This window comes from Phalacrocorax aristotelis, chromosome 1, assembly GCF_949628215.1.
Source record: "Phalacrocorax aristotelis chromosome 1, bGulAri2.1, whole genome shotgun sequence".
NCBI classification, from domain to species: domain Eukaryota; kingdom Metazoa; phylum Chordata; class Aves; order Suliformes; family Phalacrocoracidae; genus Phalacrocorax; species Phalacrocorax aristotelis.
Genome location: NC_134276.1, coordinates 29,617,197 through 29,745,216, shown reverse-complemented (window position 1 = coordinate 29,745,216; position 128,020 = coordinate 29,617,197). Strand labels below are relative to the sequence as shown.

The 128,020-nt window shown below is 43.5% G+C and overlaps 2 protein-coding genes across 2 annotated transcripts; both read left to right on the top strand.

Annotated features, from left to right (window-relative positions):
• Positions 1-4,476: 4,476 nt before the first annotated feature.
• MRPS31 (mitochondrial ribosomal protein S31) lies at positions 4,477-27,465 on the top strand. Its single transcript, XM_075085917.1, has 7 exons — positions 4,477-4,660; positions 6,892-7,182; positions 7,845-8,003; positions 13,733-13,879; positions 16,940-17,013; positions 21,298-21,441; positions 27,110-27,465. The coding sequence occupies exons 1-7, from the start codon at positions 4,536-4,538 to the stop codon at positions 27,319-27,321; spliced, it is 1,152 nt and encodes a 383-aa protein (XP_074942018.1). The 5' UTR covers positions 4,477-4,535; the 3' UTR covers positions 27,322-27,465.
• Positions 27,466-55,377: 27,912 nt separating this feature from the next.
• On the top strand, positions 55,378-121,874 carry FOXO1 (forkhead box O1). Its single transcript, XM_075086020.1, has 3 exons — positions 55,378-56,149; positions 117,253-118,600; positions 118,986-121,874. Exons 1-2 carry the CDS (start codon positions 55,532-55,534, stop codon positions 118,585-118,587), a joined length of 1,953 nt encoding a protein of 650 aa, XP_074942121.1. The 5' UTR covers positions 55,378-55,531; the 3' UTR covers positions 118,588-118,600; positions 118,986-121,874.
• The last annotated feature ends 6,146 nt before the right edge of the window (positions 121,875-128,020 follow it).

Here is a 128,020-nt window from a genome sequence, read left to right as displayed (position 1 = left end):
TGGTGGCTTAAACTACCATGCTGAGGGTTAATAGCACTTTCCTCAGCTGAAACTGTGCAAAACTCCTTTTTTCTTCTTCTTCTTTGTATTAGGAATTAATGGAAGTGCTTGCAATAAGGCTCTTCAGAAGCAATCTCCAGGTGAAAGCAGTAGAACACTGTACAGCCTGTGGAAAGGTTAATAGCATTGCCCATAATGTATACCAGTGATCAATAATACTCGAGATATTCTGACAGACCAGGCAGTGTTTCTGGGGAGAGCTGTACGCAGATTGAGACACGCAGACCTACATATATGAGCTTGGATCCATGGTGTCTTCCCCAAAATAAAACTGACTGTTCCTATTTTCAAAGCCCAAACCAAGGAGAAAGCATTATAAATACCAGGAAGATAAATGTACTTTTTTTCCTATCACTTTTAATTCATTGTAGTCTTCAGATACAGCTGATTATTCTATGTGGTTATTTTATTGAAACATTCCTTTTAAATGGTTTGGGGCTATTCTTCAAAATATGGTAATTGTTAAAGAAGAGCAGGCTAGGTTATATATGGTTTTAGAAACAATATGTCAAATTGCAAATTATTGCTGCAATGTAGCAATAATTGCTGAGTCTGTTGTAACCAGTTAGTGAGGGTGAATTAGTTGTGCATCTCCAATGATCTGAAATACTTAGAGATTACTGCTAGGTCACAAAGAATTTTGACCTGTGTGCCGACTTCTTTTTTAGCAGGACTGTGGCGCTGTTGGAAGATTCAGCTGGTGAAAAGTATCTAAGCCCTTAATGTAATGAAGTTTGCAACTAATATGCCATTAAGTCACGTGCTGCCTGCTGTTGTAGTTTGCCCGCTGAAACAACAGGCCTTGAGTATTTCAGGGCACTTGTTCAGAACCACGTTCCTCTGGCAGACCACCAGGCCTGGTCTGCTCTGGTTTGGGCCCTATACAAAAGATCAAGCTGGTGAGAATATTTGAAATGTTGCCTGGCAGATTTTTATAGCTCTGAAATGCAGCACTACAATGAGCATATTGCCACCGTATGGCTATTTCTGCTACCTGCACCCATGTCTACTAAGCCAAACCGTATTTTTTGCCCCTGCGCTGTGCTGGCTTGGGAGGTCCTAATAGACAATTTGTTTGGGGCTTCACTTCAAGCTTCTTCTCAGAAGTTTTAGGCAGGACAGAAATGGGACACGTGTGCAGAGAACTTGGCCTGCAAGTGCTTTGCAGGAACATGGAAGTGTTTTCTGGGACTGAAGGGGTCTGGCTTGGGCTATGGGGGATTGGCTTTGGATGTGATGGCCACTGTGTGACAGGAGGGGCACAACTGCTCTTCAGCAGAGTGTTTTGGCACTGGAGGGATGCGTGACTTCTGGGAGCTGAAAAGCTTGAGCAGGATGCCGTGGAAACTTGTCTAATGCAGGAGAGGAAAGGGTTTCCTTGCAACATGCGTTCCTTTCCATCTTGCAGGATCCCAGCACCAAGAGTGTCTCCTGGGCCCACCATCTCCAGCCAACCACAGCAAACCATTTTCTCCCTGAAAGCCATTTTGTCTTTCCTAATTCTTAGGAAATCTTCATTGTACAGGAGGATGAACGTTAGTTCTTCGCAAGTATCATCCCAGAATAGCAGCCAGAGCTGCAGAAGTGACACCACCAAACCTTGCAGTGGATGTTGTCCAGACTTTTTGGAGAGGTGGCTCAACTAGTACAGTGCCACATGGAGATTGTACATGGAGAAAAAGTAAGATGGCTTCAGCATGTAAGGCCTTACACAGGTAGTAGTGATTTGGGTACTGATGTACTACTGTCACCTGCAAGTGAGAGGACAGTGTTGTCCTTCCCAGACTAGGTTGCAGTCAATTAAGTGAGGGTTTGAGGGACAGCTTTGAACTACATGTTTCACAAGGATGTTTTGCCCTAACCTAATGCAAGATAGAGTCCCCAAGCCAGAGGTGAGGAGCCTCAGCACGAGGCATTTCAGTCCGCTAGTCCATTTCTGTTGCACCAAATTAATTACTATCATAGACGGTCCCACCACCTTGGGAATTCCAGAACTTCCTGACTGTGGCATCTTCCTAGTAAGCATGGAGATTGAAGACCTTACTACAAATCTATCTGGAAGCACAGGGATGAGAGATAGTGCAAATCTGAGGGGGAAAATAAAGTTCATGTTCCTGCTAAAGGTGTCATTCTGAGAGAGAAGGGACTAGCTGCATCTACCATTTTATCACCTGGTATTTGCTCGTTGTGACTCTAAAACAATGGAGAACATGCAGGTAAACAGTCCAGCTGGGCAGTGCAGAATGCATAGCTGTGTGAAAAGGCATCTGAAGACTGCCAAAATAATTTGAAGCAGATTTGATGACACTGACTGTGACATTACTGTGACTGTGACTGCTGATTCCAACAGGAGTGAAAATGTCAGAGGTGTTCAGCTGTGTTCAAGGATTGTGTTGATATGGTCTGATTTACAGCGAAGTAAACCACCCACAGAGATAGGTCTTCGGAGGAATGTTACTTTGCAGTGTAAGAACTGTACTTCCAGGTTCTGTTTTCTACACTTTGATTGCACAATAAATATTTTTTTCTTAGTTTGCTTAATATTCTTAATAACTACCAGTTGCTATGGAGTTATGGTGCACCATGAGTCTTTTCTGCCTGTTTATTAGCCAACTGCAAATACTTACCCTTAACAGCTTGTGCAAAACCAGCAACCCAAAAGACCAACAGACAGAGCTGAAAATGATATGTTTCTTGGACATTTTTGTAAGACTGCTATCCATTGTTTTAATGATTAATGGTTCAAGCATGCAATGGGGTTATGGAAAGTTAGTTACTAAATATCAACCAAACTCTGGGAATTGTCTTGGTACGTTGCCTCAGCCAGGGCGATGTGACATTACCAGGCAGGAGCTCACAGGGATGGAGGGTTGTGATGCAAAAGAGTGGATTTTTAGGAGTAAAAGTTAGTGAAGTTACCTAGATGAAAGATCTGTGTGGAGGAAGTATGGGGCATTTGTATATCAAAGGTAAAAAAGTCACTTGGAAATTGCTATTGCATGCAATAAGAAAAAGAAAAACCTCAGAGGACAAAAAGCACATGGACAAGTGAGTATTGCCAAAAGTCAGACAAAGTTTGAGGAAACTGGCCAACACCAGCAGTTCCCAGTTAATTGGATTTTTGTTTTCAGTTTGGTTTCAGACTGATTTGAGCCAGACACAATATTTTCCTTCCATTTCTGGTACATCTGAAGTTCCTCTGACCCTTTTCAGCTAGATGAGGGTTCTTATTACTATTTGCGCTCACAGCAGGAAGCCATTTTCCTCAGCAACAGCTAAGGAAAGATACTGTATGCGAGCTGGACACCCCAAAGCCATTACGGGCGTATCCTGGAGCAGAGACTGGGAAAACACCAGTTTTCACTGCTTTGGTATTTGTAAGCCCAGTTATTCTTTAGTTGTGGACAGATTTTGTCCAGAAAAAGAAGGTTGCCCCCTTTTTCCCTTCCCTTGCCCCCTTGTGCTTCCTGCCCCATGGTTTACGTTCACCACCCAGCTGGAAGGAAAGCACAAGAGAAAAAGTGCAGCAGCTTTGCCAGATGCAGAGAGGGACTCCACACTCCTTGGGCACCTGTGATCCCTGTGGAAATGGCGAGAAGTGAGGCAGCGAACAGGAGCCGGGTGCCGAAACACCGTTGTGGAACCAGCCACGCACCAAAAGTGCTGTGCGGGCTGAAACCGGCCGTGCCCTGTGTTTTATATTTAATGTTTTCTGTTCCACAAGCTTTAGAGAAAGGTGATAGGTGCTTGAATTAGCTGGCTGTGAAGGAAGTTACTTTTAAATTTCTTAAAACAATTTATGCTCTGAAATACAAGATCATCTGTCCTTTGGAGGGGTAACTGTATTCAGCTACCACGGCAGCACAGGTCTGGATGCTGCTACCTGTTTCATTTGTCCTCATCTGTACTGCTGACAAGTCAAAAAGGAGACTCATTTTGGAATTTATATCTATGGATTCTATTACATCTCGTGATTAAATATCAAGAAATATGTACTTAACGCTTAGGAAACTGGAATGGGTGAGCTGTCCTTCCACTGGGACAGGACTGGTGCCCCTAATGTGGAGCCAGTTTAGTGAGTGGGAGAATGATGGAAATAATGAGAACCATCTGACTAGACATGGGAACTTAATAAACACAGATATTTTTGTTTCCTCCACAAAATCATAGAAGTGCGTGCTTTGTGGCCCTAACTGAAACCCTTGTGGGTGTCTGGAACCGTTAAGTGCTTCACAAGGGCCATCCCAAGACCTGGGCTTGCAACTCCTGGCACTAAGTGAAAACCCGTAAGAAACTGCCTGTGACTGGGGTGGTTTTGGCGGAGGATGATTTGGGGAGGTTGTGGCACCCCGCTGCCAGCCGGAACGCCGGTGCGCGGAACGCTCGGCGCAGCTCCTGTTCCCAGTCGGCAGCTGCGGTCGGGGACGGCCCGCGCAGAGGGACGGACCGGGGCGGGCGGTCGCGCCGCGGGCACCATGTGGAGCTGCCTCCGCGGCGGCGCGGCCGGGGGCTCTTGGCGCCTCGCCGTGCGGCGCCTCGCCGGGCCGGCCAGTGGCCGGGAGGCGGCAGGGGCAGAGCGGCCGGAGGGGAGGCCTCGCAGGTACCGGCGCCTCCCGTAAATCCTTCATCTGGGGGTGGGGGCGCCCGGCGGCGGGGTGGGTGCCATGGAGGGGTTGAGGCCTTTTGAGGGACGGGGGCCGCCTCGCTCCCCGGGGAGCGCCGCCAGCCTCCGCCGCGGGCGGGGGTTGCCTTGCCGCGGCCTGTGCCCCGGGAGCAGGTTGTCGCTCTTCGCCTTTGCGTTAAATGGGTGGGGGGGGCCGAAGGGGGTCTCGTGTTTTAGCCATTTTCTCCCGTGACCATGGCGGGTGGGTGGTGCGGCCGGCCTGGCTTCAACTGCCTTGTTCCCCGGTGACTCGGGGTTTAACCCCCGCAACCAGGGCCGGGGCCGGGGCCGTGGCCGAGTCCGTCTGTCCCGCCGGTGCTCTCTGTGCTGCTGGCACCAGTGGGCAGAAGCCACTGGGGAAGCGGAGGCAGGTAGAGGCGGGTGGTTTGGGTGGTGTTTCTCGTGTCGCTTTCCTGGTGTCCTTCTCATCTTTGTGTGGGCGGTACGTGTAGGTGACCTGAGCGTAATTATATAGCGATCTGTCTGTGATCTATCTGTGATCTATCATGTGATATGAGCACAATAACATGCGATATGCTCGTCATATCAGCAAGGCAGTGCTGGCTGTTGGCAGAGGTACATGCCCAAAGCGCTGGCTGAAAGTAGTATTTGCAAGTTCATTGTTATTTTTATTAAAAGATTTTATCTCCTATTAATGAAAAGTCAGTGGAGCGTTTTTTTTTTTTTCATTCCAAAGCTCCTCAATGGTTTTGAACAAGTTCTGATATTGTGATGGTCTCATTTATAAAGCAGCTTAGTTTCTTTTGTAGCTGTGTTTGCTTTCTAAGGGTAGACTTCCGAGCAGAAGATAAACCTGGGGTGGGTGAGATACAGGAATACAAACGGCAATGTACTACTGCCTTTAAGGCTTGCAGTCTTGCTGTGTTTTTCTGACGCTGTGTGCAAAGATCTCTGAATGGATAAGTAGCTTTAAGGAGCATGCAGTCTGAATTAATGAAGAACGTGTTTGAAAAAGATCTGTGGAGAACAGCTCTGTGTGAAACAGCAGGACTCCTACTGTCTTCTCAGTAATGTGGTTCTGAAGCTTTCCTTAAATTTTCCTGTTGCTTTTCAACATTGAAATTTAGGGTTTAATGCTGACAATTTATTAAGTGCAGGGTGACTGAAGTAATAATGCGGTGCCTGCTGATACCAGCAGATTTTTCTTTTTTTGCCAGAGAGAGGTGTGTGTGAAGGGGGAAAGTATTTCAAAATTCTTTCAGATCTATTGGAGTGTTATATTTTGAACTAAAATAAACATCTGATTGTAAGCTTTTTTCTTTATTTTCGTAATTTGAAGGTGGTTTTCAAACAAAAAAGTAGTTGTGAATTTAGAGATTCAAGCATTTCATTTTAGAACATTAAAGAGGCAGTTCTTTGAATTTTATTATAGTTTTTTCCAGAGAATGCTGTTGTGGCTGTGTTGCAGCAATATCCTGAGCAGCTCCATGCTGTCCCCGGCCTCACATCCTCGTCTGCACCATGCTGGTTTTAGCTTCTTTGCAGTGATGTGGTACACTAGGTAGAGGAGCTGTTCCAGATGGAAAAATAACCAAAGTAACTTTTTTTTTTTGTTACTGGGTTATCTTGCAGCAGGATCCGTTTCCTCATAAGGCTGCACAAATGCTTGGCTGCTGTATTGCAGGACACAGGTTAGGGGAAAGTGATCCATAGTAGTGCTACAAGCGTAAAACAATGTGAAGCTAAATGCTTGTGTACAATCTTTTTCCAGGCAGCCAGGAGGGATCTCTTTGTTGCCTCATTTTAGAGTTACAGTGAGTTTTATATAGTACTAATAAATTTAAGTATCTGTGCACCAGTAGATTCAAACTCTCAGCCTGCTACCTAGTGCAGGGATACCTTAGAAGTTTTAAGCTCCTAGATTAAAAACAATTTAGTTGTGGAGGAAATAAAGTTCTTTACGTGATTTTTGTGATGAAGAAACCATAAATAATCAAAAGTTTTTAATAGTGCCCTAGCCCTTCTCAAAAGTCAAAAGGTACGTTTGACAGGTACATAACATACTCCGTTTGCATGCAGTTAGGCCTAGACAGTTATAACTGATGGGGTTTTTTTTTTTTTGGTAGGCTTACAAAATTCAGCCTATTTATAACTTCTGTTTGTTTATGCACTTATTATTTTTTTTTTAAACTTTGTCTATCATCTAGCAAAATACAGAAACCCTTCAGCACAAGCAGCGTGTTTTCTGCTGAGAAAGATGAATCCACTGCTTCCAAAGGCAGTGCCACTGACGTGGAGTCGAAGAGTCAGGAGGGTACAGCAGAAACACCAAAGCAGAAGTTGTTAGAACTTATTGGTAATATGAAAGTAGAAGTCAGCTACAGGAAGAAACTCCAACAATTAAAAACCCGTGAGATCAAAATGCAAGCCACAAACAAGCTGGAAGGCCCAGACAGTGAAGGCAGCATGCTTCAGCAGACTACAGAAGGCACCCAGCGGTAAAGTATAACAAACTTTTCTTAGCCTGTTTTCTTCTTTTTTTCAAATTTTTTATTTTTATGTTACTGAGGACAAAATAAAGCATCAAATTCCATTGCCTAGTAATGAAAGGAGTCTCTAAGGGAATGTAGTGTAGACGCAGATTGCAGTAAGTCACGGGAGAATCTGGATAAAAGATGTGGTGTGCTTTCTACAATGTGTTACCTTTTTCTGCACTGAGACTCTTGAAAGGTAGCACTAGCAGCTGCCTGTGGGAAGTTATTTTAATGGGAGGGGGGAAATAGTGTTCAGATAAAATACAGTAAATCTGAGGAAAAAGGTAAAGAAAAAAGCAAAACCCAAAATTAAGAATGGCATCATGATTGTTGAGACTCACGGGTGGCTCACCACCACGTCGCGTTTATAATCTTGCAGGTCTGTGCTGCCTGTGGTCTTTCGCCACTTGAGTATAACACCTTGTCAGTGTAGTTTAACAGCTGATGATTAGTGCAACATAGGGCAAACCTAGCCTTCCCTCTGGCCACCTGCACCCCAACTTGGGATAACGTGTAACTGTAACTTCTGAGTAATTAAGACTTAAAATGATAGTGCAGGAATGATAACTTAAATATATTCAGGCTTTTATTTTTTCATATTTCCATATCTGTTGTGTCTCTTACAGCGGCAGGCCTTTAAATCCAGAACTGGTGGCAGCTGCTTCTGCAGTCGCATCTTCCCTACCACACAACAAGAAACAGACGCAATCAGAGCTACTTGCACAACTAAGACAACATGAAGAAACCACAGATAAACAGAAAAAAGGGGGAACTATTAATCTACGGTCTGTATATCGAATGTTATTCTCGGTAACGTTTGAAGTTCTGATTTTGCAATGTCATCTTGAAGGTGACTGGGTTCTGTGTTGGAAAGGTAGCCCTAAGAGATACACTTGGATAGGTTATACTTGGAATTAAAGAATAATGGGAACGTCAGTGGTCTGGTTATACCACACTCCCTCCTTGTTCTAAAATGGTTTTGCAGAAATGGAATTGTTTTCCTGCCCAGGATCGTTATTTTCTTGGACAGGCTAGCAAAATAACAGGTTTGGGTTGTTTTTTTCTTTTTTTTTTTTTTTTTTCCATGCTTCTGAAATTCTCACACAATGGATGGATTTGTAAATGTTTCAGACGTTCTGTCTGGACTGGTGGATTTTCATGACAGCTCTGCAGAACTGAACTACAGCAGCTCTATTTATAGCCCCACCCTTCTTTTCAAAACTTTCCAGTCAACCCAAGAAGCTCATCTCTTGGCTTAACTCCATTTCCAGTGTGTCTTACAAATAGATGAGAAACATTTGTTTGGAAACTGAAACAGTTGTGCATACTGCTCTTTTGGATGATGGCTAAAACCAGATTTTTTCATTCTTTTTTTTTTAAGCTAGCATTCAGATAACTACTCAGAAAATAAGGCATTAAATCCAGCTGAGGTGCTGAACTAAACAGAAAACTGAATCTTCAGCAAAATGGGAATGTGAAACCTTTAGTTATGGCTGCTTGCGGTGTGAACTGCAAGCTGCTTCTCATCTTAGTTTCAATTTATTCTGTGAAAAGGAATTTGCCCCAAACTAGGATTGAAGTTTGACCCATGAATTTGTAGGTTGCTCTGGATCTGCTATGTATGTTTATCAATGAACTGCGAACAGAGCAGCCAACAAACTAATGATGTTTGTGGCTGATGTCTGCCCTTTGTGAGTGAAAACCAAGGAAGACTGACAGATGCTTACAAATAGACTGACTTAGATGGTGGCAAATAGATGCTCAGTGAATAACTATGTAAACAAAATGCATGTTCTTTGGAGATTGTGAGGGGAAAAGGGAGAAACTGCAAGTTTCCCTTTTAGGCTGTATTCATGATTCTCTCTACCAAGAGTGCTAATGATCATTGTGGAGGGCAGAATGAAATTCTCTCCAAACCTGTGAGGATTTAGGTATACATGCAAGCATCTCCAAAGGCTGTGTGTGCGCTCTGTTTTCATAATGTCATCTCAGCCTGAATATACGAGATCTTGAGAACTTGACAGAAGCTTATCTCTCCATAGGCCTTTGGAGCTAAAACAAATAGCTTTAAAGGTTAGAGGTCTGGCTGTTTTATGTAAAATCAATGTGTTTCTGCATTTTCTTGTTTTTGTGTGCAGTATTACCAAAAACCTAAGAGACGCTTATTAATGTAAGGAGAATAAATAAGGAATATTTTATATAAAGAATAAGTTTAATAAACTATTAAATATCAGTGAGGTTGTTCCATCTGTCAGTGAGGTTTTCGGAAGAGTGGAGCACACAAATGTCTTAATAATGGCATTAGCTGTGGGTGGCCAACTTGAATGTAATTGGAACCTACTTCAGTTCCTGGTAAGATGTTGGAGGACCATACTGATACTGAACAAGCTAATACATGCAGTGGCTAACCTCATATGGGCCTGCATCTGTTCCTTAAGGTATATGTATTCTTCTCTAAATGTAGTTGGTCTGCCTACAGGCAACAAAGCCTCGCTTTACTCACTTTCCGTGAAGCACTTCCACAGCTGTGGCTGCTGTGGAAGAAGAAAGCATCTAAGGAAGTTGTAGTATAAGCAAAAAGGTTTTTTTTTAATGCAGAAAGAAAGTTTAAATTCTTCAGAAATTTAAAAGCTGAAGTCCCTGCTACTATATAGTGCCTCTGTGTAATTGGTCGATAGGTTAAGATGTGCTATTAAAATATTTTATAACAGGCTTGTAGATGAATCACTATGGTTAGAAAAATGCATTTTCCTCAACCAAAACCAGCCTTTTTGGTTCGCTAGGAATGGCACAGCTGGCTTGCTGTGATTTGAATTGGCACATTCTATTCCCTGAGGCAGCTTTGTGAACTAGCTTGCTTTTACCTGGGAATGTAAAATATTTTTTATTTTATGCTGAAAAGAATAATAGAATGGTTTGGGTTGGAAGGAGCTTTACAGGTCATCTAGTCCAAACCCCCTGCAATGAGCAGGGACATCTTCAGCTAGGTCAGGTTGCTCAGAGCCCCGTCCAGCCTGACCTTGAATGTTTCCAGGGATGGGGCATCTACCACCTCTCTGGACAACCTGTGCCAGTGTTTCACCACCCTCCCTGTAAAACATTTCTTCTTCAGATTTAGTCTGAATCTATCTTCTTTTAGTTTAAAACAATTACCCCTTGTCCTATTGCAGCAGGCCTACTAAAAAGTCTGTCCTCATCTTTTTTACAAGCGCCTTTTAAGTATTGAAAGGCTGCAGTAAGGTCTGCCCGGAGCCTTCTCTTCTTGAGGCTGAACAACCCCAACTCTCTCAGCCTGTCCTCTTCATAGGAGAGGTGCTCCAGCCCTCTGTTCACTTTTGTGGCCCTCCTCGGGACCTGCTTGAACAGGTCCATGTGTGTCTTGGGCCAAGGGCTCCAGAGCCGGACACGGTGCTCCAGGTGGGGCTTCAGGAGAGCAGAGGGGCAGAATGACCTCCCTTGACCTGCTGCCCACGGTGCTTTGGATACAGAACCAGGACACGGTTGGCCTTCTGGGCTGTGGGTGCACGTTGTCAGCTCACATCCAGCTGTTCATCCACCGGTGCCCCCAAGTCCTTGTTGGCAGGGCTGCTCTCAATCGCTTCATCCCTCAGCCTGTGTTGATATTGGGGATTTCCCTGACCCAGGCGCAGGACCTTGCACTTGGCCATGTTGAACCTCCTGAACTTCAGATGGGCCCACTTCTTGACCTTGTCCAGGTCCCTCTGAATGACATCCTGTCCCTCAGGCGTGTCACCCCAATCCTTCAGCTTGGTGTCATCTGCAGATTTTCTCAGGGTGCACTTGATCCCACTGTCCCTGTCATTGATGAATATATTAAACAGTAGAAGTTCTATTTTCTTCCTTAATAGTTAGGTAACAACTTGAAATTCTGTCAATGGATGAGTTTTCTAGAAAGACCAACTCCTGCTGATTTTCATGACTGGAAACGTGGTTAGTAGTAACCTTTCACAGTTAGGCTCTGAGATGAATTTGGTACTGTGGGCTTTCTGAACAGTCTTAAAACTTGATTTTAAAAAGTACAACAGAAGGCAATAAAATGGTTTTAATATATTAGAAAGCAATTACTTTTATCCATACATCTTTATTTTGTGTTGATTTTTATTTGATAACAAGAGAATATGTGTAGTTTAACTTTTCATTTTTTTCAGTAAAGGTTTTGCATTCGATATACCGGTACATTTAAAAAGCCAATATATATTCCTCTGTGATTTATAACTATTTAAAGAAGACATACCTTCACAAGCTGTAGAGCCATATAATGCTCATCTGCAAAAAACTGTGATACTACTACCAAGATTTATGACAGTGTGAAGTAAATTGTACGATGTCTGGATCTTTTGGTTCATAAGAAATTTTTTTTTTCAGGATTGTGTCATGGCCTCCAGAGGTCACTGTTGTACGCAGTTGTCTCATCCCCTTGTTTCCTTGTTTTGTAGACAGCGTGAGGACAGCGTGTTCGCTAGGAAGGGAAAATATTAACAATACAGGAATTTATTTTTCTCAATGTGGGATGAAGTTTCACTCAATGGAAATTACAACAGTGCTGTACCAAAATAGAATCAGTGGCACTGCAAGTTGAAATTTCAGCTCCTGTTTTGGGTAAAGAAGTAAAGTAATTCAGAGCTTAGGCTAAAGTATATCCAAACCTCCTTGGGTCTCCATTTTTGGTGTTATAACTATTGATTGTTGATCAGGAAGGAGAGAGAATCTGGACTTGTTACAAAAGCTCTACCTCTTCCCATCTCTGGAAGGCAGAAGTATCTAGGAGGTTATTTTTAACCTCATGTTGTGACATGAGGTAATATCATATAATATCTAACCACTGTAGGTACACTGGGGTTGGAGTATGAATTTGCAATCTGATGGTTTTCATTACAAAGGACATTAAAAACATCTTTTTAGTTTTATTATTAGTTAATAAAGGGGCACTTTTAATGATGGAGTGATGAATGCTGCTGCCAGAAATGTTCCTATACCAATGATGGGGTGATATTAGGACTTTGCAGTGAGAATACGATACCATTGACTGCATGTTCTGATAGCTTGGTAGCAGTCTGTCCAGACCTACTGTGCAAAACTACAAATAAATCAAGGTCAGCTGTGAGAAGAGCTTCGCTGTGGAAGCCTGATCCCCCTGTAGCATGGGAACACTGCAGCCTTGTAGGTCACAGCCAAGCCAAGCAGTTGGGCTGGGCTGTGTGTGACTGGCCTTAGGAATTACGTCCCCTTGACCCTCAGAAGTGTGTCAAGCCTCCGGCCCAACACCAGCTCACTAATGCCAGTAGGCACTTCATAGAGTAACTTCTAGTGTGAGATACACAACTAACCTGAGATTGTTTTTTTGTTAAGATTAAAATGAAATAATTTAAAACTTGTTTTCAGATGCTTTTCTTTCAGAGTAGGTACTTGAAGCACTATGCTGTTCTTGTTCTGCCATTCGAAACCACATCTAAGACTGAAGAGAAAATCCTACTGTTGCTGTGGCAATTAGCTTTTAAAATTTTCCACAAGTATTTCTTTCTTCTTAATAAAATCTCTTTTGACTTAACCTACCGAAAACATAGTCTGAACTTCAGTCAGATTTTCATAAAATGGATATGTAGTATTTTTGACTTGGCCTGTTTTTGGTTTTTTTGAGACCATATTTTTCTCTTAAAACTTGAGCACTGCAATTTTGGATGACTGCATGTTACTGGAAGTGGTTGGGAGGAGAGGATAGCTGTGAAGAAGAGTTATCGGCTTGGTCTTTACCAACCAACAGACTTACCAGTTAAGGGGACTAATCGGTGGAGGCAGAAAGGTGGTATGTTTTGTGTACAGAATGAGCTGCAGATTGCACCAGAAAAGATGAGAGCGTTTGTTTTTCACATATGATTTTGACTACAGAATTATGAAGGAAGATGTGGTCTGTTAATGCTGTAATATGATTATGCAATGCAACAGATTGCAGTGGATCAGGAAGGGTGACCTACTTATTATGGTGGCATGATTGACCCATGTCAGCTGATGTGTGAAGGCAAGCTTCCTTTTGGTCTGCAGCAGCACAGCTCTGTCCCTGGGCAGTGTTGTTTCCTGTCCAAAAAAAATGGTGATTTTTGCCTCCCTATTTCAGCGTATTCCTTGTATCCAGAGAAATTCCTCATTTACCTAAGCAAAGCATACCTAGCATACTCTGTGAATATTGGTATGCAGATACGTGAAGTTTTTCTTTTAGTTGGAAACTAAATAATTTCAAAGAAAGCATTCACTGTAGGTTTAGTAGGCTGAAGTAGCACTTTTCATTTAATCTATACAGAATGTAATAACTGAGGGTTTAAAAAGTAAGACTTGACTGTTTGATGACTTAAAAATGGGTGTATTTTGTGAGGAATGGATAATTCCGTCTTAGAGGCTTATGAAAACAATTGAGAGTAGAGTTTCTGGTTAATGCACGTGACAGACTTCCTTGCTTTGTTGATTTGTTGAGTTTTTACATTCATGTTTTTAATTTCAGCAACGTTATCTCAGAAATGGCAGTTAAAAGGCAGTCCCCAGCTCAGAATGGTGTGAGGATATCCAGTCGCATTTTCTTGGATTGGGATGAGGATGGTCAAAGAATCAAGTCTGAAAGATTGTCATCTCAGTCTTTTCACTCCAGAAGGTATTTTTGTTGTGTTCCTTTCCAATAGAAGGAGTGTGCAAAACATTACTAATGGATTATATTTTAGATCTAGTTGTACATATTCAGGTTACTATGATACTTCAGAGCTTAAAAAAATTACTTGTTTTTCAAAAGAGGGCTGTTAGCATTGAAATAAACTTCTTTGAGAACACATTAGTTAATGTTAACCAGCTAATCAAATAATGTGTACTTCTTAATAGTAAATTTTAGATAATTAAAAATACTTGGTGCTGAAATGTAATTGCGTTTGTTTTAACCAGTTTAAATTATTCTCACACATAATACAATTTATATAACTTTCTTAACTTTTTGGGAAATGGAAGCTTTGAGGGCTTACTTTCATCTACAGAAAAACTTTGATAAATGTTCTATGTTTAGAAAAGCTTCATCAATTCTGTTAGGGTTTTAAAGAGGTTTTAAAGTTTTACTTTTTTTACCACTTTGTTGCAACTGATAAGTCATTCTGTAATTGATTTCTCTATTGTCTGTGATATTAAGTTCATTTCATAGACAATTATAATAATTCACATGATGATTTCAGGGTACTCCTTAAATTTATCTTGCCGCTGGTTATGTGGCCAGTCTATTTCTTAATGAACTAAGGAGTACTCTTAATTTTTTTTTCTTAACTTCTGTAAGCTATGCTTTCCTGCCTGTGGTCTTTTGATTTTCCCTTGGCAGCTCATGATCTCATTCCTTCCCAGTACATTCTTTTCTCTAGCAGTTCAGTTTTTTGTAAGATTAACTGCTCTAATCATTAATTCAATGTGGAAATGAATCCCCTTTTCCTGGGGTTAGCAGCTGGAAGTTGAGGGATTCATTTGTGTTTAGATAGATAATGCTGAAGGCAGAATTTGGATAACTAAGGAAAAAAAAGATTAAATTTACGGGTACAATATTCTGCCCTTTTTATCCAAGACATCTATTTCAGTATATCATAAACAGAGAGTTGTGGCTTCCCATAAGGAATGGATTGTAACATATGCATTGAGCCGTGTAGATCATGCAGAAACCTCGAAGAAGTGGCTATTGCCAGTCATGAGAAGCACGTAGCCTGCTGCCTGAAATGTTTCTGAGTAACTTCCTTGTTCTGGAACTACCAAACTGTTAAGGTGTGTTATGGAAGTATCTCTTGGGCCTCTTCAATATTACAAGGCCAGCCAGCAGTGTTCTCTTTTCCTGGCGTGAAGCTTGTAGAAAGTGCAAGAAGGACTTCTTGTAATGGAGGTTAAAAGGAAGAAGTGGAACAAGGTTGTAGACCAGGCCCTCCTGACTTAGATATTTCTGTCCTGGGTTTTTCATACAGCTATAAACTGTTGCTTTGAGGAGCAAGGGAACTGACTTCATTATCAGTTGCTCAGTAGCTCTATAGATATTTTTAATCTGGAGATGATTATCAGAGAGAGTTGGTAATCGCATGAAAGTAACTCGGTATTAGGCTATGATCCTTGACTGACTATGAGAAATACTGTATTTAAGGTGCTGGATTAAAAGGTTTTCGAAGTTTGAAAGAAAAGAAGTAATACGATAGAAGTATAAACTCAAAACCTGATGTGTTATGTGCTTGTACAGTGTATATTATTTTACATCTTTGCTAAACTTTTATTAACATACTGCAAAGTAAAGTGAATTTCAGTTACGTTTGAGGACATTTAATAAGTTGTTGTATCTGAGAAGCTGTCTCGCCTTCTTTTGTGTGATGAAAGTGTACTTGGTATATAACTTCAGGAACAGTACCTTTAAAATAGTTTTTAAAATCCCTTTAATGAACAAACTGTCTCCAGTTTCAGTCTAAGTTTCCTCCTGCATCCCTGACGGGTATGCTTATCTATTGATAACATGAAAAGAATGGGTTAGGAAGAATATCTAGGTTTAAATTGAGTTAGTAGATTTCAGTGAAATGAATGATGTTGCTTTATAGTAATCTGAAGTAGGCATTTTAAAATAAATGTTCTTCCAAGTCTTGCTTGTATCTTTGGCCAGTGTTACTGGGAGTTACACACAGATAGGAAAATATAATCCTAAATCAACATTCTTTTAAGGCTCTGTAATTAGAATGCTCTGTGCTGAAATAGATCCAGGGTAGTTACATCAGTAAAATGTAATATGACAAGAGCAGGTTTGCAGAAGTAGTTGTGGCCATCAGAAACCTGCAGTAAATCCAGAGAGGTGAAATTTTAAGGTTAGGAAGGGCAAGTATTGCCAGAGTAACAGAGAATACTATTAACATAAAGTAGAAAATATTAGAATTTCAGTGGAAACCTAGAAGATTGTATGATTAAAAGAATTATTTGTTCTAAAGTTGAGTCTGTTCTACAGTAAAGGCATAGGTTTTTCTTTGTTTTCATTTATAAGAATATTTATTTTCATTACTTGTTGAACTCTTGGATTTTTAAAAATGTTTTTAGGCTTATGCTAAAGATCAGTATGATTAAAACTAGATGGCCAGGGTGAAATATTTTTATATTCAGAAGAGAGAGCATCAGGGTGATTATTTAAAATATATCATACAGATACACTTTGAGTATTTGCCATATGGCAGAGAAGGTGGCTGTGTAATCTTCCAGAAAGGCTATTTATGTCATAAAGCAGTAATTGTTTGATTTAGCTGTTGCCTTTTCTCTTCCTGAATTGTGCAATATTTTTTACAAGGGAAAAACTCAAATCACCAGATTCACTTTTTAGTTGCAACTTTGTAAAATGGCTTGAGTACTGTGGTTTGATACTGTTTAGCTTTGTTCAGATTCCTAAATATTTCAGTAAAAAAATGACTGCAAATATAATGTTTGATTTATGCTCATTCTTTCACAGGGAAATGTTTTGGGAAGCTCTGTTACAGATGAATAATAAAGTCATAAACACTTTCTCTGGTAAAAAGCCTGAGGATTTTGTGAGAGTCACTATCTCTCCTTTTTTTTTTTTTTTTTTCTCCAGAGATCTGTTAGTTCATGAGAATATTTTGTGCTTTTAAATTTGTTATCTGGCAGTGTTGGGAAGTGTTGTGAAATACTAAATATCGTTTTTCTTTTTTGTTTATAGAAGTCTCAAAGTAGGAAGGAGGCTTAATATATTCACCAAAGCTTCTACAGAAACAAAAAATGCACTGCAAACAGGTTAGTGGAAATTCAATAACCAAAAACCCAGTGAAGCCAAGTTCTGAATTTTTAGAATATCAAGAGATTCACTGTTGTGAAGGAGACTTATGACCTGTTAACTTCCTGCTTTCAGACCTATTAAAAAGAATAATGTAACTGATTTCAGTAAGCATAACTTGTATGCAGTGCTATAGATTAATGTTTTCTGCGCTAATCAGGACATTCTGTTACTGAACTTGAAGGGTAAAACTGGCTTTTTGTCAGTAAGGTTAGTCTTTCATCTGTGAGTGTGAAACCAGCCTGGAGAGTGGGTATGTTGGCGCTGATAGCTTATTTGGTCAAGTTGCAAGCTTGCTGCATTCGTTTTATGGCCAAGATGCACAAGGCTGTGATCCCAGGGAAACAAGCGTGCTCTACAGGTGTCTGAGCATAAGCAGGGTAGAAGAAAACCAAGACAATGCATTTGATTGCTTCGTGGCCTTCCCTTGTTTAGTTTGTATGTGTAGCTTGAAAGATCCTGTAAGTGGCTGATAAATGACACCTTGCTTTGTCTACAGTAAAGCTCTTCATGTATGTTTTGAATCATAGAATGGTCTGGGTTGGAAGAAGCTTTACAGGTCATCTGGTCCAAACCCCCTGCAATGAGCAGGGACATCTTCAGCTAGGTCAGGTTGCTCAGAGCCCCGTCCAGCCTGACCTTGAATGTTTCCAGGGATGGGGCATCTACCACCTCTCTGGACAACCTGTGCCAGTGTTTCACCACCCTCCCTGTAAAACATTTCTTCTTCAGATTTAGTCTGAATCTATCTTCTTTTAGTTTAAAACAATTACCCCTTGTCCTATTGCAGCAGGCCTACTAAAAAGTCTGTCCTCATCTTTTTTACAAGCGCCTTTTAAGTATTGAAAGGCTGCAGTAAGGTCTGCCCGGAGCCTTCTCTTCTTGAGGCTGAACAACCCCAACTCTCTCAGCCTGTCCTCTTCATAGGAGAGGTGCTCCAGCCCTCTGTTCACTTTTGTGGCCCTCCTCGGGACCTGCTTGAACAGGTCCATGTGTGTCTTGGGCCAAGGGCTCCAGAGCCGGACACGGTGCTCCAGGTGGGGCTTCAGGAGAGCAGAGGGGCAGAATGACCTCCCTTGACCTGCTGCCCACGGTGCTTTGGATACAGAACCAGGACACGGTTGGCCTTCTGGGCTGTGGGTGCACGTTGTCAGCTCACATCCAGCTGTTCATCCACCGGTGCCCCCAAGTCCTTGTTGGCCGGGCTGCTCTCAATCGCTTCATCCCTCAGCCTGTGTTGATATTGGGGATTTCCCTGACCCAGGTACAGGACCTTGCACTTGGCCTTGTTGAACTTCCTGAACTTCAGATGGGCCCACTTCTTGATCTTGTCCAGGTCCCTCTGAATGACATCCTGTCCCTCAGGCGTGTCACCCCAATCCTTCAGCTTGGTGTCATCTGCAGATTTTCTCAGGGTGCACTTGATCCCACTGTCTGTGTTGTTGGTGAAGATGCTAAACAGCACTGGTCCCAGTATGGAACCCTGAGGGACACCACTTGTCTCCATCCAGATATTGAGCTGTTGACTGCTCTTCTCTGGATGTGACCATCCAGCCAAGTCCTTATTCAGCAACTATAAATGCCAAAACTCATTGAAGATGAAAACAAAAAAAAAGGCAAAACATGTGTGACCCACCATCATATTCACTGAAGGCAGAGCTCTGTGGGAACAGTCTTTGTGCTGCGTAAGGGGGATGGCTTTCACGTGTGAAGACTTAGGTTTACTACAGACTGGGTTTTGGCTAAGGGTGTGAATATGGGTAAGTCATGTAAAGAACTCCCTCCGTCACATTTATTTCCGAACAATGAAATGTGCATTGTTAGCACTGATCTTTAATAGGCTGATTTCCCATAGCTATTCTGAGGCCTTTTAGAAGCAAAACTTTATTCCAGTGTAGCGACTTAGAACTATATGTAAAGTCACCAGCTGCAGAAGAAATAGTATTCCTCCCTGATACACATTTGTTTCTGTTTCAAGAGTAGGACTGTTAGTTTTTGCCATATTCTAGCTGTTTTCTCTCTTTTTTTCTTTTTTACACTTGAAACTGCAGGGAGAAAATAATTTGTTTACTTAATTTATTTAGTAAAATGTCAGGTAGTGCTATTTGCATATTTTCAAGCAGCTGTGAGCTTTCTGAATGCACCCACCTGTGTGGTGGACTATGAAAGTTGCTTATTAGAATGGAATTAAATTTGCTGGCCTTCAAGACTGTCAATTTCCTTAAAATCAGTCCATTTTACATATAAAAAACAAGGAATGATGCAGCATTTGTTTTTAGTGGTCTTGACAAATGTGATGTTCAGGTAACTGGTGCTTGTGTTGAATCAGATTTACTCAGATAAAATGGTGAGAATTTAACCTTTCTTTTTTGCATGAGCACAATGTAGATGCAAGAGCATGTAGTAGTCACCTTAGATAAACTGAGGTACACTTTTTAATACAAAACTAGAATGTGTACAAATTGTGTAAGAGAGGAAGTGGACTATACTGGATTTGTAATTAGGTATTAAGAAGGAAGCTTCTTTCAGCTTTTTATGTGGTGGTTCCTTGTTTGATTCCAGGTAGTCTTCAGGAAATCTACAATACATTCTAAGCCAGGATGCTTATTACTTGGCTTACTGACTAAGCCTGGTGACAGAAAGTTTTTTTGCATTATGTTGGGAAATACCAGTATGATACTTGATACCTTGATTCATTTGCTTTCACTGTCTTGGCTCATATTAGTGGAGATAATGAGTTAAAATATTGTTTATACATGACAGGAAAGTAAGTTCTGTGATAATGTATTGAGTATTTATTTTGAAAACCTGAATGTTATCTGGAAAGTAAATGGACATCCTGAAAAAATTATTAATAACAACTTAAAATATCAGTAACTGTTAATATAAAATATTAGTATTTTTTTGTGTGTTTTACAGAGGTACAGATATAATGTTTATCACCTTTACTGCAAGCTTGAAAAAATTAGTTTCTGCTCTCTCCTGTTAGAAGATGCATTAGTAGTGCATTATTAGAAGGTATTCTTTAAGATGTGGACAATAATTTCATTCTGGTATGGTTTCTCATGTTGTCTTTTATCTGTATTTTATTCTTGCCTCCAGTCCTCCAATCAAAGTAGGCAGCTAGGGAATGTAGTTCTGGAAATTTCCCTGCTAAGTAAGAAATAAGTTGCAGAAGTATCTTCTGATTTAACACAAAAAATGAAAACACTTTTCAGTACGTAAAAATACTGTTTGCCCTTTCATTTTGTGTTTTCTTAAAGGAGCAGGGAGATTTTTTTTTTAAAATCCAGTTGAGTTGTAAGCCACTGAGCCAAAGATGAAATTATATCTTAGTTTCAAATACTTATGAGTAGTAAAATAATAGCTGATTGGTCATGATCCACTTCAAATGGACTGTAACATTTGAAATCACATCAAGATCTCTGTTCCTAGGAGCTTAGGGTGATTTGATAATGGGGAGAGAAGAAAACAAAGGAGAGTGTGACTTAGGCCAGCTCATGAGACAGCAGCCCAAGGCACTCCCAGCAGTTCCTCCCTGTCCTGTGGTAACAGCTTGTTTCCTTCACTTCAGTAATGCGGTTCAATCTGGGCTCATGACCAGTCCTCCTGGGTGGAGGGGCAGGAACTCCTTAAGAGTAACTCTGCTGCCATATGAGTAGCCTTTTTGATTTACCAAAAAAAAAAAGGTGCATCAGGAAAGATGCTTCCCTAAAGGGACTATTTGACTTTGGGAGAAGAATAGGAAACCAGGGTTTCTCAAGCTCAGGAGACAAAACCTGGGGCACTTACGAGTGTTGGGGAAGGAATTGCCATTGTTTGTATATCGAGTTTTCTCCCTGAAGGAGAGTATAGTTGTGAAGTAGCTGAAAACTCCTGTAGTAAGCAAGATTCCTTTAGCAGAGTACACCAGTCAAGTTCAGAGTTTGTCGTACGAACAATTTGTGAAAGACAAAAAGGAAGAAAAAATTGTGGAAAAATTGAATTCCTGCTGTGTGAAAGGCTTAAAAATAAATTGTCCCCTAGGGATTCAGAGTACATTTTTACCAGACATTCGAGAATTTAATGGACTTTCATTTCAACAGAGGATTCTTACTTGAGAAAGGTGATGCTGGCATCTAAGCTAGAAAAATCTGCACAGCTGAAAGTATTAACCTCTGTAAAGGTTCATGTTAAAGGACCTTCTTTTAACTGGTGATGAGTCTTTGGCATGCTGACAGATCTTTACAAAATTTCTTCTTCAGTATCTTCACCAACAATTTGGGATCTGGAATTTGCGAAGGAGATTGGAGCAATAACTGCACAGCCTCCCCGAAATGGTTTTGAGGAGATGATCCAGTGGACAAAAGAAGGAATACTGTGGGAGTTCCCAATTGACAATGAAGCTGGTGCGTGCACTGTTAACTTTTATTATCTGTCTGTATTTCTCTTTTTTGAGAATTAGAGCATGCTATGCCCTGTGATTGTTTTAACATAGTGTTTCAGCTATCAGTCATGCATTTGATAGTAAACAAATATAACTTTCCAACTGTCCCAAATCAGAGATGCTTCAGATGAACTAATTCTGGCACCCTTCAGGTGAAGTTTTGCAGGTGGTTTGGATGATCTGAGGACTGGCTGCTGCCAGAAAAGGGAGAACTCCCTCCCTCAGCTCTGATGCTTTCAACACCAAAAGGCCATTCAAGCCTGTTACGTAATACCTTTTACTATACAACTTCTTTAAAGAAGCTTCTAGCAGAGGATAGGGAATCTTAAAACTGCTGTGTGTGTTTTATAATGCTGATTCTGTTCTTTGGTGCGGCTCTCAGACCAAGTGGCTAGCCAGATCCTAGTCAGCTATCTGTGCAGGCTGAGTGTTAAACAGTTGTTTGCTCCCTTTGTTCTGTCTGTTTCATAAGAATAAACAGTCCCAATATTCACTCACTCTGGGCATCTATCTTAACTAGACATCTTTGTGCATGGTATTTAATTTTTATTACCATTTAAAAAAAAAAAGGTCTGTGTGAAGTTAAGCCAGCAGAGAGGGAAAACGAATGTTAAAGAAGGGAAGAACAACTGCACAAAGCAAGTGTACACTTTAGGAAAGGGGACTTCATAACTTCAGGGAGAGCTTGGCTGTGGGTCTTTCTTTTTTTAAAAGACTTTAAAGACATCAAACAGAACTACTTTAGAATGATTCAGTCACTGAAAGCAAAACAGGTTAGTATCTGAAGCTGGGAGTCTTTGAAAATCTGTCCTATACTGAATTGCAAATTGCTTAATGTGGTTCATTGTTTCTTAATGTTTATTCTCATCCTATTTTGGCAGTTTCTTCACAGAATTTAATCACTGCTCCCAGAATTGATCTGTTCCATCATGTAGAAATCCAAGTATCCTCTAGTCATGTTTTTGCAAGCTTAAAACCACTGTGGCCAATGGCTTTTCTGTTGTTGTAATGTGGCTGGAACCCTGCTGTCTGGGGCCGTAAGTGGACCAGGCGTCTTTGGCGGCCAATGGTTTTTCTGTTGCAGCAACGCGGCCGGAACCGTGCTGTCTGGGATGGGGTGGCAAATGGACAAAGAGTCTTTACATATACTTAAACAAGAATCTTTATTGATTTGTCCACAAAGGCTAGTCATGTGGAAAATTCCAGTGAAGTGTTCCAAAATCTGTCACCTTTCAGGTTGAAATATCAACTCAGTAAATTCCATCCTATCAAACTGCCAGCCACAGGCTGTTAATAAGATCAGGTACGTCAAAGCACAGTAAAAGCTTGAGAACCTTGCTCCAGTTATATCAACATACTGCAAAAGAAAGATGCCCTGCTGCTAATTTTGCGGTTTTGTAAGTCACCTCCCTCAACAGGAGGACATTACCTCAGCTCGTTCTGTATCAAGAAATGTGTGATTTTTCTTTTATGCCATGAGCATGTGGCTTTAAATACATAAGTGCAATTAAATTTTCTGTTGAGGATGCACCTATACTCAACTTTTAGCATTATGAAAGCCTTTAAACTTTTAAATGAAATATAAAAAAGAAAGAAGACTGCTTATAATTGTTTTTCTTGGCTCCAGAGCACCTCTGGTGTTCTCATTAGAGTGCTTTACCAAGGCACTGTGTTGTGCTTTGAGACTTCAGCGCAAGGTCACGATTTTTAAAACTTGTCTGGCTTGGGTGCGAACATCTGAAGATGTGGCTAGACATACTGGCTTGCTGCAGAGGCCATTAGCAGTCTTCCCCTCCTGACCCCGCTGCCCTGTTGTCTGCTCCTGCCTGCATGTCCTTTCCCTTATCTGATGCAGTTGAAGTCATTGTTAGGCAGAAAACTACCTTTTTTCTTTCCAACTCTCTGACCTCTGATTAATTTTTACCAGATTAGCAAACCATTAGTATAGCTTGCGTAATGTCATTCCTCCTCCTTTCTGCTTGCCTCTTCTGCTTCTAGTAGCTTTAGTTCTGCTCCATGACTTGCCATGGTAAAAAGTTGGGAATAACATTGATTTCTGGCCCTTTTTAGAATTATTTCTGTGCGTTTATGCTTTAGTGACTCAAATCCTAAGGAGTGCAGTTGTTAAAAAGGACAGTGCAGATTAATGGTGCTACTTTGCTTTAGCACCTCATTCTGAGGAGCAAATGCTTCTGGTGGGCCAGAGGGTGTTATGGCAGAAGTGACAGGCTTAACGGAACTCTCAGAAAACTAATGCCTCAATTGCCCCATATGGCTTCTGTAGACAAGTGTTAACCAAGTCCTGTTCTGGCTGTTTTGCCAAGATGCAGAGAAGCATCAGATCAGTTTACCGAGAAAGGTGGCAGACGTTACACAACCATTTTACACAGAATCCCAGGTTGGAAGGGACCTCAGGGATCATCTAGTCCAACCTTTCTAGGAAGAGCAGAGTCTAAACAAGATGGCCCAGCACCCTGTCCAGCCGAATCTTGAAGGTGTCCAACGTGGCCGAGTCAACCACTTCCCTGGGGAGATTATTCCAATGGGTGACTGTCCTCAGTGTGAAAAATTTTCCTCTTGTGTCCAATCGGAATCTCCCCAAGAGCAACTTTTGTCCGTTCCCCCTTGTCCCTTCCATGTGACTCCGTGTAAAAAGGGAGTCTCCATCTTCTTTGTAACTACCCCTTAAGTACTGGTACACGGTGGTGAGATCCCCTCTGAGCCTCCTTTTCTCAAGGCTGAACAAACCCAGCTCTCCCAGCCTATCCTCATACATCAGGCTTCCCAGTTCTTTGATCATCTTGGTGGCCCTTCTCTGGACCCTTTCCAGCCTGTCCACAGCCTTTTTGTACAGCGGGGACCAGAACTGTACACAGTACTACAGGTGTGGCCTGGCAAGCGCTGAGTAGAGTGGGATTTTAGAGCGGGTTTGCTTTACTAATTGAGTGTATTCTAGGAACCTACTGTAAGAGCATGATTTATCTCATTCTAAAAATCCTAGAATCAGAATGATTTGGGTTGGAAGGCGCCTTTAAAAGATCATCTAGTCCAAACCCCCTGCCATGGGCAGGGGCGTGTTTCACTAGATCAGGATACTTGGTCGTCTTTATAGTATGTCACCAACACTTCCTCTAAGGATGGACATCTGCATTTGAGATGTCATCTTTAAGGCAAGGTTGGACGTGTCTTGGAAAGGTTAGTGTTTTAGCTAGAGGAATTCCCCAGACTTTCTGTTTTGTAGTACATAGGGGATTGGAAGTAGGATTTTGAGAGTGGGTGACTTCTTGTTTTGAGGTTGATAAAGAAAATCCTCTACTTTAGACTTAACTGTGCATGTTCTTTCAAATTAGTTTTCTGAGGACAGTGCAAGAGAGGCTGAGGGACAGGCTTGTTCTTCCCATGCAGCTGGAGTTATGGCTTGCTGGGGGTGGGGAGTCATGTGAACATATCTCATCTAATCACTTCCCACCAGAGGTCTCAGCCTCTGGTGCTTTGGGCAATTGTGGTCTCTTTTTGTGATGCACACTTTACTTTTCTGAGGACTGAAATATGTGGTCTAACTGAAATGTTCGGACTTCACACTTCATCCCCAAACCATGTATCATGTCTTTGACAAATGGGAGATCAAAATACATGATGTAATATTTCCTTCTGATCTGCATTTTTGTGAGACTATAAATGGTTTAATTTCTTTTGGGTTAGAGATGAAAATTGGTGAAATTATTAATTAGACATAATCTCTCCTGATACCCTATATCTATCCCCAAAAGAAGAGCATCCAGAAGGCCAAATTTTACTGTCAGCATTATTCAGGTTCTTTCAGTAGTAGGTTCCTTGGTTTAGTTCTCTTGGATTTTTGTGACCAGCAAAAGTATGGAAGTCTGGAAAGGATGTTAGCTTGTGAAAGCAACCAGCAGCATCCAGGTACAGTGAGATTCCACCTTCCCTTAGTTGGCGAAAGTCAGCGTGGGTGCCATGGTAAAAGGATCATCTCTGTACTTCTGTAAGTGGACATAAGTTTCCAAGCACAGCAGAAATATACCTTCTGAAGCTGGCATGATCTTTTTTTTTCTTTTCCTTTTATCATAAAGGAAAAAGAAGAGAGCTTCTGAAGAAAGAAACGTGCTTTGTTTTTCAAGGACAAGGGAGATAAAAGTGGCACATAGCTGGTATTGATAACTGACATATTTCTGGGAAAAATCTGTGGGAAAAATAGAAGTATTTCCTAGCTCCTTTAGATATTGCAGTACCTAAACTTTAGAACAGGAAAGAAATAATGCAAACTTAACAAATACAAGCTGAGAGACTTCTCCATCCCAGAGATGTGCATCGTTTCTTCTGAAACTGTAGAAGTTCTAACACAGGAGGAAGCCTAGGACTGGCATGGCTTAATTACTTCAATTATAATATTGCTGTTTTAATGTTGTCAAATAATGTATTATATCCTAGCTAGCATAAAAAAAATCCGTGTACACTTATTGTCTATGGTGTAGACTTCACATTTTTGTCATCTGGAAGTGTTCGTATGCAATGTATTTCTCTAATAACAGATTTTTACCTAAAGGTGTAAATGTCATTTACAAATCTATAGCAAATTGGGATCAAGCAAAAATTTTCATGTATCCCTAACTGAAGAAAAAATCTTTCAATTGCAAATCCCAGTTTGCCTTGGTTTTCTACCTCAGAATTGGGAACGGTGAAAGCAGCCTTCTTTCTTTATGTAGATACTGGTGGTCTGAGTCTGTCTTGTGTGTGCTGGCATCGTAGTATCAACAGCAGCAAAGGAAATCCACAGGACAGAGAACAAAAATTTACCATAGGATCTGAGCTGTGCTTGATTAGAGATCTACGATAATCCCTTGTCCCATGGTCCTGTGGATGCTTTTGAATGCGCTGGTTACAACTTAAAAGTAGCAGCTGGTGAGATACACAATATTTTTACATCAGCATACACTCAGATTCAGAAAGTGTTAGAAAAACAATTTTCTGCGCCCATTTGGTAGCAATAGGATGTTAAAAGCACGACTTGGAATGAACGCGCAAGTGTGTGTTAGCTGTTCAGTATTAGATACTTTATGGGGTTGACTCATTTGTTCCAGGCTAGCTTGTATTCTTTAATCCTCTGCAGAATTTAGGCAGTCAGTGTTTTCTTAAAGAGTTTATCAAGAAAGTGTCCCTAGACTAAAAGGTGGTACCTATCATGAATAACAATTTTCATGTATTAAATAAGCAGGTTTTTACTAAGAAGAAGTTTGATTTTTTGTTTTTTTTTTTAAAATTATTCCCCCTGCTCCTGCCTTGGCATCGGTTTTCAGTGAGATTACTAGCCGGAAAGTTGATTTTAAATATTAGATACTCTTACAAATGAGAGCACAAAATGGAAGTAGTATGGTAGATGGGAGTATGATCTATGCTGACTTTTGTGTGGAGGGAGAAATTAATGTCTTAAAATTCTGTGGTTTCTTCCACTTCTGTGTGGTTGGCTTAACTGTGCAAAAAAATTAAAAGGCACAGAACCGTTAATTTTACTAATTTAAGATTTTTTGCAAAGTATATGCTTTTTTACTTCGATAAGTTTGCTGTTATATTATGGTAACAACTTTGTCTTTTTTTTTTGTCCCTTTTGTTAGGGATGGAGGATGATGCTGAATTTCATGAACATATCTTTCTAGAGAAACACCTCGAAGACTTTCCCAAGCAAGGACCTATTCGCCACTTCATGGAACTAGTCATCTGTGGGCTTTCGAAAAACCCATACCTCAGTGTTAAACAGAAGATTGAACATATTGAGTGGTTTCAGAAGTATTTTGAGGAAAAGAAGGAACTTCTTCAAGAGATTTGAGACTTGAGAAAATGCTTAACCTTGAAATGAAAAATCGTTACGTCAAAATTGATGATTTCTTACAATGGAAATACTGTCAGTGCATAGCAATCATGTGACCTGAAAGTTGTAATTTAAATAATAAACTTACAGGTCATACTTTCATGTGTGCACATCCATCTATGTAGCACGACTTTTGTAGAATATGCGTTTCAAATTTAGTCAAACTTGTCTTTTAAATTTGAAACGAATGTTTTGACCATATAAAATATTAGGTCTAATTCCACTTCCTACACCCTTCACACTTGGTGTGTATCTTGGCAGGTTTGATCGTCTTTCTCATTCTGGAGAACTTGCAGTGCTTTAATTTTTTTAAAAACTCTAATTTTGAAAAGCTGTTACTGAGTTGGTTACAGTTCCTTTTGCTAGTTCATTAAATGCACTGGTATTTGGATGGTATTAGTTCTTTCGATCCTCCTTTCACTAATCATTGGTTCATTTTAAACTTTTTGGTAATGACTAAGTCATTTGAATGGAATGCTTGTTAGTTCATCCGCTCAGTGAAAGGCTGTCGCATTCCCGAGATGTGTGCACAGCATAATACTGGTGAGTTACTTAAAATAATACGAGAAGTCTCTCCTGCCATCCTTCCATCCATTCTGAAGCTTTTGACCAACTTCCCATCAGTATTTGTTGTTTAAAAATGAGTCTGGTTGTCAGGTAATCCTGAGAGTTCTGTTTCATCAGAGCAAGCAGTGTTATGGTTACTATGGTGTTTGGAGTTGAGGCATTGTCTCCTGCACCTGCAGGACTAGAAAAGAGGACTTGACATTGCTGGCAAGGAAAGTTGTCGCCTACAGATTGTTGTCGCCTACAGATTGCTGTCGCGTGATGCCACTGCTCTTTTCTCTCCAGTCCTCAGGTCTTGGTGAAGTAACTTCCTATTTTCTAGATGATCCTTTATTCTATTAAAGGTGTGTGGTCCTTTGTATCTATTAAGCAGCTGCAGTATATTTTGCTTCAGTTACCTGTTGTTAAATTTTCATCCACAGTTACTCACTCGGTCATTCAGAATCCTGGATTACATCTCACTGCTTAACTTTCCAGAGCATTTCCAGCCTCACATATTGTGTTCTTCCTTGTTCTCTCGCATCACTCCAACCACTTTAGCAGCTATTGTCCCTATAAATATACTCCTGTCTTTTTCTCACATTTCCTCGTGACTCAAGGAGGAAGTTATAGAATGAAGGTAAAACACTGGCTTCATATGCAAACTGATTTTTAAATCAGAATTACAAGAAAGCAAATGAAAAATAGAGTTGGCCTTTTTCTACAAGTTAGAATATTGTTGCTGTGTTCTGCTCCTCTGCAGGACATGAGTTTGCCTGTCTGGCAAAGGGCAAGACTCAGGCTGTGGAAGGGATAAGCAGATTTTTGACTTCCTAGCTGTAAGAACAGCAAGATTCAATTTCTGCAGAAATTTTCAGAGGCTTCCTGGCGCTTTGGAATGGAGAGTGAGAATTATATCAAAGTATCTCCATTTAGTACTAGGATCATTTTAGTTTTCGTTCAATGCCCGGATACGTTTTACTTCAAAAATACCATTCTTCCCAAATTTTTACCAAACTATGATGCACAGCCTGTGTTCTGTGTATTTCAAGCCTTTTCTAAAACAAAGTGCAGTGACTTTGAATTCATTGTGGGTTTTCAGAAACAGCTTCTCCATGTATTTGCATCTAACCTGTGTTTTGCTATGGAGAGGCAAGGTGCTCACAAGCTCAGCTCTTACTGGAAGAGGTTCGGGAGCATTAGCTGTGTATGAAGGTAATGAATTTCACAGCACTGGGAGAGAGGTGAATGCTATCGTTTAAACAGATTCATTAGGAGGTCAGTACTTCAACAAGCTCTTAACAAGAGCTCTTGGGGCTTAGGATCTTTGGAAAGCTGTAGTAATTCCTACTTAGGTGCTTAAATATAGATTTGAGAGTTAATACTAGGCAACGGGATTTGAATAATCAGACCTAGCTGCACATACGTACGGATGCTTACTGGGGCTGCTCAAGGCACATTCAGAGAGCCCAAGTGGCAGGGCTTCTGTGTGTGTGGGTTTTTTGGGGTGTACACTTGTTGGTAGTCCCAGAGGAGTAGGCTTGTAGGAATTCAAAGCATTGTTTACAGATGAGTCACTTTGAAGCGTAAAAATCACCTCCCTTTTCTTTTGCAGCCCGAAGGATAAAAGCAGTCTGCCGTTGTTTAGAGCAGAGCCAGTGAAAGCAGGGCTTTTCTTACGATGGTTGGTTTTCCCCTTCTTGGAACTGGTTAGGTGGTATTACACGTAACTTAATGGACTCAGCATTAGGATCTGTCCAAAGCAAAATAGTGTTTGTTACGTTCTGCGGTCTTAAGTTTCGTTCTTTACGCATGAAGTAGAAGGTCTCGTTAATGCACTGCTAATGCTATACCTCCATGACACCCGCACTGGAAAGCGGTCTGGCTCTGAGAGGGGCTGGGGCAGTTGATGCTGCCCTGAGAAGAGTGAGATGATGGAGCAGGCTGACCCGGAGCCGTAATTGTGGGGAGCGTTGTCCATGTGCGATTTATAGGTGACAGTTTTTCCTCTGGGGTGGCTACAAGAAGTACGTAGCAGAAGAAGTTCTTGTTGAGTGGAGATGACTGAGCTACTGCAGAGCTGCATGCAAAGGCGTAGAGACTCGCTGTTGGCAGCGGTGGTAGCTGTTGCTAGCACTGTGAACGATGGTCATGGCTTTCCCAGGTGAGCTGCTACACGGTGAAGAAGTCCAAGCTCTTTTTCCCCCTCCTTGCCATCACACCCAGGTAGTCTCCGTTTTCCACCCATCTGGTGCTACCACAGTGGTTCCAGAGGGCCTCTGGAACTTGAGACTCTCCATCCTGGAGGAGATGAAGGCACTGGTACAGGTAGAAGACCTGGCAGAGGGCAGCGACTCCATGTTGGCAGAGCGAGGGAAGAAGGGGAGGAGATGTAAGGGACCCATACGGTTTGTAAAGCTGTAATGGAGAAGTTCAAGGCATAGCATTTTTTACCTGCCTGTCTCTGTCCCTGGAGCTTTTTTATTTCTGCTTCACAAGGGCTAATCTTGTCCCGCCCTGCCAAGGGTCAAGCTGATTATCAAAGTTAAGTTGAATCCAAAGCACTTGCTCACAAGCCAGTTTGAATTCAGCTCCATGCCTCCACCCACCACAACTGGGCAAGTCAGAAACTGGGCTGGAAAAACCCAGACTTCTCATGGATGGTCCCTTGCCCAAAGGGAAGGAGTGAGTAGGGTGGAAACCCCACCATGGGCTGAATAACTTATTGTGTTAACACGGGTGTAAATGCCAGCCCCTTGGGTTGTACGCCAGCCCAAACCTTGTCTCTGACATCTGATGGCACCCTCGGTCTTCTCAAACCCATTTGATATGAATGATTTGCTAGAAATCAGACTTGAAGAAGCACTTTTTCCCCTGCTATGGAGCAAGCGTGAGCGTTTACTCCCCAGTGTGGTATTAGGAAGAAGCTGGAGGAATGATTATATGGTTTGGTTACAAGATTATCTGTGCTGGGGTTTCAGCTCTTGGCATTAACCCCTTCCAAGCAATTATGCCACGGCATTGATGTGGCCTATGCCTAACCAGAGGGGTTTTACTCCTTAAACACTTACCTGAGCACTGGAAGAAAGATGGCAGTGGCTTAATTTATCCTTCTGACCCAGCAGAGGAGCTAAAATGAATGGGGTGAATAGGGAGGGATATCTTGTGCATGTTCCCAAACTGCAGGCAGTTTTTGCTTAAACCATGTATTTTCAGATGAAGATGAGCATTAAAGGAGTCCTGGAGTGCTACTCAGGTCCATTTTCTTCCATCCCTTACAGAGATAATAGGATTCCAGCATGAAAATAGCTCCTCATCGAAAGCTTGTGCTTTGATGAGAAGCCTGAAGCATCACAACACTTATGCAAAAGGGGCTATGGTATTGCTTTCAGTGAGGATTTAAAAGTAAATAGTCTCCTTTTAGTTGGGTTTGTGAGGATCGCTTAGCAAAAGGATGTTTGCGGACAGAGAATGATGACTTTTGAGATTGCAAGGCCTGGTTTTCGCTGCTGATACACCTGTGGGTGCTTTGGGAAGTCTGGCTGCCACTGCAATGGTGTCCAGCAGGACACAACGAGGGTGTAGATCCCACCCTGCCGAGTGGCTGCAGCATTCTGGTCTCATGATCTCCACAAGATGTCAGTGTAGATTTATTGGATTAGATATAAAATCCTTTTGCTGTTCCCCCGGAAGATTAAAGCAAAAACTGTTTTAGAGCTGCACAATAGGTTTGATTGTGCTCTGGAATGTGTCGCCTGTGGAGGAGCGACATGGCGAGTGCTGGCGTGCGGGGAGGGGTGCAAGTGACACCCCAAAATGGGAGCTGAACTCCTGGCAAAAAAGGGCAATGCTTTGCTCGTATCAAGGTGCCCATACTCCCTTGGGGGCCAGCTGCGTATGCATAATATGCAATATTGCACTTGTGAAATAAGTGCTCTATATTTTACTCAAAGAAAAGCTGGTAGCCTGAAAAAAAACTAGAAGGGCCAGCCTGGGTGGCAGGAAGGATCTGAGGGCGATTGGGTCAAGCCATGTATTGAAGCTTAACTGCTGGCATGTGGTATCCAAAGCTTGCTTTGTTTCTTCACATACAAAAAGTGGTCTTGCAATGTTGAGCAATGAGCTGTGACCCTGCGAAGAAATCAGGACATAGTGTTCAACCCAAGGGAGTTCCCCTTCACTTTTTAGCTCTTTGACAGGCAGGGACTGCTATGCAAAAGAAACTTTTTAATGCCTGTCGTGGTGAATTCAGATGGATGTTAGCAGGAGGGGGTTTTCCATGGAAGAAGATTTTCTGGAGCGCTGGCAGTGGTAGTGGAGATGCTGACCCAAGCCCAGCTCTGGCCCTGTGCAGGAGGGAGCTTCCCCAGCCAAGCGGGGCTTCCCCATGCCCCTGCGTTGCCCAGTCTCTCCTGGGACCACCTTGCCCTGAGCATTGCTGGGCCAGCTGAGGTTCCCGTGGCCGGCCAGCTCCCGGCTGCTGCAGCCACGGCAAAGCAAAAAGACAGTGTGGCCAGCAGCCGTGGGGATGTTTCAGAGCCAGCTTCCCGCCCTTCTCCCTTGCAGCCCCTGGTATTTATTCCCATTTTCCGGAATGCAATGCAGACCCCCTGCGCCCCCCGTTGCAGCTGGGGCTGCGGTCCCCCTGCTCTGCAGTGCTGGCCTGGCGTGGGTGTCCCCACTCACACTGCCGTGCTCAAAAGCTGTGGGAGACGCCAAGTGATGATTCATTTATGGTCCCGGGTGCTGCACCCTGTCACCCGCGAGGGAGGGGAGGGAGCGAAAGGTGACAGTATTTGTCAGCAGTGGCAGAAATAGCCACGTTTCAGATTTCACTGGGGAAGTGGGGAGGCACAGAGGGAGATCAAGACCAATGTGGTGCTTAGCCCCGTTCCCAGGCCTGCCTCGCAGCTGGGAGGGAAAGCAATGCCCCGTTTTCCTTATGGGCAAGCAATTGCCCACCTAAATTTGTCTCAGATGTTACCAGCCTCTCCCCAGTGTTTGTACTGTGCAGATCAGCTCGAGATGGGGATGCAAACTCCCTCTCCTGTTCAGTGCATTATGTACCAGCTCACCCTGGGGACAGCCGAGACATGTTTCTGGGGTCAAGGGGTTTGAGTTTTCCTGCCCTCCGTGCCATGGCAGCTGCTGGGCTCCACTGGAGAGCTATTCTTATTTTTCTGCTGGCAAAGGGGCTTTGCCTGTTCAAGGGCTGGACTCTGCCCACATACTTGCCACTGGTGTGGGCCAGCAACTGGGATGTGCTCCTGGGCTGCCCAGGACAGGGGATGCTTTGCAAAGCCAGGCATTTTTCAAAGATAAGAGATAACCTTATCTTTAGAGCTGATTTTTAAATAGAATGAATCCTGATGCTCAGCACACTGCAGCCATGTTGGGTAAGGGAAAAGGTGCAAACAAAACAGCTGCCTGGATTTAAGGGCAAAGCTGTGAGCTTGTTCCTCAGGTTAGTGATTACCCCCTGAAATCAATGGGATTGCTCAAGCAAATTGCCATTTTGGTTATAAGAAGACTTTACTGTGAACTCGCCCTAAGCCTCCCTGGTGAGGGGATGTTTGCTTAGTGCTTTCTGAGGGGAAAAATGGAACTGGAGGCACATACCAACAGCTGCTCCTAAAAACCTTCCAGGTTTAGACCAGGGTTTATTCCATTATATGTGTATATATATATTAAAAAAGTCATAACATAGCAGCAAGTGCAAAATTTTTTAATAAAACTGGATTTTATAAAACTGGATTGTATAAAACTGGATTTTATAAACCCACAAGCTGTAAGGCAAAAAGGGGTAAATAAAAGGAAAAGGGGGAAATAAAATATAAGGAAGAAGACTTCAAGTTTAGCCTAATTTTAAGCTGAAAATGAATGTTTCAGCAGCGTTGTTCTCAATGTGATCAGCAGCTGTGTTTTGCTCAAAAAGGCCCTGTGATCATTGAGTTTAAGACCCTGAGAAATGTTGCTTTAATTAAATGATTGGAAGTTACTTTCCCCCCCCCCCCTCTCCTGAAAGCAACTTAGTATTGCAATTTTTTGAGAAGGGTTGTTTTAGGACAGTCACAAGTCATATAGGCCTGAGTGTGGCAGTGCTATATCAGGCTGGCAGCGATGCTGAGTGGCATTATCCGGACCCGGATCATTCTGGTATCGTGAGGGTGTAAATTTGAGTTTCCGATTGCTTCAAAATCAGAAGCAGCTGCCAGGCACATGAAAGCTTGGTTGTTTTTATTCAGGGCTGCAGTCAAATTGGTTCCCCTGTCATTGCAAGCCGTGTGATTTACTAACCAGAGCGGTGGAGAGGCATCCCTGTGGCTGAGGGGGCTGATGCAGGCGGGCTACCCTGCTCTGCTGTGGGTCCCACTGGGATTCAGTGGGGAGGAGAGGGCCATTCTGGAGCTCCACAGAGGCCAGTGGTCCCACCTGCTGTTAGTTTTCCACTTCCCCCTGTCCCAGACCTGAAACGTCTCCCGCTTCTTAGGAAGCACCTTCTGTTTTAAAAGCGACTGGCAAACTGTAACTCCTTGCTGCAAGGGCTGCTGCAGAGGATGCTCAGCATGTGTCCTCTCCCTCCACAGGGGAAAGACCCTAATTTAAGGGGCATTTGCAAGTGTGAAAATTCTTAACAAATGAAGCCAGGATCCTTTCCCTATCCAATAATTTTTAAAGACCTGGTGAAGCAAGCTCAGTGGTCTTTCCAGGTGCTTGCTGTGCCTCTCCTGCTCGCCCAGAGCCTAATGCTGCAGGCTGTCACTCACTCACAGAAGCCATGGAGGCCTGACTCTGTGCACTGACTTCCACGGGAGCTTTGCCGTTAATGTTACTGCTCCCAGCATCAATCTCCGTGCAAGACAAGACCAATGCCTGCTTTCAGGATGTCAGGCTGGGGCTTCCTGGCCACTGGGTTCCTGCTGAAGGAGGCTTCGCAGCTGTGCATCTGCCAAGCAGAGATGTTAGAGAGGATGCACCTTCTTCCAGGCTGCATTGACTCCCCGGGTACGTGTGTTCCATATAATGCGTAGGTTTGGTTTGAGTGTAACCGCCACCCAAGGCAGTTTTTCTGCAGGGCGATGATAATAGGACTGAGTAAAACTGTAACTAAAATACCCAACCCTGACGTTTTGCCTCTGTGAACCAAGGGGCTGGGAACATCTGCCTTTCCAAAGCCTTGCCCTGCCCTGAGTTGCACAGTGGTTCATTTTCTGCATGGAAAAATGATGGTAAAGAGGGGAAGGGAGCGGGCCTTGCGCTTCTGAAGTAATGTGTTTCAGTTTGGCACCAGGCAGCAAGACAGGTGGGTTTGGGTGGGCTGATGCCCCCAGCACCCCAGTCCCTAAGCTGTGGCATATCTGGCTGCACACCCGCCCTGGCTTGGGGTCGTAGCTCCCGCAGCTCCTCAAGCCTTGGATTTCTCAAAAGTTTAAAAGGAACCTGCGTTTCTGTCTCAGCAATGGTGTTATTTGGAGGCTGGAAGATGCGCAAGGCTTGTCCCAATTCTCCACAGCTGCTGGCAATAACTTGTTCTCCGTCTCTTCTCCTTCTGGAGCACATCCTCCAAATGGCCATTTAATTAAATGCCAATGTAGGAACCAGACAGCTTTCACCATCTTACCACCACTGCTGAAATATTTCAACCATGCTGTGGTGTGGGGGCATTCTGCATCCCTCCCTGAGCCTTCTCTGCATCTCCTTTAGTTGCCAAAGCACTGTGTCAGTAATGGGAGCAGGCTTGGGCATAGCCAAGGAGGCCAAAGCTGGAGCTAGTGCCTAGTCTGTACTCCTCTCCAGGATCACCAGTGCCTTGAGACAGCAGCATCACCTCCGGCCATCAGCCAGAGCTGAGGGGTGAGCACTGCAGCTTTCCCTCCCGCCGAGCCCTGGGAAAAGAACTGAGATACATTAATCAGATCTTCTCTCTCCTCACCACCATGTGGAAACGGGGAAGGGAAAACCTGCTCCCCTCCTCTCCCAGCTGGGATGGGAAAGAGAAGCTGTATTTACTTTCCACTGCCTTGTAGCTGGAAGGAAGATGAGAAAAGAGGATGTATAAGGGGAGAAAGGAGAGCTTGGGGCATGGGAATCCCCACTGATGACCACACTGGGGTCTGCTAAAACCTGAAATGGGCAGACAAGGTGAGTAGTCTTCATTGTGGCACCCGTGCTTGTAGAGATAATGGTTACTGAGTTGTACAGTAACAGTACAGGGCAAACTGGGAAGGCGACCCAGAGAAAAATCTGTCCCATCTGTGGTTGTGTCAGGGTGTTGCTGGATGTTATTTATAGCATTTAATCATTATTATTATTACTTGCCCCAGTTCTTCCCAGCTAGAGAAGGTCACTCAAGCCATTGCTCAGGAAAGGAAATGGTGTTAGCTGGTAGAAAAGAGCAAAAATCCTGTGTTTGTGTTTTGTTTTGTTTTCTTTTTTTTTCATAATTTTGTCAGTCTCACTTTGGTGGGTGCTGAGATTTTCTGCACACCTCACCTGAATGAGAACTGAGCATGGCAGTTAAAAAGATGAGAAGAGGTGGAGTGGTACAGAGACATGGAGGGGAGGCTAGGTTAATACTTGCCACATGAAAAAAAAAAATCAAAACCCAATTTCTTGGTGACAAGCACCAGGGGTATGTGCCAGGGCAGTGGGTGCTGGGGCTGTGGGAGGGTGAAAGCCTCTTGCAGAAGGAAAAACAGCCCTTCCACCCAGATGAGATGGGTCTGGACACCAGACAGGATATGCTGGTGCTGGAGAAGGTCACTTGTGGCAGCAGGTCTGGAAGCATCTCTAGGGTTATGGCCGTGGCTTGCCTCTGTGGCGTGTGGGAACAGTCAGAGACACTGAAAGAGCACCCTATGCATCTGACTTGTGGGTAGCCTGAGGTTGCCAGGATCATGTACCTGAGTCGGGAGGAGTTGTTACTGCTGCAAGATGAAGCAGAATCAGGCATAAAATGTGAAACATGAAGAAATTTAAATTCCATGGCAAATTTCCCCTATTTTTTTTTGTTCTCCTTATACTTAAAAAAGAGAAGCTGAGGGACTTGGGGCCTTCCACAGCATTTAGCTTGGGCTGTTGGCTCCAAACCTACCCTGTTTTGAGCACAAACTCCCTACATTGCTGTAGTCTGGTGTAACAGTGTTGTGTGGGACGAGCAGTGCCTCCTCAGCCTAGCAGTCTGACCCTGACCAGGAGTAAATGACTGCAGCGGCTATCAAGTAACTACAATAGAAATTAAATGTTGCTGTTAACACACCTCTCCTCCCTATGATTCTCAGAATTCAGCCAGACAGAGCAGCTACTAATAGTTTTTCTGGCTCCTCTCAGACAGTCTTTGCAGCAGCAGTCCCTGATTTTAATCGGGCTATGGAAAGATGTTACCCTTTTCTGAACCATTTGTTAGACCTGCTCACCCCCTCAAATGGTGACACATGATTTTACGGCACAGAAGCCAAACATAACAAATCAACAAATAACTCGTGGTATCTGATAATCCAGGTGACATAGGTATATGATTGCCTAGAAACTTACAGGAAGACATTCAAATGCCGGTTTTTTTTGATGGTGACAAGCGCATTGTGAATATCAGGTTGCATGCTTTGGCTTTTTGCAGGAATGGAGATAAAGATTTGAGCCCAGGACGTCTAGGGCTATGTCAGTTCAAAGGTCCCTGACAAGGGTTTGTTTCTGGGAAGAATGTGCTTCACGCCCCATTAAAATGGTCCTACGTGGAGATACCTACACTGCGCCAGGACGCTTCTGCTGGGGGGTAAGGCTGGCTACGCCAACCCATGCCACCCTAGAGGTCCTGAATCCCCCATGAGAACACCCGTCATTCATGGGTCATGAAGTCAAAGAGAGGCAACATAACCCTCTAGTCCGGTATCATGTGCAGCACAAGCTGGGTGGCTCATTAGTTTCAACTAGAGCAACTCTTTTTCAGAAAAAAACAAGCAAACAAGCCAAACATTTGGGACTTTATAATTTCCAGCAATGGAGAGCCCACAGCATCAGTGGGTAAGTTGTTCCAGCCGTTAATTATGCTGATGAAGTCAATGGAGTTACTGTAAACTCAAGTTATACCACTGTGACTGAATACAAAATTTGGCCTAGTTACCCGAAAAGAGCATCACTTTGAAGTCTCTGTCTGTCTTTAGATAAAATTATTCTCCAGCGGAAGATGCAGAAATGCAATACTTTTCCTCTAAAGCATACTACAGCAGTCAATCCATCTCCAGTATACTGCTGGAATATTAATAGCAAATCCAAATTGCACCCATGTTTAAGACAGTTAATCGGACTTATTTTATACATAAGTCTGTCTGTCATCGTTAGGGCTATATTGCTGCTGGCTGTGATAACATTTTTATCTGTTAACTTCCAAGCTGCTACGACTAACACCAGCTACTCATGAAATGAGTCAGCTAACTTTCCTTTTAACCGTTTGTTCTGCTCCCTGAAGGTGTTATGAATGTTGTGGTATGACAAGCTGGTTGACACTCGTTCCTTTAAAGCTTATGTAGCAATTTTATTGTCACAATAGGCTCTCTAAAAAATGGGGTCATAGTTTTGCAGCAGCTGGGCAAGAAACAGATCCTGCTTCAGTGTGAAGACCTAAGTGAAAACACTGTTTTGATTTATTTAAAAAAGCATTTTATGATGGAAATTTGTGTTACAAGGTTCAGGTTTTTGCTCCCATACAAACAATTCTTACAGGCTATCTGAATTATCCAGAAACTGCCAAGGCAGATTTATACTTAAACTGGATTACAAGGAAACACACTGCAAACCACTCTAACAAATCATTGCTAATCACAATCAACGGCAATGATTAAAGCTCTGAAATCTCTCCCGAAGTTGCATTAACAAATGAGAAATCGCATGCAAATGGCACTGCAGGTCTTGGTCCCAGCCAGATGTTGTGCCTCTTGTACCCCTTCTTGCCCAACACATTGGAAGGTTTTCCCTTGAGCCGATGTCCCGATAAACAGCTTTTCCATCCCAGGTGAAATCTCCATGGGAACACTGGGGACATTTATCCCAAGGGAAGAGGAATGCTGTAGCTTGTTGCACCCTAAAAAGATGTTAACTCCCATAGACTAGTCACGCCCTTACTCAGGTAAAATATTTTCAGACTAGCTAACTTATCTCTTCACATGTAAAATGTCTGTGGTATTCTTCTTAACTTCCTGTGCCTAACTGCTGGTGCTATGGTTGCTATACATGGCCAAGAAGCTACACTTTCCCACCCCAGACGTGAACAGAGAGCTTCAGTATACATTTATCTTTTTTTGCACACTTCACAGAAATATTTTGAAGCTTAAGAAGTCTCTCGGATTATGTTTGTTCGGTGTTTCAATAATGTCCTGTGAAAATGCTCACAAAGGATTATTATTCTTTCTGGTCCGCAATGATTTACTTATTCCTCCAACTCAATGTTTGCTTTATGCTGATTATAAGGGCCATAAAACCATGGCAGTGAAATGCATAATTTCTAGGGGCTGCTCACTCTCTTTGCTGGGAGAAAATGAGGAACCACACCCCAGAGGATGCTTCCCAGATGGAGGACTGAGCCTGCGCTCCTGGGGCTGCGGAGCTGCAGAGGGGTGACAGCTGTAGCTGTGCCAGAAGCCCACTGCCGCCAGTGCTGGCTGGGACCGTGACGGATGCCCCTAGATATGTTCATGGCTGACAACATCTGAGGAAGGCCCCATACAGTGTAATCCTTAATCTGTCTCCTCGGAAGCCCAGAAAGGTTGATGTAGTTGGTGGGACATGGATGAATTTGAGCCCTTTGAAGTCAGAAGAGGATGACAGTTCCTCTGCGCTGCACTGGTGTGAATGTGGCCTGCAGGACAGAAACCTTTTATAATGTCCCTGTGTTTTATCCTCACCCAAACCATCCAAAGTAAAAAAAGAAGTCCCAGATTCCCCAGCACCCACCTTCCTGTGCCCCTGAGAGACAGATGTGAACATCTGCTGCCTGCTCCAGCCGGGAAGTGGAAGATGTGCCTACAGACATCGGTGCGTGAGCCTGGGAGAACTGTGGTGTAATTGCTGAATGTCAAATACCAGTTTATCATGTTCTGTGGTCCTTCACAATGTACACCCACTTTATATACTTCTTTCCTGTTTAGAGGAGAGATTATCTCAGCCCATAAACACCCCTGTAGCGTGATAGCTTTGTGCAGCCTTCCTCCATGTGCCAGAGGTAATGGTGAGGATGCCCAATGTAAGGAAACTTGTGCACCACAGGACCCGTCCTCCGGGCTACTCTGCTGCTGAGTGCCCTTTTGAGGCCATCTCCTCCAGCCTCTGCACTGCAATAAACCATGCCCACACCGTGCCTGCAGCACTGAGAGCACCATCAGCTCAGCGGGGTTTCACAGCTGCTAGAAGAGGCAGTCCTGAGAAGAGATGTAAACACCTGCTTTAGGATGCTCCCATATGCCAGCAGAGCACAGATGTCCTTCAAAGGCTGGGGGAGGTGACCCAGATCCAGTACATTGTATCTCCCCAAAGGGTGTTGCTGCAAAGTGGTGCTTCTTGATGCAATTTCTTCTTAGTAACAGGAATGAGGTAGGTGTGTTTTAATGAAGAGCGGCTTTAGCTTCACCACGAGTCCCTGCATGGGAGGATTGCTGTGCTGTGGGTGGCTTCATCCTACTCCTCTGCACAGCCACTGGCCCCAGGCACTGCAGGATCACCCCTCTGGCTCTGGCCAAAAGTCACCTGAAATCTCTCCTTGCTGATGGTGCCGGTGTTGGTGAAGGAGGCGATGAGCCAGACTGATAATTGTGTCTTCTGTAGAACAATAGATAAGCAAATATTTGAGGAGGAAGAAACTAGTGAGGGGAGAAAAAGAACCTGTATTTCTCACAGTATCAGGATACTAGTGCTTGGCTAACAGGCCAATGTGAGCTGGGGCTGTTTCAAGCCAGAACGTTTTAACAGGGCAAAAGGGCCAGCTCATCTTGGAGGCTGATCTTCTTCCTCCTTTTGTAAAAGTCAAAGGGCTGTCTCCCCAGTAGGTCTGCTTTGATTTAATACTCACCTGAAAGGAAGCAGGAGTGCCTCCACAAGCACCTAATGCTTCTGTGAGTCTACAATTCACCCCTACAAATGTGCACACAGTTCTGTGTGTGCCAGAGTTTCAGCTCATGGGGTATTACAGAGCATTTTCTGCTTCATTTTGTTCATAGTCTTTATAAGAATTCCCTATTTTTACCCTCAGCTGTTACCTACTGAGTGAAAGGGATGCACTTGCAGAGGATAGCAATCCCTGGCATTCATCCCAGGTTACCTGGATGGCTGCCTGAGAACCTTCATGTTTTTTCACCTTCATGAAAACTTGTCCCATGGTATAGCTCCTCTCAGAGAAACGTGGCATCTGACCCTAGCATTGCTCCTCCATTCCCATGAACAGTTTTATGGTTTGCATCTTTGAGGCTGGGTTCTTCTTTTCTATCTATCTAGTTCACAAATACTGCTGAAATGATCCTCTAACTCTGAGCTCACCGTGAGGTGCTGTGTTCAGCAAAAGCAGGTTCACTCTTCAAAACCTTTCCTGCTGCCCCTTGGTGCAGCATTGCTTTGCAAATCAGTGTCTCACTTCTAACAGTGAAGGGTCCCATTCATAGTCAAGATCATGTTTCTGGCGCTGAACATAGCTGTCTTCTGAAAAGCCTCTCCCCTGCTCCTCTTTAATCTTTCCCTTTTTAACTGTGTGGGTTTGTGCATGGTCCACTTCTCAGCAGGTACCAGAAGCCCTTGTCTTAAGACTTTTGCAAAAACGTTTTGCTTCTTTTAAGCGAAGCAGATCTTTGGAGAGCCAGACGCTGCTAGTGTGTGTTTCTTTCCATGCTTTAGACAGTATTCCATGCCATTTTTCATAAGTTCATTCTTGGTACTTCTTGCCAATGTCTTCCTGGACCCTCAGTTTGTAACCCCTTTCTGCACACATTGCTTTAAAGTAGTTCTTCCTACCTTCACAAAAAGACAAAAAACTCCTCTTACCATGGCCAGTGCATTCCCGGGATGCTTTGATGCCCTGAAATCCCTGGTTGCTGCTGTGAGGTTCCTGCTCTGCGGGTCACCCTGCCTCCCCATCGCTCTTTGTCCTGCCTCCACTCCTGATACGAAATCAGAGTTCTCTGCTGGTAGATAAGGTGAGCCCTGCAGCAGAGTGGCTAATGAAGACGAGTCTTGTTATAATAACAGGTTAACAGGTGAAGGGAGCAATGTGAGAGGGGGAAATCTACCTTGCCTTGTAGTACCAGTACCAGCTGACCCCATCTGCAGCTCTTCCAAACAAGAATATTCTGATCTAGAAACCATTGGTAATTCTGACTGTGGTCCATGCAGGCAGATCAGACTTTAAAGTCCTTGTCAGTCTTCTCTCCCTTTCCATTGATATCAGCCCATTTTCAGGTCAACATATTAATTTTTAAGTTGCTAGTAAGTCTACAACACTGGCATGGTGTTTTGAAGTAAATTCAGTAGCAGAGGTTGAACAACACTCACAGATTACTGATTTATGTAGCTTTTATCAAAGTGAAGTACAAAGATGCTTTTAAATAATAGTCTTTTATTAATACCATCACTACTATTATTGCGCAGTACTAACAAACATACAATTTTACATTTAGCGGCGAATTTATTTTAGAGAAAAGAAGATTGTTTGCAGTTCCAGCTGAATATCCTTCTGGTTACGAAGTGGTGCTGTATATAGCATGGCTGCTGCCTTCAGTTTCTTGTCTGGAATGATGTGATTCACCTTTGTATAAAGAAAATGCACGCGCTCTCTGTCTTCACCGCCATTGGGCACCTGTAAGTCACCTCAAAACTTAGCAATATGTGAAGGCTTTCCATCCAGAATTGAAGCAATAGTGCTAGCCAACGCATTGTCTTCAAACACAGAAACTGCCTCAAATGTATCAGTTGATATCTGACATAGGTTGGATCAAGCATTTGACAGGCCTTAAAAAAAAAAGGCAGTTGATTGACAATTGTGAAGGCAGATTACTTTTTTTTAAATACTGCTTTGAGGGAGGGCTTTCTTGGTCAATGTCCTGTCAGTGGTGCGACTATAAAGTTTGAGCCAGAGCCAAAGCTTGCCAACCCTTTTGCTCGTTGACTTGTTCTGATGTCTGATTTTGTGAGGGTTGGGATTACCCTTGGAGAATGAGCATGGGCTATTGAAGCAGCTGCACTCATACCTCTAGCAGCCTGCAGGAAGGGTGGGCTTTGCACCCAGTTGTGGAGGTGTTAAGGTAACCCGTGTTCAGGTCAGCACTAGCTACTCTACATGGTTCCCATCAAGTCAAAACAGAGGACTGCTCAGGTCTCCTGGCTTATAGGCCAGGCTTTGGATAACTGAATTTTCTCTGTCTGTTTTTCTTCCTCAACTACAAATAGAGCTGAAGGTGGTTGGCAAGGACCTAAACATTAGGTTTTAGATGCCTGAGTCATGGCAGGTGAATCTTACCCACACCTCAAACTGCTAAATGAAGCTGCACGCAGGCTCTTAAACGCCCATCTCCCTAGAAGCCTTGGACAGCACAAAAACAACTTGAAAGCCGCTCTTCCACCTTATGACTGGGAAGATTGCAGGTACTTTCCCCTTTGCCTGGAGATATTGTTAGAAGGCAGCAGAGGCCCGTTTTACCGCCGTAACAAGTTAATTAACTCCATTTTCCCCCAACTAAGCTGAGCAAAGGTTTTGTGCAAGCCACATGCACTATATTGAGAAACGGGCCTTTTCTCCCACGTTCTTGCTGTGCCCGCAGTGATATGGCTAACAAAAGCTGTTGTCTTCTCAAAAGGAAAATCATACTTCTGATTTTTTTCCAACAGCTTGGGTTGCTCTTTTGGTTTCTAACAAAATCGCTGCATTAGAAGAAATCCCCATCGCAAATTGCCTGCTTTCCTCACCAAGCCCTTGTGAATCATCCATGAGGGAACAACACGGCGCTGTTATCGTGCTGAGCGCAGCAGCTGCCAGGCTGCTCTCCTTGTCTGCTGCAAGATGATGCCCAACATGAGCATTCAACAGCTTTCGTGGGTCGTTCATATGACACTCAAAATTTTTGGCCTTTTTTCCCCCAGTTGATTCAAACAAGATACGCCACCAAGGTTTTGCAAAAGAGGTTTCCAGATCCCTTTCCACAGCAGGGTTGCCTACGACAAGAAGTGTAAAAAGCCTCTGCAAATCAGGAAACTTCTTCTGCAGTGCAATCTGTGTAGGAAAAAGTTCACTCACCACTTTTTGTGCTTGGCTCTGCCAGTGCAGATTCAACATCTCGCAGCTTCAATTCCTGTGAAGCACTCTCAAAATATTTGTCACAGACTGCTTTTGCTCAAAACCTACGGGAGCAGAGCAAGCTGTGCAACACAGCATGCCAGCATGCTTGCGAAAAATCCCTTCTGGACGCCTGTCACTGCTCTGCTTAGCATTTACCTTTGCACTCACCATAGCCATTTTCTTGACCTGGCGTTTACCTCCATGGCACTTACCCACTTCCTTGCTCAGCTGTAGATCTTGTTGGCTAGCTCAGACATCTCTGCACATGCAGCAGTCTGCCAGCTAGACAGTAACCCCACTGAGGAAGAGACGTGCTGATTTCATCTGACATTGGTACATGAATTTGATTAAAATATCAAAGAAAGGATCCATTGACGTAGGTGTTTTTGAAGACCCGATTGCACGACTTCACAGACTTTACTCAAATAGATGTTTTTTCTGACCACCATAAGGAAATCTTGGGTTTGATGGTGGAGGAGGAGTCACTACCCATGCTGTAACAGTGGTGCTTGGGATGAAGAGTTGTGTAATCAATGTGCCAGTGCTCCACAGATGATGTTTTGTGAGCTGCTGAGCTACTCCGGCTGCTGATTTTACAGCACTAGCAACCACTGAGTCTCCTTTGACACCTGCAAGTGGATCAAGCTGAAAATGAACGGTTGGATGAAGGTGATTTGGGAAACTGCTTCTGCAGCCTGGGCTGTGTTAGGCCACAGAGTACTCTCTTGTCCCTGGAGAAACAAGAATCGAGGGCAAAGACACTAATGCAAACCCATAATGCTGCAAAACTGCAGTAGGGAAAAGACACATACCTGAAGATCTGTCAGAAAAGCAAACAAAAATGAGAGCTGTTCTGGTGAGTCAGAAATATTTGGCCATCACCGTCTGCAAGCTACAGCCTTTGAGAACGAGGCAGCTACTGAGAAATCTGATGTACTCAACCACGACATCTGCAATCATCTCCCCTCTCAGCTACCAGACTTTGATAGCTTTTTAGGATTACGACGACAACTTTTTGGGCTTCTTTGCCCTCGTCCTCTCTCTTTGTTGTCTTCTTTTCTTATCTCAGCAGTTAGGCCCATTCTTGAGCTACCTTCCCACCCTTCACAGAGACCTTCATGAGATGACTGAACATCGCCTTCTTCACTCTTTGTCCCTCTCTTCAAGATGCCAGGTGTTCAGCACTGGTTAAAGTTGGTGCCCTGGAGGGGTCTGGATGATGTAGATGCCAACACTGTAAGATAAGTGTAAAATGCAGTTATTGTCTGTTGGTCATTCTCCACGATGACAAAGCTGGAGGCTGTTGGTGATGAACTAAGTAATCTCCACAGCGCTGGGGCTCCAGGTAAGTCCTTTCCTCGTGTCTGTGCTTTTTAGCAGGCTGAGACACAGGGCCTGCCTGGTTTGGGGAACTGACTTTGAACATGTTACATGCTGCTGTACAGGATTTTGGGTGTTGCTCTGGAGGAGGCTGTACATTGGCTTCACACCCTAAGTGCCCCTCTGCTAACAGAGGGGTGAGGAGGAAGGGTCTAGACAGGGTCAGACCGGTGCCTGTATTTGCACTCCTGGTTTAGTTCTGATATTGAAAAAAAAAAACCTCATTAGATTCACATGATGGAGCAGCAAAGAAAGTGCCTATTTATGGAGGCTGAGGAGAATCCACAGAGATGTGGGTTGCTGTTATTTGTCTGAATGGCGCCTCCTGACATCACGAGTGGCTGGAAAGGCTTGTTCAGGAACAATGGAGAAGGCAGCTCTGCCTGGCTATGTTAAAGCCTTAACACAATACTTCCAGCATGTAGAATTGCATTTCTTGTCTTTCATGATAGAAGTCTTATTTTGCAGGAAGTTTCACGCACAGAGAGGGTAATGCTTTTTGAGTCTAGTGAGAAAAGTGTGCTCCTCGCTCGTTTGCAAGCTGACTTTTTAAGCACACCACAACGATTTTACAGAGAGTAGGATTAGGTGTATATGTAGATGAGAAAAAAAAAAAGCTGTAAGAAAAGGCTTCACTGAAAAAAAATAATAAGAAGATATCAACTGAAAGGAAGACACATCTGGCAGATCTGGAAAAGTAACAGGCAGTCCTGCTTTTCTGCACTGAAATTCCTGAAATGTAAAAATGCAGTTTGGCAACAAAACTATACAAGGCTTAAGTTTTTAACAAACCAGCATTTGTTAAGGGATTTTTAAAAAGTAATTTTGGTCCCTTGTCCATTTTATTTTGACTCCTGAGTCCTTCAAGTGTGTATCCAAATGCTCAGTGGCTATTACTGCTGGGTCCTCCTGGGCAGAACACTAGCAAGAAGCGCTGAGGGTGCCTTGGCATTGATTCAGGTGGGTCAAGGAGAGAGCAGCTGGCTGCCTGATATATCACTTCATCAAGAGCTGTCAGTGGCTGGCATCCCTGAGCCTGTCAGTTGATGTGTTTTGCCTGGCTGTTAGGGATGGAGAACCACGGGGCAAGGGCTCCTTTGCTGGCTAACTCCAAATCTTGTGTCTTTTTGCAGCACCTCCTGGCTTTCCTGGAAACACCGCAGGGATGCGCAGCCTGGGGGTACTTACTGTAGACTTGTGGGTGCTGCAGGGCAAAGTCAGCTGTGACCCAGGATTAAAGGGAAAAGAAACGATGACCAGCTGACACATGGCAGAAAGCGAGGTGCAGGACCAGCTTTGCTTGACCAGATGAACTTCACTGCAGTGTAAACTGAGGACCTGCAAAACTACTTCCAACTGCACCAGGGGCAGGAGCTCTGGATCTGTTTGCCCATTAAATCTCCAGAAGGCACACTGTTGTGGTGTGAATGTGGCCAGGGTGATCCCTCTGGAAGACACCCGTACAGACCTGCCCTGGACACCTGCGGAGGTTGCTTGTATTCCCTCGGAGGCACAGCTCTGGGATGACAGTCCTTCAGTGCCTTTTAAGTATTCTTGTGTGTTCTTTGTTTCCCAAAAGCTCCAATTTGGGGTGCTTTGATACTCATCCTCTTCCTTCATACACTGGCCAAGTCTCATTTCTCTCCTTTTTCATGCTCATTTTCCTCCTTTCTATCTTTTTCCTTTCTTTTCTTGCTGGTTTTTCCCTTGTTGTGAGTCCTTTCTGTGATTTCCTTATCTCCCCCCACCCGTTCCTTCTTGTCTTTTTTCTCTCCACTTACCCTTTCCCTTCTGCCCCTTCATTGCATTTCCCATTCTCCAGAGGCTCTGGCACCCATCGGAGAGGATAAGGTGTCCCTCTGAGGCTGTGCCTCAATGAACCAATCCCCACCCCAGCAAAGAGGGGATACCAGAGAGTCCAGTTGCTGTCTGAGACTCCACCTTGGTTTTTGTTTGCTTGGGTTTTTGGGGGGTTTTGGGCTTTTTTTGTTGCAAGCTGCTTCATCAGCCAGTGAGGTTGATAGCCACAACTGGAGCAAAGAGTGAAAGTGGGTGGCTTTCAGGGAGCCACTGCTGATTTCTTTGCAGCTGCAGCAGCATTTCTGTAACATGTGGGTGGATGGATCTGAACAGTGCCACCATTTAGCCCTTTGCACCTGATGCACCTCAAGCTCCCTCCTAAATCTCCTTGCAGATCCCCATCTCCTTCTTGGATAAGAAAAGTCACCAAGCTGCCACCTGATACGTACCTTCCTATTACTGATCACGTGGCACAAGCTCGTCTGGTGCTGGTTGAGGTTCACTATTTGGGTTTTGGCAGATGCAAATGCAAAATTGAAACTACTGATTGCTCTTCTTATCTGTGTTCAGGCTGGTACGTGGTGTACCTCTGCCTTCAGGGCACAACCTGCTGCTGGGACCTTGGTGCTTTCAGTTTCATCAGTATGTTCTCCTTGCAGGCCAACATAAGCAAGGTTTGCATTTGCAGCAGCAGATCTCAAAGCACTTAAACTTTTAACTAACGGTGTTGTAATGGGCAGACATTTTTTATACCCATTTTACAGAGAGGTAAAAAAAAGCACAGAGTTACTTTGTTTCACAAGAAGAAAGAGAGTAGCTGCCTGAGGTTGTTGTCCTTCTGCTGTAGACATTTACACCGTCAGCAGTATTTGTACACTACAAATCTTACCTATTGAGCATCCTGCCCAAACACTGCCTTCTGTAATGTGTTAGTCACCAGCAGCCTAGGAATATATATATATGTGTAAAAACAATGTCTTACTATTATTGTTTAACCACGTGTCCATCTAAATAAATCTAGCATAAAATGTATATAACAATACACATTTGTGTAGTGTTACATAATGCACTAATTTGTATACAAATACAGTTTTATACACTTAAAAATATTATTTTCAAGCACAAATTCAACAATGGAAAAACATATTTGTTTTTAAAAGTAAGACTTTATTATGCCACAGTCTCCATGTTGGTTCTGGCTATAAAATATTTTTCTCTTTGATGACAGGTAGCTACCAGTTTTCCAGTGAAACAAAGGAAATGAAGATTAAATAGTTGTCAAGCATTGCATTGTACCATGCCATGAATTTTCCTTCCTACAGGCTGAAGAGAAACCACTGATTATACCGTAACTGTCAAGCATCCTGTTTTTAGTTTGTTGCTCAAACACAATAAAATTATTTAATATACAAAAGCTATCATGTGAAGCCAGTCAGTTTTTCCTCCAGCAATATATCAAGGAAAACAAGAAATGAGAAACGCACCTGAAAATGTTGAAACATTGACCGTAGGATGTGGGAGAATATTGTAATAGATCGTATTTACGACAAAACAGAAACCCAACACCCTGGAAAACATACATACCACTTGAACTGTGTTTACTTCCAGGCACATTGGCCTTTGCATAGGGGTGGGCCGGGTGATTCAGCTGAATCTGAAACCTGATAAACTCTTGCCTTCTGTTTTTACATCACAGCCAGTGATTGCACATGACACATTAAAAACAGATATCGTTACGTAGACACTACCTTTGGTATTTATTGGGACAATCCCAGTAAGGATCATTTCTCGGGCATATAGTAGTTCAGTCTTTCACTTATGGATGTGTATACGTGGGTGTGAGAGAATATTTGTTTAAATGGCAGGCCTTGAGCCTAGATTGTGAGTTGAGAGATGAATTAGTGTCAAATATTTTCTCCAGTTTACCTTCTTCTTCTGTTTATGAAATGTGGCAGCAGACTGTGGTTCCCGGTAATGTATGCCTCACTTGAGCTTATTCAGTGAATATGGTTTTGTCCAAATGTTAAGTAAGAGCCCCACTTAGCAGGAATTTGAGCTGCATTAGTCACACCAACCAGCAAACTCATATTATTATTTCTTTTCTTTGACTGGAAAAACATACAAGCGCTTCTGATGTGAATTCTTGCACAAGGAAATTTAAAATTAAATTCCAATTCCTTCAAATAGTGCGACTTAGAAATGGTTTCTGTGAAACCTTGCCCTGAAATCTTAATTGTTTACATTTTTGCAGATGCTGAGGACAAATGAGGTATGAACAACATCAAAGGAAATTGTCCAAAAATACATAGTAAATATTTTTACTAGCTATTTCTAAAAAGTACACTTTTTTTTTTACTAAATCCTTTTAAAATTTATTTTACTAAATATTTATTGTGACATTTCTTTTAAACCAGGGTGGTCCAACCTCAGCAGCCACTAGGCCTGCACTGAGATTTTGGGATCCCAGCCTCCAGCAGGTCCATCTCCCAGCCTAGAGAGCACAGTCCTGCCTTCGCCCCTCCTGACATCTCCCTTTCACCCTTCCTCCTGGCAGCGGTGCCTGCTGAGCCCTGCAGCTGCTCCCTGCCACTGAAGCTGCTGTAGAGAAACTGGGGAACGAGGATGGGGTTGGCTGCTGGTTGTTGCTGTCCAGTTTGGAGACTTGCTGTTGATCGCTGACTGAGGAGAAGAGGAGGAGGAGGGAGAGGATGAGGATGAGGATGATGCAGCAGCTTCTGCAAAAGCCCTGCTTACAGCAGCCCGGCTTCCCATGGCAGGCAGTGAGGAGATGAAGGAGATGGCGTTTGACTGTTTGGGCAGCGCTCACATCTCCAACCATGGCTCCCCACCTCCTCTGAGAAGGGGTGGAGACATTCTGGGGGCTGGAGCTGCACCACACTCTGAGAGGATCCGGCAGTTCTCAACTCCGAAATAGGTCCAGTGGCCTCAGTCTGCCTGCCTGCCTGCAGGCAGTGCAGCCAGCATTTATGAAGCTCTCCTGACCCTAATTTCAGGCGTACGGATGCAAATCCAGAAGGGCCTTTCTGCCTGTACTGGGAGCATTCAGGACTTTCACTGGTGTGTAGCAGGAGGTGGAGCTGAGACAAAGTAACTTCAAACCCCTCACCAGCAAGTATCCTGACAACTATTTGGTGGTATGAATTTTTTTAAGCCTAAGGACTGAGACTTGGTAGCCCTGGCTTCAAAGTCTGTCTCTGCACTCGCTTCCTTTGTGCTGTCCTCTGCATGTTATGTGAGTTCCTGTTAGCCCAATTTCCCCCCTGCAAAGCAGGACTAATCATTTTGCCTTTCTTTTGCCATTTCTCCGCAGTGCCTGGTTAGCCTGTTAGCCCAATGCTGTGCGGCACGGCCTTTTCCTTACCGTTGAGCTCAGGAGGGCTGCAGCCCTTCTAGGGTGCAGAGGTGCTAGCATACATCAGGTAACAAGAAATAACGTAAAAGTTTGTGCCAGGCAAGGCTGAGTGCCACTTGTTTTGCTTGAGCAAGTCATCCCCTGAGATCAGTATCGTCCTGCCTTTCACTTCTGGCTTGCACTGAGCCACTGGACACTTTTGGAGCCCTGAAAATCTAACGGACACAATGGCAGCAGAAGCGGCAATTACATGTTTTCCATGTCCTATAAAATGTGATGGGTGGGATTCGCTGGCCTGAAGGCAGCTGGCTGAAAATGAGTGTGAACTACTTGGACTGAGAGCCTGGCATCCCCGTGGCCGGTCAGTTCTGCCATCTGGGGTGGCAAGTCACCTGCAGGGGTATGTGTTTCCCTCCATCAACCACGGAGTGACCCTAAATGCAACACCCACCTCTGCCCAGGCCAGCCAGACCCCGACCTGCCTGCGGGTGCTGCTGTGCAAGGCAGGAGGCGAAGGGCAGGATGGAAAGAGAGTAGGGGCATTAGTACCACCAAATCATGGTGAGGGATTAGGAGATCCTTACGCTCCCTCTGTGGTTCATGTGGTTGATGGGGAGAAATGCGCACTCCCAGGAGGTAACTCACAGCAGTGAAGTTAAACCCCTGCTCTGAAACATGCTGCGGAGGGGCTGCCTTTTTCCAGCAGCTGTATAAGACTGGTTGGGAGAGCTTCAGGCGCCTTGAACTCCCTCAGCTGGGCAGTGCGAATGCCCCGTCCGCCCAGGATATTTGGACATATCCTGTCCAAGCCCTGCTGTGTGGGGAGACCTGCAGCCACCCTGGGCTGGGAGAGGGTATGTGCTTGATGTGCCACGCCACCCTGCTGATACGCAGACTCCTCAGAAATGCAGACTGCAGGACAATGTCAGCCCCTTCTGAGAGACGCGGGAGGAAACCAGAGGTGCGGAACTCCCCTGTCCTTCCTCAGAAAATAAGCTTTCTCCCAGCTCTTATGATACCAGGCACACACTGGTATTTCATCACTGCTTTTTGTTCTGTTAAAGCGTTTGTACTCTCTCACTGCGCACATACGTGTAGAAAAAAGTGCTGTACATAGAATATGAGTGCTTTCAACTTCATGTAAACTGCTGAATTCGATCAAAACCTCAGAGAATGAATTATACAGACAGTAGTAAAAACACAGTATAGATCCTTTATTTTGGCTGCCTCGAGCCCAGAATATTAATAGAAGGCTGCACTTTATTCCAGTGATGATAAAAGGCAATCTTTGGGTCTTTAATTTGAAAAAAATACAAGTTGATGCTAAGGATGATAGGAGATATTGCATTGTAGAGGAGTGGAAAACGGGAGCAGGAGTAGGAGTAGAGAAATGAAAAGGTGGAGTGTAGGAGGAGGACTGTGGGAGTAGAAAATGAATTGTGGTGCATCCATTAGCATTTCAGCATTGTGGGAGATGAGATAAACTTAACACTGTCATTTGTAGATGCGGTAAAATTTCTTGTGCTGAGCTATCACCGTGCTGAGCTGTTTTAGGAGGGGCAAGCCCCCCTTCAGCAGCTGAATGGGCTTTTTTTTTTTATGGCAGCATGTCCTAAGGATGGCCAACGGTGTTGGGGTGCACTGGGAGAGCGGTGCAGGAGAAGTTACAGCACACAGTTTGTGTGGCCCTCATATTTTGTATGGCATATGCGTCACTTCATTGATTTGACCCTAAAATTGGTTGACATGAAAGGATTAAATTCCCCAATACTTGACGGAAAGAAGAAATCCTATGAGGAAAGCAGAGGATCACGTACGCGTGGGCTGGCGCCTTACAGAAGGACTCACTCACCCAGCGGTTCCGCGGAAGTCCGAGCAGAATGCCTGGATTAGTCATCCCAGGAAACTGCACAGCATCATCTCATCGGCCTCCATCCTTCCTCCAACCCTCGGCAGACCTGGGCCCAGCTGATAGCACGCAATAGTCAAAATCCCCGTGGCACAGCTAAACTCTGCCTGTCGTGTTGTGAGTCATTGGGCTCCACTTGCCGAGCAAATGCAGCGTTTTGAAGGCTCTGGTTTTATCGCTCTCCGCCTTTATGTCCCTCACCCCTCACTGCAAACTGCTCTCTCTATTCACTGCTAAGATTTGAGCTGCAAGGACATCAGTGACGTGGGGCACAAACATGGCAGAGCCCCACCAAGAAGGTGAGGTGAGCAACGGCAACACCATATAGGGCCAAGAGGGGCAATACAACCCTCACCCTGCAAAATGAGCTGGCCTCAACTATGAATGCACCAGGGCTTCCTAAAATCTCCCAGCAGTAGCTTTCTTCCCAGTTTTCACAGCTGGCATCTGACAAAGGAAAGCTATTTTTTTTCAGCATCTGTGTGTACTGATATAGGTCAGGGAATAACATCTCCCTTTTAACAAAATAAAAAAGCAAGGAGTGCAAGATTTAAAAAAAAATCCTTAGAAGAAAGCCTGGGTAATAAATCCATTTCCTTTAGCAGGATAGGTGCCAGTCTGGCTCTTAGACCTTTTTTTTCAGATGCCAAGGAAAGAGAAAGAAAATGTTTCAGTGTTCTCGGGCACTTCTTTTGTTTTGGCTCGCATTTAAACATGTCCATTTGCCGCGCGGCCCTGGCTGCTTCTCACCATTATATAATCTCTGCTTCTTCAAGGCAGGGTGCTCTCCCTTACTGCAGGGCAACTACTGTAGCGGAGTTGTGTAACGCTGCCGGATAAAACTGTTCCAAGCTGAAACGTGGCATGCAAGTTATTAGGTTGAACTAGGACTATTTTGCCTTTCTTTTTTTTTTTTTTAACTGAAAAAAAAAGGGGTTTTCCAAAATCTGTAGCCTAAACAATATAAATTTGTGGGTTGAATCCTTTGCAGGATTTGGAAAACATAGAAATGACTTAAAGGCAAAGCAACTCTGAAATTGGATGAGCAGCCAACCTATAATAAGGCATAATAACCTTTGGCATTTGGGAAAATAAACATGACAAACCCAGTGCTTTACAATTTGATCAGTTACCATGCACTTAGACGTATGTTGCACTAACTATATAGTTAGGTGTCATCGCATGTCTTTAAAAGTGTTTTCATAATAGACAGCATGTGTACGTAGACGTATGATCTGTCACTAAATTATATGCTGTGGGCCTAAATCCAGTCTTATGCTCTCTCTTCTTCATTATTGTTACTCATTTTCAGAAAATATTTTTATAGGAACAATGAAGCACATTTAAATAACATTAACACTCTCTGCCTCCATGCAGAGAGGAGGGAAGAGTAACAGGTTTCCTGGCTCAACGGTGACAGTTACCCCGCTCCGGTGGTTCTTTGACAGGCAACATCAAACCCCATGGCTGGTTGTGAATTTTGTGACTTACTAAGCTGTGTCTGAAGTATGCTTTTTAAAAAGCACTCCTCCTATTGAAAACAAAACAGATTTTCTAAAAGGTAGGGTTTGCCAGTTTGAAGAAAATGTTGAGTCGTCCCGGGGATTGTTTCCCTAGCTTAAGCAGACGTCTTCCTTTTCATTTTAAACAGAATTAACACTTCTGTGTTGCCTTGAACACGTATCTCTTTGTATGTTTATGGGCTCGGGAGGCAGAGGTGCGTGTCCCTGTAGCTGCTGCCTCTTTGGAAGGGGGGGAATACAAGCCTCAGTAAATTGTGTGGCCTTGGCAAACGCCGGGAGAAGTATGTTTAACAGCTGACTTGAAATCATCCCGAGCTCCCGTGCCTGCCCACGGAATACAACACCAGCTCAAGGTATGAAAACACGCTCAGCCGAAGCGGAGGTTTATCACTTCGGGAGGCGCAGACACATTCTGGCGAGGAGCCGGCCTGGAGGGAGGGAGAGAGAGAAGGGGGACAGCTGTGGCAGCCCCCGGTCCCGTCCTACCGGCGCGGGGGCTGCCCCAGGACCCCCATGGGAGGCAGCGCCGCCGGGCTGCTGGTGGGAGCGGGGAACCGCCCGCACTCCCCCCTGCAACACCCCCCTCCCAGCCTGGGGATGCCCCCAGACCCGCGCCGATCCCCGGGGGTGGCGGGCACCGGGGCCGTCGGTGCGGGCGACAGGACCCCGCCGGCATGGACCAAAGCAAAAAACACTCGCGGGGGTATTTTCCCTGGCAACGCCCCCCGCCGCCCCCCCGCAGCTCGCTAAGCGTGCAGTTCCTTCCTTCGCACCCGGCGGCCGAAGGGCGCTCGGTCCCGGCGGGGCGAGGGAGCCCCGACACCGCCCGCGGAGCCCGGGGCTGCGAGGGGGCACGGCCGGCCGCTGCCCGCTTCCCGCCCCCCCCTCCGCCGCCCGAAAACAACCGCCCCCCCGAAACAGCACGGGGGCACCGGCACCCTCCTGCCAAACCGGCCCCGCGGCGGGAGGCGGGCGGGCGGCGCGGCGCTGCCATTGGCGCGGCGCGGGCCGTCCCTCCCCGCCGGGAGGAGGAGGAGGAGGAGGAAGGCTGGAGGCGGGCCCGCACGGGGCGGTCGCTCCAGTCGGTGCGCGCGGGGCGGCCGGGTTGCTGCTATTGCTGCCGCCGCGGAGGGCAGGGAACCGGGAACCGGGAGCCGGGCAGGGGCAGGGGCAGGGGCAGGGCGGCGGGGCCGGAGCCGCCAGCGGTTGTTGGCGGCCGCGCCGTCGGGGCCGCCCCGGTCCGCGCCCGGAGCCTGTATGGGGCGGTGGCGCTGAGCCCAGCCGCCCCGCTGCCGCCGCCGCCGTCGCCGCGCTCCCGCCCCGGCCCCGCCATGGCCGAGGCACCGCAGCTGGTGGACATCGACCCCGACTTCGAGCCGCTGCCGCGGCCCCGTTCCTGCACCTGGCCTCTGCCGCGGCCGGAGTTCAACCCGCCCAGCTCGGCCACCTCCAGCCCGGCGCCGTCGTGCGGCGGGCAGCCCGAGGGGGCGGCCGGGGCCGCGGCCGGGGCCGGTGGTGCCGCCGCTGCCGCCGCCTCGGGAGCGCTCAGCGCCGACTTCATCAGCAACCTCAGCCTGCTTGAGGAGAGCGAGGACTTCGCGCCGCTGCCCACCGCCGCCGCCCCCCCGGAGGCGGCCGCCTGCCGCTGCGGGGACTTCCCGGCGCCCGAGGCCGGCTGCCGCCTCCACACGCCGGGACCGCCGCCGGTACCACCGGTACCACCGCCCGTGGCCGGTCTGTCGCCGGGCCCCGTGGCCGGGCAGCCCCGCAAGAGCAGCTCGTCGCGCCGCAACGCCTGGGGCAACCTGTCCTACGCGGACCTCATCACCAAGGCCATCGAGAGCTCCCCCGAGAAGCGGCTCACCCTCTCCCAGATCTACGAGTGGATGGTCAAGAGCGTCCCCTACTTCAAGGATAAGGGCGACAGCAACAGCTCGGCCGGCTGGAAGGTGAGGGGCGGGCGGTGGGGGACTCCCCGTCGGAGGGGAGGGAAGAGGGGTCCCGGGAGGCGCGGCCGCCCGGGCCGGGAGCCGCCGCGGTGCGAAGGGCCGGGCACGCCGCTCTCCCCCCGACCCCCCAACCCCGTGCTCCCCGCCGCGCAGTTTGCAGCGCTCCGGCTCCCTGTTCTGCCGGTTTTGGGTTTGTTTATTTTTTTCTTCCTTAAAATTGTACTTATTTCACCCTTGCTAAGGGGGAAAAAAACGGTTTGCCCTCCCCCCGGTGGGGCGCAGGAGGGGCCGGGGCCACCCGCCCCCCCCAACTCTCCGCCTTCCCCCCACCACTCCCCCCGTCCTGCCCCGCAGAAAGCAAAAGTTCATGTCGTGTCACGGCGCCGTCCCCGGGCAAACCCGGCGGGAGCGCTGCCGCCTCCTCCGGCTCCCCTGGGGCGGCCGGTCGAGGCCGGGCTCCGACACCCGTGTCGTGGGGGTGGCCGTCGGGTGCTGCGGGGGCACGGCCGCCTCCCCGGGGGCTGCCCGGCCCGGGGGGGTTGCCGTCGGGCGGCGGAGAGGGGCCAGAAGCAAACAGGGATGGGGAAAGAGCGGAGGCAGGACAAGGGTTGCAGAAATACCGTGTGTTTAATGAGTAAGCCGCTGTATTTGTCTTGATGGCTTTGTTAAACTTGGGTTGCGGGAGCGTCTTTCCCCTGTTAAATCGTGGGACAGAGTTTCCTCCTGCAGCGCAGGCTCTGTAGCCCTTCAGGCGGGTAGCAGTGACCCGCTGGCGGTGGGGTTTTCTGCTCAGCCCTGCGCAGGCTGGAGCTGAGCGGCTGGTACTGCTCAGAGCCAGGCCGAAAAGCCAGCTGCTGGAGCACTGCCTCGCCCCCGGGTCCCCGGGGACCCCGCGGGCACTGGCCGCCCTCCCAGGCAGGTGGCCCCGAGCCCGGCGTCGCTTTGCGTGTGGCTGCGTGGCCGCGCTCGCCCTCACCCACCGTGACGGTGGCTGCGCGGGGCCCGTGGTACCCTCCAGGTGGGCATCCCTGAGCGTGGCGAACGCTTAACGCTGCGGCGAGCAAGTCCTCTTCCTCCGAGGCCTCTGTCGAGAACGTGTCGCCCACCTGTGCCCCTGCTCCCGCGGAGGTGGAGCGCATGGTTTCGCGGCACTGTTGCATGAGAGCGTTGTCAGAATAAGCTTTAGCTGTCTGCGTAAAGGCAGAGCCTCCTCCGCCCTGTGAGGGATTAAATGATGGCAATAAACGCGTGAGGTGCACGCACCTAGCACGGTATCAGCACGTCCGGGTGTGTTCGTGACTTCAGTCGAGTTGGGGCCAGCCAAACTCTCTGCTTCGCTTTCTAATATCTGTATTATTTGCCTTTTTTAAGGAAGAAAGAGTCAACTCAAATTGCGTATTTATGTATTTTTAATTGCATAGCTAGGAACGTTTGTTATATAAGATTTTTGTAAATGTATTTTTTTTTTTTTTTAGAGGTAAGCAACGTCCTGCTAAGGAAATGCAGGTTAATCTTAAACTTGCTTTTAGGTGAAGGCTTTTAAGGCTTTTAAGAAAAATTTGTTAGTTTCTATCGATATGTTTGACTCAAAAATTTAAAGGATAATTGTCTGAAGACATCTTTCATGAAAACCTTTCATAGGAGTGAAATGATTGATAGCTGTCAACTTTTAAATAAGGTAACTTGTCACTTGAAAATGCTGTGTTTTTTTTTTTCTGGTGGTATTTCAGTCTCCTTGAAAAAAGCAAGATACTTCAATTTCAGAATGAGTAGAAGAGAACTGAAAACCAAACAAACCAAAATAAAATCAAAGCAAAGAACTCCCAAATTCAAGCGAGCAAGTAAGAAACTCTGCTAGCTGTGTAACTTATTGGGTGCTTCCTATCGTATTGCTGCTCTTCCTGTGGTGCTTCAGCAAGTAAGATGCCTTGCACTCCTCTTTCTGACAGAGCGAGCCCTTTCTATGCCCACATACCTCTGCTGTGACAGGGACAGCCGTTACCGGTACGATTTTTGGCTGTAGTACCCCCTGGTAGGGTGCAGTAGGTACCCTGCCACTGCTAGCGGGTAAATACACATGGGCTCACCTACCATAATTAAGTAGTTACTGTGTTCTGCGTTGGGCACATGTTGCTCTAATCCCTTCCTTTGGCTGCGTCACTGCCAGGCTCCTCAAAGTTATGCGCTTGCAGGTTTTACCACTTCAGCGAGATAAATGCAGTGTCTCTTAAAACACCTTTTCAGGTTTAGTTACTGGCAGCCACCGGGTGTCAATGCCATAACTGATCTGGTTGAGGCGTGCAGCCTGTTTGCCTTGTTTATCACTTATCCACGGCTCAGCTCGAAGAAGGATTAATTTTTTTTTTCTTTCTTTCTTTATTCCTTTCTTCCCCCTCCCCCCAGTTTGGGAGCTGTTGGTTTGCTTGTTCCTTGGGGGTCTGGGACCCGCTGTAGGTGCGGGCACAGGGCTGGGAGCGAAGCCTGAGTCAGCCGAGGGCCCCGGCAGAGGAGGAGCATTGCTCAGGCGATGAGCACAGATTAGCGGCGGATTTTTCTGCTGACAGAGGGAGCGCAGGTTCGCATTACAGCCTGGCACTGGCTTAGGGCTGGGAGTACCTTGTGCGCGGTTGTTTCGCAGTCTGAGAAAGAGAGGGTGGTTCTCCTCTCCCTCCTCCCCCCCCTTAAATAAAGCTTCGAGACACTTCTTGGAGTTTGCATATTTGTAAGTGCAGCAAGACGCCTTTCAAATTATACACAAAATCTATGAAATGTGCAAGAAATTAAAAAGACCGTGCGCTTTCTGCATAGGGGCAAGGCTGTGCTTCTCACCCAGAAGATGAGGGCTAACTGCTCTAATGCTTGTGAATCTGTACTGCCCTGATTTAACATCCGATGTTAGGCTGCTTTTTCATTGTTCACTGAATAAAGAAGTTTAGCGGTGTCAGCATTATCTGTTGGGAGCTCAGAATAGCATCCAAGTTCTTCCCAAGTAAAAACTTTCAAATAAAAATAGCCTTTTAAATAAGAGTCAAAGTCAAAGGTAGTCACATAAAATTATCAGTAGTAGCTTATTAAAGTAGGTAAAATTGTTCTCAGCTATACATATGAAGTATTTTATTCCAGACTTTCTTAGCACAAGCTCTGCTTTGTAAACACCCCCCCGTGGAACTCCAGGGGAGCAAAGTCTGCATGACCCCCTGCGCAGTGGCTGCCTTGAGTGAAGAAGCACTTGAGATGTGCTCTGCCAGACCTGCTCTATTGTTGAATGTGAACAAGTGCTGATAGCGACCAGAGTTGCTCAGAGAAAGCTGAAGCAAGACCAAGATCTGTTTCAGAGATAACAAAGAAATTGTGAAAGTTGTATGGAAGACTGAAACTTCTCTCCTAGAAGTAGTCAAGTGAAAGCGATGTCTTCCCTTACCTGTGCTAGTGGGAGGCATAAGGCTTAAGACAGTCTGTAGTCCTCCAAGAACTTCACTGCAGCTGTAGATAACTCTTCCTTTACTCAAATCTGATAGCTTTTTGGCTAATCACCGTATATAAAATATAAAACATCTCTGTGCTGTGCATATTTTACTATGTCTGTGCTTCATGGCAGGATTGTTGAGATTTATCATAAGGAGCTATCACGGTTAAGCTGCCTTGAATGGGCTCATACTTTTAACCTGCTTTTGAAATGGGTTCAAATGAAAACCTGTAATTTTTCTGAAACAGAAGACACAGTGTTTCGGTGACACTCATCTTGAGGTGGATGGGTTGTTTATTTTTCACAGTGGCAGGTGTTAAGGTCGCATGGGTATTTTCACCTCCTCGACTTTTAGTCCCAAGGAAACTTGATCACCTAAATTTATTTTTTTGCTGAAGGAATGAGAATAGATGACATCTAGCTGCAGAACGGCCAATGGGTGTAAGCCCGAAAGCCTGAGGACAAAACAGGTGTGGGACTTGTGCTTTCGGTGGCCTTATCGTAGGAATACTCTGCGGTCATGACTCTACACTATAGTGCATCAGTCTCCATGCAAAATAAATTCTGGATTGTGCTGTGTTTGGTTTGAAAGCCACATGTAGCATGAAGTGGTTGAAAGACTTTGAGAAATCAAGAATAATCTTTACAGAAGTTGTCCAAAGCTTTTGAGTCTAGATCAGTGAACAATTTAAATCTTGGAAATGTGTACAATTTATTTAAAGTGAAATGACTACATCTTTAAGAGGTTTTTATCACACATTTCTTTTTCTACATGGAAATATAACAACTGAAGATTGCCTTGAAGAATTGCTGTGTGTTCCCTCAATGCCTGCATACTTGTAGGTATTTACCTCTGTCCCTTTAGATGCTTCCCCAGGTGATTTGTGGACCCCGCTGGCATCATGCGTTGTATTATACATACAGCACACACACATGCATATGCAAGTATTTACATTTGGTTTTCTATTTCGACATTCTGCCAGGTTAAATGCGATTACAGTCATACCTTTTTACATGCGGCACTAGTAATAGCTTCAACAGCTGGAAGCTGTAGTTGCAGCTGCTTTGCTGCGACGTGATCTCGGCGGAGGCATGCTCGGAGAAATGGCCAGAGCAGTTCCAGTGTCTGCCCACCCCATTGTGAGTTTTACTATTTAGGGGCTTGCATACCTGCTCACTACCACTGGAAAGTCCTTTGTAGCAGCCTTCCTCTTCTGTCTGAGTCACCCACTGGCATTTCGCTTAGCAAGTGAGAAGCTTCAGGTATGAAAGTTCAGCTTAATCTTTGCAGGTGCAAGGTGCTCTCCTCAACTGCACCCGAATAACTCACGGCGAAGCTGTATCGCAATGCCAGCTAACTGTTCCTTTTAAACTTAATTCTGTCTCTCCTTTTATGTTTGCCCTTTGGACCTCAGCCCTTGCTTGAAGGAAAAAGCCCATTCTGGCCTCAAACCTGTATGTTGCTGTACCGTTTTTGGGGCGGCGTCTGGGCTTCCTGGCTCCATCCCACGGTGCTGCAGGCAGGTTGTGGCTGGGGGGGACTGTGCTGCCTCTCAGCAGCCGGGATGCTCAAGATGCCCTCGCTGCCTGTGGCTCGCGCTGTCTGGTGTGACGTGTCCCAGTGTTTGTGGGTGGTTTTGAGCTTCCCATCAGGGCCTTGAATTGTGTTGGAAATACTCTTAATTTTCTTTGCCTGTTTTCTATTTGCTGCGATGTCTGTTCAGTTATTTCTATGGTTATAGGAAAGATTAAACACCTAAACAAAATGCCTGAGCGACTTTGTCTACTGACATAATGAACTAAGTTTTCCTGAAGTCCCTGACTTTAAAGAACTTCAACTGAAGTAACTGCTCTCTTTGCCACTGTATTCCTTACAACACGCTCAGCTGCTTTCTCAGTATCATTATTTTTGTATCACTTGATGCTGTTTCACAAGTTGCCAGTGAAGTTGGTGGTTTAGGGAACTAGGGGTTTTGCTGCCTGGGATGGAAAGGGGAAACAGCGGGATACAAGGGGATAAAGATGTTTAGTTAAAGTATGTGAGGGTTTTTTAAATACAGTGATCAACAATAAAATATACAATATTTTTTGTGTTATAGATTTTTTGTAAGACTCCAGAAATTATGTACTCTTGAGATGTCTGTTCAGACTTTTTTCAGCTTCCAGAGCATAATGCTACCTAAATATATGCTCTTCTGTTTACACAACTGGTGAATATTTTGTAAAATGAGTGCTTGGCTTTTGGAACAAAAATGCTGATACATCTTGCAGCCACAGATTTGTGAAGTATGTAGGGCTGTGGCTACAGAGATTGAACCTTCAGACCCTTCTGTTTTGGGAGAAAGTTAGTATATGAAACAAGGATTTCTAGTGGGAATGACTTTATAATCTTGAGTAATGAATATTGAAGTAATCCAGGTATCTTCAGTATATATAAAGAGTTTATTTTCCTCTTTCAGAAATATGTAAAAGATGGATATATTTATTGTCAACTGCTATGAAGAAGGAACTTCAAATTCACTGATGCTAGCTGCAGCTAGTCATAGTTAAACATATGGTAGTACATACTAATATTTTAATGAATTTTGTAGCATTTTGTTTGTAAATCTGGTGTGCCAAAAGGGGTTTTAAATAGTGGGGAAACACTGCTCTGTGTGGTGATAGTCTGCACTTCAGAAATGGATGAAGTGTGCTGGGAAGAGTCACATTTTGAAGAATAGCATCTCTGCTGCTCCACAGAGAGCTTCAGCATGAATTAAATTGAGTATGAATTTAAGTATTATTTCTAAACATATTTAGTAAATGTTATTCAAGTGTGTTTGTCAAACAAAGGTGCTTCATTCCTGTACCGTAGTTTGTGATATGCAAACATCTTAATTTAGCAGTGTAGCAGTTATATCATGACGTTTCTTGGTAGGTCTCCATTCCTAACGGAGGAGGTGGAGGAATAAAAAGAGCTAAGTCAACTGCTTTTACGGGATTGATGATTATCTGCTAAGAACTTAGTTAGGCCTCTTGCTTGTGCTAGATTTCGATAGTGGATACTAATCTTTACCAGATCACTTAAAATAATACCTAGGGAGCCAAATGTATTTAGTTTTCAAGCACTTGGCAGTAAACGGTAAAGGTTTAGCAATGCTTTGCTTTGTGGTACATGGGACCAGAAGTGACTAGGTTTAAAAATGTAGTCACTGAAAATCACCTGGGATTCTGAGAGCTGCTGTATTAGACAGAGATTAGAAATTTGCTGGAGGAGTGGAGAGCAACACTCAATTTGCTCAAGGCAAATTACTGTTGTTAAAGGCATCTTGCATCACTATACAGTATCAATGATGTTTTAGTTCTGTTTGAAAATACATCTTATTTTAGAGTTAACTTAAAGGTACAAGTCTCCTCTTGTTCCAGCCTTAGAAACCTAATTTTTGGGAATGCTAGGAATCCATGCAGCTGGAATTGCTTTCGGTCCTGTTGCTGCTTCAAGCCAGTGTGCCAGGGATGGCTGTGATGGCATTTCTAAGCAGCCCGTGTTTCTCCGAGTGCTTTCCTGGTGTGTTAACTGCAGCCCAGGCTCACATTGGTGTGAGCGTGTGGGGCTCCTTTTTAATTTCGTTAAGGCTGTTTTTGCTGCATAGGTCTAAGGGGTGTAAGCCTGGCACTTGCGTACTGGAGAGAACGTACTGTGTATGTGTGGGGCATGGTCTCCAAAATAGTATGTATTCAGGTTTAAATTTGGGTTGATTGCCAGAAAAGTGCTTGCAAGCAGAGGTGCCCTTAACTTGTAGTATTTGCCAACTAAATCATATCTCCTAGATATGCTTTGTAATATGTAAGAGCTCTTACTTAATGAGCATCTTCAATTTTTGTTTTTAATATCTGTCATTCAGAAGCCACTTCATGCCAGGCCTCCGTGCTTCTCCTGCATCAGGATGTGAAAGGGTGAAGTGGGCTGCGCTCTGCTTCTTGGATGTTGACGTCTCCCTCTAAAAATGTTAGAGAGACACCCCCCCCACACCCCCTTTTAATTTAGTTTGTATCTTAATGAGATTTTAATCATGGGCAGAAATTGGGAAATTAAAAACTTTTTTTAATGGAATGAGCGGTGTGTATACACGAAGGAGTTCTACATGTAGGCAGCCTTCGTGCTCTCCATGGAAACTGTAGTTTTGGGGAAAGCTGGAGGTTTATAAAGACAAGGGATGCAGGGGGCAGCCACTTGCTGGTGAGGCTAACCCACAGCTACCGCAGCTCGGTAGCTGAGCAGCCGGGGCACCGCTCTATTGCTCTCCTGCTGATGTTGCAGAGGAGCAAGTGAGCAAAAGTGCTGTCTCTATCTGGGAGGGCGCTGCACCGCTGCTGTTCACCTGGAGCTGGTCTTCAGTCTCTGGGCTGGAGCCAGCTGCGCGTAGATGGGCAGCAGCTGCTATGTGCAGGCTGATTCCCCAGCTGCCCCTTGCCCTTTCTGCTGGCAGATCCATTTTCTGGGGAACCTCTGTTCTTGCCGATGGTCTCTGCTGCAGTGATATGTGCCTCCTGGCATAGGCAGAACTTGTGACCGTTTCGTTTATATGTTGACCTATTTAAATTATACAATATAATTCAAGTTTGATTTGTTTTCCTTTTTTTTTTTTCTTTTCTTTTCACAGTTACCATGAGTGGGCAGCAGAGGGTCTTTGACTTTGCTTTTTTTTGGGAAGGGGAGCTCTGGAGCATTGGAATGCGGACATTCATTTTGTAGAAGAATATTGACGTGAAAATTGCATGCTCCTTCCCCCCTTCCTAAACAAGGGCTATGTGCATAGTTTAGAATATGGACTCTAATTGTCCAAATACTGTTGGCAGTCTTGCTTGCAATGAGAAGGTAGCAACTTCTTCAGTTCTTATGCTTAACTCCAGAAACTGTGACGTGGGTGGAGTTTCACTTACCCATCACTGACTTTTCAAACTACGCAGTTAGATAAGACTGAAGCAACTTGCTATAAATGTGGTGACTTGTTAGACCGCATTTATTGTGCAAATGAGCTTACATCCTGCAAGATCAGCAGAAACGCTTAATGTTTGCCTGGATGGAAATTAATTAAAATTTGGCGACTGAAATTAAAGGAATGGATTTGTTGCCCGTTGTGTTATATGAAGCTGCCTTTCAGTTCCCACAGTGGGAGTTAGCGCAATTGCAAATGTTTTTTTGGCATGTGTGAGTTTCAAGTCCGAGTTGGTGCAAAATTCTGGCGTCTGTAGCCTTCTTAGATTTAGACAAAACTTGTTCCACTTCGTCTGCTGCCCTTTAATATATATTAAATGAATATGAAGCTGCTAACGGGAGTAAGGATACTAACAATCCAAAAATACGCTGCTGTGGTGGTGGAGGAGGCTGATTTCCTTGTAGCTTGCATTTGCTTAAAACTGATTTGAGTTAATCTGCTAATTTGAATGTAATTGTTAGAATAAAAAAAAATCTACCTGTGCTGTGCATATCTCAGATATATATCCAGATTTAAATTTTGATTGCCAAAAGCATACTTACAGACTGAGAGATCTTTAGTGTTTGCCAACTAAATTATATCTTATAGCAATGCTTTGCAATATATAGAAACTCCTAATTAGATATTCAAAAAATGAAGATGCTGTTATTCAGAGATCCTTCATAGCAGGCCTCCGCAGTTCTCCCCTGTCAGGATGTGAAAAGATTTTGTGCTCTGTGCTCCTGCTCGCTGTTAACATGTTGATTTCTCTTTCCAAAAATATTCTCTTCAAATGTGAACCTTCAAATTAAATTTAATTGTTTGCAACCCCCACAACCCCTTCTCCCAGAAAACCTGGCTCTGAAGGCATCTTGGTGGCACGCTGAGGGAAGAGGGATCCTTCCTGTTGTTGTCTCCCTTCTGGAGATGTGTAATTAGCAGGTGTAATTTGTAACTATTGCTTAGTCTGCCTCTTCTTTCCTTCCCCCCTTTGCCCCCTTTCCCTGCAGCACTGCCCTGCGAGGCTCCAGCATCAGAGTGCTGCTGGGCTGGATCCAAGGGCTGCTCCCAGCTGCCCTTAACAGCAGTCCTCTCAGATGCAAGCCTTGGAAGGTGTGAAGAGGTGGGGAGGTGTGAGAAGGCGGCTTTTTGGGAAAGCCTGGAGCCTGGCTTCTGGCCCTGCTGCTGCGCATATTTCTCTGGGTGTTGGAGCTGTGACCTGGTGGCTGCTCCGTGCCAGAGCTGAGCCTGCTGGCGAGGTCCTGCTGACACGCTGCTGTGTGTTGGGCCTGTTCGTGGGTACTTCTCTCTTTGCTGCTCAGGTGTTCCGGGGGGGCTGTCAGGGAAGGGAATCACATTTCCTCTTAGCAGTTACAGGGAGAAGTTTGTAGTGATTCAGTGTCTTCAGAGGTTAAGGTGAGGAAAGCAACACTTTTGCTGAAGTGAAAGATTCATGATGGCTGTGCTGTTCCAAAATAATTGTTTATTGATTAGATTCATTAGTATTACTGCTGGTTTGGGTTTTTTGTTTTTTAAAGAGCTTTGTGGTGATGTTAAGGAAGGTTAAGTTGCTAGAGCCAGATCTGGCTCAGGTATGTGCAGTTGCTGTTTGCCTGTCGCCACTGCTACGCTTGTCCTACTTCAGCCCTGCCTCTTTGAGCTGAGCTCTGCTCAGCTGACAGATCTGCAGCTCAAACCAGAAGCTATTTGAAATTCAGGGTGAGAATACAGCCTCATGTGTGATCTGATCAAATTGTGTTATACAATTCAAACATAAATAAAAACGAGCTACATATTTTTATCTAGCTAGATGTATTTAGATCTTGATTAATATCAAGAAATCTACAGTAAAGGAAGCAATACCAAAACAGGTGTAATTTTTGTTTTAGATGTCAAAACCCAGAGTGTGACTGCATGTTTAACTCCGAGCAGCTTCACTTTTTCATAGCTGTTACGGTATCTTGGCCCTGCCATCCTTGGGATGGCATTAAGGCAGAGGTGGAAGGCACTTCTGTGTTTTAAGTGCAGGTGGCACAATGGTTGGAAACCTTGGAGAGGTGTGGAGAGGGCTGAGCCAGGAGCTTTCTCTTTCAGCTCCAGTTGGGGGATTTTTTTTCTGGCCTCATTTCCCCTTTTTTCTTGATGAATATACACAGCCTCTGAGTAAAACTATAGTGTCAGACCTTTATGGTTGAGGGTTTGCCTTTGCTGCAAAAGCTGAGCATCTCTCTCAACATTGTGAGAGTGTATATTCTAGCCAGTGGAGTATTAACGCTGGTCTGGTCTGGTCCCTGGTGCTGTTGGTGTGTTGCACCCTTATGCACAAATGTAGTAAATCTAGTAAATGCCTTCTTGAAATAAAAATGAGGATGGGAGTTTAAAGAAGTATTTTAAAACGCAGCCTGTTGCAACTGATTTTGGGAAAATAAAGAGATGCTATCTTAATGCAGACTTTTCCATGCTTGTTAGGAAACTTGAGTCGCTCTTGAATAATCCAGTTTGTTCAGTCTGTGAAAACCTGATACTGCAGTCTTGCCTATTTCTTCTTTACAGTTCTGTGGCAATGACATAGTAATAAATATTAAAAGGAGAAACCATAATCTTGTCTGCTTGCAGTCCAAGCCAACGCTAGTCATTCCCTGATGCTATGAAGTCATCCTTTGCTTTGAGGTTTCTGAGACGTTGCTCCAAACGCCTGCTCTGCATGAGCAGTAGTGGCATTAGCGAGGGAGTCCTGGTGTCCTCCTGCTGCCTCCGACCCCTCTTCAGACCATCCTCCTGTGGCCGAGGAGACCAGTTCTGCAAAGTCCACCCTGTCCTTTGACAGTCGTCCCTCCTTCCCCCTTCTGGAGCTCTGGAGCAAAAATGAAGATGTAAATGAATTTGCAATGATTGCACAACCCGGTTATGCAACGAGGGTGACATGGTAGCGTGTACATATGTAGAAAACACATTTTTGAAGAGATGACGTTAAGCGCAGTTTCACCACCTTCTCCCCAAAGATGAGGGCAACTCTGTTACTGGCTTCACGCCCTGGTTGATTAACCTGCATGCTAAAGCACACAAAATATTCAACTTTTGTTGGCTGAGGATTATTGTTGATGGAGCAAAAAAATAAGTTGGCTCTTCTGGACTGTTTATTTGGGAGTTTTTTAGCTTGGGGCCCAGAGTCCAGGTAATTTACGTACAGTAGTCAGTCCTGCGGCAGTGCCCTGCACTATAGTGAGTTTTTGTACTGTCAGCATAATCTGAACCATCTAAGCGTGAGTTTTGTTTCTTTTTTTCAAATGAGTGATGGAGTTTCAGTTGGAGGCATTGTGTGCTAGTCCAACAGGTCCGTAAGTGAGGGCTCAGCATTCCCTGCAGCTGGGAACCCAATTCCTTTAATTTCTCTGGAAGAAGACGTGCAGTACTACTGACTCTCTTTTGTGTGAAGGAGTGGGACTGACGGCACGGTGTTTTAACTGCATTTTTGGGGTAGGCTGACTGGTGAGGCTGCCTTGACACTGAATGTGATGCAGGTGCCGGTTTTGTCACTCCCCTGGTGAGTTACCCTGCGTGCCATGTGGGCTGGTGGGCAGTGCTGCCCTGGGAGCCTGGAGTGGGACCGCAGCTGAGCAGAGGCGTGATGCCCCTCACTGCTTTCACTCACCCCCTCGGGGGTGTCGGTTGGCTACCTGTGTCCTCCATGGAGCTGGGGGACTGCTGCTGGGGCTGGGGGTGGCTCCCTCGGTAGATGTTATTACCAAGCAGCTTCTTGCAAATGTCTTGGACATAATTGCTGATGCCTTGGGGCAGGGGGTAGACTTCCTGAGGTCCCTTCCATGTCCTCAACTGAGCAGATTCACGTTCAGCTACTGGGCCTGTGAGAAGTTGTTGTCCCAGCTAAGATGTGCAGTCTCTAGAAACTGAATCCATCCCATCTTGCCAGAAATGGCTGGTGCTGTCATTAACATGATGTGCAGCGGCTCTTGGCCTGACATCAGCTGGTACTTTTTTGCTTATATGTGGGAAGATAAACATTTTTGTCCCTCAGTTGCTTCCCTTCTTGCTTCTGTATTAATTCCTGGTAGGTAGAACAAATAAATGACACTCTCTTCATACGTAATGCTTATTGCTGATTGAAAGAAAAATTCTGCAAACTAAGCAAGTAGACTGACCTGATGACTCTTTATGACAGCTGCCTAGTTTAAGTTAACATTCAGAATATTTTTATCCTAGTTTACTCCTTAGAGGCTAATAGAGTGCTGCTAGAGTAATTTTCAGATGAATCACGCCATCTGCCATGCATGCTTTGCTGTTTCAGCAGTAGGGGACGAGAGGGAATATGTACATAAAGTGGTCTGAAACAGTGTGTTTACATTCACTATAAAACTAATTTAAGTTTCAGAGCTTTTTTTTTTTTCCCCAGCAGGCATTTTGGTTGTCAGTAGGCTTTGGTTATCAGTTTAACATGAGGCTCTAGCACTGATATTGCTTTATTGGGTGGTCGGTGCCAAACTTTGTAGAGACTCATAAGGTGCAGGGAACACTTGATCTGGCCTGCTAGTGAGTTTAAGTAGAGCATTGCAAAGTCCTTTTTTTGAAAACACAGTTCAAATGATGACCCTTGAGATTGCCAAACTGAGTCAGCTGTAATTTGCAGCCCCCCTAGAAATAAAAAATAATAATAAAAAACTCTGTAGACAGATGAAACTGGAGCGGGTGGCCTGGCAGTGGAGAGGGAAAGGTCGCTTGTGGAATGAGTTCTTTAGGGCTGATGTGTGAGACTTGTTCTTCCAGGAGCCCTTCTGAGCCAGGGGAGGAGCGTCCCCAGCACGCAGCCGTCTTACCTGTGGGAAAGAGCAAGCTGGCATTTGAAACCAAAAATTCATAACCACAGTGGAGCATTGGACATGTTGTGTCCCATCTCATGTTTTGTCCAGAAGCAATTATTTGGGAGACTAGCCAGTCTGTTAGTAAGGCTTATGGGTTTGGGTTTGGAGAGGGCTGGAATCGTAATCTTAGAGTTTGTAATTCAACCCTATCCCATCTTTGAGAACAAGCTATGATATTAGATAATGCTTTAATTATTACCAGACAGAGTAAATTCTTCTGTTCTAATATATTAAAAGGCTTCCCTTGCTGCCTGTCCTAAACCTCTAATTTTCTCATAAAGTGATTTGGCTGGTGAACTGGTGCACTGAAAAGTACTAATAGATTTTGTGCTTTGTTCATGACTTTAAGCTTTTTACGAGAATTTTTCTCATCTGCTTGGTTTTAGTGCCCTGACAAACTGTATTTGAAGAAATTGAGAGCAGAATATTGAAGTGTGGAGCAATTAAAGTGTTTTCCTCCCTTTTCATGCATTTCAGCCCCGCCCCTCAAGGGAATGGTATATCTGGTGTCCAGAATTAATTATGTGAGGTCAGTTGAAGGTCTGAACAACAGAATGCTCTCTTTTTCAGGCAAGAAAGACAATTTTTAAATGCCAGGAATTAGAAGCAAAGATTGCTTGCCTGTGGAGAGGAGTTGTTGCACCAGATATCGAGCTGACATGCAGGCAGATCTCTGCTACCCTTAGATGAGGATTAGTTTATGCCCTCAAGCAAATGGGTTATTAACTCTTGTAATTTTATTTTAGCATGTTTAACAACAGATACCATTGTTTATAAAACCCATTTAATCCTTTTTTAATCACTGCAAGTTATTTTCCAGTAGTTATCCTGCAGCCATGGGTTCCAATGGTTAGTTATTTACTGAGCAAAGCATAGCATTTGTCTGCGTATTTTTTAAGTCATTCTTTAATGTCTTGGTTTAGAGTTTAAAAAAAAAAAAGTAAAATAAAAAAAGTTGGGCCTCTATTTCTCTTACCTTCTCTTCTCTCTTCATTCGCCAACTCTTCAAGTACCTGCAGCAGCCCCTTCCTTTTGCTCTTTACTGTTTGGACTATCTCTGCTGCATCCTCATTACCCTTCAGTTTTCCCTGGCCACTGCTGTTGCTGATGTGAAACACCAGCAGATAATCCTAGCAGGTTTTTATTAGCTTGGGCTTTGCTCTGCACCTCAAGGCATTTATTGATAAATAGGGGCCTTGTATTATGGGATGTATAAACAGGAGCATGTGACTACACTCTGCATTGGATGTGAGAACATAGGAAATAGCAGTGGTGACGTGATGCTCTTAAAGGAGGCAGTGCCTTTTCTTAGAGCCAAGGGTACTGTGGAGGAAAAGGTGGCAAGCTTTCAAGTGTGCAGGGCGTTCTTCATGTGTGAAATAAAAGCTGTCAACTTCAAAACTAGAAGTTTTGAAGAAGAGAGAAATATTTTCATTTTCAAAGATGATCAGAGCAAGAGCATCATTGGCAGAAGGGGCACCAGGGGAGGTGCCGAGTGGCTTTCCCCAGGGGGAGAGAGATGGAAGCTGGTGGAGCTTGGAGTGGTTGGTGGGAGATGAGGAAGAGAATATAACCCACCATAGTTATTGGCATCATTGCTTGATCTTTTCCCCATGTTTCCTATCTACTCCTGGGGCAAGAGATGGTATTTGCTGTGTTTTTTGCTGCCATGCCATGCAGCGCAGGTACCCAGCAGATGAATTGATGCTGAAGCCTGTCCTTTGGAAACCAGGCTAAAGCAAAAGTGCACCAAACATCTTAATTTTCAAGTTATAATCCAGGTTGAGACAGGGGTAAGAAATATTTGCACCAAAAATCATGTCCCAGGTTAGGTGTCTTTAGCTAGGCGTGTTGTGTCGAAGTAGCAGCAAACCGCGCGTGCACAAAATACAACTGAGCCAAGGGCTTCAGGCCTGTTAAACTAGCCCATCTCTGACCCATGGCAGTGCCATGGCTGCGGAAATTTCTTCTGACGTAGAAGTTTCCAAACTGCTCCAGTTGTTCTGCTCAGCAACAGGATTTAGTAACACACCCAGATGAATTTGCAGCTGTGGCCCAGGGCAGCGTTTCGTTTTTCCGAGCCGGCTCTCGCAGCGGCATCCCTGCGGTGGCCCAGTGGCTGGAGTCCCTGCCTGACGGCAGTGCGAAAGGCTGCGGATGTGGGCATGATGGGGGACTTTGCTGTGCTGCTCTCTGTAAACTTTTGGGGTGGCTGACTTGAGTCCTGTCTCCATTGCTAGAGGTCAAGGAAACTGTAAAGGAGAATTTTGCTCTTCTGGACTATGAATGCTTGGGTACAGGTGGATGGCCCATCTGCTCAGAAAGAGAGCCTCAAGCCTTTTCAGGTTTGATGCTCAGTCCTGGCCACTGTGCTGGGATCTTTCAGCATCTTGCAAAATTCTGTCCTCTCCATGCCAGCCACTGGGACACAACGCAGCAATGCTGCCTTGCACATGGGGGTAATTTTGTGCTTGCTCAAGCATGTGTCTGAAATGGGGTGCATGTATAAGCCACTTTCCAACGCAGCGTGAAAAATTAGGAATGCGAATGAGACAGTAATAACACTTATGTCTTTCTGGCTGTAGGAGCTTTGCCTCTTGGCTCCGATTAAGCCAGTGTTTAGCCCGTGAATGGTTTTTTTTTTTTTTTCTTTTAACATTGGGAGATGTGCTATTACAAGAGATTTTGCCATCGGGGCCAGATGGCATAAAGCGAATACCTGACTGACTTGAAATAATTTGATTAGTCTTGTCTTTTGCTGGGAGAATCCCTTGCTGAGGCCTATCCCAGGGATAAAAGAATCATGTGGAGGAGAAATTGAAATTGCCAACCAAAGCTTTAAGTTTGTTGCTGTTAAGTGACTGTTAAATGAGCTTTGCTGTAGGAAATGTGCCTTTTCCTAGAAATGTCTTTAACGTGGTCTGAATTGTACTGAAATGTGAAATTTCCTTCCAAATTTAAAGAAAAATAAAAACGAGAAAGCAAAATATGCTTTTATTGTCAGAAACTTTGGTCGGGTTTATTGCTTGTGCTGCTGATCTGCTAAAGTACCACTTAGACTGAATTTTATTACAAGAGGAATAGAAATAGAGTAGCAAAACATACCTGTACTGACCTGAATATTCCCTCTCCCCATTAACACCTTTTTTTCCTCTGCCACGTAAATCTTGCATTAAGGTTCACATAGGTAGCACCTGTAAGAAAAGTAGATCTTGCTTACCATTTAAGATTTGACTTTCATCTTGTACTGGTAACTTAAACTGGCAACTGTGTGTGTAACTGCTGATAGGAACCAGTTGTGCGAGAATCCGATGAGGTTCTGAGGTTCCTGTGCAGCATCGAAGCTTCAAAGTAGGAAATAGATGTTTCTTCTTTGTCCCTGACCAATTAGCTGGTGTGTAGACCACAGTCCTCTTCTGAAATCCCTGTGAGGTTGCCTGAAGTTAGAAAGCCTAATAGTTGCCTTTAGTTAAGCCTAGCGGTTCCTTTCCATGTGTTGATTCAAAGTACCTCTTGGTGTTGCAAGGGAAGCCTTTGGGTAACAGGAGAAGGGAAAGAAGACAGCTAGATATGAAGAGGGCTATGTAGTCTACTTTTAGCTTAGGAGGCTGGTCTATTTGGGATTGGTAGTTGATGAAGAATAGGTTCCTGCTCTAACTGTTCACATGGAGAAACTTTATCAGGGATGGTGAATAACTCCCTAGAAAGGAGGCAGCCCTTGTGAACAACCCCAGAGGTCCTTTTAGGCTCAAATTATGAGACACCATCAGTTTAGGGAAAAGGCCAAGGGACAGTTTCAAGTGTTGACAAAATAACCTCATCAAATTCAAGCCTGTAGTCCTGAGTGCATGGACTGACATGGTATCTCAGGCCATGTTGTTTCCAGCTCATGTGAGGACTTTGTATTCTGTCTCCTTAAGGGATTGGCTCAGTTTGCCCTGTCGTGCAGACGTTGGGAGTTTAGGAACCTCTGGGTTTCTCTCTGTACAGCCTAGATTTTGGCAAACTGATTTGGAAACCAAGCTCTCAGCACCTTCTTTTCCATACCACAGTGGCCACTAAAGGACTGGGAATAAAGTTCTCTAAGAAAGAGTAAAAAAGCAAGAATCTTCTAGTCTGTAGAGAAGTCACGGGTATCACATGCAGTAGCAGCAGGCCGCTCCTCCAAGGAGGTGGAAAGGTCTTACACGGGGTGTAACCAGTGCCTGACTCCCTGCTTGCCAGCACTGGGAAGTCTTAACTCTGGTCTCTTAAAGACTGAGCACAACAACACAATTCACACATAGCGTAGGTGTGTCTGTTCTTTCAGATAAATAGCATCACTTTCACGCATATACAGTTTGAGAGGGTTCTCCCCCTTTTCCATTTTGAAAGCAAGACCGGGGATACAGAGCAATATGCTGTGTGTCCCGGTTGCGTATGGTGAAATATACTCTTTGAGCCAGAGATGGCTGGGGTGTCCGTCAGTCTCGGGCTTGCCCACTCCCAGGACAGACGTAAGAAATATCTGAACTACAAGTTGTTTTGTGCTTCCTAGAAAGTCTGCAAAGGCTGGATGGTTTCAGTATGGGGACAAAGGCGATAACGTGCCAGTAATCTCAGCGGGTTGCAAAGAAATTTCCTTATATTTGGGAGTAGTAGAGTTTTGAAAATCAAAGCAAACAAATGTGTTTTGGTTGTGGTGTTTATAAGAAAAGGCGAGAGAGGAAATGAGAAGACTTTGAAATGTGAGTTAAATCGTGAGTGCCATGACTTCTTGTGTTTTTCTTGTTTTTTGCTTTGTAAAATCCCTCTTTCTCTTGCTAAGGCTCAGTAAGGAAAGTTTTACTTTCTAAAGAGAAGACAATGTGTGTCACAAAGAAAAGGAATATCTTAAAGGTACGTAGTCTGCTACGTAATGGAAGGGTTTGTTATGGAGAAAAACTGCAACAGTAAGACCTTATAGGATTTCCTATTAGTTCAGAAAAACAATATTTACCTGGAAGTGTGAACTCTTCAATAATGTTGTAAATGCAGATGAGAATAAATTAAAAAGATACAGAATTAAAATAACATTATAAACAAGCTCCAATTAATCAGAAGGTGACTTGCTATTAATTGTATTTAAGAAAACAGCTATTCCCATGCAGAAAATTAAATTAATAAAAAGAGTTAATGGAAGACCTTGTGTAATTCAAAGCTTATGTGCTTTTTCCAGCTTTGTTGTCCAGTACAAGGTGTGATGTCTGTCTGCAATCTTGCCTTTAGACACATGTGTTCTTTTCCATGATCTTTGGGTCAGAAGGAAGAGATTTTTTTTTTTTTGTTCTTAGTGGTGCAGGATAGAAAAGAGAAGACTTTTGCTTTCAGAAGTGCTGTGTAATGTCATTGACTGGATCTGTTCACATCACAAGCCAAAACGGAAATAAATTAAAAAAAAAAAAAAATCCAGAACCTTAAAATGAACCATGCGTCCTGCATTTTTAAGAGTTGAAATCCAAAGTGTGAAAGGGATTAAAAAATTCTAAATACATCTGTGGGGTATTTATAAATCCTAATTTCTTGTCATTCCAAAAGCTGTGTGCTTGTGCTTCCCTGTAGTGTTGTCATCAAAATTGTTTTGATTTACAACACTTTTTAAAGCGTAGCTCTGATGTAAAATGTGGCCCCAAAGTTATGGAAACTTTACTCAGTTTAGAAAAAAACCTTTAATGAGTCACTAGGCAGTAATGAATCCAGCTTCTGTGCTCATCACTGTAATATTCATTATTATGGCTGTCATAAAACTTCACACCCCCCGCCCCAGCCCCCCACCCCCCCAAAAAAAGGAAGGTTCAGCTCAAGAGTGAAGTAGCCTCGCTTAGGATCTCTTGTTTTGCTCCCGGTGGGTAGGAACTTGGTCAGTCCAAGCTCTGTTGTGGACCTAGTGGACCCCACCAAGGGACATTGTTTAGGAGGGGCTGAAGGGTGCTGTGAAGTTTGGGGGCCAGGTACTGGGGGCCTGCAGTATTTGGGGGCTGCAAAAGATAAAGGAGTGAAAGTAGCTAAGTTGGAAAGGGGGTGCAGATTGTGGGGTTGAGGTTATGCCCATGGGAAGCTGTGTGGGACGTGGTGGTGGTATAAGTCTGCAGGAAACTGGCATGGCTTGTTGTGCTTGTGTAGCTTTAGTGTATGAACCTTTCACGTGCCAATATTCTCACTTATTTTGACATGTATTGAGAACAGCTGAGAGGAGCAATTGCAAACAACCCTGAATGTACCAGAAACCTCCACAAAATAGTCTAAAGCCTAGGGAGGCCAAAGAGGAGAGGGGTTTCGGTGTCTGTGGTGGTGGGGCAGCTGAGGAGGAGCACAGGACAAAGGAGAGGGCTGGGGCTTTGTGGGGGCTGGTGGTGGAACCTGGAGCTGAATCTGGGACCGTGAGTCAAAGTCCCATGACTCCATTGCAAGACCATTAGTCCTTTTAAGTAGCTGCTTTAAGGGCTGCCAAGAATTAGGGCTGATGGATAGCACCAGAACAGAACTTGAATTATTCGGGCTTTTCAGCTAGAAAGCAGCATGGGGTGGAAAGCAACACTGCAGTGTGTCTCATAGGCAAACTCTGGCATGGTAAAACATGCATGGGAAGAAAGTCTGGCCTGCTGCAATTGTAGCTTGGTCTCCTGACCACTGTTACCCAAAGGATCTTGAGGTTTTAAAGGTCATGATAAATTTGAGTTACCGTAGCGTGCTTAAGAAGCTACAGAAAGGATATGCAAGAAATGGAAACCGTTCATTTGTACATTTAAACTGTACATGTAAAAAACTTGCAGTCAAGAGACACCACTTTAAAAACAACTTTATACCTTTATCTGCATTTTTTGTACAGTATTACACTTTTGGTCATAAATAAGTTAGTAGTTATTGATTACCACTTATTAACAATAGTACTCTGGGAATTAACGTTTGCTTTTCATACTCCAGTCTAAAGCATTAGTTTACAATTTCACAGAATCTTGTTCTACACACAATGCAGAAAAATGTCAGGGTTTTTTCCTACAATGAAGTATTGGAGAAATTTTATATTCTCAGTACATGTTATGTTAATTAAAAACCTTTGCATTCTTTGTATGTCTAATGTCAATTACTCTATATTTCAAACATGCAGAGTCAAAAAGCTTGCAATTCTTTGAGACTGATATTTCCCCTGGAAACAGTCAGGCCTGTCTTTGTGACGTTCACCCCAGACTTGTCCTTTTACAGTTTGTGCAAATACTGGTCTATTCATGTTTTCTACTATTTTAGGTATTTTTCTTTCTTTTTAAAAAATGGATGCTACTTAAGACTTATATATAACTTGCTTATAGATTTTTCAATATTGTTCTATTTTTTCTATATTATTCTGTGGTTTGAAGTGTTATATGTATATAGGCCACTCTGTGTGTATGTATAAAAACTACGTGCTCCAAATCTGAGCTTGAATTAGGCATCTTAATATGTCTGTGCTTTTTGTCTGAGTCCATAAAATAGTGATGCTTATTTTCTTTTACTTGTTACAGTTCTTTTCGTTTTCAGATAGTGTAAGGACTGATTGCACTTTGCTTCCAATACTCCTACTATTACATATTTCTGTGTTAGGTAAAGGATGAGTATTTTTTGGATGCTCATGTTTTATCTGTCTCTTAATACTCTTCAGTGGGACAATATTTGTTGGTTGTATGTAGTGTTTGGGCAGACCCATCAGAAGCAGGGCATTATTTGCTTGCTAGCAATGCATGAAGCAAGAGATAGCACCTTTCCTCTGCAGTTTACAACCAGAGGCCCTGAGTGTGCAAATGCACGACAGAGCAGTTGTGAGCATGTTGTGAGCACTGGAACCTGATTAGAGACAGCTTCTTGGGAGCAAAAGTGCAGGTGAGGTTGGAGCTAGACCTTTACCTCAGCTCAGGCAACCCGTTGTTTACAGGAGCCAAGTGGTGGAATCACTTTGGCAAAGAGGCTATTTGTCACAAATTACATATTCTTTGGTTGTTTGTGCAGTATTTTTTCTTCTGTATTTTTCCTAAGGTATTGTTTTTGCAGACCATGTTGAAAACATGCTTCTTTTTCTTTTCTAATTTGATTGTAATAAGGGCTTTGTTAATCAAAAATAAGTGCAATAAGGCAGAATGACTTGGTTATTTTTACATTTTCCTGTTTTAAAAAAAAAAGCCTCAGTAAGTGAGCCACAATGAGCCGTGATGTATTTCCTCCACCAGGATGGAAAATAAGCCATTTATTATTTCAGCTCTGACTCACAGTGAACCTGCTGACACTGAGACATTTTATAATCATAAGGAACAGGTTAGGGCAGTAACTTGGATGCCAGGCTGGGGATTACCTACTTATTACAGTGTTTTACAACCTGGATGCTTTAGGTTTTCTGGCAGAATGTCCTAAACCTCACACTAAACACCACGTTGTTATTGTACAATTACTGCTTGCAGGTCTTGCTGTAGGTGGTGCCAGCTAGACAGATGCCTTCATTATAATTATCCTTTTTACTATATATAAAGATTTCACCCCTTTAATCCATGTAAATTTTACTGCTCTTGAAAGTGACACTAATAGTTACACTTCTCGCCCTTCCTCCTTGTCCTGTGTTGTTCCTAAACCGACCGGGGCTGGGCTTGCTCAATCCAGAAGTGGGAGATTTCCAAGGAGAACCTGGCTCTGCGGGAAGCGGCACTGATGACTCAGTAGACAGCACTGGTGGTCACTGCATAGTCCCCTGACACAGTCTGCAGGAACAGCTAACTCCAGCATCCTGGCCAGTCTCCAGCTGAATAATTACTTTCTGCCTGCCTTGAATTCCTCTGCAGTTTCAGCTGGAGAAGTTGAGCTTAGTTTCCCTTCTTATAAACAATCCTGTAGTGTTCAAGCGGAGTGGCTGCTTCATTGCACCTTTGGGGTAACTGTATTTTGACATCAGGTGAGTGACTTTATCCTCGCACTTGTGTACAGCCTGAGAAATGCTCTGGTGTGTTTTTTGGATGGTAAGTCCTGGCTTTCGTTCTTTGTATTTGTGAAAGCATCTGTCTCGTCATGTTTGGCGTTTGTATAAATAACTTCAAAATATATGGCCCAGGAATAAAAATAACCAAAATTTTGAGTGTTTGACTGGCCAAGCCAACTCCTAAAGGTGCTCCTTTTACTATGAAATGTATGACGGATCATCTTGTACTCTACTTTTTCAGTAACAGCCTGTGAATGCTATTGCATTTACTGATAAATGAGGGCATCTGTGAAATTCATGGCCTTTTGATAGCTAAATGTTGAAAGATGACTGAGAAAGAGATATTGAGATCCTCATTAGAGAATGAGCTAAGAAGATTCTTCCCACATAGTTATTTAAGTATAGTAGGTGGTCTCTTGCTCTTTGATAAGCATCGCAGTAGATGACATGTCTCTAATCTACTCAAACCCACAGGTCCATGTATACAGTGAATCAGAGGTAGGAAGGTAGGTCAGAAAGTCATGTCTACTTTGAGAGTGTCTTCAAAAATAGAAGTGTAGCCAGTGCTCTGCTCTGGGCCTTGGTGTCTAGGCAACCTCATCCCACCATACTGGGAGGAAGGCTGGCTTGCTCAGGCAGGTGCTGCACGCCTTTCCATGTACTTCCATGGCCTTGCCAATATTTCATTGCTCTTTCCTGTAACAGCGTTAACTTGAGGCCAGGTGCTTCCTGGGAAGGAGGTGGCTGGTGATCCAATAGATTGGGTACTGCTGATCAGTTGGTTTAATCTGCTATCTGGCTAATGTGTTCCCTGAGCTGCGTAGCTGAAAGATTCTCATCTCAATTTGATTTTTGTCAGTGGGTGACAAATGGAGTGTGATTCAGATGTGCCCTTACACATTTAACACAAGCAAAAGTTACTTGCAAGAAGCAAACTGCAGGTAGTAGAACTGGCTGACTTGGCTAAAGATCTTGGCCCCTGGATTTTGTGCTGGGGCCTGTGTGCCCAAGAACTTGAATTGGTTTTTTATGAGGAAGATGGAGAAATTAACTTCAGAGTTAAACTTAGGCTGAGATTTGCTGTTGAGGTCATCTGACAGAGACCAGATAATCTTTTGCTTGCCAGGTATTGAGTACATGTTTGAGTAAAAATACTAAATCAAGATTCAGTGAGACTTCCTATGCAAAAAAGAGCTACCTTTTTGCTAGTTATTCTCCTGAAGGAGTTAGGCTTTGTGTGATCCACTCTTAAACTGCCCTTTAATTGCTTCATCCTGTCTCTTCTTGACAAGGAGTCTACTCGCGTCTTCTTGAAGCCTGCTACTTAACGGTGGCCTGTAGTTAACCATGAAATCCTCTGATCAACACACATTTTACTCTTTTGTCTCTTCCCTCCCTGGGTGCTCAGAAACTACACCAGAGTTGCAGCGTTTTTGTCTTGCAGTATTGGATGTATGCAATATCGGATGTTTGATCAGAGTCAAAATAATTGGTCACTTAACCAATGCAGGTTGCCTGCTTAACTGTGCAGGGTAACTTGAGGAAGGCATCAAAAAGACTGCCTGGTAGGTTTCCATAGCAAATTCTGCTTGGTGATTAATTTTAAATCATCCTTAGGGAGTATGCAGTACCTAATGTGTTGTCAAAATCAGGATGCAAGAAAGCATATGGATTAAAACTTTGTGGAGGGAGTCAAATAGTTTCAGGCTCCTTGGAAACGGCAAAATGGGAGGTACAGGCAGGTCCTCATAGTAGCCCAGGAACTTTCACTAGCTGTGTTGAAGCTCTAGTTTGTGTAAGAATGTATGACAGCTGAAGGCACAGACTTCCTGAGAAAAAAATGTGACGATGAACATATAGTTTTCTTAATAAGTAAATGTTAATGCTAAACGTCATAACTTATTGTATGATAGAAGAGATAGTTATTGGTGTCTTTGCTTTCCTCCTTTTTTTTTGAGACAGGGAAGCTCTGTGTATGAAGTGTGTCTTTTAAGCTGCATCTTCATAAATGCATGATCTCAGCATATTTGCATGCAGCAGAAACTAAAGTACACATTCAGTGTAGTTCTCCTTAAATTGCCCAAGGATCCAAAATCTCACCTGGTTTTGTGTAGGCTTGTCAGCTGCCAGTGCCGTGCATTTGCACAGATCTTCCAAGACGAAGAGGAAATACTAGATTCTACTGTCGTATCTAGTCTGAAAAATCACAGTATGGGAAGAGGTTATACAAAATAGACAAGCTGAAAGGTGATGTGGGCCCGAAGGGAGAATTTATATTAAGATTGCTCTATTTTTCACATGAAGCATGTTGGTAATGTCAGTTACTTTAATGAATGATTATTGGGGTTTTTTATTTGGCCCAGACTCATGTTGAAGGGAAAATTGGAAGGTGCAGGTTTTGAGCGGAGTTTGGTTGTGCTGTTTGCAGAACCAGAGAATCATAGAATCATTTAGGTTGGAAAAGACCTTTAAGATCACTGAGTTCAACCATTAACCTAACATTGCCAAGTCCACCATTAAACCATGTCTCTAAATGCCATGTCTACACATCTTTTGAATACCTCCAGGGATGGTGACTCAACCACTTCCCTGGGAAGCCTGTCCAATGCTTGATCACCCTTTCAGTGAAGAAATTTTTCCTAATGTCTGATCTAAACCTCCCCTGGTGCAACTTGAGGCCATTTCCTCTTGTCCTATCACTAGTAACTTGGGAGAAGAGACCAACACCCACCTCACAACAGCCTCCTCTCGGGTAGCTGTAAAGAGCAATAAGATCTCCCCTCGGCCTCCTTTTCTTCAGGCTAAACAACCCCAGTTCCCTTGGCCACTCCTCATAACACTTGTGCTCTAGACCCTTCACCAGCTTCATTACCCTTCTCTGGACATGTTCCAGCACCTCAATGTCTGTCTTCTAGTGAGGGACCCAAAACTGAACACAGTATTCGAGGTGTGGCCTCACCAGTGCCAAGTACAGAGGCACGATCACTTCCCTACTCCTACTGGCCACACTATTCCTGACACAAGCCAGGATGCCATTGGCCTTCTTGGCCACCTGGGCACACTGCTGGCTCATGTTCAGCCAGCTGTTGACCAACACCCCAAGTCTCTTTCTGCCGGGCAGCTCTCCAGCCACTCTTCCCCAAGCCTGTAGCGTTGCATGGGGTTGTTGTGACCCAAGTGCAGGACCCGGCACTCGGCCTTGTTGAACCTCATACAACTGACCTCAGCACATCGATCCAGCCTGTCCTGATCGCTTTGTAAAGCCTTTCTACCTTGAAGCAGATAAACAGTCCTGCCCAATTTGGTGTCATCTGCAAACTTACTGAGGGTGCACTCAACCCCCTCATCCAGATCATCAATGAAGATATTGAACAGGACCGGCCCCAATACTGAGCCCTGAGGAACACCACCTGTGACCCACTGCCAACTGGATTTACCCCCATTTACCACCGCTCTCTGGGCTCGGCCGCCCAGACAGTTTTTAACCCAGCGCAGAGAGCGCCTGTCCAAGCCATGAGCAGCCAGTTTCTCCAGGAGAGTGCTGTGGGGAATGGTGTCAAAGGCTTTACTAAAGTCTGGGTAGACAATGTCCACAGCCTTTCCCTCATCCACTAGGCGGGTCACCTTGAGATCAGGTTAGTCAAGCAGGACCAGAATAGGATTAACACGCAAATGGCACTGGAGGTCCTGTGTGAGAGACAGGTAGCAGGTTTGGAGGTTGAGTTATGGTCGGTCGGGGCATTCTTTGGGGTTATCACAGATTATGCGGATGTGTAAGTAGGAAGAGCTGTCTGAGTTAACAAGGTATTTAGAGTAAGAAGTTACACTTCTTTGTGTATAAACAAAGAACGTATAGTAGATGTTCTTGGGGGTTACAAGGTGGTTTTTAAGTAAGATTGTCTTGTCAAGATACATTGAATTTTCTCTGCTGTTGTTAACTTAGTCTGGCTGTAGCACTGCACTGCATGTTTGCTTCCAAAGTCCTTTTCTAGGCAAGCCACATATCCAGCTGAGAGAGTGTTCTCCTTGATACTTCCCTTTAAACTTCAAAAGACTGATGCAAATAGTTATGAAATGGCAAAGATGATGTTGCACATGTTTTGGGAGAAAAAGCGTTGAGACAAAAAATGAGAGTTGCAGGACTAAATTCTAGGTACTTAAATCCAGGTTAGTAAATAAAAATGTAGGGGTTACTTTTTCCCTTAGATGCACAGTGCTGGATAATGAGCGGCTTTATAGTCATAAAGCAGGAATGTACTGATGATTAACACTACTTCACACATACCAAGCCTCTTTCTACTACAGTTATATGATATTATTAGCCTCACACTTACTATGAAAGGCTGGTTTAAGGCTAAGAATGAATTATATCCTACCAACACCATATTCCCATCCTTCCCATTCCCAAGCTAGATTTTTATTAAGCTCAGGTATGCAGGCCTTTCTCGAGCCATTTGCTTTATGGTAAGAATTTTTGTTGAGAAATTGTAGCTGAATATATATGTATATTTTACCCTATATTTCTGGGGAAAACTTTGAAGTATTAATAAAAACTTGAAATTTTCCTCTAAGAACAAGTATTTATAATTAGACCAGTTGTGCTTCTGGATTTGTCCTATATAGAGACTGAAAAAAATCTGTGAGCAGTATTTTGTTAAAGCTTATTTGTGGTGGTTATCCCAAATATGTAATAAGAAGGGTCTTTCTAGGAATCATATTATTTCATTAAAAAGACTACTGTGAGAGCTCTGAGCTCACAGCACAGAGAAAACCCAAACCATAACATGTCAGAAACCATGGCATGGTCCTTATTGCCACTGTGTCTCCGCTGACCTAATTTCTTTGAGCAATTGCTTGCTCTGTGAACCCAGCCCTGAATATCAAGCTAAGAAACCTCTGTCCCCCAGGGTGATATCCATGGAAGGTCAGAGAAGAGAGCAAAGAAGTCTTAAGCAGTTGTATTGCAGAAAGTATTTAGGTGTGGTTTTGAGTCTTCTTTCTTTCTGGGTCATGGAAACAATTCTTTTTAAGTGTATTGCCTGCACATGGTGCTTTTCTTGGGATGGAGAACTCCATTGCTTTGTGCAACTGTGCCCCCTCCCTTTATTTAAATTTAAAATTGGCTTGTTCTTTCTTGCTACAGCATTCCTGTTACCTTCTCTCTATTATAAAATACACACCCTGAAAAAGTTGATCCCAGAAAGAGGTTCTGCATTGCAGTTAGTAGCATTTGCTTTGAGAAGTGGACCTTCTAATGATGGTCTCTACAGGGCCGGGAGAAGAAACCTCCCTGTGTCTGCAAATGCCAGCCCTTGTGCAACTCATGCAGGGATGTTGGGGACCACTATGGCATGGGTGAGACTTGCAGGGTGATGGCTGCCAGTGTTATCTGACCAGAGGCTGCAAGGACCGACCTGGTGCCCAGATGGCTTATTTTACTTCTCCTTTGTACAGCCCTCTGCTGCATCAGGAGGAGCGGCCTGCATTTTGGTGGGAGGAAAAACCTCTTCAGGTGCATCAGTCATCGCCCCAGCTTTGTTATACTGCAGTAAAAGAAGAAAGCCCAGCTCTCAGTCCTGGTACTTTGGCCCTATCCCACTGCCTGCTTTCCCCATGTCAAAGCAACTATCACCAGCCTGGTGCTTTCTTCCCTGCTGCAGCAGCCCGAAAGTTGCCTGACCACAATTAGGGATTGCAGCAGGGCAAGGTGGAGGATGAACAGCTTTTGCGGAAGGACTGAGGCTTGGACAGATGCAGTTAGTTGAGGCTGTATTTGAGAAGATAGGCTGGGCATGCTGCAGTGGGAAGGTGTGTGAGGTAGATGGATGGAGGATGTCATGCTGCAGGGCATGGAAAATACCTTTTTGGGGCTGTTCTCAGCTTCCTACTTACCAACCTGGTAATGCCACCAGATTCAATCTTGCCTACGCTGTTGAGAAACCTTGAGCTGGTCCTATGCAAGTATCAGTCACACGTATTTTGTCTGGGTGAGGGTTTGATGCCAGAATTGCTAATCGGATCAGGAAGTCTGGGTATGCTTTTTTCCTACAGCAATGTGTGGGCAGAATGCTGTGCCTCCCGCTCCCATGGGTGATTGAACTTGCCGGGTTTTATAGCTTTGAGACTTTGGCCTCTATCACATGTATCAGCATGAAAGTAGCGCCAGGCTAGAGCTTCTCAAAGAGGCATTTATGTGGGGAGGCTGAGTTCAAAACCACCCTTGGAGTCGCTGGCTGCAGTAACACGCTAGAGGGGCTGTAAAATATAAGGGAACCTGCTACCAGAAGTATGAGAATATGCACAGTCAAAGCCCAGTGTTTCTGCTGTGTATTCTCTGGGCAAATGGGAGTTTCGATTGAAATGGGGTAGAGAAACACAAGTGAAAGTTGTATTTTTATTCCAGTATATATAGGGAAACAAATCAGAAACTCTGCTGTTGCCGGAACGGTCATCTTATAGAGGATTTTAAACTCAAGTTTATATTGGAATTTCAAACCCTATAAATAAATGACATGAAGTTAGAAATGTGGAAAATGGCATAGACACATGACCAAGTGTTTATGAACATCTGTCCCACCCCAGACCTGCAGTGCAGCATGTGATGTTGTTGTTTCTCCTCCAGCAGAAGGTGAGGGGGGAGAGAGCACAGTCACCAGAAAGGAGTGAGCATAACTTGGGTTAGCATAGTCTGAAATCCTCTCATAAGGATTGCTTTGATTTAGAGCACACAGTACTCTGAATCGTCTAAAATAAATGCATTCATTTTTTAAAGATCCCTTTAAAGTTCACTCCTTATTGCATGATTTCTGTTTTAGTCAGTGTTTAATGGCGTTGGAGACTGCAGCAGCTCTCAAATGCACCATAGTCCCTTAGAAGCCACAAGTCTGTGTTTTGGTTTGGCAGATGCTTTTCTTTAATGGACTAACTTGTTGCCACTGCTGGAAGTCATCTTGGGAGCCAGAGAAGTCTTTCCTCTACAGGAGGTGGTGCTGAATTTTTTCCTGACTCGAGCGAGAGAGATGCCTGAATTCCTCGCGTGGTGCTAAAACATTGCGGAGCAAAGCCTGCTGTGAGCTTTGCAGCAGTGCAGAGCCAAACAAAGCTGACTTTTGTAAGTGCAAATCCTTGAGATCTTTCGTGAATGCAAACGTCCCGCAGCCTGCGCTGTACAGCGGTTCTTCACACCACTGCGTACTTTGATTCCTTTAAAACAGTAAAGAGCAAAATACATTTCCTCCTCCTCTTCCCTCCACCCTCCGAAACTTGTAGCCCTGAGAGGCCCGTTGCCGGCCAGGGCAGGGTCCTGGTCTCGGCATCGTTTCCTGCATGAACCTCTGCCCTCACATCTCGGGGCACCATAACTCTGCAGCCAGGCTGTCACAAGCTCTCTTCCTGCGATTGTTATCCCGACATCTCCCCTCCAGTTTGTTTTACAGCACAATGATAGTGAACGCAGGGAGGAAGGAGTGGGGAGGAGCTCCAGTCGTAAAGTGATTTCTTCCCCCTAGTATTGCTGTCCGTCCGGGGGAAGCTGGGCCTTTCTTTCTCACCCGCTGGGGGAAGGCCTGGTGTATGGGGCGGGAAGCAGGCGGTACCCCGTGGCAGGGGATCCGTGAGATGGAGCTGATGGGAACGGGAAACGCTTGACCCATCAGGCCTAATGTCAGGATTAAAACAATTCATCTGAGTGCACTTATTTGCCCACAGGCTCTGTTTGCTACCTGACCGAAGCTAAACATGCCTTTTAAAGTGGATTTCAGAATATAAAAATGGTCTTTACTGAATTAGGCCTGAGATCCTTCCACTCCAGTCTTTCCTCTGCCTGGGACCTATTGTATTTAGAGTTCAAGATGAAGGCATGCATCTATCCAGTGAAGCACCTTCACATTCAAGCAAGGCTTTGAATTTATTTTGTGGAAAACACGAAATTATAACTTCAAGAAGATGGATAGCTGGAACACACTGAATTTTCAAGTTACACATGCATCTTCATAAATATTGCATTTTAATTTTCTTAATTTGTCATGTTAGATTAAGTGAATAGCAAATAACGCTAATGGTGTGACATTGGGCTCCTAAAATACAATGTAGTCTTTCTTTCATTGGTGTGCATAAAATGCTTGTTAAATTTTACAAGCTGTGAATTTTCATCAAGAAGGTACTTGCTGCTATTGAAACTTTCAGTCATGTATCTTGTTAAGAGGAAGAAATCACAAAAATATTAAATAAAAAAGTGAATCCCATTGGCTATCTTAAAAAAAATGCAGTAAGAATCTCTGGTCTTTTACAATAACTTTCATTAAAACCATTATAACTTTCTTAGAAATAATGTCTTGTGTGTACTACCTCAAGTCCTAGAAGCAAGGAGGCAGAATAAGGCTGACTTGCATGTGCAGACATATCTGCAAATAGCAGTAAGGACAGAGTTCATTCGTCAGCTGTGAACAGGCCTTGTGAAGGCAAATTAAAATACTACGAGTTACTTAATTTAAACCTTTGGTTAAATATGAAGTCGGAGCAAATGTGATGCACAAAAAGCAATTGAAAAACACATGCCAGACAAAAATATTCTAGAATTCGTGTGTTAGCATGAACCTTAGATGAAAGTAAGTTATTTGAGCCTGCCCCTGCTCATTCTTTTGGGGGTGGAGAAGGGGAAAAGGAGGTGTCACCAGCTGTTGTACAATGTAGGTCTGCAGGATGCCTCATCTGAGGATATATATGCGCACACATATAAGGATATGTGTGTATATATAAATATTAGTGTTTTGCTGCTAATTTGTGTATGATGTGTTTATATTAAAAAAAAAACCCCAGAGCATGTAGAATGGTCAATACACAAATGATGGTGCTGCTGCAAAGGCAGATGCTTTAATTGCATGCAGCCTTTAGGAGACATGTAACATCTATATGCTAAAATCCTGTTTCTCCAGCAGTTATTCTCATGTCATGGTTGTAAAAGTGGAGCAAATGCATTGTGTCATTGTCTGAAGATTAAGGTGAATCAGACTTGAGACATTTTTACTGGTGACGAGGTCTTTCTTTTTTGTAGTGTTGCTGCTAAGTTTCCACTCATACAGTTTTTTTTTTTTAATAGAAACTTTTGTTGCTCTTGTCTTTTCTCTGTACCACGGGTCAGTTATTTTCAGTCTCCTGGCACATGGTTTAATGAAGCCCATTTTCATAGGAGATCACTGCATAGGAAATACGCAGTAAGACTGTCTAAGTAAGACTTAGACATCTGTGCTATACAGGGCATTGTTTTCTGTCCTTATGGGGTTGGCACTGGATTTAATGCACAGCCTAGGAGAACTATTTTCAGTAATGTCTACATAAATAACTTTTCTTTAGCACTGTGAATGGAATGAAGGTATCCCAAGACCCAATTTTCATGCTTACTCCATTTCCTCTATTCACTTTTCACTTGGTCATTAAGGATAGAAGATATTCTGGGAACAAAAAATCATATTCACGGAATTGGAGGGAGGAAGAGGGATTTTCACTGGATCATGGGCTGTAAATAAGAGTATGCTATAAATTTTGCAGGTAGAACGATCTGAAGTGCCAGAGCAATGTTCACGTGCAGTGTTTTAAAGGAAACTTTGTAGAAAACAAGGCTTCAGTGTGTGGTGCTGTTAATGAAGCCACTAGCTGTTTTGTCCAGAAAACGAATGCCCACTTTGATTTTTGCCTCTGAAGTGTGGTTTTCTGATGCATAAAGAAGCAAATGTTTTGAAGACAATCCAGTCCTCTTCCCCATGAAATTCACTATGGTTTCTCAGCATGGTGGGACATTGGTGCAGAGTAGATCCTTCCAATTTCTGTCTCCAGATCAATTATGATTTCTGGATAAGCCTTAATGGATAGGTATAGGTGTATCTGGGAGGAAGACTTGTTTCCAGTGTAGTATATATAGTACATACCCTCCTCAGTCTCTTGTCATAGTCTGGTTGTCCTGGGCTGTCAGCTTTTTGGGTCGCTGACTCTGTAAGCCTCTGTGCCTGGCACAATGAGGCCCCTTTCTGCTCAAGGTCTCTGGGTGCTACTGCAGTACAAATATTTAATGATAAAACATGCTTATCTCCCGCCAAAAATCTGGCAACATCCTTATCAAGATATTATTAAATTGTCAGTTCAACCATATGCCGAGCATTTTAGGCGAGCAAATGTTCACGCTGGCTCTCATGCAATATGTGAAGACTTGGAGAGAGACAGGTGGCTGTGTTTACACCACCAAATACTGCCCGGTTCCTTACAAACAAAAAGTTGCATTAAGTGACTCTTGCTTTATAGCAGCTTAAAAATTTATGGACTTGATATGCTTGAGACAATGTTAATTTGATTACACTTAAAATGTTAAGTGTAGGTTGGTGGAACCTATATGGTTTGCTTATTAAAGATGTCTCTGAATTTTGCATGACAAGGAAAAGGGAGAAGTAAATTTATCAGACAATCCCCACAAAAACCCCCACCCTTGGTTATGAAAGTATGGTTTAATACTATTTTTTCTTTCAGAGCAATTAATAGAAAAATGCCTTCATCCATAATTTTCATTACTTCTAGTGTTTGCCATTGATAAATGCTCAGAAAAATCCTGGTGCTTTTTTAGATTCACTGTTCTGCCTTTTCCGCTTTCTCCAGATGACATCATGTATTATCTTGGTTCTTGGAATACATGAGCTCTAAGATCCACCAAGTAATTGTCAGCTCTTTCATTTTATCTTCAGTTTGTCTCCTTTTTTTTTAGGAGTGAGAAGTGGGGATGTTGTTCTGTCACTGTACTAGCATTTTTTCCCACACTTTTATTCTTGGAGGGTAGCCTGTCTGGCAAAAAATCAAAATAGTCTGATTTTGTGAACATGCTTGGAATTTTCTTTCAGAACTCTGTAGTAATACTGCACAGTCTTAGCTGTGGTTAATCAAAAAGATGTTTTGATTCATTTCATCGTTGAAGATTTTTTTCTCTCCTGTGGTTTTGCTTTAAAAATAAATTAATAAATTATTGTGAAAGCTATCTACTGTGGCAGCTATTTGCATTTCTTTCATTAAGAATTATATTCTGTTCTGGGGGTCTGCTACAGCTTGTGGGATTTGATTCCTCTTCTTTTTTTTTTTTTTTTTCTGTAAGGATAGACTTTGTACCAAACTCCTGTAATGATAAATGAGAGAGGAGGGAGATGATATTTCTTCTTGTCTTTATCTGTTGATGGCATATGAATGCATCAGGAGGTAATGAGCTGAAAAGGAATTAGAATTTATACTGAACATTTTCTTCAGAAAAAGAAATGCTTTCAGAATGCTTAATGCAAATGAATTTGAAGGAAGTTGCTGATCTGTCTTTATTGATGGGTACCACTTTGTAATAATTCTGCTTTTTCTGCCTGTGTCATTTTTTGGGGAGAGAAAAGTTCACATGCCAAAAAGTTTATAAGCATCAAGAACATTAATACTTCCAATCTTTGATGCTGTTTTAGGTGAACTTCCCTTACTCATAACACCAGTTGCTTTTCCAACATCTTCACTATTTTTCTGATCCATATATTACTTGCTTTGCAGTCTTTCTTTTGCTGAAATGAGAGCCTCTGACCATAAAGCTGTCCTGCAGCTCAAAAGTACCAGGAACAATGTCACCTAGCCCTCAGTTGCCTCCTAATGGCTTCCTTGCAGGTTGAAGGTAGAAGAGCTGGACACTCCCAATGACAACGCACCCCAGATCCTCTCAGAGGAGCCTTGTGGCTGATGGATGTCCCTGGGGCATAGAGGGAGTGAGGAGCGGCTTGCTGCTCTTTAGAGCAGAGCTCCTCAGATGTATGCTTATAGCTGTCTTCTGGCCCTTTTAAGGGTGATTTAAACTTTATCCACACGGTAGCTGGAATACAGCCTGTAATGACTGCATCTAAGTAGAGAGATGGTACTATCTCCTCAATCCATCCTGTGCTCTATGGAGAAGTTGTTGTTTGACTGCTGTATTCTTCAGGGAAAGTCCATTGTCCCACTGAAAACTGCTCCAGAGCAGTGTAAACTAAAGCTGTGCTGGGCCAGCTCTGTTTCAAGGGGTGGATAGAGTACCTTGGAGCTGCCGTGACATGGTTTTGGAAGGCTCGGACAGTGATGAGTCAGTGTCCAAGATGGTTTGGGAACATGCGGCCCCTTGTAATTTTCCATTTAAGTATTTGAAAGTCTTTTATGCTTTTCATAAAATACAGACGGTGCAATTGCTTTGGAATTGCTGCGGGCCAAGTTGTCAAAAGAGCACAGAGGCAGAGTGGATCAAAGTGCTGTTTGAGACAGGGTACACAGCCATCCCTCCTGTGGCAGTGCCAGAGTCTCCAGGGTATATAAGACGACCATCAGTGGAGATAGACTAAGGGAGGGATTACAGAATTGCAGGGTAGTTGAAGCAGGAAGGTACCTCTGGGAGATAGTCTAGACCAGCCCCTTGCTGACAGCTGGATCTGCTAGGGCTGTGCTCAAGAGCAGGTCCAGCTGGGTTTTGAGTATCTCCAGGGGTGGAGACTCTGCAGCCTCTCTGGGCAACTTTTGCCACTGTTTGATCACCATCGCAGTAAAGGTGTTTTTTCTAAAAACAGGGAAATGGTGATTCCCTAGGGAAAAGGGGAGATAGTGCCAGGGACCTGATGATGAAAGACCAGGGTCCTGGTTATGAAAGCAAACGACCACTTTCAGTTTTGCTAAAGGGTCTGAAGCACATTTCAAACAAAGTGGAGATCCCTGTTGAGAAGCCAGAAGCCTCTCTGTGTTTGCATTTTGTCTTCTAACCATGGGAAAAGCACCTTTGCCATGCTTGTGTCCATTCACAGTGTGGTTGCAAAGACGGCACCCCATATCCTGTACTGGGCCATGCTGCATCCTGCCTAACCACCTCCTACCCTCTCCTCTGTCTATCGCATCATATCTATGTGTCTCATCTTCACTTTCAGGGCCTCATTTAACCTCCTGTTATTTTCCCTTCCACTTTTACTCACTCCTGTGATGTTCATACAAACCTCTAGTTTGCTTGTGGTACCTGTCTCCATTCTCTACTCGATTCATCAGTACAAACCCCATTTTGGTGGCCTCTTTTGTTGGAGAGAAACCTTCCACAAAACTGCTTCAGTATCCTCATTCAAAAGCTCATTCAGGTTTCAAGGTCTTGGTAAGAGGCTGGGTTGCTAGCGTGCTCCTGCTACTCCCTTGCAGATGCAGGTTCCCTTACTGATTCCTTGTTATGCTGCTGTCATACCACTGGTTGTCTGTTGCTACGTTCTCCTATCTCAGGTTGTAACCCCCTGCCTGCAAGACCACCATTTTTCTCCCTCTGCAACAGGCCCAGTAGAATGGGACATAATCCTTATGTTGATGAGATAATCTATAACACGAGAAAATAATGGTAGTTCTATGACATAGAGACCTGGTTTGATATCTAGGTGAACTTGGATGAACAGCTCCCTTGTGTAGAGAGCCCTGTGGTCCAAAGGGTACAACCAGGTTTAAGGATTAAAGTGAAAGGATATAAAAGGGGACAACAGAAAAATCTTAAGTAGTCTTGTAAGGTGACCTCTGTTAGATGAAGATGTCTGAACACTTCAAAATGCTACAGTCTGGCCTTGGTTTGGGTGGGAGGGGAACAGCTGTGGGGTGATTTGATACCTGCAAATCTGCTCTGCATCAGTTTGGGCAGGATTACTGAGGAAGATTGGCCAGATGAAGCCCACAGAAAATAAAAGAGAGCAAGGTTGTTTGCTGAAAATTTTGGCATAACTCCATGTGCCTGCGCTCCAGTGTACTCCGTCCCTGGCTTTGGGGCAATCCACTGCCCAAATCATTCCTGTGCTTGTGGTGGCATGAAACTGCCTGTGGTTGGGCTCGAGGCAGGGAGAAGTGATGAAGTTGCTGATGAGTTGATGAGGTCCTGTTGGCTTTGGTGTCATGACGACCTGAATTTGGGGACCAATGGTGTTACCCTGTCTTGTCTGTGGTTGTTTGTAATGCAAAACACCCACCAGTTGGCAAGTTCAGGTGGCTGTGAGTCTAGTGACGGCCAAAATAAAGTTTTTAGAAGATGTTTTTCCCTTTTGAGAGGTGTAGTATAGGCAACATCACTGTATAGAGAAGGTGAGTGGTCTTGTTGCATTAATATAGAAAACGAATTTTTCTTTCTTTCTTCTTATAACGTATCATCTATCTGTGGCCTAAAGCAGAAGTGTGTTCTTGCTGTGATTGAGATACTACAGAAGTAAATGACACTGAAGTTAAATGGATCAATTTAAAAGTAAAGTCACCTTTATAGTTGGATGCAGTAAGACATCTCATCACAGCTGTGCTTAAGAGCTTTACTAGCAATTAAGCAAACTTTGAGATATGTTAGTAGTCATACAGACACAGCAACAGTTAAATGTTGGCTTTGAATATCTGATCTCTTTTTCAAGGGTTGCTCCCCATTAGGAAATAACTTCAGACTGAACTGAGGGTTAGTGATGCTTTATCATTAAGATTACTGTTACACTGTCGTCTCTAAAATGCTAATTTGAATGTACTTAGTATTTTTAAATGGTTGGAATTTCTAAGAAATATGTTTGTTCCTGTTATTTTTTTGTTCTTATTGCAATGCCCAGATACAAAATTAAGAAAGGTGATAGAAGGTGATTCTTTTGCTGTTAGAAGTTAAGCATATAGGAGCTCACTTGCTTGTCTTCAGCTGCTGTATGGACAGGAGGTTTCAGGATGAATGTGAAGCTGCTTGTGCCTTCCTACAGCTGGTATTTGCATGCACATACATGCTTCAGGGGTCTGTCTTCCGCCTTTCCCCATACCAGAGGAAGTAATCTTCAGTTTAGCAGTTTTTGAGCTCATCCAATTTTGCTCAACTTTGGCCCCACGTGAGATAGGAAGGGAGAAGGATGCAATAACGTCTGTCTTGGTCATGTTGCCATCTCTCCTCTTTAGGAGGGAGCCTTATTCCCACCTCCATTGAAATCCAGAGCTTCTGAAGCAGAGTTTGCATTTCTGTGGAGACCAATAGGACTGCAGAGTTGTCATTTGATTTTGGTTTGTCACTGAATGGCCCTTCCCATGCTTCTCTTCTAAAGAAAAAATATCATGTGGAGTTAGGGCTGTTCGCTTATCACTAGCCATTGAGTCCCTGCAGGTCATCTTGTGCCCATGTAGGTAGGCCCTTATTCCTTACTTGAACTGTGCAAAGCTCATGATTTGTTTTTCTCATATAACCTATTTTTTCAAGAAAGAAAAGAGAAGGTCTTTAAAGAAAAAACTTTTTTTTTTTAAACTGTGATAGAAAGTTTTGACTGCTTTTGTTTGTCAAAACTTTGAATTGGCATGTAATACTTCTTGTCCGGAGTAAGCAGGTTGTTTGATAGATCCAATGAGTGCTTATTTAAATACAGTAAGTATTTGTGGCAGAGAGCCTTGCCTGTGATTTCAGGCATATCTTTTAGCAGCAGTGATCTGTATGGTCATCTGCAGATTCTGTCTAGTGATTTGACCTGCTCAAAACAAAGTTATATTGGATGAGCATTAATTCAAGCCTTCTTGTGTGTGTGTGTCTTCTTTAAGAGAAATTTGCAGTGCAGCTTAAATAAGCCTTAAATGTGTTGAAGCAACAAAAATTGCACATGACTATCCAACGCAAATAAATGTATTTGGTCAAAGTAAGATGAATATGATGGAGAACTAGTAAAATGCTGGAAAGTGGTTGAGTTTCTAAAGTCATCAGCTTGATTCGTTATTGTTGACTTTTTGGGGGGGCAGAAACTAAGTTTTGGTCTAATTGTCACTTGAACTAATTATACATTGAGAATAGTGGATACTCTTCTCTAGACGACTGCTGTGGTAACACCAACAGCTTTGATTTTTCTTGAAAACTCAGGATCATAAGTTGGAAGCTTACACTATGTCAGAGAATGAATTAACTTCAGTGTGTGGCTTTGTAACTATTATAACCAAAAATAGAGGTGTGTACTGTATCTGCTGATGTTATGAGGTGCTGAGTTTGTTTTCTGTTCCTCTTATCACATTCCTTTGGGCTCTCTTGAGTATGAGTATGAGTAAGCTTTTAGTTTAAGCTCTGATTTTTATGTCATCTCTTAAGCTTAAAAAAAAATAATTCATTAACTTCATCTATGGAGGGAAATGTGGAGGGGAGAAAAGGAAAGGGAGGGCACTGTTTGCTTTTGTGCACCAGACTGTAATGCTCTCTGGTATCATGAAATGTCATTATCCCATTCTTGTTTCACTTCTCCTTCCTCCGTATCCATATTATATTTTTAAGTCTTTTATGCAAAATACATCAAGCCAGTTATTTAATCACCTTAACGGAAAAGTTTGGTCTGAGTTGAGTGCCGAATTTCAAAAAATTCATATTAGCTTTTTCATTTCAGCCTAGAACTGTTAATGTGTGCCTGCCTCCTACCAAACATCATTAGCTTTGCATAGCCTTTATGAACAGTGTTTGTATATATGAAGTTGGCCATTGCCAAGGAAGACAAGCTAATGGTGAAAAGGTTTGTTGAAGACTCTAGATTCTAGGGATCGGGAATATATTGACTAAACATGTCATTTAAAACAAGGATCCATTTTCTTACTCTTGTTTCAGAACATCCTGGAATTCCCTATCAGGTCAGTAGCTATTGACAGTAAAAACAAAAAAATATAGTAAACATGGTTGTCTGGTTGAGTAAGTTCTCAAAACCAGAGCCCTGAAAGCAGTGTGTCTCAAAACCCAGGAATTATTTAAAAAGAAGTCAGTACTGTCCAATGAACTTTGTTTCTGATTCCCCTTAAAAATGTGAGGAGGAGAAACAACCTGCAGTTTTAAAATTTCTCCAACCCTGTTTATAAGAGTAGTCTGACATCTGTTTCTGCTGTGGTGCAGTCATGCTCCAGTGCTCCCGCCACCGAGGCATGACATGTCTCTGTGCCTTGGTTCACGTGGCGCCTGCCCTGGTGCTTTGGGGAGGACGAGTGTTTCGGGGGTGGTCACAGCTGTGCCTTGGCAGGCTGTGAGACCTGACCAGCACCCCCGACCACAGGCAGTGATGTTCCTGGCCCTGCTTGATAGGATGGGCTCTCTCCTGCTGCAGGTCAGAGCCCCTGTAGGTGGTGGCCATGCAATTTTGGGGCTGCCCTGATGCTCAGGTTTGAGTCCATCGGCAGTAAAATGGCTGGCCACACCATAGCGTGCCATTTCTGGGTTACGTGGCCAGGACGTTGGACTTGGTTGCATTCCCCCAGTCTCGTGTATTTAGCTGAAGCTCAGACTTCAGAGGCTTGTGGTTAGCAAGTGTCTCGTGTGTGTGGTGAGGGTGGGACCTTGGGGAGGGACTGCCGTGCCCTGCTAAGTGAACATCCAGTTTTTGTTTAAATTTAACTCTTATTTTTGGAACCATGGGTGACTTATTCCTGGAACCCCGTTTTTCAGAAACCCATCTGTACGCAATGTTGCCAGGATTTCTGGTACAAATATTTTGTCATTTGCTCTTGAGACAATCTGTTGTTTCAGTCCTGGATGAAATTTTGTAATATGTTGCTTGAGATATCATGGAAAAATGTCTAAGTGGTGGTGTAATGTTCTAGGTGAAAACATAAGGTTATAAATTTTCTTAGTAGAAAATTGATTGGGTATATTAATGAACAAAATCTATATTTTTTTTAAAAAAAAACCAAGCCTCTAGTGCCCCTGTTCTTTCCACATCTGATTGCAGCAGTTGGATTAGGTGTGAGCCACCTTTATTTTCCAAGGAATATTTGGAGTTCTCGCATTTGGTGGTCATTTTGCTCCACCTTTTCTCACTGATTTCATTGTTCAGAGCATTGTGCCTGGAAGCCCATTTGGTTTAATTTGGTGTGTCCCCCCCGAGACAGAACTCACTCCCTGCTCTAGTACCTCCCTTTAGTGTATGGACAAAATCTTGCCTTGGCTAGACAATGCTATAGTAGAAGAGTTGGTGAGAACTTTTAGAAGTTGGAGGTTAAAACCAAGTCTCAATCTTTACTTTCGAATGACAATTCTTTATCAGACTTCTGTGATGCTGGACAAATCTCTCCATTTTCCCCCCATACATATAGGTACATAGATGGTACTTTGGTATGTTGTTTTAATAACAAATGGCAGTGTGCTACAAATAAATTTCTTAGGGAACCTAGTGTGAATACTTTTGAGTCTAAAACCAACAACATTGGGTTGTCAGTGTTGACCTTTCTGGTGTTGCCAACAACGTGCTCTTCCCTTGGGTGATCCTGTAGGGGGCAGAGGAAGGTATTGTAGGTTGGTTGCTCGTAGTAACACCATGAGTAGCTACATCAAGGGGTAACTGATGAAATTCGGTTTACTTGGATTGGTTTTTTTCACTTTTCAGTCTTCAGATGTTTGTATTACCCTCCTCTTTTTCTTTCAACCCCAAAGAATGAAATGAAATGAAATTCCCCTGATAAGGGGAATGTCAGGAGAACTATTCTTTTCACTGAATGGGAAAGGGGGAATAAATGCAGTTGATACTGGAGTATATATGTTTACTTGTTCTCATGGCTCTCCTATTTAATTGGCAGTCTCTGAAAAGTTAAATCCCCAAACTAGCAAATGGTTTAAGATTTAAAATGAATAGAAGAAAATTCTCAGTCTTCCAAAATAGCGTTCTGGAGGTGCATCTCATGGAACCTGCGGACAGGCAGGTCCAAAACCTTGGGAAACAGCTCCAAGACGCTATGGGAGAAAACTTTAATTGAGAGTTAGGTCAGCTTTGTGCATCTCGGAAAGCTGTTGCAGATGAAGTTGCTAACTTTAAGGAGAGAACAATCTCCTCCCGCTCCAAAACTGGAGCATGAGTTGAGTAGTTGCCAGGTTTATTTTGGCAGAAGCAGCATTGGAGGTGGTGGCTGATGCTAAAGGTGTGCTAAGAAAAGCTCGTTTCTTCAATGAGCAGCTTTAAGTTTGAGAAAGCTTTGCATATTCACAACATTCATGTAGAGTCCTTATGAATACTGTTGCTTTCAGCACTCACCCGTCTTCCTGTTCCTGTAGCTGGGCCTAGGAGCAGGCAAGCAGTGCTCCTTGCTTGGCCATTGCCAAGCAATTCTTTCTCCTGGTGCTTTGCTTGCTCTTGTTTTGCTCTTTGGATACCACATGCCTGGCAAGCTTTCAAGCGCTGGTAGCTCCTCTGTGCAGGAGAGGTGGGCAGGTCTGACAGCACGTAGCTTTGCTGGTGTACTTAACTTTCACTTGTCTTCTCCCTGCAAAATAAATAAATAATTGACGCGTGAAGGGGAAAAGCGTGGGAGGAAAAATGTCAGGAAATTCAAAGGTGAAGCTATTTCCTCCCTCAGTAATATTTTTCTTCTGCATGTTGTTTCTTCTCTTCAAACAATGGGGTGAGTTTGAATCCATTCTTAACTATCAGCCTTGCCATTGTTTATTCATAAATCCTTTCATGTGTGTGACGGACCTCAGGAAAAACCCACACTTCCATTGTGAGTCCTCTGGGCAGGCTCTCTGTAGTACAGTGCCAGCAGAACAGAGCTCCAATCCTTCTTTGGGGTCTCTGTGTGCCAATGAATTAATATTAATGGTGAAGTATATAATGTGTGTGATTTAAAGGTATAGGCTGTGAAATCTGATAACACTGTCAAAGCCTAGCTTTTAAAAAAAAACAACCATCAAATAGGTCAGATCCTCAGAACAAGGATTTCTGATGTTAATTACTTAAGCGTAACGGTGTTTGCTAGCTTTTTGTGTGTGTTCATGTGTATGCACACACTTGCATTTGGGGGAAGGGGTGTTTTGCTGAAACAGGTGAAAGTTAGTTCTGTAGTATAAAACAGGAAGCAGATGGGTACTAATTAAAGCCCTGTTGATGATAAAAGGGTGACTGAGCTTTTGAAGCAGCTGCTTTCCTAATTTTATACATAGCTGGTTTGTACTTGATATAAAGAGCCAGCCTCCCCACACTTCATTGTTTTCTTGAAGCTGGAGGAAGTGCGTGTGCATGTGCGTGAGTGCTGCCATGGCTGAGGGATGGTGCTTGCAGCGCTTGCTGTTTGCTTCCTTCTCTGTGCTAGAGAAAATGGTGTTTTCCGAACGTCTGACAAAGTTGCCAGGCACCTTTTTCGTCTCACTCCTTTCCACATGCGAGTAGGCGCCAGGTGGGAGGGAGCACCTGTAGCAGTGGTGCTGTCGATAAGGGAGGGCAGCTCACTGCATACTGCAGGTCTGTGTGTCTCGACTCATCTGGGAGAACTGCATCTGGGAGAGAAAGCTATTTTTTGTGGCTGTTTGTCATTGCTCTGTTAGACTTTCGCAAAGTGGTTAAGAGAGTCAACAACCAAAATACCAGTGACGGTGCCAGTCTCCTCTGTGTGTGACCCACAATCGTTATTATGGTCTTTAATCTTCACAAGTACTCTTTATACTGCCTTTACTGCTTTTTTTTCTTATCTTGGGGCTTGTAGGATGGATAATAAACTCATCTTCCAAAAAAAGGAAACAAAAAGATTGAAACATGTTGTACTGAAATACAGACAAAGGAAAAATAGCACCAAAACAGAGCAGATCTTCATACAGTAGAACTAGCAACGTTGATGGCAGTATTTTAATGCCCTGAATAGAAAATGATAGTCAGACTTTGAGAAATACATGATAAAGTTGCTGTTGACTTGAGTAGGGTAAGTTTGGTCCATAATGAATATATTGAATGGTTGAAACCTGCTTACCAGCAGCTTTTGCTACTGGGAATTGGTGTGGGGGTATTCTCCATTAGGGAAAAGCACCAGTGTTCAGTCCTGGCATTGGAGACATCGTCATTCCAGTAGAAATAAAGTAAACTTGGAGTCGGCAGGAGGAGAAAGAGGAGGAAGAAAATTTTGGTCAGTGAAGGGCTTGAGTCCAGTAACATGCAGATTCAGGGCATGGCAGTTGATGTATGGAGGAGTAGCTTCTATATGGGGAAACTCTTGTTCCATTGGCCACGTTTCTTAGTGAGCAGTGCTTGGGAATCAAGATTACGTTTGGCTGAAGCTCTCATAGGGATGCTTTCTGGGTGTCTACTTGAAGAAGCAGCCTTTCTGTTTTGATGCTGCTGCTGAGGCTGCAGGTTCCTGATTTCATTTGAAGCAGAAACAGCATAACTTGAATGGCAGCCTCTGCTCTTACCACCCCATAAGCCCACAACTGCCTCGGAGGAGCCAGACAACCCAAAAGTGTTCAGGGAAGCGTTGCCTGGTTCAGCGGCTGATGCTCCTTCCTTCAGTGTCACCGAGTGACTGGTATCTACTGTGGCTCATTGAGCAGCTTTGATGAAACTGCTGTACGATGCAAGTCATAGTGCTTAAATCCTTCTCTGTTTATGCTGTTAGTGGAGTTATTTCCCCCCAAGTCTTTTCACTCTTGTGGGAAGACGACCACAAACTGGCAGCGCTTCCTAACCTGGGACCTGCTCTTGTTTACTTCCAGCATGTGAGGGGCAGACAGGTCTCTCCATTGGAATGATCCCAACAGCCTCTTGCCCCTCATTGCAGGAATGAGAGGAGGCAGCTGAGGAGTCCTTTCCCTGTCCTTTACTAACATTGCTGATGGGTTTGTGGATGTCCCCTTCTAAACTGTGCAGTTCTCCACTACTGCATCTCTTCCCAGCTCCTGGTAGCTGAAAGGACAACAACCAAAGTGCATGGAAGTGGTCCCAAAGTGCATGCAAGAATGGCAATGTCACCTTCTCCGCTGGACAATATGTCTCTCAGGGGATTTTCTTACTGTGGAGTCATCTGGGTTGTCTAAATTTCTGCGTATGGGCTGAGCTGTGCTGCATCACCACAGTCAAATGGTTTGCTGGAGTTTACCAGGTGCCAGAATCTGGTCTGGGAGATCTTTCCTTTGTGCACAGACTGCAGGGTTATGAATTCTGCTCTGCAGTATTGGTTTCTTAAATGTTCTGGTCTTTATCACTCCTCAGTGTTTTTCAAGAAGCTGTTGCTGTTTGAGTGTACTTTGACATCGTACTTGTGTTAATCTCCTTTGGCCTTATCCTTTAAATCAGCCTTTTGACAAAGTCTGGGGCCTGGGTTTAATCTTAGGTGGTTCTTGCTCTTTTTCTAGAGTCAGCAGCTTAAAATTGTCTATTTTCTTCCTGTGGTGCAGGTGTATTTAAGCCAGGATTACAGGAAGGCCAGTGCAGTCAGAGAAAGGGCACTTGACAGCCATTACCTTCACTAGCTGCCTTCTGAGGGATTTTAAAAGTATCTTGGAGGCCCTAAGAGCCTGTGGGCTTCAAGCTGAGAACAGCTATAGTAGAAAGGATGTGAGTTTGCCAATAGACTTGATTAAAAAAATTAAAAATCTCTATGGTTAATGCTGTTTGAGAAGTGGGCAGCCTCTGTGGCCAAGCAGAGGAGTTATGCAAGCTTATGCAAAGGTTGCGGTGTGCCTTTAGCTGTGCCAGGAAGCAAGCACCTTGTCACTGCTGCTCTCTGGCAAATTCTTTTTTAGGGTAAAAGGCCCTTAAACCCGCTTTAAACACGTTTCTGTGGCTTTTATTAGCTAGCCATACTGTGTAGAAATTGCTGCAGCGGGGGGATTTGTACAAGTCACAGACTTCTCTCCAATTCTCCTTGCGGGTGAATATGTATCTTAATGCTTTGGTGGATCACACTCAGTCCTGAATGTTTTCATGTTTGAGTAGTTAACACAAAAATAGATGGAAATAGGTGAGAATTGTTAAAAAATTCATTTTTTGTGTTGAAAATACCACTTTTTCAAAGAGCTGTAGAGCACAGAGATTTGTGGTTTTGTTGTCAAAATTACTCAGCTACTACTCTCCTTGGAAAATCAGTCAAATGTGTTGAGCGTGTATGTGTGTGGGGGATGGCAGCTGCTGTCAGGCAAACTTTGAGCAAGATAACTCTGAGCTTCCTTATCAGATGCCCCAGAGATGCCTGGCGTTGAAGGAAGTAGTCAGCGGTGGAGGAGTGAATGAGGGGTCCTTGAATAATTGATAGAGGAGGAAAAAGGAGGATTGAGCCCATGTCCGTCTTGCTAGTTTCCAGTATTTGAGCCTGACACGTGCAATGCGTTTTCAAGTGGTAGGTCCTGAACTCAGCTGATGCCTTAAGAATTTCATTAAAATGAGTATGTAAGGGGATACTAGACTCTGGTAAAACAGTAGTTGGTGCTTATATATCTTTAAGTTACTATGTTCAGATCTTTCACTCGTTGCTCCAAAGCTGAGTTTTGGAAGTACCTTTTTTACAAAGCCAGTCATGGAAGAAATTTTCTTTCCTTCAGCTCCCTCTCCTTTCTAGCTAAATGAGGAACATGTAGTTAAATCAGAGCAGTTGTTAATTGTAGTCTTTTTAAGAGATACAAACTTAATCTTGTAGCAAACAACAACTAGCTTGTAAATGTTAAGGTCCAGACCCTGCCCTGTAAGCAGATAATTAGTCTGTTGTTGTCTTCTCTGATTTTATTACTTCTATTCCAGTGGGGGGAGTAGGGAGTAAGGGAAGAGGAAAGAATGGAGAAGGGGTAGAGTAGGTAAGCTTCCCAATTATTATTTAAGGCCAAGCACTGTGAAGGGGGTACATTCAATATTGCTCAAGTGTTAAAGCAGATAAACTGCAGTTATTTATGTTTACTCTCAACTTTTACCAGTGGTTTTTTGAAGCTTCAGATACTAACTTTGTCATACAGAGGCTCCCGTACAATATTGCTCTATTGGAGAGGCTCCTTTGATGTAGATTTGTCAAGCTGACATACCTAAATTTAACTGAAAATACAAGTAGAGAATGATGCCTGGTGCCAAGCCTGCCATATGTACAACTGGCGGTAGGAGAAAAAGGGAAGAAAAATTAATTGATTGATGGACAAGGTCTTATCTTTAGGAGAACTATCTTCATCCCAACTATTACTGCTCAGTTGGCAATAATTTGGCTCAGCCCAATCCCCAGTTGCTATGTTTCAGAGGCTAACATAGCAGCTTGGGAAGTTTACAGCTAGAAATGGTCCATGAACTCTTCTGATTTGCAAGAATGCTGATCTGCTTTTTCTTGCACACCTCTTTGTGCTTTTATTTAATAACACGTTTGAAATTTGGGGATGGGGAAGGAGTAGTTCTGTTGTTGCTGGTTTGCCAGAAATGTTCTGCAGGTAAGTTGGTAAATGTGTTCCACCCCCAAAAGATGCATACTTTTGGATCACTGTAGCGCACTGAGGTTTGCTTGGGTAGACTGTAGGTGTCTGTGGGGAGAGGGAGCTATCTTGCCAAGCACCTTTATTTTTGAATAAGAAGTCTGTTTTCCTAGAAAATAAGGTCTTTCAAAGTTCATATTAGGGGGATCCAAAATAAGGTGGTTTTAGGTGGGGTCATTCACTCTGCCTTTCGAGAACAGAAAGAGTTGGGTTTTTTGAGCCTGGTTTTTGAGCTTGGAGGACTTCATAGAATCATAGAATGGTTTGGGTTGGAAGGGACCTTTAGAGGTCATCTACTCCAATCCCCCTGCAGTGAGCAGGGACATCTTTAACTAGATCAGGTTGCTCGGAGCCCCATTCAGCCTGACCCTGAATGTCTCTAGGGATGGGACTTGAGGCATGAATGTGATGTTATGTCAAAACTCAAACTCTTAAATTTTGAACATTTATTTTTCACAAAGATGGCCAAAGGAAAACACATAGTGAAACAGTCATGTTTCTTCTCTCTTATTTATTTGGATTCCCAAGACTTCTCTGAAGGAGGAGAGGTGGAAATCCTGTTGCATGAGAATGGAATGCTTGAAAGATGATGTCCAACTTCACTCTGTAGAAAAAAACCCTTAGGAAATTCCTGAAATGTAGTTCTGTAATTTCTACTTTGGCACAGAGACTGTCTTGTATGAATTGTGTGACTTTCGGAATGATGTCTCTCTTTTTGCTGATCTAGAGGGCATATTCTTAGGGGCCATGGTGGGTTAGTAAGCATGTCCACAGCAGACCATGATCCTGATGAGTGACGGGGACAGCATGTAGTTCAAAGTCTCTTTTCTAACTCTCTGCCTTAGTGTCAAGGGTGAACGTAGGCAAACAGTGCCTTGCTGGGGCTCTGCCTTTTCAACCTGTGTTGCCTGCAATGCCTGGGTGCATGTGAGCTGACTCCAGAAGAGCTTTGTTGGTTTTCCCATGATTTCAAAACCAACCTTCAGCAAATATGGTTACTTTATATTCTGCTGGGTATTTTTTTATGTCCTGTTTCTTGCTCCTTTTTGTTTGTGTTTTGTTCTGACCATGTTTGTGAGCCAAGTCATAGCTGTGTTTACAGGTTGCAAAGTTGTGTAAAATTATGAATTATCTTCTTGCTGTTGTAAGTCAGCAGCGGACAGGAAGAAAGTTGAAAATACTGAATAGGCAGCATATTGCTGCGTAGGCACTTAATGTTGTTACAATGTGATATAAGTTAAAATATTGCTTATTTCCTCTTTGCTGTTCAAAACAACCTGAAGCATGTTATGACCAGGATCTAAACAATAACTGAAAAAGTAAAAACATTTGTTTTAACAGAGAAAGGCATGGCCTGCCAAATACTCTGTGTAATTTATGACTACATGAATAATCAACAAACAAAATACTTGAAAACACCTGACTTTCTGGGGGAACACTTTAATTTCTTTTTAAAACAAAATGAAAATGTGGAAACATTCCTTGTACTATCTTCAAAACTGAATATAATCCAAAAATCAAACAAGAGCAGCAAGGGCTGCAGTGTCTGCTGGAGTTTGCCAGCAGTTTAACAAATCTGTGGACATAAACCCATAGGTGTATCCATGACCAATTATTATAAAACTTTATAACCAAACATGGCTTAATAATATTGGAAAACAAGCCTCAGTAAACATGCTTGCTTTTTCTGTTTCATCCTTGTTTTTAAAGAAGCCCTTATGTGATCCACAGAATAAATAACTTCCTGTCTCTTGATAGCTATTGCAAATGACAGCTCCTACTGCTAACATTCCTGCTATTTTTAATCTGATGTAAGTTTGTGTCCTGTGAATTTTTTTTTTTTTTGATAGGAGTGCCCCATTCTGACCTAGGAATCCAATTCTCTCAAGAAAAGAGCTTGTGCATCTTTAGAGCGGTACGGGGAGCTGTGTTGTCTGAACATCTGTGAGAGGGAAAACTAAACTGTGGTACTTAAAAGAAGCAAAAGCAGGCAGGAGGAGGCAAATACTGAGCAAGTCCCTGCAGAGTGCATTAAGACTTTCTTGTTGCAGCCCTTTGAATTGAGTAGGACATTTTAGCTCGGTGTCTTGGCTGTACTTTTGCTGTAGTGCTTTAGTGCATGTTTGGGGAAAGCTAGAGGAGAGCTCCTCTGCTGTCCCCACCTTTGTGCAGAGGCATGGGAGACCCATGGCAGCCTTTGTGATTGAGAAGTTGGATGTTGCAGTCCTTAAATCTGAGTGACTAGCCAGGCAGGCTTAGGCTGCCCAGGTACCCACACACTTTTCGTTGAAGGAGGATGGGATCAATGATGGTGGTTTGCACCAAGCAAAGATTGTGACCTCCAGGAGGAGGGAGCCTAATCTGAAAGTTGGTAAGAGTTTTTTGAGTTTGTGAGATTAGTGAAGGGGGGTGGGGGGCTTTTCAAAACAGTGTTTTCTTCTCTGAACTGATGGCAACATCCTTCCTGGGACACCTTCTGTTGCACCTGGTAGTCCCCAGTGCATGCGGAGGCTGCTTGTGTCAGGCTCTGTCCAGGGGAATGGGAGAATGAGTGAGGTCTTCTCCAAGCAGCCGTGGTGAGGCCAGTGTCCTTGGTCCTTGCATATATCAAAAGGAGAGAAACAGTAACAAGGGGAGATTAATTAAACCTAGTTGGCAGAAAAAAATAGCACCCAAAATGCCTAACAAAGCTTGTTTTTGCATAACAGCATCCCACTCCAGGAAATGCCTTAGTTTGTGTCCAGCATGGTTCTGCACTTGTCTAGCACCAGTGGCATGTATAAAAGGTCCCAAGCCACAACAGTGTTGCTTATCTTCCTTTTTTTTGTCCTCATTGTAATATTTTTCTTTTTGTTAAGAAAAAAAGGATGTTTAGGTATTGCGATGAATGCTGATACACCAGAGCTCTTGGGCTACCCTATTAATTCAATTTTTGACAATAAAACATGCTTTTCTCTTGTCCTTTTTACTCTTCTTGTTTGGGAAGGAGGAAAGCAAGTAAATAAAGAGCTGATGGTTTAACTCACTGTTGCCAGATGACATTCTATGGGAATGTGGACTTGCCAGTATGTAGATTGTAAATAGTCCTTTGATTTAGTAAGGGTCTGTTAAGTACAGAGCACAGCCTACAGTAGTGAGGGAATAGGAATGCTTCCAAAACTGGTGTGAGGGAAGAAATTACCCTTTAGATTTCCCTACTCTGTGTGCCCAGCTTGCTCTGAGAAATAGTACTTGCCTCCTGAGGCCTACTGAAAGTTGTGAGCGTGTCTGGGGGTAACTTGGTTCAGAGTTGGTGCTACATGTTTTGCAAGATTGAGCGGCTGTGGCTTTATAATGCTGAACAGATGTCATAAAACCCACTGATGAGCGCCAGCATTTCTTGAAACTGCAGCCTGGAGAACGTCATGGAAAGCAGCATTTGAGGGGAAGACGCTGGCATGAACAGTGCAGCCACCCATCGGGAGTCCTCTGAGTCCCAAGACCCTGTTGTGAGAAAATAAACTAAAAACTCTTCAAGTATAAACCATACCTTTCGTGAAAGAGGGTGGCTGCAACTGGCCAGACAGTGGAGAGGGGCAATGCACACACGGAATATAGCTCAAGGCTATAATGAGATTTGGATGAGGGCTTTTTGGGGGCATTGTAGTAGTAAATCATGTTATATAAAATCTACTAGGCTATGGCAGCAAGCTTGAATTGGAAAGAGCTCTTCAAAGAGAGTGTGCTGATGGTCTGGCATGCTTCTGTGGTGGCAGAAAAAAGTACCAAGGCAAACTGTGTTCAAAGAAACTGAGTAGAAACACAATACCTGGTATATGTGCTGCCTTTTTAGGATGTACAGAAAAGGGGTAGTTGGGAATTGGTACTTGCTTCTTGTAACTTTGGAAAAAAGAACACAGAAAAAAATGAACAAATATTGCCTGCATAAGGCAATATCCTTTTTCTGTGTGTTTGTAGATGATGCAGTAGTTTAAAGAGAACTTAAATCAGATCCTGTTTAAACTGTTTTAACAAAAATTTAAGATCTCTATTTTTTCTGCTAATATTTTGTGAACAAGAAAACGATATTTTATTTTCTTTCTATAGGTGAGAGGTAAAAGGAGAACTGGCTAAAGAAAAATAAATAGTAAAAACAGTGGTTTTATATACTGGACTGTACTCATGTACAAAAGAAACTAAAGGAAAGAGAAACGTCCCTGTCTTATTTACTCAGTTTCTCTTGGTTACTACAGCAACATCAGATATTTACAACATTAGGTGAAATCCAGAGAGTTGTTGTTATTTTTAAGTTGACGCAGTCCCCTTACAAATGTGAAACTTTTGGCATTTTTACCACTAGATGCAGTAAAGAATCTCTGAAGATAAAACAAAAAACCCACTCAACTGTCCTATTTTCCTTTTTGTAGTTTTGGAGACTATACTTAAATTTTGCTAGCCTATCCTTGCACTTGCTGTAGTCAAAATAAAGATCAAATGCATAGTGAGATGTAGCATAAGATATCATTCAGCCTGTAAATGGAAGGCTTTGCCCTTCTTTTTACAAGACTTGCAGTTTCCTTCAGCCAGGGATTTCCTGTGGGGCACAGCTAACCCTGCTGCAAAGGAAGCTTGCTGCTTTCATTGACTCTTTGTTTCTGAAAAACTAGTATTCAGTGACACCCGTGTCTGGAGAATTTGGCTCCTTTGCTTGCTAAAGGAAAAGGCTCCCTCTGCTATGCGGGTGCAAGTGTAATAAGTAGACTTTTTTTTTTCTTAATCTGCACAAAGACTCAGTCAATCCAATTTTTTACATTATTGCATCTGTACATCCCCCTTGGTATGTTGCTTCTCAAGGTAAGAAATAAGGACAGGCTTGTGGCTTTCCTGCAAACAAGCAAGCATCTCTGCTGGCCTTGTCAGATGAGTTCGTGCATTGTAGGAGTCGCGGGTGAAGTGCTGCAGGTGCACGTGGCTCCGTCCATGGATCCATGGCTGCAAGCTGGCAGCTGCTCCTTCTCTCTGTCCCTAAGTTGAGGTCTATGGCCAGGCAGTGGGTGGTGTTGCAGATGAAATAAGTCCTCAAGCCTCTCCAGCCCGTGGCCAGCCTATGGGCAGCACCGCGAATGGGGCAGGTGTCGTGGACATAGCCCATGTCTTCAGTGCATCCTGCTTTGCTTTACCAGCTTCAGTTTTAAGTTATTTTCCACTGTTATGGGTAGGCCGTTGGTTGTCACAACCTGATGGATTTACAATCATTCCAACCATTGAGGTTATCAGTGATTTTGTGAAAGCAAATAGTCTTGATCCATGAAGATGAAGAGGTGGTGTGTGGCTCCCTGGTAAAGCATCCACTTGAAACCAAACATTTAGGGTTAGGTCTGCTTGTGCCTTTACCTAGGTAAATGGCAAATTACTACTTTGGCGGTTATGCAGAGTTTTTAACATGTAAAGCTTATGTGAATCCTGAGACAGGGACCTTTCAAATTGTTTCACTTACCCTATTAAAGCTTTTGGAGTAATCAAATCTATTTTTAATCTTCTCCCTCTCTTTTTTTTTTTTTAATTGCTTGGAAGTTCTCTGCATGTCCACAAAGGTCAATGCAGAAAATGAGCCCTGTTTTCGGACTACGATGTTTCTCACCTCTGTGGTTTACACTGACACTTTGGCCTATTTCTCACTTATTGCTTCGTATTGGTGAGAACATGTTTCTAGTGCTTCTTTTAAGATGATCTGCTGGTCTAATTGGTATTCATATATTTAGTGTATATAACATTTGTACCTCTTCATTAGAGCTGACAAATGTCAATAAAAGGCTGCTTAGTTTTAGAAAGAAAAAAAGGGGGAAGCTTTCTATAAACAGTGCCGTAGTCTTTGTGATGAATTGGGTGTAACCGTGGAGAGTGGCAGAGGTGAAGCAGGCTGTCTGTTAAACAGGAAACGAGTGATTAACATTTTTTGTCCTACTGATCATAATTGTTCCCACTGGCTGAAAAAAAATAAACACCCTTTAGTCTCTCTTTACTACAGTCGCTGAATAAAATTTTAAGCTATTAGTCATTCTGGCATTGTATGGATGAACTGCTACTTTATTACTCAGCTTTTTTATTTATTTATTTTAATAAACTTATAATTGTGATTCGTGTTTTCCTTGCAACAACCTGCTTGTTCTCTGCATGCTTTGCCTCAAACCGTTACCACTGCTGTGGTGCCTGTGTCCCCTCTACAGTTGCATTCCTGGTTGCTGTGTTAGAGCTTGCAGTGAATAATTGTAAGAGAGCTACCTGCCCGTCACAAATAGCGGCAGCCTTTCTCACGGCCTGTTGCACTACAGATAATTTTAATGGTCTTAATCCTTTTGGTGAACACACATAGCAGTGGTGCATGGTGCTAATCTTGGCTGCACTGTCATTCGGTGTGGCATAGGCAAATGTGCAGGTGTTTGCTCGCTTACCTTTCATGAACAAAAGATACATTTTTCTTGTACACATGATGGCCTATATTCTGTGGGACTGTTTTGAAAGACATTAATTATATCCCTGACCTCTGATGGTTTATTAATTGAATCCTTTATTAGCTTTTCTATGATAGCACCTGGGACTGATGTCAGGACACCCAGGTTATACGTATGTCCTCCTGCTTTGCTGTTTTTGCGTTACTGACGCAACTGCAGCACAGGCTGCTTGCAAAGGCCGGAGGTCTGAGAGCGCTTAAAGAGGGAGCAGAGGAGGCCCCAGTTATAGGGGCATCCTGACTTTGAAATGTTACTCTTCAGTGAGGCCTCAGTGTTGGCCTCCTGCGTCACTGGTGAACTTGGGAAATGCTGCTTCATCATAAGCTCTATATGTACATGTGCATATATATATATGTTCCATATTTGTGGAAAATGGAACTGTTCATTTACACCTATTTTCCATCTGTTGGAACAGAAAGCTTGCATCATCAGTTTTGTAAAGGCAGTACCAGGATTTGACTGGATCACCAAATATATACTTACCCCTGCTAGCTTTGAATCTTGCTCACCTGATATTTATTTCTTCCCTTATTTTCTACACTTCACAAATTTTGTTTTATCCCGATGGCTTTTTTTTTTTTTTTGTAACACTGTGCTGCCTTCTTCTTGTTGCCTTTCTTTCACACCTGAAACCAATAGCTTTTAGACAAACCTGTTGGCTGTCTTGGCTTCCCTGATGACTTTACCAGAGGAGGAGGAAGTTCCTTTTGACAAATCCCTTTTAAAAATCTCACAATTTTCATATGCATCTTCGTCTGTTGTTTTTCCTAATCAGTGTCACTTAGTTTCCTCGGCTTTGAAATGCTAGCAAATGTTTATATATTTGGTGTATGCTGTGTTGATATTATATCATGCCTGTATTGTGGTTATAGAAATAAATGTATAAAACAGAGTATTGGCACCAATACAGATGATCGTTAACCTGGTTGTGACTCTGTCTCTCTCTTGGAGGTACAGGAAACATAAGGGTGATCATAAGAAGTTTTGATTGGGGGTCATCACATCTGAACAGTATCCAGGAGTGTGCTTGCCCGGTGTGTGTATACTTCCGATTTTATGCCTTACCTTTTAAATTTTTATTTTTTTTAAAATGCTCATTCTTTCTAAATGCCCTTTCTTTCTAAAGTAGGCAGGTGTTATCTCATTAGAAATGTCCAAACTGCCATTAGGGAAAAGTGTTTCAAAGGAGTCTGCCTAGAATGATGAGGAGGGTGTCTGGGGATAGCAGTTGGGAATTACTCAAATGCATGTCAGTAGAATTGTCAGTTCTGACACGTAAGCATGCATAGCCAAGTCCCTTAAATATCAATGTCTGGAGCTGTGCATATATTTTTCTGTTACTACATACCATGTTCCAGCAGAGAAAGCTCCAGTGGTTGCGAAATCTCATCCAGTCCCTTGTGCCATATGTGGCAGCAGGATATAACCTGGAGGATAGCCAAGCCCCTTTGGTGTCCAAAGTTTTTTAGTCTTCTACAGCTATGAGAAGGAAACATAGGAGAGTATAAATCCATGGACCTAACTGCAGAATATACAGGACTTAGATTAATGCCACTGACATGTGGTCACAGGACACCCCGCTCTGTGCAGGAGAGACATGTATAGCAACCATATAGTGATAACATAGAGTCTGTCCCATTCTTGTACATTAATGCAGGGGACAAGGGATGCATTGCTGAAATCTTATCAAAGGAAACCACCTATGAAAGTATGTCCATGTTTGGAGATGGTGTTTCATGGGTGGTGCCTGGGAAGGACTCTTGCTATGCCACCATCTGTAATGCAGAGCATAGAGGAACAGTGCAAGGTCCCTCTAGTAAGACTGACGTGTTTCTGCACTTTTTCCAGCTGACACTTCTTAACCATGTAATAGTGCAGGACAAAAATGAAGTAAAACAAAAGCACCCCCTCCCAAGAACAAAGGACCCAAAAAAGCATGACCTGTTTAGGAGGAAATCCTGCCCTTCCACCTTCATGCAGCTGCAGGTGGCAAATCGCCAGCATCTTCTAAATATGACTCTTTGACCTGAGGCTAAGTGACATGCTTTCTGTCCATGCTCTTATCTGACAACAGGGAAGGTTTCTGAGCTGTAATCAAAGAATGCTGCAATTGGGTGGCAAAGATAGCTATTTAATTAGCATTTGAAGCCTCTGATGCTGCAGCCACATGTGCGGTTGTGTTGGTGAACACTGTAGCATCAGGAACGCCTTTGAGAGAGAAATGTGGCTAAGGTTGTTTTATGAACAATTGTGCTATCTATTGACCAAATGGTTTTGGGTGTCCAACACTAGCTCTGAGGCAAACCTGAGCTCCATGTGTAGTATCTGCATCTGAACTTCTTGTATCGCATAGTCATTAGATAAGACAAACAGGGTTGCCTTACACCAGACTGCTGTACCAAAGGAAATTCTGGTACATCTGGAGTTATCAATGTTCTTTTTCCTCCTCAGCCTCCTCACTCTGCCCCTGCCAACTTGGCAGGATGGTTGGAAACCACAGAAAAAGCGGGTGCGGGCAGTGTAACTATTCTTAGCAGACCTGCTTGTTTCACCAGGCATTGTCTAGCTTAGCCTTGTATAGTTGCTATGGGGTGCCACTTAGCACAGTTAGCGGCGGCTGCTGCTGCTGGCTGGCTGTTAATGCTGAAGGAACCCTGAGCAAGTGTGGTGGTGAACTTGCTGTCCTTTGCATACTTTCCTAGGAGGTCTTTTTATGACTTCTTTTTAGAGTGGTGTTTGCCACTGAAGCTCTGAGAGGAGGGTGATTTGAGCATCTGGACCTGCTATAGAATCCCCATACACAGACCGAGAGAGGCAGGTCTGATGTCCTCTGTAACAGCGTATGGAAATCCTGGGGTCTTCCCTTCTCTGCTGCAAAGCTTTTGCTTTGTTTTGTTTTTTTTTTTCTCCACAGAGGGACTCTGCTGGTTCTGAATTCTGCTGTAAGCTGTCAGTAACATGGCATGCTAACACAGCTGGCTTGTGTGCTAGCCACCACTGATAATGGCAGACACCTCTCAACAGCAATGATGTTAGCTGATGGGTCTCTGAACTTCTCTCTTACCAGTTGTTAACCCTGACTTTCTTGCCAGGCATGTTCCTATTGTAATATTCTCAAATGATCAGTTAAAGTAAATAAATAAGCATTCCTCCCCTTGTCTTTTTTTTTCTTTTTTTTTTTTTTATTATGGTTATCTTAGAGGGTCACGGCAGAAGCAGTCTTGAGTGCCATATTCCCTGAAAGTTTCTCTCCAGCTTCCAAATCCATTTAAGATATTGTTTGGAGAAATCTGAGAACTACAGTCAGATACTGCGCCCCATTCTATATTTGCAGCCATTTCAGCTGATGGTAGTGCAAGCTGACTAGCAACATGTGTAGACTGTCCCCTTGGATGAGGTGTAGGAAGCAGTGGACTGCTGAGATGTCTTCTGAATAAAAAATTGGTGGGCAGTCATTAGACTGTTAATTTTAATAGAAATGCCTGACCTGTGTATTATGGAAGCTGACTTGTTCTTATGGCCTCTTACGACCTCCCACTTTGTTACGGCTGCATCTGCCTCCAGAGGCCAACTCCTTCTGCCTTTGTTACTAGTTACTGGTGAATCGCTTTTCCGAGGTGCTGTGGTGTGCCTTATTGCAATACCATCAGCACACCCACCTTGGTAGCAAATCTACTTGTTTTTGTAAAATGTATCAGCTGTTACGTCCATTCCTTGCTCTCCCTTTGGGTAGCTATCACAGAACTGTGGCTGAACGGGTACTGTCTGTGCCTGTGTGTATGAGGGTGTGAGAGACTGTGGGCACTCATAGGTGATTTTACAAGCTTTGGGTCTTGCGGCTGCCTGGATACTCACAGATCCACAGTTAGATCCTGCTTGGAGAGGTTTGCAGTGGGGTTAAACAGGAGCCCTGTAGCAGGTGCTGTGCTCTGCTCCCCTCTCCCTTGCATGCTCCAAGGACTAGGGTGGAGGAAAGATGGTCTCTCTTCAGTTAAGTACAGGCCTATGATGTCAGGTTTAACAAAACAACTGTGTTTTTCTGTGTTTCTCTTTAGTAAAACACCAAAACAATTTACTGAAAAAATTAAATACCTCAACCAGAGGGAAATTTTTCACAGTGAGGACAGTCAACTATTGGAATAATCTCCCCAGGGAAGTGGTTGACTCGGCCACGTTGGACTCCTTCAAGAGTATCTGGACAGGGTGCTGGGCCATCTTGTCTAGCCTGTGCCCTTCCTAGAAATGTTGGACTAGATGATCCCTGAGGTCCCTTCCAACCTGCGATTCTGTGATTCTGTGAACTTTAATTGTAATAGCAGTATGATTTTTTTTTTCCAGCAATAAGTCACGTTAAACTGAAGTTACATGTTTTAGCATGAATGTCTTTTGGGTTTAAATACAGTATTAGATATCAGCAGAGCTACTTGCACTCAAGGATTAAATATTTGAGACATTTGTTTCTTTAATTGTTTTAAAATGTTTGAATTTATTTGTTGCTTAGAAGAGCAGCAAGCAGGGCTGTGTGGTTCGACTTTGGGAGATGTTGGAATTGCACCTGAATGATATAAATGGGTAGATTCAAAGGAATCGTTTTCTTGGCTTCACGAGTATTATTAGCTGGTATGCGCTCATCACATTGCATTCAGCAGATACTGGTTTTGCATAGTTTGGCTCTTAAATCAGCTAGTAGAGATAAACATATCCACGGTTCCTGGTCGTGCTGAAGTATGGCATGAAGTTGGTTGCAGACCAAACAGGAGCAGAGGCTCTCTGCACTTTATCTCAAAGGCTGAAACTCAATCCCAGCAAACACCCCACAGGTGGCAGCAGCCCTGCTGCCATCCTGACAAATTTTTCATAAAATTCCAGCGCAGATGCTCTCAGAGCAATTTGGCATGCGTCGCCGCTGCATAGAAACCCGCCTCAAACTGCGGCCGCTTGCTTCTCGCATCATTCAGGCCAGGTTTTGGGAGGCTTTGCTTCGAAGTCCTGCTGAAAGCCATGGCTGGAGGCGTCTTACAGCCTGCCGGGGCCAGCGGTGCCGCCGAGCGCCCCGGCCGCTGACAGCCGCTCTGCTCCTCCGGCTGCCAAGATCCACTGCTGAAGCTATACTTTTTTATCAGGTCATGTTTGCGTCTGGCAAAGATTTGTAGACACAACATCATTACCAGCAGTGCATATTTTCACAAGATTTACCTCTTCAACACTTTTTCCAAGTTAGTAAATCATAGCTTCTTTAATGTCCTGCTGGCTGCGTGAAAAACAGGAATTTATGTAACAAGCTCTGGGCCGCAAACCTTTTCCTGTTAGGAAAATTTTTTTTTCATTGCTGGCAGAGTTAGGAGACAGCTCTGTTACTCAAAGAGCGACCTCAGATGTCCTCAGTACAATAATACCAGATTATAGCATTTTTGATGACTAAGGAATAGCAGTGATTTCTTAAATATTTAACACTTCTGTTGCAGAGAAAGAGGGAACTGAGCCTTAGCACGGTATTTTCTCTTCCTGATGTTTTGTGTGTTTGATATGCCTATTTTGATAGTAAACAGTAAGCCTGAGCCAACTGGGTATGTTTACAAAATACAGTAAAAAACCCGAACTGGCGCAGGAGGTTTTTAATCAACCCACGTGCAGAACAACTTTCTTGCAACATTTCTAAAGCTGGATTTGTGTCGGCTGTGTCCCTCGACTGGAAACAACGGGCTGTGCTAGGCTGGCCTCACAAGGCTCCTCGGTCAGCCCTTGTGGCCGTGGGCAAGTCCAAAGATGGATTTTTGAGCTTACCCTCCCGATGTGTTACCTGCATCTGGTGAAGATAAAATTTCAAGGCCTTCCCTAACACCCTGTAGCTAGAAAGAGGATGGGATTTTTATTGCAGGCTTACCTACAGTGAAAAGATACAGTCCTGCGTTAATTAGTTAATACGAGAGTGGCTTCCTTTCAAAATTGAATAAGGAAATGCTCAAATTGTTGCTGGTGTTTGTTTAACTAGGATAATTTGTTAAAAATGCTTCTTTGGAGGGGAAGGAGAGGTTGGAAAGGCCTCTGAGGTTAGGCACATGGTTTGACTCCTTGCTGTGCTGGTTGGACAGCAAGCTGCCATGAGGCCACATTCTGCCATCTTCTGCTGTTGAAGAGCACCTTGTGCCCCTGTTTGGGGTGAAGCTGCACTGCTGGGGGGAAGAGTCTCAGGGCCCTGCTGTCTGTAAGGTGTTATGGGACTGTAACACTTCCTCATCTGCTGAAGGTCTCCTCTTTGACCCCAGTGTAACCATTCCTGTTGAGCTCTGCAGGTTGGCTGGTTGGCTTTCCATGGTCCACAACATGTCCTGGCCATTGCAGGGTATTTGAGCCTGTTGTCTCTGATTTGAGCTGCGCCCCATGAAATGACTGGTTTCACCTGGCATGCCTCCTTATGGTCTTTGCTCTTTTTCTTCTGTCAGCTGGATGTATAGGCAACGAAGAAAGATGTGCATCTTTGAGAAAGCAGATGTACATGGGAGGACAGGTAGAGTAGAGAAGGTGAAGGAAGATGTTTCTGAAGATACTGTCACAGGCAGCACTCTGGGTTGGGAAATACAGCAGAAGTAGCCAAAGACCAGAGCAGTGGGCTGTGTCCCTCATCCTCTGGTTTGCCTCACAAGGCATGCAAAGCTCCATGAGCTGCATCACCCTCATGGTTTGGTGCTGTGTTAGGCCTTGGGAGTCAGGTTAAAAACTTAAGAGAAGATAGATAGGAGGAAAAAGGTGGGAAAACAGGAAAGACAGAACAGTGTTTTTATAGGTGTGGCAGCCATTTAGTGTTTTGAGATAACTGGCCTGCTGGTCAAGATCAGCCTTACTACTGCTTTCTAGAAACAACCTTTCCATTTCTGCTTCCCCAAATTCTTCTTTAGACAACCTGCTAAAAATGACTATGAATGGAAGGCAGCTAATGCATCACTGATTTCTCTGCCACTGAGGTCTAATTTCTGGTTTACCCATTTCATGTGTTGTTTTGTGGTTCCCTCCTCCTTGTTCTGCATGAATTGCAGTCCTAGCACAGACCATGGGTCCCCATGTAGACTGTGCTACTGTCCCACCCTCCTACCAACATCTGTGGCTGCCTGGATCATCACTCTCTGAACTTGTGGCCTTTTGTTAGCAATTATGTCAAAATATAGGACAGCTTTTCTGTTGATATAATGTTCTTTACATGTGCTCAGCAGAAAATTACATGAGGAAAAAAATGTTTATCTACAGCTTGGTTATGCAAAGGGTAGTCTCTTGTTAACAGGTCAACCTGTGGGCTTGGATTTTGGATTTTTGGATTTTTTTTCTTCCTTTTTTTTTGATTTAAGAACAAAACATGGAACGTTACTCATGGCTCAGGAGATAATGAAAAGCTTCAGTACCTCTGGCCAGTTTTGGCACAACGTACCTTGTGCCCTCAGGTTTTAGAAGAGTCAATTTGACATACTAAAATGTTGGTTTTGAAAGAGAACGATAGTTTTAAGATTGAGGTTTTAAATGCAATTTTTTCTATGCTGTTTGCATTCCTTTCTCCCTTATGATTTCTTAGGCAACTTGTGAAGTTTGTTTATAAAAAATAGAACTTAATCCTCAGCTGGTTTTCTATATGCATTTTCTCATGTAACACAAGTAATATAAACCTTACTAATGTTCAGTGGCAATACTTGGGCTGGCATGTTTGCAGGGTTTAGGGATATGCCTGATGAGATGCCATTATAAGGACCGTAGAAGAGGATCTAGCGTTCCTGAAATTTGCTTAAAATAATAAAAATATAAATCCCTAAATACAATCAGGTTCAACTTGTTAGATGAAGCTGATAATGAGATCTTCAGTCATGTTTTGGTCTTCTGGTACATTTTGTCTCCTTTATGAGGAATTTGTATTTCAGAACAGTTCCTTCAGTATTTTAACTTGTTATAATGTCAGATGTGACCAGGCCACATGACAGACAAATCGACATAGCAACTCTCCACAAGCTCGTTTCAGCCAGTTCTGAGTGGTGTGCTCATAAAAGGTGTTTCCAGACTGGCGTGTTTTCCCATTTCATGATTATCCCATGTTTTCTAACAAAATGAGAGTATGTTTGCAAAGACAAATATTAGTACACCATAAAAGCAGCATGTTTTGTCCATTTCTTACACCTTGTTTTGTTTTTCAGAATTCAATCCGTCACAATCTGTCTCTGCACAGCAAGTTTATCAGAGTGCAGAATGAGGGAACAGGGAAGAGTTCCTGGTGGATGCTCAATCCTGAAGGAGGAAAGAGTGGCAAATCTCCTAGGAGGCGAGCAGCATCCATGGATAACAACAGCAAGTTTGCCAAAAGCAGAGGCAGAGCTGCCAAGAAAAAAGCATCCCTTCAGTCTGGTCAAGAGGGAAATGGTGACAGCCCCGGATCGCAGTTCTCGAAGTGGCCTGCAAGCCCCAGCTCTCACAGTAATGATGACTTTGATAACTGGAGTACATTTCGACCTAGAACTAGCTCTAATGCTAGTACGATTAGCGGAAGACTGTCTCCTATTTTGCCAGAGCAAGATGATCTTGGAGATGGGGATGTGCACTCCATGGTATACCCATCATCAGCCACCAAAATGACTTCTACTCTACCCAGCCTTTCAGAGATGAGTAATTCTGAGAACATGGAAAATCTTTTGGATAACCTTAATCTCTTGTCACCTAATACGTCAATGACTGTGTCAACCCAGTCTTCATCTGCTACCCTGATGCAGCAAACACCAGGTTACTCGTTCGCGTCCTCAACCACAAGCATAGGTTCACCAAATCCAGACTACAGGAAATTTACCTATGCTCAAGCTAGCATGCCCCAGATTCCTATGCAGACTCTTCAAGACAGTAAATCAAGCTATGGATCCATGAGCCAATATAACTGTCCCGCAGGACTTCTGAAGGAGTTACTGACTTCCGATTCTCCGCCGCACAATGATATCTTGGCATCAGTAGACACTGGTGTTTCCCAGGCAGGTGGCAGGGCACTGGGCCAAAGCGTGTTAATGGTTGCTAACTCGGTGATGCCAACTTATGGCAGTCAACCACCCCACAACAAAATGATGAACCCTAATGCCCGCCCTCACCAAGGGCATAACCAGCCAACACCTGCAGTTAACGGTCGTGCCTTGTCACACACAGTGAACACCATGTCACATACTTCAGGTCTAAATCGCTTGTCGACAGTGAAGACTTCGTTACAAGTGCCTATGAGTCACCCGATGCAGATGAATGCTATGAACCCGTATGCCCCTGTTAACAGTTGTAATGGCTACGGAAGGGTGGGAATTGTTTCCCTCCACCAGGAGAAGCTTCCCAGTGACTTAGATGACATGTTAATTGAACGGTTGGACTGTGACATGGAGTCGATTATCCGTAATGACCTTATGGATGGAGAAACATTAGATTTTAACTTTGACAGTGTATTGCCTAACCAAAGTTTTCAGCACAGCGTAAAGACAACCACACACAGTTGGGTGTCAGGCTAGGATGTAGTAGGAGGTAAGCTGTGCTTTTTATAATAAATCTGAAAAACAACTCAAGGGAAAAGAGATGTCAAAATGCTTAAAATCTGGGTGGTCTTCTGTGCTGGCATGCGAAGTGCCTCTATTACAGTCAGTCACTTTCCAGTCCTTTATTAGTTTGTAAATCAAGTTTGCACTGGTGCATTAGGATTGCCATGTACCAACTACTATTGCTTCATGTGGAACACTAATGTTTTGCCATTGATATTTCAAACAAAAGATTTGCTGGTAACTAGCAACTATTGATTTTTTTCACCCTGTTTAAGTTATCTTAAATCTAGTTTGAGCGTATTTTAATAGATGTAACCTTTTGTTGTGAATGTTAATTTGTTCTTTTTGTTGTTTTTTTTTTTTCTTCCTAGGCTACGGTTAAATTCTCCAGACTTGTCTGACAGCAGGAACTGAGAAAAGCAGTACAAAGATGTCCTTCACCTTCCTTTTTAATTTTCTTGACAAAACTGTGCACATGCACTGGGTTTTTTTGGGGTCTTTTTTTTCCTTTTTTCTTCCTTTCGTCAGAGTTGGCAGCAGACAGAGTATTTTCCTGTACAGGATGTTTGCCCAAGGTTTGCAGGTTATGTGCTGCTGTAGATAAGAACTGTGCCATTGGAAATTTCATTACTCTGAAGTGCCAAATTCACTACACCATATAATCACAGCAAAGACTCTTACATCATGTTGTGCTTTCGGTTTTGTACAGTATGATCTGTAGAAGAAGAATTGTTTTTTAAGACTATCTATCTGTTTTGGTCCAAGAAAAGTTTATAAACTTTTGTAAGAATACTGTGATGATCTCATGCCCTAAGTAAGTTTAACCTTCGTTGATGTTACCTGTGTTCTTATGAATTGAGATAACTGTGGACTTGCCTTGCAGCAGTATAAACTGCATTATTTTACTCAAAATTGCCACACATTTCATATGGGAACAGAATAGCCTGTTAAATATGATCCTACTAAACTCACTGACTATTCACAGCAAACAGTAGGTTAAATGCCATTGATAAGTAAGTTACCTGTATTCATGTAAATTTATGCAAGTATATATCTGGATTTCATTGTCAGGCTAATACTTTATTGTTGGACTTAAGATAATTTTTGGAATACTTCCCAAGCTATTTTTCTTATAATTAAAGTCTACTTTTGTTACATAGGCAACTTAAAAAAAAATAAATCTGAGATCGGCAGCATTCACAACCTCTTCATTTTGTACAGTATTTTAACTGGATTAAGTACATGTTTTTATAAATTTCCCTAGCACTTGGGAGTGCTAATAAAGGAAAAGCTTAATAAGTATCTTGAATACAAAACATTTCTGTCCCTTTTTTTTTTTCTTGTGTGATGTATAAATATAGACAACTTTATGTTTAGGAAATATTTAATCAGTTTTATATATGCATTTTTAGAAGTGTCATCTGCTTCTACTATCATTTTAACTCTGACTACCACAAAGTGTTAAGTATTCATTGTTAGATGCTTGTACAATGCTTCACATTTATATTTATTTCATGGAGGTCTCATAATGTTTGTGCACTCAAGAGCAGGACCTTTTGGAGAAAATCCATAATTTTAGAAAAAATAATGACAAAATTGTCATTTGTCTTAATTAGCACTAGTTTTAGGGTCTGTCAGTGTTCCTGTTGTAATGCAGTACGTTTGAAGAGGCACAAGTACTACTTTTCAGTGGGAGGCTAAAACTTTTGTGACCCCACAGGGCAAAACATTACTGTTTTTTTTTTAAATAAGAAAGGTAAAGTAAGTGGCAAAGTTATACAAATACGCAAGCTTTAGGGTAGGAGAGAGCATTAATGATAAAGGCCTTGTTCCTGTGGAAAACCTGCTCTTGTTGGAGTATGCACAGCGACAGCTACCTGAGCATTTTTGGGATTGGGTCTTGGATAAATGTTTTCTGATTTTTTTGTAATCACATAATGCGGTTTTCATGGATCTGTGGATAATGGGCCTCACCTGTCTTTTCACTGGTTGCTACACATCATTTGTGTTATAGAAATCCTTGGAGCTTTTTTGTGTACTGACAGGATGAACAGTTTCTGTGCTAGGACTGGCTGTTGTGAAGAAGGGGAGAAATAAATATTTTTCACTGATTTTTGTTTTGTCTATGTAGCCCACAACTGGAAAATGTTCTAACTGAAACATATGTTCCCTGTAGTGATTGCATGTGGTGGAGAAAGAAATGGGATGTGCCAAGAAAATGAAGTTTAGTAACAAGCCATATATTTAATGATCCTGTTATGATTTTTCTAAGGCTCTGCAATGTATTTATTGATGTGCTAGCATTTAGCTCCCTGTTGGGCTTAAATCACTACTAATTACAGCTGGTCCTACTTTTTGTAGATATCTTATTACAGTTGTCAGCAGTTCCAGAGGTTGATGTAAAGCTGTCCTGTAATAGAGGATCTCCCTCAGTGTGAAATTGGTCTTTGAACTTCTGTTGAGCAAAATTAAATGTTTTTAGTGCTGAAGCCTCAATGAAGCCTCCTGCTTTTACAGGCAAATATCTCTAAACATCTTCACCATCAATTTCGTAGTGTCTGAGACTTGATGGTAAATCCTGGCAGTGGAGCAAGCGGAGAGCTCACATATGGGTTTCTGAAGATCCTTCTTTCTGCTGCGTGTGCAAAAATGTTTGCTCCCAAATGGGCACTGAATGCATAGGCCAAAGTAGTCATAAAAGTCACCTCTGCATGCAAAGAAAGCAGTACTGAATGCTGTATTCCATGGCGTTGCAGCTGAATATGCTACATTTAACAATATACCTCTTGTTTATTATTTACTGCTACTGTATAACTTCCTGTATACAGATATTTTCTTCATTTCCTTTTATAACTATGAATAACATAAATGTAGCCGTTCCTTAATTACAACAGTCTGTAGGAAACCCCTTTTAATTCTTGTGAGAAAGCAGTTGTAGATAATCAGAGGTTTGGACTGTGTGGTCAAATTTTTATTTTTTTTTTTTTTGTGGTGCCATTCTAATATTATTTTGCAATTGTAATTCTGGAATACTGTGAAGTCTGGTGAAAGGGCACGTTATCTGCCTTGAAAACAAACATTATGTGACCTCTAGTAATAAATCCTTTTTTTAGTAAAAGTACCAAGTTTCTGCAGTAACTTAGTTTGTCAGAATTGTTGTAAATGATTGGTTTGTGAATTGTGCAGATGATCTTACCTATGCAGCCTTGTTTTTGACTTTTTTCTGGTTTGTACTGTTATTAAAAGTTTATTGTATTATAGAGCTGTTCAGATATTTTAAATATAAAGATGTATTGTTTCCATAATATAGCTATATGATATATGTTTAGGTAGTAGATGCATTAATTGGAAAGCTCTGCTTTGATAAACTGACAGTTTGCCTACATTATAAGCAAAAGTCATATTGCTTATTATCAGCTTAAGTCAACAGAGCATCCCTAAGAAGAGAAGTTAAAATTGGACCAATTATAAAACAGTATAAAATTTGCACTTGTTAAACCACTGGATGTATGTTATTACTTTTTTATTTTTTTACTGATTTGAAATTCCTATTTTCATTATGAAATTGCTACAATCCTTAATTTATGACTGATTTTAAATAAGGTATTCTCATGATTATTATTATTATTATTTTGGTAATCATAATGTAAAATGCAGCATGGTTGATGCAAACAAAAAGCAAATTACTTGGCATTAAAACTGGCCTCCTTTATGAGGGTGTTCCACAAACCAGCAATATCGTGAGAGATTGGCATGTACATACTGCTAGTTCTACTTGCGAGTGGTGTGACAGCTCTTCAACGCTTCACTGCTCTGACTTAGTCACGTTGCAAAATTAAAATTCATACGTGAATATTTTCAGAAAAAAGTGCCTGATGTACTTCTACAGACACACGAGAACAATCCCTGACAGTTTGTTGTATAAAGCCATAAATGTATATAAATTATGTTTAAAAGGTTTTGTGTCCTTTCTTGTATACGGAGAATGAGATTTGTACTAGGATTCTACTTGTGATTAGTAATCCTTCTACTCAAACGTTGTTGTAATCACTTTCCTTACCGCGTAATCTTTTTAATGATGATGATCCCATTTGGACAATCCTGATGGCATTAGCAATTTTATACAGAAAAATACCTCATGGTACCAAGTCTTGCCTGGCAAGGTGATACCATATTAACGAGCAAACACTAACTGCAGAATAGTTAACAGATTTTCCATTACTTGGTATAAAGGAATTTCTCTCTCCTGGCATTGCTTCTGGAATTCGAACTGTAGCAGGTAGAGGAACCTAAGAGGGCTGTGTTACCAGTGTTTTATCACAACATAGTGTGCTAAAAGTAACTTGTTTACAAGGCTTTGAAACTAAACGCAAGAAGAATCCATGCCTGACTCTTAGGACTCGTGAGAGGTCTTTGTGTAGAAACGCTTTGTTACTGGAAGCTGCATTAGGCAGCATCAGACCATGTTGCCAGTGCTTCAACAAGCCTAGTTCAGAGAAAATTACAAAAAAGTCCTTTCAGAATGGGTATTTGTAAGTATAAGCTCTTAATAAAATTGCTATGACATGAGATGGTAATTAGTGTATCAGAATGTTATGTAATACATTGTTAAAGAAGAAAAAAAATGGGACGCTAACATCCATCAAACTGCAGGAAAGAATCAGTCTTTTACTCCAAATTACACATTAGATCCTAATGCTATTAAATGTGGGAGGGAGCTGGCTTCGGAGGGACATTTTGCTCTTTCCTCTGCTCCCTCTGTTAAAGTGAGACCGTTCACAAAGTCCTCTTGGCCCTCTTTTTCCTCGTCTTCGCCTCTCGCCTTTCTCTGCCCCTCCTGCCTTCCTGAAGTACGTACCTTTTCTTGGAGTAAGGGTTTTTTCTTTGCTGAACATTTGGGCTATATAGGCCAACCTGCATGGTGCTGCTCCTTTTGCAGCTGTGCTTTATGCTGCGGCGGCAGGAGCGCTGATGTGAGTGGAAAGAGCAGGAATGTCTAGTTTTTTGGTGTTGGGTTTTCTTTTTTTAATTTAGATTGTGTTTCAAAACAGAGCTGGAAGAAAGGAGGAGAGGCTGCCAAAACAGACAGCCAATAACGCCCACGCCACAGTAGTCTTGTGAGGCCCAGATCCCTGCTTGCCTGCAGGTGGGGAGGGAGAGGGGTGGCAGAGAGCAGGCTTTTAATGAATTGCTGGCAAAAGTGCCAGTTTGATCTTAAAGCGATCAGAGGTAGACCTAAAGAGCATGAAGGAATGTTGCACATAAAGATAGGAATATTTAAAGCTATTTGAAAAATAATTTTCCCTTGTACTTTGGAGTTCCGTCTCTATTTTAGCGTTGCCCGTTTTTCTTCAGTGTATGTTTTGGAAGGGTTTTTGCACATTAGGGGAAGCTGAGGATATCTTCTGGCATTTTGAAAAGCCTGACTTCTGGAATGGGAGGGTTGTAAGATCCAAAGATACTCTCTTTGGGTGTTTGCGAAGCTGTTGGAAAGGATGTGCATCTAATCGGTACATGACTAGTTACTGGTGTCAGGAGTGATAGTCAAAGCTTGTCTCTTGGGAAGGGACCGGCTAGCAATTTATGCCACTCTGGCAACAAGGGATTTGATTCTGCTGATAAAGCACAGAAACCTCAAAGCATCCTTACGTTCTGAGTCAGTTCTGCATCAATGTAATAAACATGTTTTTTCACAGAAACATCAGCTATTATGTCACGTCAATTGATAATCCAATTAAAAGTACAAATAGCATTAGATGTTGTGGCCATTTATTGTGCAGCTGGTGTGCAAAGATGGATTTTGTGAAGACCCTGAGAAGGAAGAACTTGCACTGAGCAGTGCCAGTGGTCATGCCTACTGCTGGAATTATATGCAAATCCCTGTTCATTACCTGGTGATGTTTTGCCTGGGGTAATGTTCTGGCATGTGCCAAAATGATAGCTAAAATGGGGAGGCAGGGGCAGTGCCCCATCTTACATTATTTTGTTTTTCTACTTGCTGTTGGACCCTGGGGCATTCAGAAATTTTGCATGGATCTGTTGTGAGTAAACTTCTTGGCGTGGGTGTTTATCACTGAGGTGATGGGAAAAGGGATGAGGGCTTCGTGCAGTACAACTGGAGGAGCACTGCAGGAAGCTTCTGATGGGTGTAATAGGGCTGTGGAGTGAAGAATCTGTCAAGGAGCTTGTTCATAACTTGGAACCTCAACATTTTACATCCTTCCTGTGTGCTCATCTCTACTTGCTCATGCCATTCTTAAATGAAGAGGACTTTCTGAGTGGTTGCATTTCCGTCTCAGTGCCCCAGGGTGACACTACCTGAGCAGGCAACTGCCCAGAGCTTGCACAAGAGCTTTGCTGAGTTTCCAGGAACTGTGGAGTTTGGCAGGAATGTCTAAATTATTTCTGAAATATTCAATCAGCTACAATTTTGCTGAAGTCAAAGGAGTTCAAGGAAAAGCCTGTTACAGAAGTTGATGTATATGCATTGGAAATGGAGAGAAATGAGAAAATCTGCAGGTGTGATGAGCTGTTTCTGGGATGATGAAGCAGGGCAAGTGGTTGCTTCGAAGGGCAAAGGAGGCTGGATTTCTCTGGGATAAGGGTTCAATGTAGCAAAGAAGGACCTTCTGTTAGATTTTGAAGTTGTGTCCAGCAGCAGCCGCAGATGACACAACATCCTGGGCTGATGTGTTGCTTGGGTCCTTTTGGCCAGGTGAAAACAAGTATTGAGCTGTGAAACCCTGTGACAGCTGGAGTCTCATTTCAGTAGCCCAAATAAGTTACCACTTCCTGCTCCTCCCTTTCTTCCCCCTTCACCCCATCACTGAAGGTGAGTGTAACTGTTCGGGGTTTTTTCATATCTTTCCACCCTGCTCAGAGGAGTTGGGCTAAGCAAGGTCTTGTGTCCTTCTTTCAGCCTCAGTGGTGATGGCTGAGTTGTGGTGAGGAAGTTCTTTGCTTCCTCCTCCTCCTTCAGCCCATACAACAGACCTCTCAATGCCCAAATGAGGCCCAAAGCCAAAGTTGATTCACGCCATGGAGGACTCCAGGGGCCCTTTGAGGTGGGAAGTCTCATCGGCCTGTGGCTCTCCCGTCGGGAGGCTTCTAAACTGAAAATAGCCTGGGGGTGGCAGGGAAAGTCCTGGGGAAGGGTCTTGTCTTGCGGCCATGCAGCTGCTCCACCACTGGCCCTATCCCACCCTGCCTCGGTGTCCTTTATCCCTTGCACTGAGCCTTGTTGGTCTGCAAGGCAAGGCTTTCACAGGAGCACCTTCTGAGCAGGGTTTCCACAGCCCAGATGTCTCATTCTGCCACAGGCAAACTCTGCTGGTGTAAGACCATGTGTTTGGAAGTTTTATTTTCAGCATAAAATGAGAAGTGCTGCCATCCCGCCTACAGTCTTCTTGTGCAGCTGGCTGTCTTCATCTCAGTGGTCCTGGTGTGGTAGGTACAGCAAGCCAAGAGCCTGCTGGTGACTGAGCAGCATGCTAGGCAGATGGGGCTAGTATTGGCTCCAAAAATAACATAATAATATTCGATACAATTGTGTTGAATATGCTGGACTCCAATACAACTGCTGGGAGGCGTGTTGCTTAAGTAGGACTGAGTGCCAGACAAATGAAGTAAAAGAAAAAAAAAAAAGATGATGCTGGTATTTGCAAGGGGTCCTAGAAGGATCATGATCAGAAGAGCTGGGTTTGAGTTCCACACAGCCTAGCTTCACAGAATGTGTAACACAGACTTGGTAGCAGCATGGAGTGATGGGGGGAAATAGTGGCTGTGCTGGAGGGAGCTGTGCTTCACAAATGTGGCTAAGTCAGCAAGCGTGTGGACACAGGTGATCAGTGTAACTTATTTGGATTTTCAGTGGCTTCACAAATTTTCCTCCCTGAAGTTCCTGGGATAACTGGGATATAATGGAAGTCCTCTCAGTGCCTACACTTTAAAGGGTTGCCCATCTGAATACAAGTAGTACTTAGCTTTTCCAAACAGGAAAGCTGCTGTTGCTTTCCTTCACGGACCTGCGCTGTTCAATTAATTTGAACAATGATCAGCAGAAGCGGCTGATGACCTAAATTGCTAAGTGCATCATTATACAGGATAGTGATAGGATTTCTTGCAAGTCTCAGCTCACAATTAGCTGACAAAAAGACACGGTAGAAGTAAGAGTAGGAGAAGAGAATGGAAAACCTCTGTGTGCTACTGCTCGCATGCAAAATGCATCCATATCGTGAATATTACATGTTGTTTGGGTTTCAGAGTGGGTATTGCAGGGCTACAAAGAGCCAGGAGCAGAGACTACATAGAAGAAGGGATGAGTGAGAGTGGATATAGATGAATGAGGTAATAGAGGTTTGTAAAATTGGAGAAGGTGAATAGGAAATGATTAATCAGAGTTTCTCGTGACAAATTTGGGGGCATCCAATGAAATGATCAGGCAGCAGGTTTAAAACAAACAAAAGGAAGTACTTTTTCACACAGTACACAATTAAAATTTGGAACTCATTGCCATGGGATGTTGTGGACGCCAAAAGTATAAATGGATTCAAAAAAGGATTATACAAATTAATAGAAGATAGGTCCATCAGTGGCTATTAAATACAATGCTCCGGATGCGGCCTCTAGATCAGGAAGTCTCTAAATGGCCGGTTGCTGGAAGCTTGGAGCATATTCCAGGGAAGGGATTACTCAGTCCGTGGCCCATTCCTTATGCTTTTTCTCCTATGCATCTGCTGCTGGCCACTGTCAGGGACCGGACATTGGCGTAAGTGGACCTTTGATCTGACCTTACAAGGGTGTCTTCACAGTCTAGTTGTGCTGTGAATAGGTACAGCTGGAAACGGCTGCCCGACACCCTTCTGTGAGGAGGTTTCAAACATCCCTGTGTCGCTTTCCAGTTCTCTGTCAGTGTTCATGGACTGGCTGTCTCTGTGTTGGGGGTCTTACTTGATACCTTTCACTGGGAGGCATCAACTGAGATTATATTCTCACCGTAATAAACTGCCATGTAGCAAATGCAAGATACCTAGTTAGACTTGTAAGCTTCTAGGGCAGAAAAAAGTGCACAAGTAAGACAGAGCAGGGAGAAACAAAATCTCTGTTCTTCCCAAGCAGCTCTTCCCTAGCAGCTCTGTGGAGGCTGTGGTCAGGGCAAGGATAAGACAGTGTGTTACAAATCCGAGCCTCCCTTCCACACCCATGACTAAAGCACTACTTTATTTTGCTTATGTTGGCAGGTAAGGGGTTAAAGTCATTCATGTGGGCATATGAAAGCCTTTCAAAGATAGTCAACAGTGATAGTGGACAGTGAGTCTAGCAGAACCGGTCTAGAAGTAATGGTGTGTCACTGGTTGCATCTTCTCCAGTGCTGACAGCTGAGGTCAGCTGGAAGAGAAATGTGTGT

Excerpts from the sequence above, each read along its gene's own strand:
- MRPS31 (XM_075085917.1), top strand. The coding sequence starts at position 4,536 with ATGTGGAGCTGCCTCCGCGGCGGCGCGGCCGGGGGCTCTTGGCGCCTC. Across the intron at positions 8,004-13,732 it reads GGGGGAACTATTAATCTACG|CAACGTTATCTCAGAAATGG; the intron begins GTCTGTATATCG and ends TTTTAATTTCAG. Across the intron at positions 17,014-21,297 it reads AAAAAATGCACTGCAAACAG|TATCTTCACCAACAATTTGG; the intron begins GTTAGTGGAAAT and ends TTTCTTCTTCAG.
- FOXO1 (XM_075086020.1), top strand. The coding sequence starts at position 55,532 with ATGGCCGAGGCACCGCAGCTGGTGGACATCGACCCCGACTTCGAGCCG. Across the intron at positions 56,150-117,252 it reads ACAGCTCGGCCGGCTGGAAG|AATTCAATCCGTCACAATCT; the intron begins GTGAGGGGCGGG and ends TTTGTTTTTCAG.